Below are 104034 nucleotides of genomic sequence, written 5' to 3'. Positions count from 1 at the left end.
GTACTTATTGAAGCTTTGGGAGATTCCCGGGGTCAGTCTGGGACAGAAAGTGATCCTTACCCTTGCACACAGGGAAGTCTTGGAACAAATGGCTGGGGTTGCATGTGTATATAGACAGGTATGTCTTTATTTTTATAGCTTTCTGGTATATGGTGTACAAAGAGACTGGAACAATGATAAGACATGAACTATAATAAAACAATAATAATAGATGAAGAGATGAACAAAAAAAAATATATATATATATACATACATACATATAACCTGTGCACCCATTACACACATACACTGATACATGTGACTCTCCTATAAATGGAACTTACCAAAAAATTCTTGCCTTTGCATCCCTTAGACTGCAGCCATTTATAAAGAATGTAAGTAGTTATAGGAAGTTTGTTACCTTTAACCTGCTGACAAACTGCTAATGGAGTAAAGTTCTATTCCAGTTCAAGTTCCAGTGCTAGGGGACTTTCAAGTGATTACTTGTAACTGACACAGCAAGAATGTCTGTATATACAGTGTGTATATACATGACAATCATTTTAATGTCCCATTGCTAATGGCAATTCAAGGAATCCTTATCTGTCAAACTCTATAAGAGAAAGGTTGTGAGCTTTAGGGCACAGCACCATAACCCATGTATATTGCAAAGGTATGTTAACATAGGTTTTATTTTGTAAGGGTGTGCCAGAATTCCCCTTAGCTGTTGTTGTGTAAGAGCTGACAGAATGAGAGTCTTTACCCACAGGTGTTTCAGTACGTGTCTGTGTGTTCTGTGCTGAAGCGCTGAATGAGACACAACATGCCGTGTCTCACCTTTGTTCAGTGGCCCAGCACAAGCCTGTGAGTTCAACATACATAGATAGTAATGGGCTCTGTTAAAGGAGAAGGAAAGTTCCAATCACTGGGCACCCCCAGGAACATATGCTGAAACCCTCAAGTAATGCCCTAAAAACCATTAATACCCTGGGGCGACAGAAGCACTTTCCAAAGAGACTTGATTTGTGGGAATAGCTTGTCAGGCAGTTAAATATTTCATTTGACACCTTTGTATAGTATAAGTGGGGTTCATAGGGTGCTGGTTTAGGGCCCAATTTTCCCAAGCTAAACTTAGACACAGGCAGGCCAGTAGCTTGTCATAGAGGAACTACAGGGAACCACAGGCAGGGTAACAAGGCAAGGCAGCAGGTTGGAACTGGCACAGGTAGGGTTAACAGACAAACAGGGCAAGACACAGGACCAGACACAGCATTAACTGGGGTGTTCAGGGCCCACCCAGGCTGTCATCCCGAGCCCCCACACCCCTTAAGTGGCCCCCTGACCCTGTTTCCAAATCAAAGAATAATTGTTCTTTCAACGGAAAACATTTCTTGCATTGCTCCTAGTTTTTTTCCACCATTTATGACTTATGAGCAGGGCACTGTCACACTCCCTGTATATGGATTTGCCAGAACCTTTGCCTTTGATTTTGTCTCATGTTATATATTTTGGTTACACAAATCCAGCGTTCTCTGTAGTAGAATTTTATTTCTTATAGGGACCGAGTTGATGTTCTTTATTTTGGGTCCATTAAAGATAGAGGTCCCCAAATCCTGTCTTTTAAAGGACATGTCAACCTAAAAAATATGTTTTGCCTAATAAAAGAAAACATAATTCTAAGCAACTTTTTCAATATGAAGTTATTAAAACTTTTTAGTGGTTAAAAAGTTATTTGTAAATGTCATTTCTACTGAAAGCAGCATTTGCTGAACTCCTGGTTGTTACTTTTTAAACAATGTTGCAAGTGCCAGCCTCCTCCAGCAATACAGGTCTGTCAGTCTGCTGCCTTGTGTTACATTGTTCAAATGCCACCAGGGCAGGGAATAGAAAAGGACAGGCAGACACTGCTTTTATTAGCAATTATATATACAAATAACTAAAAAACCATTACTAATTTGTAAAAACTGTATATTACAAAGTTGCTTAGAATTATGCCTTTCTTTTTTTTGGGACTGACGTCCTTTAATGATAATAATCAAAATTCATTAAGGAGCACCATACAACACAGAAACTCCTAATATACTTATAACTTTTTATTTGAAATCTAGCTGTAAAACATTTCTTCTCTTTCTGCATCATTTGAAATCCTGGCAGGGGAGGAGGGACTAAAACACTGATGTTACAAATTGTAACAACATTTCCACAGCTTACAGACAGCAAATATGAACTACATAATCCAAAAATGCATTGCATCCAGGCATGGATTTCTGGAGAGGCCACAAAGGCCCGGGCCTAGGGCGGCACAAAGTTGGGGGCGGCATGCTGCCCGCCTTACTAAAATGTTTTAATTTTGCTCCCATAAGGAGCAATGGGGACCTCTCCCCACTGCTCCGTATGCAAGAGCAGTGGGGAGAGAATGGGGGTGGTCTTAGGGCGCCCGAATAACAAATCTGGCGCTGATTACATAGTAATTTTTCCATTCCTTATTGACATCATGTGTGTAGGGGATTGTGGGATTTGGAGGATGCAGGCTGAGAACAGTTGTTAATTTTTTTGGGGGGGATCTCAAAGTAGTCTGCTATATCAGCAGGAGAACAGGGGGCCAGGCTTTGGTAACTGTTTCAAACCATATTATTACATTACAAATCATGAAAAGGCTGCATATTTTTCAAGTGATGTATATTGCAAAGTTGCTTAAAATTAGGTTTACTTTTCAAAAAGCCTATGTTGTGTTTGGGTGGAGTTCCCCTTTAAACAACAAACACTCTGACCATGTGCAATTATAGGGGTGGCATTGGGAATAATAAGAAAGCAATAGTTTTATGTTCTATTCCCCATTCAGGTAACCGTTATAAAAAAAACTGAATACAACCACATGGTTAAACTCCGTTCAGGCTTCATAACAGACCAAAGAAACCACACAAATGAAGTTTGAAGGAAAGGAATGTACCACACCAGATACGCAGGTGTTAAACTGAAACAAATCAGAAAAAATATGACCTTGAATATTTCCCTCTTTTTGCATATCAAGCACAATGACGTTTGTAATTGTCAAGCAAAAAATGCAGGTGGTTTCTGTGCATAACAAATAGAGCCTTCTCAGAAAAAGGTAGTTACCCAAATGCAAGAAAAAGGAATGGTATTCTTATACAACTATAAATAAAGAGCATTACTAGTAGATATGCTGAACATCCCAATGCCTATGGGTACTAAAGGGTAAGTAAACTGCTGGAAATAAGGCTTCAGGACTCATTAATAAACACTGGGCAAATTGGTGCCTGGGAGTGCAACCCATAGCAACCAATCCGGAATAAGCTTTTTTTGAGCCAGCTGCAAGTAGAAAAACTATTATCTGATTGGTTGCCATTGGTAACTGCCCAGGTGCAAACTTACCCAGTGGATTATAAATGACCCATACTTTACTAGAAAAGACTGGTAGAAATCCTCCATTCAATATGATTTGAATTCTCACTGTAGCATTGATGCCTGTCTTGTTTCATTGGCATCAGTTCTACTGCAGTCCGATTACCATGCTTTGCTACAGAGAGCAATTTACCTGAATTTGAACAATAACTAATATAGGTCTTTGTATGTCAAAGGTGAACTTACAGGTGAATGTTACAGAAAGCTGTTTTTTTTTACACACCCAGGGCTATTGTTAGGATGGGGCAGAGCAGACATTTGCCCAGGTACATAGTACTTCCCTCCAGCTGCCATTGGCTATGTGAGGAGTTGTACCTTAAAGGGATTCTATCATGATTTTATGGTATCATTTTTATTACCATATTACACTGTTCAAATGGCAAATAATTCACTCTACCATTAAAATGTTATTCTTGAACCAATAAATGTATTTTTTTAGTTGTAATATTGGAGTGAAGGCAGCCATCTCAGTGCATTGTGCCTGAGTCTGAGCTTTTGGAGTCTGTTTGTTGGACCCAACTGACTAATTCAAACATAATTCTGCAATAAAACATTTTTCAGTGCAAACAATGCCATCGACTATCATTCTGGGCTCACAGTTGTTTGCAGCAGGGAGACAAACTGGAAAAGTTTTCTCTACAAAATTACATTTCTCAAAACAAAAAAAAATAAAGACTATAAGTCAAACAGATTTATTTATCATTCACTACAGTCAAGTGAATTTATCACAATTACATTTTCCCTTTAAATATTTGCCTCTTAGTAGAGAGTCTATATACAAAAATAGTTTGAAGTCACCTGTACAAATGTACAGAGATGGAGTAAGAGCGAATCCGCACTCGGTTTGTCCGGGAACGCTATATTTGGACAGGCAGAACCGTTCTTAAGAAACGCACACTCCTTTATTTTATTAGCACATACAAGACATTGCAAGACATCAAAGGACACATAAATACAACACCAAAACACTTCCATGGAGTCAAAGTAGCTCTTGCAGTAAAACATAAACACTGCTTTTCTTTAAAAAAAATGTATTAAGGCCAAAAAGTTGACTTTCGTCTGTCCATAAGATCCAAAAAAAAAAGACTGATCGTTCCCGAAAATAAAACTATATTAGCGCAAGCTGTCACAAGCAGGTACAAAATTATACGTTTGTTCTCCTTTCACATATCAGCAAAAGAATGACAGAGAAGGCTAACAAGAGGTTACAAAATATCAGATTTATAATAGATTTTGACAAGTCATTTGTTACCATAAATATACTTCACTAATAGATATATATATTTATATAAAAAAATCAACATTCCAATGGTTACTTTCCCCCAAGTTTAAGACACTATTTTAATGATCCTATCAGAAAATGAGATAGATTAACCCTTAAGTCAACAGCACCAAGCAATGAAGTCTGGCATTGAGAAAAGAGTGATTCCCCCCATTATGTGTTCTTGCCCTACTGGTAATCAACCAGTGACTCCATTATGGGTGCAAGACTGGCACCAAAACATGAAGTTTTATGCTAATCAAAATAAAAAACAGCACATCAGAGATAGCATATTATGTTGCTTTAATGGACACATGCTAGGAAGCAAGGCTGGCCCTGCACACAACATGGCATTGTACAACTGTCTCTTGAACCAGCGCTGGATTTGTCCAATGGGCGCCCAGATTCCGCCCCCTGTCAGCTGCCCCTCTCACTCCCCCCCCCCAATTGCGCTTATACATTCGTCTCGCACATGGAGCACTGGGGATAGGACATGCAGAAATCTCCAGGTTGCCTTGACCCCACTGCTCCATATGTGAGACGTTCAAGTGCGGTTGGGCAGCATGCCGCCCCTAAATTCATGTTGCCCTCGGCCTGGGCCTTTGTGGCCTTGAAGAACCCTTTAACCCTTTTAAGGAGGGAAGGAGGGAAGTGCAGTGATATTATTTTGTGCATCTTGCCTTTCAAGCCTGCATTAGAATGCAGTACCATGAACCATAATGACTGGGGTACTCCCTTTGCAATGCCCTGCTTATATTAGGTATGGGAAGTCATTCCAACCCGCACCACATTCTGTTTGGTAGATAGAGAAGTCTCTCTTTCTATGATATGAGAAAACCAAACAACCTGCATTCTCACGTGGCACAGCATGTGAAGAGAATTGTAAGTGTGCAGAGAAATATACAGGGACATTTCCATAGAGCAGGGGCAGTAAAAGGTGTAGAAATACAACTGCAGTTATTGCTGAAATACAACTTCCTTGACAGCTTTTAAAAGCCACAGAAAGTTGAAGAGCGGCAACTCTGGCATTCCCCAGGTTAGCAAAAGATTGCTGGCTCTGTGAGGGATTTTCTCCACTGTGGGCATGGAATGTGCTCTAAATACTGTTGCCATTCACATTTGTGATGCTGATGCTTTGGTTCAAGCAATAGGGTAGGTTCTTAGGAAACCCTCACACAATGAATGCACATTTTAATACATTCTCAATGTGCACAGTTTCCTCCTTAATTTAATAAAACCAATTCCTAAGCACCTTGCTTTAATGGTATAAAGAAAATATACTCCAAAAAATATACTTTCTATTATATGGACAATGAAATGTGAAAATGTGTGCGCACTACCTTGTATGCTTGTGTGTGGGTATGTATTGTGCGTGTATATATATATATATATGTAAGTACACATGCATGCATATACAAATGTGAGGTTCCAGGCAATCTTAATCAGCAGATGTTAAGTACCCTGTATGGTATATGTTATTTTGAAACCTGTTATCCAGAAAGCTGCAAATTATGGAAGGGCCATCTTCTATCTCACTCTATTTTAATTGAATAATTCAACATTTTAAAACATATTTTGTTTTACTCTGCAATAATAAAACAGTAGCTTGTACTTGATGGTAATTAAGTTGCATTAAACCATATTGGTGGCAAAACAATCCTACGTGGATTTATTTAATGTTTGAAATGATTTCCATCAGACTTCAGTGTGTAATATTACTGTTGATATTGCTTTCTATGAATAATAACTATGTGAGGTTAAACTACTGCTGTTTTGAAGCTAAGTTATCCTCTGTCTCCGGATAAAACCTAACAAGCAGGCAATATGGAAATAATGTATCTTTTGCCTTTAAGAATGGAAAAGAAAAATATTCCCTAGCTGCTGGAAAACATTTCTTTTATTCTGTAAAGACAGCAAAACTGTTATAGTGATATTTTTGTAAAGGTTACAAAGCACTCTTTTTAATGCAAGAGTAAAAGTTCAAGCTGCTGGTAGGGAGGAAACACTCACTGGTTTGGCCACTATTCCTCTAAGGACACCTTACCAACCCACTCACTAGTTCTGAATGAACGCTCTCAGAGTGTGCAGAAGTGTTAGCAGGGCTGTGACTCTTTTCAAAATGCACCTTCATGCCAGACATAAGGGAAAACCTCTGGACAATCATTTTACAGTAAACACAAACCAACGTTTTATTACCTTAAACCATGGAAGGATGCTAACTGTTAGTACTGGCAAATAGTAATTTTCAAGTAATTAAACATTTCCAACACATATGAATACTAGCATTGCACTGGAGGGCCCCCAGCAATACTGCTGTTAACATATCTCAATTGAAGCAGGAAAACTTCAAATGACAACACTTAATATATATGCAAGTTTGGGAGGGCCCTGCCATCATTTGTGCTCTGGGGTCAGTTGCTCAGCTTGAGAAGCCTCTCCCCACCAGAGGGGCACATCATGCTTCAGACACCCTCAGAAGGTGACAAGAAGGTCCACAGCGCTAAATAAAGGAAATCACGGCTCTAAGATAAAGAAATTCCCCAGGGAAACCCAACAGCTCTTGTGTTTTAGAGAGAAGTTTATTCTGCTATTAGCTATGAACGTTCCCAGCAGTTCCCTTAGCACTGGTACTTTAAAATGCATTTTTTATAAATTACAAAGACACGTATGCAAAGTCTCCTCTTATTATATAATGATATAGACCTCCAACTGGACCTGGTTCATCGGGTGCTTTGATAATATGGGTCCACCCCCACCTCACGACACTGAGAAATGCTCTCATTAAAACTACCCATAAACACCAGACTTCATTTGTACAACCAAAGGCTTTTTTTGTGAATGATTGTCGAAACTGGCGTTAAATTAGACAAGTTGTACTTTTAACCTGTTTCTGCAGGGCTTAGTCTCAGGAAAGGCAATTAATGGCACACAAAATAAAACTTTTTGCATGTCAGAGAAAAAACAAAATAAAACCCACCTGTAGGTACCTGTTAAAGTAACAGAACTACAAAGCAAGTGCAAGTTTGTGCAGTACCAGTGTAAGATGGGAAGTCTAAAGCAGCCGTATGCCTTTATGGTGCATTTGGCAGTACTGTATGGGAATCATCACTTGCAATGTTGAGTTACGCTGGGCTAGGCCTTTACTAGGGATGGCTGCCTAGTCTTTTTAATAAAAGGGTGAGAAAATATTCTTCATTGGTCACACACATTAGTTGCTTGTAGTGAAGGCTGTCCAACTGAGGCCTGACAGGTGGACATGACTCTCCGAGGAATCTGTACGATCCCTGATTCACTCATGGGCTCAGTAGACTACTTGTAAGAAAACTATTGGAACTGATGTCATCTATCAGACAACACACCCATTCCAAATAAACAGAAACATCTACTGATCATTCTAAAGAATAATGGCCTCTATCTTGTATGGAAGACACTTATGCAGTTGGCCTTTGTTTCATTTTACTTGTCCTAATGTTCACAGTGTTCACTGACCTCAATAACACCTTTCAATAAAATACTGTAGGACAGCAGTCTTCAACTAGAGGCTTACGAACAATGTGTTGCCACCCCCTTTGATGTTGCTCCCAATGTACTCACTGGGAGCAGGTGCTCATTTTTTGACTTGGAGGCAAGTTCTGGAGGCATAAAGGCCATGTGTACTGCCAAATAGAGCCTCCTGTAATCTGCCAGTCTTCACTAGGAAGTTTTTTCATGCTGGTGTTGCTCCCCAGATAAAAGAAAAGGCTGGGGACCCCTGCTTTAGGATAAACTGAGAGGTTGTATAAAGAAGGGTAATCAAATAACAGGCAAAAATCCAAGCCTTGCAGTAAATTTGCATTTCAGTTTCTGGGGTCACTGGCAGTTTACATGTCAGGTTGTGAGTTACAATGGCATTTAAAAAAAAAATAGGCTTAAAAAAGACCAAGTGTGAGGCTGCTTAGACTACTTCCCCTCACACAGCGAAAGAACGGACCTTTCCTTTAGATAATTCATATCTGAAAAAACCCATTTTGTGGATCTGAAGAGCATGCAGTTATACTGCTAAGCAGTCAGGTTTTGCTATGACAGATTGTAAGGCGATAGCTCAGCTTACCACTTTGTGTTCTTGGGTGCTTTACCTTTTCTTTTTACTTTTTCCCCTTCATTTATGAACAATTCAACCATGAAGGTTACTAATTGAGGTTTTGCCTTTCAGTTAAACATATGGTTTTTAGGTACTTTTCATGTAAGATTTGTTCTCTTTGAGGAGGAAAAATTTGTTAACTCTTTTGAGGAAGAAAAAAATATATAGCATTCCCATAACCATCCCTTATGGTCAGAACCACACAGTGTTGCCTTTGGTTTAACATCAGTTTTTTGCACATTTAAAAAATACAAAAGAAGTTTTGGACTTTTTTGGATCTTAATAAGCACCAGTAGCCTGAAATGTGCACTCATCGCCCTTGTTATAATAAGCAAAATTTTGCCTGTAGCCAGAATCATGGGTGTTCTCTGGGATGTGTTTAATATATAATGCACAGGCTGCAGGAAAATAGGAGGCTTGCAGTTCCTAGAAACCCAAATCCTTATGGCTCTCTACGGGCAAGATTCTCCGCAGACTAAGCACCCGCTATAACAACTTACTCACAAAAACATTAAAGGGCACAGCTACATTAGGCAATGGTACTCTGTAGCTGTAATGGCATTTTATGTTGCATGCCCTTAAAAAAGGAGTCCCAAAGAGACTTTGATCTGAAGAATGAGAACATAAGAACAGTAGACTAAAATTGGCAAGGCTATTTAAAGCACCATATTTTATGATTTGTTTTTTTTTTTTTAGACTGTAATACAGAACCATGCTGGTTAATTTAAGCCCAACTAAGAGCATCCCCTTTAGGACTGGTGTATCATTTCATAGAGAAATGGTTACAATGTAAAGGAACAGTTGTGCTAATAATTTTATGTCTCGGCACATTCTATTGGAGAGCACCATTATTTGTTGCACCGTAGGCAAACAATCAGAGTTTGGCCATATGCTGAACAAGGAAGACAAGATGTTCTAGAACACGCAATGGTTAATGCCTGGAATGCAATGATCCTTCTGGAAATTATACTCTACATTCAATTCAGAGCAAATCATTGTAGCCAACCGTATTGGGACCTCTTCCCAAGCTTCAGTGTTTGTCTCATTTTCCAAGCACTCTTAACACATGGCTATTAATATATGTGTTCAGAAAGTGACAGAACTTAGAAATGATAAGCCTTGACTAATGTGCAAATACAAATCACTAGCGGCCATGCAGTGTGGATTAGACTCCTGCATGCTTGTTTCAATTCAGCATAGATGACTTGGCCAATATTACTTATTTTGTAGCCTAAATATGATATTCTGCATGGTGTTCCATTTCTTCCAGTGAAAAGGGTTGTTGCAAAACATGTGTGTTCTCTATTTCAGTGCCTTTGGAATTCATCCACTTGAAGGCAGGATGGCTAGCTTGGCTTTTACCATCTGTTTAATTGTAGCCCCTGAGCTGGAACCCAGGTTGCAGAGGGCAATTAAAGTGCAATAGATAAAAGGGGGGGGGGGGTGGGGGGGTCAACATATGCTGTGCCAAAACAATATCTGTACTTTGTTTATATATATATATATATATATATATATATATATATATATATGTATATGTATATAACAAAAAGATGGCACATTTAAGGCATATAAGCATGATAAGTGTGAATGCACTTGGAATTTATCATTTATCTTGCATTTGTGTTTTGGGACTTCCCTGAACTTATCCCTTGCAGTTAAAGGCAGGCATTTGATTGGCTTGATACATCTAAGATCAACAAGTAAAGGGGATTATCATTTGGGTGCCTAGAGTTTAGGCCCTGTCTATGACTGCTCACTGGAGCAGAAGAGGCGAATTACTGAAATCTAGAATATTTTAAATGACACTGTGGGCAGCTCCTTCACAATCCAAATCTAGTCCTTTAATAGAGGTAGAGTGCCTGTTGTGTTGAGAACACAATGGAACAACAAGAGAAACAATCTCCTAAAGAGGCATTTATCCTACGCTGCTTATTTATAAAGCATTTAGAAAAACCCCTAAATTGACTAGCCATACCATCAGGAAATACAGCTCTCAGCAAACTTAACGTGCCCACAGATGACAAGTCAGGATTTGTGAACAGACAATTTACCTATGACATCTGTCAATCTGTGCTTCAGGAGATGGTGGGAGCTGTAGTTCCCAATAGCTAGAGGGCCATATTTCTTAAATCTCACGTTTTTGAAACCATGTTAGACTAGCTCAGATGTGAAAATATCTAGCTCTTCTACAATGACTTTATAAAAGCTATACATCATCCATTGCTGGTTGCCAAGCAAGGTTTTACTAATCCAAAGAAATAAATAAGATACAAGGAGGTTTATTGTTGGTGTCTGTGTTAATGCTCTTCGGTTTCAGTCTATCAGATATTTAGAACTATAAAAAAAACGGAGACGTAAAGCCAAGCCAAGCCTTTGTCATTTTAACTTTTACCTGCGACACAGACTTTGCCAAGTGGGAAAACTAAACGCAATGCTCATAAAACAAATGTAACTCATACGTTATGTCATGCCACATATTTAATATAAATTACTGCTCACCTAGAATGAATGGAATATCCTTATTGCAATGTCCCAGCATTTTACAACTCTTAATCCGATGGCCCAACATGGTCTTCTCTAATTTCAGGGAGGTCGGTATAATAATACTTTACTTTTTTCTTCCCCAGTACAGGCCAGAGTGGGACATTTGCAATCTTTAAAATTAAGGTACGTAAACATTTGCAAAGTAGATATAATTTATATATTAAATTCATGATAAATTAAAAATTATGATATTTTCTTTTACAAAAGTGTTCACAAAGACATAAATGCTACAAGTACGGCTTAATGGATAAAGACAACACAATATTTCCTGCCACCCCCACCCCCCGTATCTGCTTGCTCGTCTCACAGGCAATTCACTTGGATGCATAGGGCAGAACATAGAAAACTTTAAAGTATTTTATTTAGAACTCCAAAGTTCAACACATGCCCTAGTTTAGGGTGAAAATTTGAAGCCTGAAAATGATGCACAGCATCGAAAAAGAGCTTTTTTTTCTCCTATACTTAATAACAGTGTTAATTGTGTCATAACCTACGACATGTAGTTGGATTACATTTCAAAAGAGAAATAATAGGGTATTGAATAGCTTTTCTTTCTTATCACAAGTAATAACAAAAGTCTGTTACCTTTCTGTTAAGAAATTTCAGCTTATTCACCAGCAAAAAAAATAAAATAATAAATAGTATGTCTTATGATGGTCGCTTGTAACATTGTGAATTGTGACATGGTGGTCTACACATGTGATCTGACCCCAAACTAACTAGCTACATTATAAAGACTACATGAGGAGTGTGGGCGTGTTCAAGCGACCAATATGAAACTTCACTGCCCCCCACCCCATCCTGAAAAGAAAAACACTTTCTGATAGAATTGCCCATTTTCTACTGATTGGGTTCTCTATGCAATATATTAAAATACATATTTCTACTACCAGAATTTTGCATTGTTGGATTAATTTTGGTTAATACTGGATAACCTGTTTTGGGCAATCTCTTGACAGAAATGAGCTCTCTTCCCTCCCAGCCACTGATCTTTGACATCACAACCTTTATGTGCACAAAGAGCAAACAGCTCCTTGGGTCAAAAGACATTCCCCATGCTTTCCAGCATTCCCAGTACAACGATACACTACACTCAGATGATGATTTGTGCATTGGACCCTCTGCCCTTGTTCCTTCTGTTTTCTGTGATAGCACAACTGGTCCTTATGCAAACCTTGGCACCTCTCATTGAAAAGTGATGTACAAAACTCCATGCTGGCTTTGCCTTCTACCTATTTTGCATGTCTATCCAGCATCAAGGATCTGGTAGATCGGATGTATCTACTATCACTTTAATAAAAATAGTATCATCTTTAATGTACGTCCCATTCTCCAGGACTGTTTGGGCTACAAACACTGGGCAGCCAGAAGCAATGTTCATTTCTCCAGTAGGTTTTTTGAAGCTACTGCTGTTTGGGTCTGGTTTGAATGCATCTCCTAAATGACGTCGTGATGGTCCTTGGTCCATTAACATGAGGCTGACTTTCTGTTTAAAAGGCCAAGGAAGCAAAGCATCATATTCTCCTCTCATGATAACAAAAAATAGTGATAAATGCGTCCCTTTTCCCATCCCATCGCCGTTTAGATAAACTCTTGCACACATCTTGTAGCCAAAATATCCTGTGTAAAAAGGCTGGCTGTACAATGAGAGGGTCTTCCCCATCACAGCCTCTTGCTTCCTTCTTTTGTAGTCTCTTATTTTCCAGATCAGTACCCCATTGTAACTTGCTGTTTCTAGCACTTGGAATCTAAGATCCATGTCCGCCAACCTGATATCATGGACACTGAGCATCTGGTCATGTCTGTTGATCTGTGTCTCTAAAACACCTATCAAAAAATATAACACAAATGTAATCAGAAAAGGTCTACAGCAGGGCTGCTCAACTAGGCTGCAGCCCTGTAAAAAAAAATGTTTATGTCCACCAAATTGACTTTTCAGACAAAGTTATTATAATCTTAGTTATACATGAACATACAGTATAGTAAATTATTGGAGAACTTTATGAAAATAGTCGGACAATGAAATATTTTGGAAACCATGATTTAAGCAGGGAATTTATGGAAAACCCTAGGCATAAAGTGGCCATACATGGCAAGATCTTTCCACCAATATGCCCACCTTGGGGGGCTGATATTGTGCTAATGCGACTGTTTGGCCCAAGGGCCAAATGACTGCATTGCAATGAAGGGGGAACAAGAAGTCAGATCAGTCCAACAGGAGGGCATGAAAAAATCTAACGAGAAAAAGACCAAGATTTGTGGTTAGATCCATCATTTCTTCCTGACTAAAAATGACTTTTTCTTCCAAGAAGGGTCTTGTGTTATACTTTACTTTGAAATGAATGAAAATAAGGCACTACCCTCTGGTTGTACCCAAAGTAAGCCATGCCCAACACCATAGAGAGCACAGAGAAGAGAGAAGTGCAGGCAAGTAGAGCAGGTCCATCTTGAGCTAACTGTATAAAGCAGAAGCTGAGCAATCTTAGGGCTATTTTATGGAAATACAATTGAATAAATAGAATGACAAGTTTTTCTCTCACCTGGATTCCAAGATGCTGCATTTTTGGCCATAACTTCTAACTGTGACAGACGATTTTGTAAAGATTCGTAATTGCTCTTCATGCCATCAGCTTCATCGCCAGTTTGGCGCAGATTTCGAATTTCCTTGTCTAAATCCTTTAGCTTATCTGCTTGCCCCTCTATCACTCTCTGTAAAGAATGCAATGGCAGAAAGACACCAGCGATTAGTTCCTATTTAGAATTCCAGCTCTAGTGTAATGGACTAGTGTACAAGATATAGCTCTAACTTGTCACACAGTATATCTGTATTGTTTGGAGTTTAATTTTCACTTTTTTCTTTGTACATAAAAGCTCATTGGGATTAGGGTACTCCAAACACTCAATAACAACCGTTGACAGTATAATATGAGGGAGAGAGGTAGTAAAACAGGGTTCTTCAGTAGCGCAGTTTATACATAAACACACATACAGGCAGGTTGCATATCGGCAAGAAGTAAGCCCAGAAAAGTCTGTACGTTGCCATTGACTAAAGGTTCTTAAATCACACAGATTTGAAATCACACTACTGCCTACACAGAGAGAAATACAGACCCCATAGACCCGAGAGTTAAGGTGCCCATACGCTATAAGATCCGCTCGCTTGGCGATGTCACCAAGCGAGCGGATCTTCACCCGATATCCCCACCTACGCGTGGGCGATATCGGGTAGCAAGAAACTTAAAAAAAAAATAATCCGATCGTTTGGCCCTGGGGCCATTTGTGGTTATGGGGCAGTCGGTTCGGGGACCGTATCAACGAGCCGATGCGGTCCCCGATCCGACCGGATTTTCTAACCTGGCCGATCGAGATCTGGCCAATTTCAGGCCAGATATCGGTCAGCCAGGCCGCTCTGTTCTGCCCATACACGGGCCGATTAGCTGCCGAATCGGTCCAAGGGACCGATATCGGCAGCTATAGTCGGCCCGTGTATGGGGACCTTTACTCTGGCTGTTAGACTTATAGTCCTATACACAGGAGCACATAGTTACAACTATATGTATAGTGTTCTTCTCTGGAAAAAGCTTGACATGTAGGGTTTTCCATGTTTTCATAGGAAACAGGGTAGCTATTATTCCATAGGATACAACAGGTTGTGTTCTTTATGAAGAAAATTACTAGCCAGTCCTGCACAATTATGATATTTTAATATGCAACTAAATATTTACAAGTAAGCTTTATCTTCCATTTATTTTCCCATAAAATAAGGCAATGGGTCTGTCATTATTCAGGGTAATTCTTTTCAGCATGTCTGCATTTGCACATGCATTTAGATTTACAGGTCACACAATATCTTACTTAGAAAACATTTGCTTGCTTCTTTAAAATTTTGCATAACAGAATTACTTGTATTATATTGTTCCTTTAGGCAATTTCCTATACAGGTATGGGATCCCTTATCTGCAAACCCATTATCCAGAAAGCTCAGAATTAGGTGAAGGCCATCTCCAATACAGTTAATTTTAAGCAAATAATCCCAGTTTTTTTTTTTTTTTTGCTCTGTAATAGTTAAACAGTACCTTGTACTTAATCCCAACTAAAATACAATTAATCCTTATTAGAGGCAAAACAATCCTATTGGGTTTAAAAATGATTTTAAGGTGATACAAATTACAGAAAGATCCCGGGCCCGATTCATTAAAGTCAGAAATAAGGAGTGCTATTTATAGCATGCGTTAAAAATCTTATCACTTCTTATTTTTCGCTCGATTCACTAAAAGGACACTTGTCATAATTAAGAAGCGATGTTCTTGGCGTTATTTATCTTACAATGACATATTTTAATGAAAAAAACTATGCGATAAGCGTTATAGGGGCCGATTCACTAAAGGTCAATAACGCTTATTGCATAGTTTTTCTCATTAAAAAGCATGCGATAATTAAGTACCGATTCATCAAAGTCATTTCGCATGTGTTAATCCGCATATCGCATGCACAAAAAAAACGCATTGCGTTAATTAGCGAATAGAAATAGTACTAACGCATGATTCACAAACACATATGAAGCGTTAAACGTGCAAAATATCTGTGTGAATACTTGGGGCAGGCGGTACTTAAAGAAAATTGCGGTTCGTGAGCTATTGGCAACACAACATGGAGTTTGCAGTCGTATTTTTTCAAGTATATGTTGGCCCTAGAGTGATGCATCCTCCAGTTTTCAGGGAAATGGTGGTTTTCAGAAAGTAATGGTTAAGTGCGTAATATATTGCGCTCTGCAAGTGTCCTTTTAGTGAATCGAGTGAAAAATAAGAAGTGATAAGATTTTTAACGCATGCTATAAATAGCACTCCTTATTTCGAACTTTAGTGAATCAGGCCCCCCTTATCTGAAAAATCCCTGGCCTCAGATAATAGATCCTATGGCTGTAATACACTGTGAACAAAGGGAAATAAATGGGAACATTTAAATTAATATATAACAATATCAGAGCTGCCAATTACGATACCGGGGTCTGCGGCAGCATGCTGCCAAACATTTTCATAATCAGGAAGTGAGGTCATCGCACATGTGTATAAACTCTTTTAAGCCACTGGCCACCCACACCTTGCCGTTACTGCCCATGCTGAATTTTTTTTCAAGAAAAGCTATGAAACTGGGGGGAAGCCAGAAAACTGGGGGAACGAGACAGAAATCAGGTAACTCCTGGGAAAACAGGGGGGGTTGACAGGTATGCAAATATGAATGGGAGGCAGACATACACTGAGCTATGAAGATTTTTCATTAAAAGAGAACCCTGACCTACTGACTAGGTCTTAGAAGTGATGAAGAGACCAATTTGATGTCCATTAAAGGAGTCACACAGAGCAGTGTTCCTAAAGCATAATGACTATAAGAACTGTTCCTGCTTTAATGCAGCTAAAACCATTTAAAAACACAGGAGAAAATCACATTCAGTAAAAGAGATATTATGCTGCAGGAACAAAGCATCACTATCAAGAAGCATTTGCTGTAAGCAGTGACTTGTGCCAAGCGAGGCACTGCAAAACAGTAGTGGCAATTAAAGCGCTACCCGAATGCACACAGGAGAATGCCTGTAGGAGAGAACAGAGTGTACTGCGAGGTACCAGCAACCAAGTGACAGCAAAATACACAGAAATTCTGTGACACCGCGAGGAAGCTGTTTGGCTATAAGCACAGGAAGGAAAATGCACAATGACAGGTTATTAGATTTGTCAGCGTCAGCACTCGGCACACATACCAGCACATAGCTGAAAATGATTTTCTGCACATTATGTTACAGAAGACAATGAATTTAGAAATATTAATGCAGAAATAGGCAATTAAAAAAATATTATATACATACAATCACTTTTGCCTTTTATCTGTAAAATTCTACTTTCTGATCATTACGTGCTACTCTAATGAACAGGACTTGCATCTGGATCACAATAGATATATGTTATAAATGTATATCACAAATATTCAAGAAAGAAATCATATATTTTAGCTTCAATTTTAGCAGTATGATTCTAGTGCTTGATTCTGTACAGGTATAGGACCTGTTATCCAGAATGCTCGGGACCAAGGGTATTCCGGATAAGGGGTCTTTCCGTAATTTGTATCTCCATACCTTAAATCTACTAAAAAGAATCAATAAAACATTATTTAAACCCAATAGGATTATTTTGCATCCAATAAAGATTAATTATATCTTAGTTGGGATCAAGGTACTGTTTTATTATTACAGAGAAAAAGGAAATCAGTTTTAAAATTCTCAACTAAGTGCAGTGAGAAAAGTGCAATTTTGAATGCAATAATCATGATTTTTTCCACACAATGCAGTGGTTTTTCCCAGAATTTCGGTGTCACTATGGCTGCAGAGGAGTGATGCAATTGAGCTGTGCCTACCACAATTCTATTTTTTTAACTCTGCTGTCATTTACGGTGTGCGAGTGGCATGTGTGCCCTATACTTGTGGTGCAACTAAATTGTGGCGATTGACACAGGGCTCAGAGAGAACCATGGTCTGGTCCACACGTGCCAGCAGCACCAGGGTTCCCCTGCATCAATAGGGGCAGCAGTGCTCAATTCGAAATGGAAGGCAGAAGGGACTGACCGGCACTAAGGGCAGCTATAGGGAAGTGTGAGGAGCACATTTTGACGCAAGTACCTTTAAATAAAGGTAATAAAAGGAATAAAAGGTCAGTTTCCCTGTCAACTGACTTAGGGGAAAGTGCGAGAACGGCAAGTGCCATTGTGGACATACATAAGCTCATAAGGATAAGATCTGCAGTAGGAAAAAATAAAGTTTACAAAAAAAATTGTTTCCAGGCAGCTAGATGGAGATCCATAAATAATATCAGCTGCAGTCTGTGATCATTAGATATAGCAGAAAGTGAAAAGTATATGGATGTTTTTCATAGGTTCCTTCCATTATATTGCATATCTTTAATAGGTCAGTATCACAAATTCATATTTATTTTGTCTTTTTAACCTATTTAATAAACTATTGGTGTTCACCCTTAACCCAACATTTACTATTGACAGACATCATGAGAAAATTGGGGTGCACCAGGGAAAGGTTGGTCTAAGAAAGCGCAGTATTCAGTAATTCTGCTGAAAATGCATTCCCCATCTGTTTATGAACAGCCAGTCATTTTTTAAAATGAAATTCTAAAATCCCTGTCAAATGCAGAATTGCCTCACTTCCTTTCCATGGTGACCTTTTCTTATAGGCTGCTCTTTTCTCTTACTATCACTACACAGAGTGAGAAACACAGTATATGCAGCCAAGCAGATTATTCAATGAGAGAATTTCATGCACCGAAGGAACAAGGAAGTTGCCCAGAAGCCACAGTCATTTCTTATTCTGATACTACAAGTTTCACTGACACCTTGGATGGGCGATTTCTTTGAAAACATTTGCATTTTATGTAACAAATATAGGGGTAAAAAACAGGTCTCATTAAAGGGATTCTGTTGTGGTTTTTACAGTATAGTTTTTATTACTAAATTACACTGTGTACATTGCAAGTAATTCATTCTACCATTTAAAATGTTATTCTGGAACTAATAAATGTATTTTTTTAGTTGTAATATTGGTGGGTAGGCAGCCATCTCAGGCCTGATCCTGAGATTTTAGAAAGAGCCAGAACTGCATATGAGAACAGTTTTCATATTGTTTCTCCTAGGAGCCTGACTTGGGAGTTTTACAATTGAGTACTATTCTCATATCTACCCCTAGGTGGGGCATGGGAGTATTTTTAGCAACAGGTGTCAGGGAGCTGCTATCTTTTCGCTTTCTAATTATTCTGCTGATTGGCTGCTGAGGGGGAAAAGAGGGGGGCAATATCACTAACTTGCAGCACAGCAGTAAAGAAATTTATCAGAGCACATGGCAGGATTAAATTATGTATTTGTTAAAAAAAAAAAAAAAGTTTTCCCGTGGCAGAATCCCTTTAACTACATTAATATGTTTTTAGCCAGAGTGAGGCTAATCTACTGTACATTTGGATTGTTCTACTGTATAATTTGGATTTGCTTACCTTACGTTTGTAAAAACATTATTTAAACATTAAACCCAATAGGATTGTTTTGCCTGCAATTAGGATTAATTATATTTTAGTTGGGATCAAGTACAAGGTACTGTTTTATTGTTACAGTAAAAAAGGTAATCCTCATTAAAAATTTGGATTATTTGATTAAATTAGAGTTCATGGGAGTTAGTCTTCCTGTATTTCAGAGGTTTCTGGTTGATGGATGTCTGGATAATGTATCCCATAGTTGTTCATTTACAGGCAAACATGACAGCATGGAAAGCACTTATCTATGTTAAAGGAGAACTAAACCCCCCTGGGTAGAAAAGCACCACCCAACTGACCTCCATCAGTCCCCTCATTTCTCCCACTGTGCACAGTCTATTTTCTAGAAAAGTGCACCTATCTGAACAACTGAAATAAAAATGCAGTGCAGCACGGCAGACATTGCAGGCGCCATCTTCACTCACTTTTGATCCTATTTGTGTTTCTCCGCTGATACAAATGGGGTTATGTAATAAAAGACACATTGTTTGCCCAGGAGCAGGAACCCATAGCAACCAATCAGCAAGTAGAATTTATTGGTCGCCTGTTTAAAATCAAACATATTATTGGTTGCTATGGGTAACTGCTCCTGGGCAAACTTTGTCTTTTATTACATATGGGGGTAAGTGTGTAGAGCATAAGCAGTTAAAGCTGATTCTGCACTTAAAGGGACAGTAACACCAAAAAATGAAAGTGTATAAAAGTAATTACTATATAATGTACTGCTGCCCTGTATTGGTACAACTGGTGTGTTTTCCTTAGAAAGACTACTATAGTTTATATAATAAAGCTTCTGTGTAGCCACGGGGGCAGCCATTTACAGGAGAAAAGGCACAGGTTACTTAGCAGATAACAGATAAAACCCCATTATATTCTACAAAGCTTATCTGTTATCTGCTATGTGCCTGTGCCTTTTCTCATTTTTCCCAGCTTCAATGGCTGCCCCCGTGTAGACATAGCAGCTCATTTATATAAACTATAGTAGCGTTTCTGTTACAAACTTACCAGTTTTACCAGCGCAGGGCAACTGTACATTATATTTTAAATACTTTAAAACACTTTCATTTTTTGGTGTTACTGTTCCTTTAAGCTCCAATTGCCCATGATCTTGCAGGCTCTGTGTCAGCATGACAAGAAAAGGATTGGAAGTGAGTGAAGATGGCGCCTGCAATCTCCACTGCGCTGCGCTGCATTTTTATTTCAGTTGTTCAAATAGGGGAACTTTTCTATGAAATAGACAGTGTGGCGTGGGAGAGCTGTGGGGGCTGATGGAGGGCAGTTAAGGGGGGTTTAGTTCTCCTTTAAGATTAAATGTGTGATAGAGGCAAACAGTCCATACGTGTACAGTCAAGCAGAAGTCGATATTCAATACTAAATCAGAAAGGGGAATTTCAAGGATTGTACAAAGTGCAATGCTGATAGCAGAAATGAAAAAAGCGCTTGGTCATTTAATTATCATAGGGTGGCTATTTTCTCTTCAAAGAATCCCGTAAGTGTGACACCCAAGTGCTGCCAGGGAAATCATTGTAAGGAAATGAGTTACTGATATGATTGTGCCCCATACCATAACTTTCATTCTGACAGCACAGCCACAGCCTTCTTGCAAACTACAGGAGAACTTATGTGAACGCACCCGGGGCGCAGAGGGTGTGGAGAATTATGCACTGTGTTCTTAACTATTAATTTCTATGCAAAGTGGATGATATTCTGATTTAGTAAGACTTAATGCCTGACGAATGGATGTCTTCCTGGTATGCCCACCTTGAGGTGGGTGATATTGAGAGGGCCAAACCATCGCATCACAATGTTTAAAATGCAGTTTGTCATGCTGTGTGGCCCTTGCTCAAATAGGATTTTTTACATGCCCATTCAATATCAGGGCAATTTTTGGGCAAGCTCATTGGAAGGCCCCATACACAGGCAGATAAGCTGCCGACTTGGTCTGAAGGAGCTGCATAAGGCAGATTAAATCTGCCCCTGTATGGCCACCATCAGTGTCAGACTATGCTGGCGGGACACGGCCCCAACACTGATTTCCCTCTCCCAAACGTGCTAAAGATAAGTATAATATGCATGCACTTGGAGGGAAGGAGGATGGGGGTCAGCGGGGCCGAGGCCTCAGGGGGGCATCCCTGGTGGCCCCCGCACAACCCAGTCTGACCCAGGCCACCTTAAGTCACTGATAACAAGCAGATTGTGGACAACCCTTGTGTAAACAGGGGCCCTCATTTACTAAGAACAGACAAGGAGCAGAAATCTGTATGTTGTGCATGCTCCACAATACAGCTCTTCTTCACAAAATTCCAGCATCCCTTTGCCTAATACAGGTGCAAACCTCAGTTTGTACATTTTGCACATGTTGATCATGCAGGCATTCAAGGGTAACCTTTACCAAATCCTTGGTCAACAGGAGTTATACAATACAAGGTTCCCTTGGGACCATAGCACTGCACATGGTGTCACAATTAGTAGGCATTAAGCACACCAACTTCAATTGTCAAAGCTGCAGAAGCAGGAAGTAATTGCTTATAGAAGAAAATTAGTACTATTTTTTGCACCAGGAACTGTACTACTCAACGTAAATACCACTATTTTTTTCCCCTCCAGTTTGGATCCTGAGATTTCCACTACTGTCCCAGCCACAAGCAGCCCTACCTCTGTTCTGATGGCTGCAGAATGACACTACTGATTGAGAGTGACTGTAGTTTAGCTTTTCTAACAAGTCTACCCCTAATGTGTAGCTGGTCATTTATAGAGTCTCATACCAAAAAATGGCTGTACTGGAAGCAATTTTGAGCCTCTTTGGGACCTAGCACTTTCATCCTTGGGTTTTGTAAATAAGGTTTACTAAGTGCATTTAAAAAGCATAAAATTAGGTCTTTAATCCAGAGCTACAAAACAGATAACTACCTTGTAACCACCCAAATTTTTTTTTAAAAATTATAATATATGTAAGGCTATGCTTATACACTTTTAATAATGTATTACTGTGGTCATCCAACCCATTTGGTGTTAACTGAATGCTTACTGCAGCACTGTGTACAGCAGTGATAGTTACCTGAAGTTGTATAATCCTTGCTTCATTATTTCGCAGCTGCTCCTTGTGTCGCTCTATTTCAATTTCGAAGCTACACATCTGGTTGTGTAATATCTGAATACTTTTATTCTTTTCAGAGCTTTCGTTTTGTAACATGGACACCTGTTAAAAAATAAATAAATAAAAAAGGTCTGCATATTCTAATATACAGTAGTTGTCAGAACTCCCCTCATTAAAAACCAACAAACTACAGTAAATGTGCAGTGATTAATAATTTGTTTAGTAGGCAGAAATGAGATTTTCGTCTGCACTACTGTATTGATATTACACAGAATATTTATGCAGAATAGAAGCAGGTTGCAAAAATATATGGGGGAATACACTTCATGACAGGTGCCATATAAAAGGGCTGGCCAACCATCCTTCATGGCTTACGAGTATAGTAACAAAAATAAAGAAAACTTCTGACACTGTACCTAGAACACAGTTCATACCAAATATTCCTCTTTTTTTCACAGATATTAATCCATAAGATGTAATTTACAGAGACCCAATGGAGAGTAGCGCAAGAGCATGAAGGGTTACATAAGAACACACCTTAATGCTCATTTACGTAGCGCTTTTGCCCAGCAGTACATGCAACTGATAAATAATCTGACGCAAGGTGCAAAGTGCAGCATCAGTGGTTGCACACCAGCCCTGTCTTATGTACAGAGACCCCCTGTGTCCAGCATCTGCAGCAGCTTTAATTGTACATCTGAATGACATGCAACTTGAGGAACAGGTAGTAGTACTCCTAGGCACCTCCTGCCCCTCATAAATACGGAAAATGGAGCATAGGAGGCAGGGTGCAAAGTTCAAAAACATAAAGAATTGCACCCATTTCTTGCACTTTGCACCCTGCCTTCCATGTTTTAAATGACCTCTATGATTTGTTCCTTACAGTTCATAGGCACAAACATGTTAATTGCAGACAAAAAAAGATTATATTTTATATATATATATATATATATATATATATATATATATATATATATATATATATATATATATAGCAAAAAAAAAAAAAAACAATGTTCAGCCTGTTGATATATTTATTTTCTAAAAAAACAGAACAGAGAATGTAATTAAAAATTCACACTAAATGAATCATTGTCTTTACAACAAGATATTTTACAAAAATAAACAGCAGACATTCCTATATAAAAATATCTTTTCAAAAAATAGGTATATACTGTGTATAGTTTCTACACTGCTTTATACACCACTTTTTTTCTCCTCAGCCCCACTGACTTTAAAGGATTATGCTAACTGTAAGGTACATTTTCAAATAAATCAAAATATACACCTACATATCCCCACCTTTAACTTGTAATGGATTTTGCCTACTGATTCAAAAATGGGGAAGGACAGTGTAAAATCATGAAAATAAAGAAAGGAAAAGAAACGGAAAATTATGCAGCTTGGTAAATTGCACCCTTATATTTTGCCTTTATGTATGTATATACAACACACACACACAATAGGAATAACACAGTTCCTTATTGCTTCTTTCTACATGTCCAGACAATGTGTTGTGGTTTGCTATTCTGGTACTTTGGTAGATCCTGGGATTTCCAGTGATTCAAAAACCCCATGCAAAAGGAAGCAGGAAATAAAAAGAAAAAAACATGACACACAGATCCCATCAAACGTTAGAATTAACATTAAAGCTTAAGGTTATTGTTAAAATGGGGTTGAAATCCAATTCGAATAGTTCCCATAGAATATCTGTGGCTGGATGGAAAATACCGTAAATCATATGCTTGTTTTTTTAATGACTAAACTCAGAGGAAGGGTTACTACCATGCAGTGGTGAAATAACTGCAGCTTTTACAGCTGGCAATAGGAGATTCAAGTGCACTAACTGTAGCCTATGATAAGCATATCATCTCCAGCGCCGGATTTTAAATCCTGGCGCCCCAAGGCTGCCACCATTTGACCCCCCCCTACCGTGCACGCATGTGCAAACGCGCAACCAAACATCTCTCCACCCCCCTCCCCCCCCCGCCAAGCGTGCATGTGCAGGCTTTTGAACTCCCATACAGAGCAGTGGGGAGAAGTCCCCATTGCTCCGTATGAGAGCAAAATGTCAAATTTTTTTGCGGCAGGGCGGCGTGCCGCCCTAGGCCCGGGCCTTTGTGGCCTCAAATCCAGGCCTGATCATCATCTTTGATCCACAGATTATTTAGTGAATAAAGTACACCCTTTTGTAAAATATAAGGAGTTTCATGACCATATAAAAGCACAAGGCCGAAGGCCTACAGGTCATGAAACTCCCAGGTGATTTCTAATATCCTCATACAAATGGAATATTCTGGTAATTTTTCCAAGTCTCCATGTGATCATATATAGCAGAAAAGTCAAAACCTTTTTTAATCAGAGCTACATAGATGTTAGGGCAAAAAGCAGTATTGGTAAGCCATGCAAATATGTTTTAAAAAAGAGAAAAGTAAAAGGGCAGTAATACTAATAAGCAAGTGGCTCCTACTGCACAGGATCCAAAAAGTAGATTTACAAAAATCCATAGAACATTTTTGCCGGTGGGATGGCATACGCGGCGCTGCGATTTGCCGAAGTCGCCTAAAGTTTCCTCTCAAGGCAACTTACCAAATTACAGAGCGATCCCTATCTAGAAGACCCCAGGTCCCAAGCATTCTGGATAACAAGTCCTATACCTGTATTTACAGCCTGCAGGCAAAATCCCAGGAGTTTGCAAAGGGAATATTGTTCAAATGGATGACATATATAAGGATTTTTGTAGCTAGATTTTTGACTTGTCATGGTGCTATACATTTACTGCTGCAATCTAAGGTTTATTAAAGTGTAAAATTACACAGAAAAACTCTGTCATGGGATTGTTAGAAGCATGCTTATCAATGGGTGAAAGTTACAGTTCAACATTTGGTAAATAGGCTTCTAAAAATCCCATAGGAATGAATAGAAAGTGAGTGATTTTTTCTGTAGTGAGCTCTTATTTAACACTTTAATAACCTGGGTAACACAGAAACACCAGGCTGACAAATGAAAGAATCTTCACTTTATTTAGACAACCAAGTTGTGAGGCAAATCGGGCTTATCTGAATATTCTTTTCTCACAATGGCTCATTGGAATATCAATTAGGGTGGAAATAACTGTGGGCTAACAGACTGCAAAGTTGGAATCCGAGTTAGTAACTGTTGTCGGCCTGCGAACGGGTACCTTTACATTTCTCATTGTTCTAGACTAGTAATGTTGGGAGGGAAAACCATGCTGCCCCAAGAAATAGGTGACTGATAATGGAAAATGGAGTCTGGAGTTTTTTTTACCTTATCTGGAGTGCCATAGATTTGCCCATTTCAGTTCTTTGGCACAGTATACGATCATTGGTATCAAAGTATTATTGTAAGCACAACTTGATTAACACAGAAAAATGACCATAAAATTGTGTGTCGTACCACCAAATGCCTCTCTATATGTAGCTGTTGGAGAATTACCTTTGCTTCCAGATAGTTACTCCATTCCTTCATCAGATTCACATGCTGAACAGCTGAGCTAGCCTCATGTGCTTTAATCTGTTGGTTTGTTCCCTGTGAGACCCAAGACAGCAGAAAAAATACAATGCTTTAAGAACTTGACAAGAAATAGGAAGGAAAATTATGCAAGCAAAAATGTTTCTTCCTTGTATTTATATTTAGTTTCAGCATTACTGTAACCAGATCGATGACTATTCCTATGCCAATTAATACAGTTATAGTAATGCAGGAAATCCAGATAAATGCATTTACTTCTCCAACTATATCAGCATTTTAAGACATTGCAGCACTCATCTGATGGCACCAACAAAAAAAAAAAACGATAAATGACCAAATAAGTTTGGAAATCTATAGGTTTTAATCAAGGTGATAAGGGTAAGAAAACAGTTTTACAAAGGGGATGTAAACTCAAAACTCATCATCCTTGTGTGTGTTATTTAGACCAAATTAAAAGCCTTTGTATTTGCATCTCATACTGTTACCCTGAAATGAACTCTGATCACAGCTCCTGGAAACCTACACGGCCAATGGCCGTCCTGTTGTGAAAAAAGCAGAGGACTGCTGTGTACCAGACTTGAAAAAAAGCACAGGAGTTTGTTTACTGGATTGCCATTGGTCAGTTGCTGATAAGAGCAAGTCAGGCACAGATAAGAAAGTGAAACAGGAGCAGAGAGTGAACCTACTCCTCATTCTGCTGCAGATACTGAGGAATACAGTGCTCCAGTTATCTGTGTTTTAACCCTGTCTTAGGGTGGCCACCATACACAATGTCGCCAAGCGAGCGGATCTTCTCCCGATATCCCACCTACGGGTGGGCGATATCGCGCATATGTAGGCTAATTCGATCATTTGGCCCTGGGGCCAAACCACCGAATTATAACGGAAGCAATGGGCGCAGTCAGTTCGGGGACCGCATCAACAAGCCGATGTGGTCCCCAATCTGACTAAATCTTTTAACCTGCCGATTGATATCTGGCCAATTTCAGGCCAGATATTGGTTGGGCATGCCCCTCTTTCCTGCCCCTACACGGGCCAATAAGCTGCCGAATTGGTCCAAGGGACCGATATCGGCAGCTACAATCGGTCAGTGTATGGCCACCTTTAACTGCTTTGCCATCTGAATATTTTCCTATCTTAGGGCTATATATAAACACTGAGCTAAGATTTTGAATTTACATCTCCTTTAAGATGATAAGAGGTGCACTGTTTGCTCCAGGTCTATTAACTCATAGTAACCAGTTAGATATTTTCATACAAACTGCAGACCTGAATACTACATCCTGGTTGGCTGCAATGAAAGTATTATTACATTACCTCATTACAAGGCTAATGTCACAATGACAGATTTACAAGATGTAGTCATAACCTTTTCCAAAATAATTCCAGTGACAAAACATGTGAGGAGGTCTTTGGTGTCTTACAATTTGAGAAAAGTATTAGCTGTAAAACACCTGCACATCTCCTGGGTGGCATTAGCCTTACAAGCTGATTTAAGACGTTTCCAGAATTTCCAAGACAAAACATATCATGGCAATTACTGTAGAAGAGATTGTGACAAGAGTAATACAAATTCCATGAGAATCATCATTTGTCACATTTATATATGCTGAAATACAGCTGCAAAACAGTTCTTCTCTTTCTGCATTTGAAATCGTGGCTGGGGAGGAGGGACTAAAACACAGATTTTACAAATTGTAACAACTTCTCTAACTTATTGCTTTAGGGCAATAACACACAGGGGAGATTTGTAGCCAGTGTAAAAAATGCCAGCTCTGGCCAGGGATGCTGCTATGAAGCCAGTTGAGAAACTCGTCTCAGGTGGTTGAGCCCAGCAAGTTACCGGGGGCAGCAAAAAGCCACTCCTGGTAAAATAAAGAGCCGAAATTTCAATTTTTAAAGTGGAATTCCGTCTCCTCTGATGCAAAACAGACAAGTGTGGATAGAACGAGGGGGGCGGCATCAACTTGGCTGCCTCAGGTGGCTAGTATCCCTGAGGCGGTGTTGCCTCTGGCTACAAATCTTCCTGAAAAGCCATGCCATAAACTAACATTGGGATCTTAACAAGTAAATATGTTAGTTGCGACGATTCTGTATAATTGCCGGAAACTGCCTTCCTACGCAACTTCCTGCAATTAAGCCAGATCGCCACGACCAATATGTTTTACTCGCAGCGTTCCCAATGTTAGTCTATGACAAGGCATTTTCAGGAAGATTTGTAGCCAGTGGTTGTGAATTTGTTAAGGCTGGCTACAAATCTCCCCGTGTGTCATAGCCCTTACAGTCCTTTTAAACCTACTACATGGAACATGCACAGACTGGAAGGAAAGGAAAGGTCTACACCCGTGCACACAGGGAGGGATAAGGGCAAGAAAATGAGGAAAACAAAGACATGACATTTTATTAGTGCAATGTGATTTTTTTTAAGCAGTCTGAGGAAAATGGGTATATTCTCACACTTTTGGTCAAGGGAATTACACTTTAGGAAAGGCAAGGATATGAGCAGCGCATGAGGAATTATATCCCCTGGCTTGCTAAAAAAAACAAGCAATGCACAGTTTATCTTGGGTTCATTAAAATACAGAAAACCATGCATATTTCTGAATTTCGCAACAGCCTTTTTTTTGTAGTCCTATTATTAACTCATTATCTGCTAAAAGAAACTTTTTAATATCCATCAAAACCAACATTCTCTGGTATTCATTCTCAGTTTGTTGGGGCAAAGGATATGTATTAAAGGGTACAAAATATAACTTCTATGGTATACTGACCTTAAAAGTGCACCCATAACGTTTGAAACTACAGGTACTTGGGGCATTAACACATTCTAACAAATGCGCATTCAACTGCAATAGGAGAAAAAGAAAAGGAAGGTAAAAAACAAAACATTTCTAGAACATTGAATAATTCAATAAATATGCATTCGGCTAAATAGTTCATGCATCTCTCAATATAAACAATTAACATCCAGCCATTAGTTACTGAAGGGATAACAAAGCAGTGGTAAAATACCAATAATCCTCTCCCAGCATGGCCAGGTATGGATGTTGGCATTCCTTACAGCTAGCACAGGGTTAGTGCAGATGCGCTAAGTGCTATGATCTTTCAGTTCAGTGTCTACATTTTCCTTTAGTGTGAAAACACATAGTGAGGGGGATTTACTGTGGAGAAACTCTTTAGTCTGTCCTTGGGCCTCACCGACAGTTTCTCAGATATCCATACAGTTTAGGTTTCAGTAGCACAGGCTGATGTGTCAGAACTACTTATGTGTTTAGCACCTGTGCTGCTGAATGGATAACCAGGGAACATGCTCTTTTTGAGAACCTTTCTTTTACAGAATAATAGTTTAATACTTGGTTCTACAAAACATGGTTCTCCAACTGTTGCAGGACAGTCATTTAGACAAAAAATGCAGATAGCCGATTTAGTGCATCGACACCAACCTTCAATACACTAAATTGGAAACTATGTAACATTAGCAGTCAGACCCATTTCTTAATGCCTTCGTCGCTTCATAAACATGTTGAAATGCACAACACATTTCTATTCTTTGTTGCAATTAACATTAATGAGGTGAGACAAAGACATGTGAGCCAAAGACAATAAAACAAGGGCAACTGGAACAAAGTGGGAAGTAAATCAGACTATGTGGCAACTATTGAGAGCACCTAATAACACTTGGCAAAAACATATGGGCATCCCTCCTTTTATTCAGTTCATGTTTATGTACAACTCCTATCACACTAAGTGATTCTACAGGGTAGAATATTTGCTAATAATTCAATTAACAGCTTAGGTCCCTCACTGAGGCCAAATACTGTTAGATAGATTAGGGGCCAAACTTGACCCGAATTTGCATATGCATTTGATAAATCAATTTCTGAACAAAAATTGACGCATTCAGTTGTACAAAAGTCACATAGTTTTAAGACTGGGTAAAATGGATGGGGGGAGCACATGAAACATAAGGGCTCTGGCACACGGGGAGACTAGTAGCCCGCGACAAATCTCCCCGAAATATCATCCCACCATGTAAATCGCCGGTGGGATGGCATACTCAGGCGCCGCGATTTCCCCTAAATCGCGGAAGTTTCCTCTCAAGGCAAGTTTCGCGGCGCCGCGTATGCCATCCCACCGGTGATTTACATTAATGGCATGGCATTTCGGGGAGATTAGTTGCCCGCGACAAGGGAGATTTGTTGCGGGTGGCTAATCTCCCCCTGTGCCAGAGCCCTAACTGTTCAGTTAGTTTGTGAGCACACAGGTCAGATTCAAATGCAAACTAACTGAACAGTAATGTCCCATATGGCCCACCCTCAAGTCACTGATTGGTTACTGACTGCTAACAGCTTAGAAACCTGCAAAGGAGGAAGTAGTGTTCTGGCCATTATGTTAGACATCTGCCCACTCCAGCCCTTATAGATTAACTTTTTAGCTAACTATATTGAAAACATTTTTAATTTGCGTAGTCTATCTATTTTACCCAGTTTAATTTTTACACTGAACTGCTCCTTTAAAAGGTTGGAACACATCTATAGTGGTTGCCTATGTGTCGTGAGGAGATGTTGTAGCCAGTGAGATTAGAGAGTTTGTCTTTTTTCATAAGAGAGTAGAGGTTACTAAGAGAACAGATGCCAGTAGCAGTTACCTAGGCAACCTAAAGAGCCCTGAGAGGAGATGCCTCAGCCAAGAAATCAGCGAGCTTATATTTCCTGTAAAAACATAATGTTTGCCATAGTACCCTACAGGCGGGCACAATCAGTAGTGGCGTTAAAGGGATTGGATGGATGCATTGTCTGCACATACTCACAGAGACTTGACTGGATAGATTTAAGGAGTAGGAAATGGGACTATAATCATGCCTGATTGGTGAAACACTTTAGGCGTGAAGTCACCACTAGACACCAGGGAAGGTACTTGTGGATGTGAGAAAAGTCAGTATTAATTGTCAACTCTACACACCCAGACTCAGACCTCGGTGTAACTAGTGATTTTAGGTGCCTACACTTGCATGGATGTTTTTTAAGTGCAATGTCATTTTATTATCTATTAATAAAGAACTTTTACACTATTGGGCACTCCCCCATTTCCCTATGTTCTAGCTTCTTACCACAATCTTCCTTTCTATTTTTTGGCACATAAGGTGTGGGAATACCAATGAAATACTTCACCATATATACCCTTATTGCTCTCTCTTAGCTTGAGGTAATGGAGTTTCACTACTGAATTGTTTTGCAGAGGACTGTTGGAGATCCACAGACCTATTTTTATACCTTTTACATTGGTAATGCCTTTCAGATATGCTTGGTGCCTCTACATTTCCAACATGAGAACTGCAGCAAATGATATTTTCTTACATATTTTGGTAACAAATGCACAGTTCAAGACTGGAAATACAACCAAACATCGCTTCAGGTTAATGAGATGAAAACCTTGTGGTTCTTGAGCCGAAGCTTCTTGAGTAACAGCTCCCAGACAGCTTTTGGTCAACAGGTTTCCCATATCTACTCTGCACATACCACAAACATTGTATAATTAAGGTTCTAAAACAGGTACTGTCACCCTAATACAACAACAAGAAAGGAAATCTATTTGACGGCAAAAAATTGAATGCACGATGCCGTTAAGCACAAATCCCATTGTTGTCATACAGGCACCTTACCTCACTCCGCAAAAGGCTTTTCACACTACACATATGAGGGCAAGATATTACAACAGACGGACAATCCACATCTTCATGTTTCTGGAAAGGACACAAATTGGACAATTAGAAGTGCTCTAATATCATAGGTGTATAAGTGACACAAGGGTAGAAATAAAAGATGTAGCTGAAATGAGTGAAACAGATCATATTTTGATGAAGACAAATAAATGATCACCCTTAAAACAGATTTAAAAAATCTGGCAAATTCTGAGCACAGTTCTGGTCTATTCATAAATGTATGATTGGAGTGAAGCTTTTTTTTATTTAGAAGACATAAACTCAACTGACTTTAATCTATGAAGTCCAAGCATAGGCACTAACATACTGTATTACATTTGGATATTAAGGTTTAAGATTCTTGGCTTATAACCTCTATATCCTCTACACCAGTGATCCCCAACCCCTTGGATGTTGCTCCCAGTGGCCTCAAAGCAGCTGCTTATTTTTGAATTTCTGGCTTGGAGGCAAGTTTTGGTTGCATAAAAGCCATGAGTACTACCAAACAGAACATCCTGTAGGCAAACGGTCCACATAGGGGCTACCAACGAGCCAAACACAGTCCATATCTGACACTGCAGGAACCATTTTTACGCTTGTGTTGCTCCCCAACTGTTTTTACATTTAAATGTGGCTCATGGGTAAAAAAGGTTGGGGAACCCTGCTGTACATAATGGTATACTTTAACTTATACATTGATAATAGATTTGACTATACTGCACTGGAAGAGACCCTGAAATTTAAAATAAACTGTTCCATGATAGAGATTTTTAGGACCAGGCTAAGGTGGGAATGTTTAAATATAAAAAATGAGTAAATTGTAGATATATGTATCTACAATATTGGAGTGTGTGTATGACCAGCTTTAGGGAACATGATAATAGAAGAGGTGATCATTTTTAAAAATTACAATTATTTGCTTATAATGGAGTCTATGGGAGATAGCTTTTCCGTAATTTTAAACTTTCTGGATAATGGGTTTCTGGATAAGGGATCCCATACCTGTAATTATTTATAAAGAACAGAGCAGGTTTATTTTTGATTACAATATTTTAAATGGGATTAGATACAGTTATAAAAATGTCTCTGTTTAAAAGGATGATAGGAAAGTGTGCTACATGTGAAAGACTAAGTCCAACAGCAGGTGGAATATGAAGCAAATTAGTACTGAAGTTTCACCAATACTAGAAATCCCTCAAACAACTGGACTTTATAGGTCAAAAGTACTGTGATCCATATCAGTGTTCAAATACAAATTTAGAGACTGCAGAGTTTGTAAAGACATATGGGAATACCAATTGGGGCAAATACATATTTGGCACTTATACATTTAGTACTGCCACACTAAGACCACAATAATTTTGCTGTATGGGGTCATACTGCTGTCACTTAAGATATTAGTGTGTTTGCTCATATAAGACAGAACTAGGAGGCACTTTCTAACATCTGCTATAATTGCATTTCTGAATTCCATGCTTGGCAATAAGTGGTAATCACCAAAAGGCTGCTAAATTCAAAACACTGCTTTTCAACATTAACTATTATTCAGTCGACGCTTGAACTTTTCATTTCTAATCTGGATGAATGTCTCTGCTGATTGTTACTGCTGGATGAATTGGTTTTCAGTATATAACTATTATGCCTATTTCATATGAATTAAGGATTCACAGTAATATAAGGTTCTGGTTCCATTAACTATTGTATGTATTATTTGCTTCCTTTAGAGAGTTCTCAGTTATTCTCTTACTATTTGTATTTATGGTGGTCGGCCCAGCTGCTAGGTTTATTGGTGTTATAAGCTAAGGCTCTGGTAGTAGTAGCGAGTAGCGAGGAGAGTGGGAAAGTATGGAGGCCATGTGGATTTTTGACTCACCTGCATTTCTACCAATGGGACCTGGTTTCTACAGAATTTACACGGAGTTTCTCTGTATTTACATGTCTTTTCTATGTGGTCGCTTAAGTCCTTTCTAATGACTTTTTCTTTACAGTCAGCGCGAGGACAAGAAAGTTCCTCAAATTGGCAGTCACTTTTTAGGTGTATCTGAAAGAAGAGACAAAGCACTTTACACACAAATATTTTATTACTAACAAAACTTTTGAATTTCCAGTTCCAATTGCAGTTCACAGATGGGGCTTTTGCTAGTAGCCTTTCAGTTCAGGTGTGTCTAGATATATTTTGTTGTTGCTGAGTCTCTAAGTCACATGTAAGAAGTTTCCTATTTGCAGTGCTTTTCTGCTTTTTTTTGTCAACTCCCAAGTGTTTACAAAAAGCCTTCTCCTATCCTTCTTAGGCAAACTGCACATAGATTAATCATTCATGGTGTCCAAATACTGGCCCCTGGGCCAAACAGACAGCTGCCATACCAGTGGCTATATACATGCATAGCAATTTTCCATTGGTCAGAACTGCATGAACTCTGAAAACCTTAGCATTTGCAGATATGGTGCATAGCCATATGAAGTTTTCCAACAAAGACATATCATCAGCAATCTGAAAAGACTGCAATATGGTCTGCTGAAACTGTTCCCATACATGCTCAGACAGTTGGGCAGTGTGTTTGAAATTGGCCTTTTAAATGTCTGCATTATCTTGGACAACCCTGCCCCCTTGTGCCACAGAGATAAGACGCATATTCCCCATCACTTAATATAAATGCATCCTGATACAAATAGACTAGGATTTATGGAAAGTTCATTACAACACAAGGTAGCACAGCATAAGAAATAAGTGGTGCTAGTATATTAACAATGGGTATTTTTGCACCGGGGCAGTAACTCATAGCATCTAATCAGTGATCAGCTTTTCTCACCCAGCTGGGTTACTGCACAGGTCAAATCTGCCCAGTGTTGATAAATGAGCCTTCTAAGATATTTGGTATATAAGGCTGCATGTTAACTGCTTTTATACAAGGCACAGAAGAGTGAACATCTAACCCATTTTAAAGCAATTACTTTGTGGGGAATGTAATAAAAGTCAAAAACAGAAAAATAATTGCACATATAAGATTAAAAATGTACAGTTTGCCATGTGACTGTATATCACTGCAGATTTGAATTGCACGTTGCACACTTTTAAGGCAAGCTTAAAAAGGGCATAATGACATCCCCCCATCTATCTCTTATAATACACAACATTCAACAGGTCACATGACATAATTAACGCTAAGCACCAAATAAAGGTTATGACATCATTTGCTAACAATACAGCCATATATTACAGGGTCCTTGTGGCCTTTGTGCATTAGGCCCTATAAAAAAAAAAAACAAAGAAAATTTATTCTGCTACCGATTTTAAGGTGTTTTACCGATTGCTGCAGGATACTTTCTGGTCCGATTTTCAACAGATGTCATTTGTAAAGATCTGTTGAATTTGCTGGTGCAATATAAATAAATGATGATGATGACGACTGAGTCTATTCCCACTAATGAGGATTCGGCATAATGTAATAAACTATTATTCTGGTGTAAAGTAAGCATAGCAGGCAGTTATATGTCTCGTATGTAGTTCTGCTTAGTAAGAAGAGCATTTCAGCTGGAACAGTACCGCAAGGTGATAAGCCACAGCACAAAGATATCTGCTTTGCAACTGATGCCCAGTCAAAATGCTCTCAACATCAACATTCTTTCCTCTTAAGGAAAAAGTAGGCTGAACCTATTAGTTACTGTCTAAGGTCCCAGATACAAAGACCTAACCCAGTGCCATCTGAGTGAATTGAGATATTGCTTGTTAAGCATTCTGTTTCCACAGAGCAAGCCTGATAGAAGTTCTAAAATGTCTGTTCACATTATCAACTGTCTTTATACCTTGTACTGGAACAGTTTTTAGGGTAAACGCTATACCAATAGCAATTTGCTTTAAATACCATCACTCCATGTCTATATGTATGACTAAAATGGGTTTTTGTGTGCAGACATTTCATGCAGCAAAATTAACATATTAAAAGGAATATGTGCTAATATTCTGGGTTATCTATTTTTACCTATAATTTATACAGAATGGAAGAGTACTGAACCACCTTAAACCAAAAGTAATCACCACCATCAGCCCTTAACCCTATGCAATTTACATTCTAATTTCTATATCATTAGTACACTAATATATGCTTCCACAGATTAGGGCCAGTTGTATCATACCAGTATGTTTTGGGGTGTGGTAGGAAGTTAGAGCAACCAGGTAAACCCTTGCAAAAAACCCACAGACTCCATGCCAATATTGCCCAATAGTGTTACCCAACTTTACAATATTAGGTGTGTGACTGGGATTCTGATGTTTGTTTATGCCACCTTTGTGGGATTGAAGTCTATAACTTGTGTTTTGTTACTGTTATTTCTCGCTCTCATTCCCTTCTTTTAGTAGTTGAACATTTTCACTCTTTGATCCTACTGTGGGTATGGCAATTCTCAGGCCAAGCATTGCTCGCTAAAATGAAGTATAACAAATTAAAAATAAAAACAAATTAATAAATATCGATCCAGCTTAATGCTTCATGGTTTTAGGTTGTGACCTGCTGCTTGTTTCTTTAGTTTAAAGATGACTCTGTACAGCCTTTCACCGAGATGGCTCTGCATTAGGAACTGTATTTATCAGCCTGCACTTCTTTGTATACATAACAGTGGGAGACCTGGGGGCCAACACATTGTGGATTTGGATGTAATCTTAGTCAAGTACATGTAAGCATATTGTACTGGGTATATAGAAAGATTATATTTTCATTCCATTGCCCCGCTACTGAGGGTATAAAACTCTAACTAGCCTCCTTGAGAAGCAATACTGAGAGATGCTTTAGATTTACAGGTCCTATAAATTAGGCAAGCCAGCAGGTGGTAAACTACTGCAAATGCAAAATATGTGGTTGTTTAACCAGTATCTTCTGACAAGGGAACTTTACTTATTATTTTAAGTTGCATTATTTCCTTTGTTTGTAAAGTTTGGAATTTGGCAAAAACTTATCGTAAATCTTAATGCAATTTTCTACAACATGCAGGAAGTGACTGCAAGTTAAAAGGCTACCGGTTGCAATTTGCAACTACAGTACATACATACATATAGCTCCCAAAAAGGGCAGTTCCTTTGTTTTCAGCAGATGGAAGAGCTCATAAACATAGTACAGGTATGGGATCCCTTTATCCAGAAACTCATTATCCAGAAAGCTCCGAATTACGGAAAGACTGTCTCCCATAGACTACATTATAAGCAAACAATTCTAATGTTTAAAAATTATTTCTTTTTTCTCTGTAACAATAAAATAGAACCTTGTATTTGATCCCAACTAAGATATAATTAATCCCTATTGGAGGCAAAACAATCCTATTGGGTTTATTAATTTTTAGCAGATTTAAGTTATGGAGATCTAAATTACGGAAAGATCCCTTATCCGGAAAACCCCAGGTCCTGAGTATTCTGGATAAGAGGTCCCATACCTGCTTAGAAACAGCAATACTTCTCCTTACAGTACTTAAGGATATTAAAGGGCAACAAAAAAATTTAAAATGTACACTGTATTTTCAGGCATCTGGTATTTTTTGTCTTCCTTTTGTTCATTTTCTTTTTGTAGAGCTTTTTGGCCAAAGTTCTTAATATGTTTTATTTAGGCTCTAATGAACACAAGGTACCTCCATATTTCTGAGCACCAAGGGTAATGGCAATAAGTGTATTTTTTTAGTTAGTAACACCTTCTTATAGAATGGGATTAAAAAAAAAGAAAAGAATACATTCAATTACACAAGACCAAAAAAGACATTTTAAAAAATAACACGTATACAGTGTCAGACTGCGGTGCCTGGGGCCCACCAGAGATCCTTGCCCAAGGAGCCCACCAAACATATAAGGACACCTGCTTCTGCTGCCGTCACCGGCGCCCTTCTCAGCATTTGACACCCCTCCACCACCTTCTATATACCTTCATTAAACCCAGACATGCCAGTAACTGCAGAAATGGATAAGAACTCCATTAACCCTGGATGTGTCAGTAAGATCACTACAAATATGGATGAGCACTCCATTAACCCCTGACATTCCAGTAAGATCACTGTAGAAAATGTTTTGAAAGCATTAAAGATTAAGCATTAGACTGAAAGCATTAACTCACCCACATTTGCACAAGCAGAATACCACAAATGTTTTTTTCTTTTTGTGCTCCTATGTTGCTTGCCTTTCTCTTCCTTCCTCCTACATATGGTAAAACTACTGTAAAGCAAATTATAGATGGCCCTGCATTCTACAGTGGAATGCACAGCCATCTTTGAATGTTTCTCTCCCTTCTTACAGGAAATTCAGTCGGTCAGCATAGCTTAGAAAGGCAGTGGTGGATGAGGCCACCATGGAGGCAGGCAGGCACTATGTCAGTGGGCCTAGTAGGAGCTCAGCAGGTGCTGTGCCAGTGGTGTTCTGCGGGGCCCAGATGGAAAGGTAGGTGGCGTTGCAGTGGTGTTCAGCGGGTCCCAGAAGGGAAGGGGGGGGGGCATTATGGTGGTGTTCGGCAGGGCCCAGAAAGGACGGCGTTGTGGTGGTGTTTGGCGGGGGCCACCTGGGGAGTGGCTGTGGAGTTACAAAGGTGGTTTGAAGTGCTCAGCAGGAGGTGGCAGTCTGTGCGGCTCAAAACAATAACGAGCAGAAGCACACTAGCGAGCAGTCAGCGGGGCCCTGCAGGACTGGGGCCCCCTGGGATTTTTCCCAGTATCCCGGTGGGCCAGTCCGACCCTGCACGTATAGCTGCCATTCAGAAAAGAAACTGCAACAAAATACATGCAACTTTTTTCTGCTTTCATGTTTTTCCTCGAGTACTGGTTTATTTAAAAAATAAGTGACAGAAGATTTTCAATTGTGTTTGTTTTTTTTTTTTGCAGAAAAATCTAGAATCACATTGTTCTATTTATTATTTTAATGAGTCTGAAAATCTGGAATGTTTTAGTTAACTAGGCAAGTAAATACATTTAAAATAAATTCTCATTCCCAACTCGATTTTTAACAAATAATCCATAGATGACAAATTGACAAATAGCAGTACAAACTTATTAGGTCACCCAGTCATCTGATCGATAAACTCCAAATAAACACTGGCTGATCTAATATGTGTGACAGTTTCTACCATTCTCCAGCTGATGGCACAACATGCAAGCTGTAGAATACCTAAATATATCCAGGCTGCCACTTACACTTTGAGATATTTTTAAATACATAGTTTTTTTTTTAGTTCTTTGTACCTGTTTTATCACACGGTATAGAATAAAAGGGGTATATTTATCTATTTATCATGCTATGTAAAAAGCCGGGTGAAGTATTACTAGTGATGTTGCCCAGGGCAACGAATCAGCAATCAGATTTCAACAGTTAGAAAATCTGATTGGCTGATATGAGCAACATTACCAGTAATGTTTTACACAGCATGATAAATATACCCCTTAAATGTCACACTATATAGCTAATAACTACTACATGGCAGCTCAAAAACTAGTGCAATTAGCACCATAATTTCATAATAAGCCCTGTAGCATCATCTTATATGATAGACAAACCTAATTTTCAGCTTGATAATTTGCAATGATCCCTAAGATCAGCTTCTCAACAACAGAGTACACTGAGCATGGGAGTGTTGCAGACACTTTTCAAGATGGGGAGCTCCTGTGTCAAGTTCCAATTAGGCTGGTGCACCTTAACACCCAAATACACCTTTTATTCCCAATTTGGAAGAAGGCAAACAAGCAGAACACTTTTTTAGTGTGTAAAGATTTGAGCTCACCAAGAGATTTCCTAGTGTGATGAGTTCTTTACAACCTCTGGTTTCATTTCTGCAGAACATCTGAAGGGCCAGGACTTCCCTCCTGCAGCAGTTATCCTTGAACACCTGTAATGAAAAGGTAAGTTTAGCATATCCAGAATTAATTTTCAGGTACCCACAGGGCCCTTAAACACAGACAATAATTCATGTTTTCCCATTTACCGAATACTTAAAAAAGCCACTGCACAGGAATGTATGTATGTATGTATAAAAATTGATTCCAATTCCCATTATCATACGATTACCGAAATGTGTCAGTGTTTTCAAGCAGTGATCCCATGACATGCGGATACACCAGAAAATTGCTGTAGAAATGGAGTGTATGGTCAAAATGGAGCTATTAATTGTCAGGGCTACAAAATGCCTTTAGAGTAACCAACATATATGTATGCAAATATATTTTAAAAATTCCTGTCACTTTAAGGGCTCTGGTACACGGGGAGATTAGTCGCCCGCGGCAAAACTCCCTGCTCGCGGGCGACTAATCTCCCCGTGTACCAGAGCCCTAAAGGGCTAATTCAGATTTGAATTCACTTCTAGCATATTATAAAATGTCCATTTTTTAGCAACTTTTAAATTGGACCCCATTTGGAATAACCCATCTAAATGGAATTTAAAAGGGCTATATTAATAAATGATGTTGAAACATTCTATTTCTGTTTCGGATCCATGGTTTTAGTTTCTTAAACCAAAAGGTATGGCATACACTAGCAATTTGGCAAATCTTGGCACTACATATGAAGTTGGGATATATAGCTAGGGCCTTTCCCAAAGATTAGAAAACAAGTAGAGACATTTTGAAATACCTTTGGAATGGAAAGCACTTTCCTCTCATTCTTTAGGGTGCTTATAGTCACGCAGAGCACAACCCATTAAGCTTGTGTTCGTTAGATTTCTACAGAAAGGCATTGTAAACATGCATCCTGTTTCATGCTTGGGACTTTCCAGGGCTTCTCAACTTGCTAATTCAGTGAAACAAACAAGAAGAGCTGACCTCTGCAACAGCGCTCCAGGCACTCCCCAACCCCTCTATATGTTTACTTAATACATATTCCAACACTAACTTAATGGGAAGGTGGCCTTTGTGCAGCCAGATTTGTTGTTCCTTTTCTATTACTTCTTCATCACATTTTCCCATGCATGCCATTACTAATAAACAGTTAAACAAGCTACCTATCTATTGGTATATTCCCGATACATCTTCTTTACCTGAGCTTTCTGTCTCAGAGCGCTTTAAACAATGTGCTAGTTCATTACCTCTCCTGCCGCACCCTTCATCTCACATGACTACATCCTATGTGCCCAGCTGACTCATCCTTGTTTCTGTAAGACTTAGAATCCAATGCAGCCTAAATGAGTACAATACTAAAGCCTTAAGGATAATGCAAGCCTTTCAGCAATTTAGAAAGTCTATTACATACACTGCACACTGTCGCAAACAATAAAATTCAGACTTTCTCCCACTGGGAGGGGGTTTCCTTTGTTTGCTGTAGTTTAAACAGGAGCAGTGGCCAGCACCCATGGTGTAGCTTGCAAGCCAATGGGCCAACAAAAAAGGGCAACCATTTGGGGGTTTTAAAACTCAAAGCAAGTAAGTTGCAGGTAAAGCTCAGTCCCTTTGTTAAATTTATATTGAAGCAATAGAATTCTTAGGGGGTAGGGGGGAGAGAGGAAGATCATGAATACAGAATAAAAGAAAAGTGGTGTTTCTTTTCACTGAGGACTCAGAGCGCCAGTTCTGCAAGTGCTTATGGTTGTATTTACATAGATCATTCTGATATAGCTTACTGAGTTACCTTTTGTTCTCCTAAAACCATCCTATTAAAACAAGCTTCTTTTTCATTTCCTTTAAATAATCAGTACATAATAAAGGCATACCTACTGCACACCATACATTAAAATGATCACAGAGGGTGCAGTTGCTACTGCAGAACACCAAGACCCTCTGTAATTGCAATTCATATAACTGTACTCATCAAGATGCAGTTCTAATTTTCTATTTTTCTTCAAAAATAAAAAGCAATTAACAGAAGTCATTGTTTCTAGTGTGCAAGCACTAAATTATGTGTGTGTGTGTGCAAGCACTAAATTATGTGTGCACATGCACAGCCAGAGAAAAGGCTACCAGTCTGTGGGAAGACTAGACTAGAAGTTATTAATCTGTGGAGCTAGCTTCTCCTTAGAAGAATAAAAAACTGTAAATGGGGGTTTATTCTAAGAGCAAATTAGAGTGACATCTGAGTGCAGGCTTATTTTCTGTCCGAGTTAGAAATGGAAGAATATAGCGATTCCAGTAGGATTAAGAGAGGTCAAAACATTGGGGCATATGTATAAAAGGGTAAACATACAGCTTACCAGAAAATAATTCCACATCTCGGATTCTCTTGCATGGGATTGTTAGAGTTTTCCTCTGGAAAACTGAGGCTAAGTGTCTGTTCTACCTTTACATTGTGGGTATTGTAAAACTAGGTGTGAAATAGGATTACTATAAAACAAAAGACTTATATTTGCACAGCAGGTAATGAATTGGCAGTCTGGGTGGGAGGAATGGAAAAAGGACTATTATGGCATGTTACTTAAACAATTAAACTGATTTCAATAGCCTACTTTGTACAAACAGTAAAGTACATACTTTAAGAAAAAGTCACAAAAAAAAAAAGATATTATTCTACTGCAATACACCAAAAAATCCACTGAATATATTTGGATTTTCAGGAAGTGATTCCTTGTATAGTGCTTTCCTCCAGGAGTAGTTAATGAGCACTATTTTCTATTTGAAGATAAAACCAAACACAGTATATATTTCTTGCCATAAATGATAAGACTAATGTCCCAGGCGGAGATTAATCGCTCGCGATAGATCTCTGCTACCGCAGGCGACTAATCTCCCTAAATGCCTTTCCACCAGCGACAAAGGGAATCACTGGTGGAAAGGCCTACGCATTGATTCGGTTTTCTAAAGTTGCTCGAAATTGACTGCAGAAGGAAATTTTGTGCTAATTCGGAAAACCAAAGTAATGTATAGGCCTTTTCACCAGCAATTCCCTTTGTTGCCAGTGGAAAGGCATTTAGAAGAGAAAAGTCGCCACAGAGATCTATCGCAGATCACTATTCTGGGACATTCGGATTAAAGAAAAAAAAGAGCATCATTATCTGTACAATATCAGTTTGTCATAAAGCACTGTGATGCTGCTTTGATGTTCAGTGAAGTCAGTGAATTAATAAACAAAAGTAGATAAGCCAAAGAAACCTAAGGAGCCCCACTGACAGCACTGGTCTCCATTTTTCTGCATTCTATCCTACAGGCAGTTTTTAATCCCATTACAAACCTGGTAGTCGCAATTTCACTATAGAGGCAACCTCCTACATAATACCATCTCCAACTAATGTGAATTGAAGCAATAAAGTAAAAAGGAGTAAAAAAATATGTGCAGAAAGCTGTTGGGAAGGGGCAAGGGAGAGCGTGGGCCAGAAGGTGACATCAGCCTTTATTTAGGGTTAGTATCATTGCCTCCATGTAAACTAATTTACACAACCTAAAGCTAATTTGACAATCTGTCTCTAATTGCATTTATAAGCAAGCCTTTTACGTGACCCTCTATTGTATGTCTTTAACAATGCTGTTTAACCTATGCAGAGAATATGTATAATTATTTGTCCCTTGTAAAGGCACACTGCTATTTATTACGATCGTAATTTGTTCCCAGTGTAAGTTATACTTGTTTCCCAGTGCCAGTGCAAGTGCTTAGTAAAGTAAAGTAGTTTCAGCAGAAATATATATACATTTTATTCACAAAGAAGCATCTCTGTTTTTGAGTAAGTGCACAAGGAGCTGTGCTGCAGCTTCTTTGCCTGTCTGCTTGAAAAGTAAACAGAAATAAGCTAATGCGCTCCCAATACCCTTTCCCTAATTTCTCTGCACTGACAAGCACTGCGTCAGATACGATGAGAAAATGACTGAAGTTAGCTTCTTTGCACCAATATCCATGTGTCTGCACACTGGCTGATACAGAGTCAGTTTAGAGAAACAAAGCAGCAAAGAGAAGCTGAGGCACAGCTCTGCGTGCCACTTAGCCTTACAGCTTAAGGTGTCTATACAATGGCTGATAAAAGCTGCCGGTGGTGTGAGTAAGCAGTTTATCGACCCGTGTATGGCCATAGACAGTCTACCCGCTTATGGGCTCAGATGGGCCCACCAGACTGATATCTGGCCAAAAAATTGGTCACATGTTGATCGGGGAGGTTTAAAAATCCCATCAGGATGAGGAGCCCATTGTCACATTGATGCGGCCCTTGTCCTAACAGCATCTATCCTGGCAATATGATCTAATCCTTAGGCCCGAGTGCCGAACAAATTGGATCAAACCGATGTTGCTCACCCCAAGATGGGCATATTGGGGAAAGATCCACTCATTTAGCAATCTCGCCAGACAAGCAGATCTTTTAGTGTAGGGGCACCTTTAAAATTTAGCAATGTATTCTTACCACAATGGTCTCAGGTCATATGTACAACTGATTGTCTACATTACTGCAAGGCTTTAATTAATTAGCTGAGTGAGAAAAGAAAGCATACAAAACCAAGGAAAAAATTCACTGGAAAGTGATCATTTTAATTAGAAGGGCAAAAACTATGCAAAGAATTGAGAAAATAAATTGGCCTTTCTATTTTGAGATCAATGTTGCTTCTGAATTATAGTATATATATAAGTATTCAAACATTGCTTACCTTATCTTTAGTGATGTTATCTTCACAGGCCATGCATTGTGGGCTAGTCGAACTGAGGACAAGGGCAAAATGTGTTTCATTAGATAAGAAAAAGGCCACAACATTATATATTATAATAAGAAGTCTCCAGAAGCTAAGAAAAGCATATAATGTTGGAAAATAAATATGTGACTTTTGACTGAATGGGAGATCTACACCCACAAAATGACACAGAAAATGTGCCAGTGCTGCCATATTGTCTACTATCGTACTAGACATGTTCAAGCTGTCGGCACTGCAACAGGGGTATCATTTTTAAATACAGTACATGTCACATGCAAGCAAATCTTTTTAAAAAGCCTCTGTTCGAACATGGGCCATGACCTTTGGTCTTTTATAATACTAGAGGGGGGCTGGCACCCCTATATCAGTGGAGAAGGTCACAGATTGTTCATCCCTATGCAGGTGTCATGCAAATATAAAACACTGAGACATATACAGTTCATCTACTCTGCTCCAATATATTATATATAGCTTGCATACAATTTTTTCCTTTGAATAATAAATATGGCACTGCAGGAATCTAAACAAATGTCTCTAAAAATAAAATGCAAGCCATTTAGAAGACAAAAGCTATAGAAAGAATAGTTTGGCAGACAATAAAAATTGCAAACAAGAGAAGATATTTATATACTACAGAATGACTTAAATATTCAAAACCACACTGTTCTGAACATTCAAGGAAATTACATGCCCCCCTTCCATTACATCTATGAATGTGAAGATAAGTCAGCATAAATGCATACTATGAGGCTACAGTTGCTTTTCTAAATGCTGCCAGAATTTATTCTCAACTATGAAGATGCAATACCGTGAAAGCTTAATACATTGTTCTGTACCCATATGTATTATTTAACAGTGGTCATTTATTGAGAGGCGAAGTGAAAAAACTTTTACCTGGGTGTCTACGCTTAGTGCTGAATAAATGCAGCTTTAGGAAATATCACTCTAATGCATTTGGGGCAAGCAAAGCACCTCTCTACAGTCAAACAAGCAGATGTAAATTTGCACAAAAGGGACAGGACAGATGTACAAAGCAATCTCTATGATGAGCCTGGTGCCACAGAGCAGAGCACCCACATACTGCCTGTAGCTACTTCCTCGCGCATTACAAAAGAAAATGGTACTAACAATAATATGACAGATCGGTCACATATGGGTCAATTAACATGTGTTGTGTATAATAGCAGGTATGGTAAAACAATTTTCTATTTCCATTTTGTAAGGTAAGGATCAACGGGATTTACTGTATGGTTAAGTATGGCTTTACTTTCCCTTCAAAAATAGTATGGTTTCAGGCCAGAGGTTACAATAGATGTAGAATATCTCTACATGCTACAGGCATATATAAATGCACAAACCAGCACTGTTAAAACTTATTTCTTAGCATTAACTTAGGAAAACAGGAGCATAATACATATTGCTCTTTGAATAAAAGAAAATACAAGACAAACCTTAGTATTGCGTTCATGCATGTTTCACAAAATCTGTGGCCACATTCTGTCTGTCTGGGGTTACACAGCACCAAGCGGCATTTTTCACATTTGTATTTCTCCTCTACAGGTTTTAGAAACCTTTCCTTGTATCCTCCTTGTTCTGGCACATAGATAGTTGTAGCAAGGCTGCGATCTGGGTTGGCTTTTTGCACAGATGCAGATGGATCGGTCTTTTTGCCAGTATCCATGATATAGCAGCTAGGTTCTGCCAAAACAAGAAAACAGAAAGGAAAAAAGGTGAACACTGTACATTGGAAAATAAAATAATCACAGAAAAAAAAGCTTAAATATTTTGTTACACTTGCCTATTTTCTAAACCAATAATAATGGGAGTCTTGTGTCAGTTATGCCAGTAGGTTATCTTGCACTGTCGTTCAGTGGTTTGTAGAGGTACCTTTATGCATTATGTGTGTGGCCTCTTGCTAAAATGGTGCTTATTTATCACAAATAAAGAAAACAAAAGTGAAAAAACATAAGAATTAGGCTGATGCCACAAGGGGCTAATTCTTGGCCTGAAGAAAAATGGAGGAAGATAATTAGCCCCTATGCTGGCATCATCCTCCTTTTTTGCCTGCACCCGGAACCATGGTGTCAGCCTGGGTGTAGGCACACATGGCAGATATTGGTGAATAAATGCAAGACTTACATTGCAGCTCATTCATTCCCCAGCAGCTTAAGTGAGGCTACTAATTCTCTATCATAGAGATACAAAAAAATTTCATTATCACTTTAGTTCTGCTATAAAGACCTTCTGACTCTGTAAACCAACACGCAATTGTTACAGCAGCCTGCACACTTTCGTACAAGGATGTTAAGGCCCCCATACACGGGCCAATAGAAGCTGCCGATATTGGTCCCTTGGACCGATTCGGCAGCTTATCTGCCCGTGTAGGGGCAGAAACGAGCGGGCTGGCTGACCGATATCTGGCCTGAAATTGGCCAGATATCGATCGGCCAGGTTAAAAGATTCAGTCGGATCGGAGGCGGCACCGGCTCGTTGATGCGGTCCCCGAACTGACTGCCCCATTGCCTCCTACATAATCCAGTCGTTTGGCCCCAGGGCCAAACGATCGGTTTATTTTTTTTTTTTTTAACTTCAAGCTCCCCGATATCGCCCACCCGTAGGTGGGGATATCGGGGGAAGATCTGCTCGCTTGGCGATCTCGCCTAGCGAGCGGATCTTACCGTATATGGGGACCTTTACTGTCCTTTCTTTTAATGGGAAACAGTATGTCACAGTAATTTCTGGAACAAACTATTGGGCAACTAGGCAGTGCTGCTTGGTCTTTCCTAAAGAGGATAAAATAATTGCTATGTTCAGTTTAGTTGTATGTGCAATGACAACTATTCTTTCCAGCACCTTATCCATTTCTTACAATAAATTAAAATCAAATGGTGAACTGCAGCAGTAAAGATGAATTATTTACATTAAAAACAACAAGCTGTTACCAATGAATAACACTTAATGGGGCAGCAAGAACAGTAGCCATAGAAGAAACACAACTATCCCTATTATTATTTGTACTGGATACATCTAAACAAAAGTTTCTGCTTTGGTTCTATGGTCATGACCATTTCCTTAATGAGTAGCTAAGCAAACTGTTACTGTGTTCCCTTTGAATGCATCAAAGCCATGACTTGAGATGTGGAACAGGAGGGTCAGCAATCTGGAAATATTAGCTGGAGGAACATCTATTGCTTTATGTATGTCTGAGGCACAGCTTTAGGCTTAAAGGAACAGTAACACCAAAAAATTAAAGTGTATAAAAGTACCTAAAATATAATGTGCTGCTGCCCTGCACTGGTAAAAGTTGTATGTTTACTTCAGAAAGTCTACTATAATTTATATAAATAAGCTGCTGTGTAGCCATGGAGGCAGCCATTCAAAGGAGAAAAGGCACAGGCACATAGCAGATAACAGATAAAACACTATTGTATTCTACAGAGCTTATCTGTTATCTGCTATGTAACCTGTGCCTTTTCTCCTTTTTTCCAGCGTGAATGGCTGCCCCCGTGGGTACACAGCAGCTTATTATATAAATTATAGTAGTGTTACTGTAGCAAACACACCAGTTTTACCAGTGCAGGGCAACAGTGCATTATATTTTTATTACTTTAAAGCTCTTTTATTTTTTGGTGTTACTGTTCCTTTAAGACTTGCTGTGGGGATGAAATTTACAATTTCATCACCTGCCTTAATTAACTGGGGCCTTACTGTTTGATACTCTGTGTGTGGTTGGAAAATATAGAAAACTCTCTTATGTAGAAGAAAACCAGTGATATTGTGCTTAATATAGGAGAAAATTATGCTGGCATATTTATATGATAACATGCTATGAGCAAACATAATGTATTATTATGTTGATTTTGGAAACTTTAAACACTAATTTAAATATCCTTCTAACAATATCTTTGCATTTACCACAATAGGTCTGTCTTCTTGCCAATGTACTACATCGTACTGAAAAAAGCTAGCATTTTTTAAATAAACTATAATAATACAGTTTTCATTGCAAACAATGTGCTTAGGGATTCCCCTGAAGTTTATTCCATCATTGGAAAGTACTCAAGGATAACAAAGTTCCAAGCCCTTTACTTGCTTTTAATAACTATTTTCAGCAACCACATGGCACACAGTGTTCCATTAATGCTGGAAAGACTTTGACTCATGATGTGCTCCACTGGGGTACACTGTCACAGAAATGATCTGAAAAACACTTGCTTTACTTTTATACTTTCCACTTAAATTGAATAAAGTAAACCCACAAAGGCATGTGTGAATGGGGCAGTGCTCTGAATGCGATGATATATTACAATAATGCTAGAAAGCCATACACTGTGATCAGAATCCCAATTAGTAACACCTTGTCAATGGCAAACAAGTTAAATGCCACTCAAAAACGGATAACTTGCTCAAGTGTCAGTTCCTGTCCTCTTAAAGATGTATACAAACCCTTATAGTAATTACATATATGGCCAAAAAGTTGTAGAATCACAAATGTCACTTTGAGAATGGAATTAACTATCCTGCCTTGCAGTTTTCACTATGACATATTTTCCATTCTGAGAGTGCAAACACGAAACTATCAAATTCTGACACAGACATATGAACTTTTAAATGGATGTTATCATTAAACTGGTCAGCTGTGCAAGACTGCGTGTGTACTACTGAGCTCATCTACCTTTTAGGTCTGCATTGCAAAATGTTTAATTTAAAACACTGCCATCAGTGTTTTAAATTAAACATTTTGTGATACAGACCTAAAAGATTGATGAGCTCAGTATTACACACACACACTGTGTTTTGGGCTACAGAAACACCCTCTGCAGGCAATCTGAAGCAACCAAAACCATAGCCTTGACTGTCTATTTACTTATAAGTATGTGAATTTTTGGGCCATATATAATTCATTAAATAAAACAAAAATCTCCAGATTTAATTCCAGATTACCCCATAGACTACAAATTACAAGAACACAGATTGGTAACACTTTAGCTGTTTGTGGGAGAAGGCCTCTTTGCTATTTCCTGGGTGCATGCATTGTTGATGTCTAAATCAAATCTAATTCACTAGAAACCCAACTGGCTATAGGTCAGACAGATCATCTGATGCCACAGTTAGTGACCTGGCACTTTGTCATTGTTTCGGGTGAAGACATAGTTCCTGAGTACTAATGAATGGGTTACACCCTTGTGTTTCTTCTGGTTGTGCGTTTGTTCCTTCCTATCCAGTACATTTTGAAACCGAAAAGAACAAGTGTCAACATATAAACAAGTGTCAACAAAATAAAATAGAATAATAAAAGAATCGTGATTTCCTCTAATACAAAGCTAGAAATATAAGCACTAGTTATGAGCTAATCTGTCCCGTTTGTGAAACGTGAAAATTGATGTGTGGTAAAAAATATTGTCATACACGTCATTGTTTTGGACACGCGCAACAATTTTTTTTTTGATACGCGGTAAATCCATTCCTGTCGAAAAATTTTGCTCATTACTAATCAGCACAAAATAGTAACAGCGAAAAAACTTCATATGATGTGGTTGAATTTTATACATAACAGGAATAGATCACTATTATTTGGTGTGTCTACTTCTTTCTTGCTCTAAAAGCATAGATGCTTAGCGCTCTACATGTGCCAATAATAAGTTCATTTCTGGCTTGTTTCCTGGGTATTATAAAAGTGCTTATTACTATTGGCAAAACTGGCCATCCGCCTGCTATAAGATTATTTTCTATCTTGATTTAATTCTTTTTTCCTATCAATCATTTAGCAAATCTTACTCATTTCCCTTTATTTGCTTAAAACAGCACGGATGAAACACAGCTTTGATAAATCATAATTTTTAATCAGGATGTACAATACTTTCCATTTACATCTATTCTGTAAAATTATGCTAAGTGTTTCTCTGGTATTGGAAGAGGAGTAAAAACATGCAGCAGAGAACAGAACTGTTTTTCTAAACGAGCATGAAAACCATGAATAAGTTATCTATATAAAGCATGCTAATCAGTCCCATTGTCCTCAAGATAGAAAATAGTATGTAAACTGAACTAAAGCCTTGTTTAAGTCATTAAGTAAAGGATTCATTGCTGGGCTTTAGAAAACTAATGTTAAAGCTCAACTAGCACTTCAATAGGCAGCAAATTCTTAAAGCCTTGAGTGAGTCTATCCCCTTAGAGTCTCTCTCCTGAAATTAGGGACAACTGGAAACTAGGCTACAGCACATAAATGTTTTTTTTATATAATGATCCTTAACACCAGCATTCAATAAAAGTACTTGTGTCCTAAGTCACTACTTGCACTTGCATGTTTTGCCTTGAATGGCCAATGTGCCCTGCCAGTGTGTTTGGATGAAAAGTGCATTGTGTGCCTACTGACTTCAGACATTTCAGCATTGGCAGCCTTCATCAGGTGTAAATCTGAGCATCACATTCCAGGAGCAGTTCTAGGGCCCCTTTTCTTTGTAATGAAGCATCTCCTAAAAATAGCAGAACCCTAAAATTAATTATTAAAATAAGCTTGAATAGGATATACTCATAAAATGAGCAGATGTGCGTTGTGGGGTCTTCAAATATAATCCTCTTTCTGCCTTGCCACCATCCCACTTGCCCCCATGACGTTGCTACCAGATTTACAATAGTACCACATCAGGTCTAGGATGACTTCATTTTTTCTATATCTAGGTTGGGATGTGGCTAAAGCAGCTGTGGATTGGATTAGGTAGCAGGTCCAAGTGGGTAAAAATATGGTTTAAAGGTCCAGGAGTGAGTTGTGGGACTGTGGGTTAGATCAGTGCATCTAGGCTACACTACTCTTTGTATTCTATCTTTCCAGGGGCACAGATACCCACAGTCAAACCAACACCCTGCCTAATCTGTAACATTCTGCCTAATTTCTACTGGATACAGATAAATCTGTTTGGGCAGATATCCACCAGTTTGGTTGAAAACTTGCCAAAGGGACTGACATTATCTGTCAGTGTATCTAGCTTTAAATATACACATGATCTCTTTCAGCATCAGAATAGGAGAATATTAAAAAGGGCTAAAGATTTGTTGGGGGGGGGGGGTGGGGTGTCAGAGTGCACCCGGACCACGGACTATACCAATCACTATAGTGGATTGATGCTTATCTTGTTTATTATTTAAAAGTGAACCCCACATAAGTGCTGTTATTAAAGAAATTTTTTTTTCTGAATACAGACTTACAGACCAATACTAAATGGCAACAAAATCCTTCTGGTGCAGTAAAGGCAGCAGTTTGCCTGCCTGCAGAAATTTCACTTGTTACTTTGCACTTGCCGGTAAGCTGAATCAAAGGCATTCAAGAGAAATTGAAGCTACTGCACAAGTGCAGCATAGGAGGAAGGAAGGAGCTGCATAATGGTAACCTAATTATTTACATAGCTAGGACTAAACCTGAAGTAGCCTTAATTGCCCTAATTGCTCTTAAGCTCAAAAAATAATTAAAAAAAAATGTTTTCATGATTAAGACAATAGACAAAAAAGGTACGTTCAGCCTTAACTGTTGTACTCATGGTGAACAAGGGGGTATACTGCCCCTTTAACACATACTTTCCAGCCAGTAAAATGGTGCAGGCAGGAAAGGGACAAGATGGTTAAAATATATGTAAGAGTGTAACTGTTAAAAAATGCATAGTCCTGTGTACTATTCTTCATTTTATTAGTGAGAGTCTGCATGCGTGTGAAGGTATTTCATTTAGGACCTATCCAAAATATGCAACACATTTAATCAGCAGCGCTATATTTTTGAAATACAAGACAATCTTGACCACAATCTGTGCTATTTTTGCATTTAGGCTGCATGGGCAAATACTGGGTCCTGCAGAGCAGCAACTGTATCTGTACTGAGTGGGGTGAGTAGAGTAATTGAATGACGACATGCCTTATTAAGACTCTTTTGCCTGAGAAGTTATAGCAGTCAGGTGGCTTAGAGTCAAAGTGGGCACAGATTTGGGCTACTTAAAAGCGCAGTGTTAAAAGGGTGGCATTACCCTTTGTTGGTGACAAAGCTCCCAATATACCTTTCAGCTGCAGAAAATGGGATTCACTAAAGGTAAAACATTTGAACATCTTAATCATGGCAAAGTGCTGTGGAAGGCATTTTCAAACATAGCTATACAAATGTTTTACCTCTGGCGATTTCTATTAACGGCAACTGAAGGCTATTTGGGGAGCGTGGTCGCCAGTGGAAAGCAGATTCCCCTGTGACAAAGCCCACTATTTATTTAGAGCTTAATATACAATTGTGTTGCACTTTTAGTTTTCTGACATCTAGTTTACTGTGTAACCTGTGCCTTATCTCCCACTTTATAAGGCTGATAGTACAGTGCCTTAACCCTACCATATCACACAGTTTGAACTTTAATGCCTCTATAAGGGCAACAGAGTATTTCTCTGTACTATTAATATTATTTCTGTAATTATCCTTTATTGATAGTTAATTTACTTAACTTTTATCAACAAATTGCCATGCTGCTCTAATGCACTTTTCTACAGCTTTACCAACCATGGTTTAATTAAATGCTGTATGCACAGCGTACAGTGCAGAAACCTCTATATAAATATCTTACACAGCTAATAAGAAGCAAAGTCATGTTCCATGCAAATAATTGCAACGGGATAAACGTTCCTGCACACAGTTTGTCACGATTTACAGTTTATGCGGCTAAAGGAGCCATCACATTCTGAATAAGACAAAGATCATTTTGGCTAGGTACACTTTACTTAAAGGAACAGTAACACCAAAATATTAAAGTGTTTTAAAGTAATTAAAATATAATAAACTGTTGCCCTGCACTTGTAAAACTGGTGTGTTTAGAAATTCTACTATAGTTTATAAAAATAAGTTGCAGTGTAGCCATGGAGACAGCCATTTAAGATGGAAAAAGGGAGAAAAGGCACATGTTACATAGTAGATAACAGATAAAATACAATTGCATTCTACATAGTTTATCTGTTATGTAACCTGTGCCTTTTCTCCTTTTTTTTACAGCTTGAATGGCTGCCCCATGGCTACACCGCAGCTTATTTATTTTTACTTACCATTGTTACCAGTGCAGGGCAACAGTAGATATTTTGTTTTAATAATTTTGATACATTTTTATTCTTGGTGCTACTGTTCCTTTAAGGGACCTTGAGTGCGTGTACAATTTCTAGATTATCAGATATGTAATTGTTAATCAAGGTTGAAGCTGTGAACAACCCCATCTGAAGTATAGGTGATCTAGGCAAGTTAAGTGGCCTTCAATATCAGCTGATAGAACTACAACTCTCAGAAATCCCCTACCTGCAGTGGAAGCCCAACAGTTTATGAACACTACAATGTACTTATCTTGCATCTCTGTATATTGTATATGTTTTTTGAGTGTTGAAGAAAACAGGAGTACCCCCTTAAAGCACAGGGAGCAGATTCAACCTTCTTGCAAGGCTAACCATTGCGGCACTATTTAGAAGTAATATACTATATAAAGAATTTGGTTGAGGATTTGGAACCCTGTGCTTTTTGCAGGATTTAGATTTGGCCTTACCCTTAATGCCTGGATGAATCAAAGCTTAACCCTTAATGTAATGGTTAAAGCCCCATTTAGAACAAATGTGTAATTGGCAAAATATTGAATTTTGATGGCCAGTAGGCTATTGCATTGGAGAATAAAATGGTCAATGTTAGAATGTGCTTTACACAATGGGACTTGAATGCTGTCTTGCTGTGTACAATTATAATTAAAGTTGTCATACAATAAACCCAAATGAAGGTATATACACTAAAGGTCTAACACAGTACATAAACTGTAACATATTAAGTACACCTTACCTTTCACTATAAAAATAAAATGCCTAAAGGATGAGAGTATGAAAAAGAGAGAATAAGAGACGCAGAATATATGGCACTGCAATTCATCCTCCCTGAATTCCTTGAGTCTGTTCCCACTCTCTCTTAGGGTTTCAGTTTCATTGGGTAGGTTGATTATAAGTGTTTAAAAAATGTTGGCCTATGCAGAATAATTTCCCACTTCTTGTTTCACTCTTATAAAGAAGCAGGCAGTAGGGGACAGACAGTACACCCATAGGCCTGTGCTGACACCAAAGAAGATTATTGTTCCACACTCCTGTTTACCATCAAGCATGAAGAACCATTTCACTGGTTGTAATAGTAAAATCTGGTATTTCATGTCTGATCTTTACACATTTACATAAAGAAGTAGAAAGTGCATGAAGAATATTCTTTATAAGAGTGCTGTGTCATCTGTGGAAATGGGCAGTGTGAGCCATTATTTATTAACAACTGCACTGTGGTAACTTGAAATAGAAGCAAAGGGGAGGGGGGGGGTCTGAAAATGAACTTGCATTTGCCATTACTTCATTTAGATTGGTGTAGATAAAGGCAAATTTGTTTCCTTATATGAGTACAGCACCTGAACATTTCCACAAAAAAAAATTTAAGTCCAGATCCAGGGTCCAGCTCATTCACACAACAGGATGCACAACAGCCCATGGTCAATGCAACATCACACAAACTGTAGCCCACATATTTACAAACATATTTACTTGGTCATAGTTTCATTATTCATTACAATACTCAAAACTTACTTTAGTTCTTAATACACTGAATATCATGAAAAAAAGCTTTAAGCAAAACATATAAAAATACATAGGCAACCACAAGAAGCTAATGTCTTTCCTTCCGCCCTAGCAAGGTTGTTTATCTCCTCTCACTATTACTGGCACTAAAGGACAAAATTCAAATAACAAGTCACTACAGTAATGGTCATCGAGGCATCTGCAGCATTGCACCTGGATCTGCATAAGGTGACCCAAGAGCTCCAGCAAAATGCACATTTCTTCAAAGCCTAAATTATTAGTTCTTGTTTTTAAATATATTTGCACAGTGCTGAATAACCTTACTTTGCAAATGCAGAAAGAATATAATAATGCTATTAATAATTTTACATGAATATTTGTTTCCATCTAGGGCTAACCTGGGTCCTTACCTTGGGTCCAGTGCCCTCTGTACCCCACACCGCACAATGAACATTAGGGCATTCAAAGAGGTGTGAAGTCCCTCTTTAAATTATACTGTGTCCATAACAAATAATTCATTCTACCATTTAAAATTTTATTCTTGAACCAAAAACTTTTTTTTTAGCAGTAATATTGGTATTTCAGCAGCTATCTCAGGTCATTGTGCCAGATCCTAAGCTTTCAGAAGGAGCCAGTACTGCACAGTAGAACTGCTTTCAGATCAGCTATTGTTTCTAGGGGAGTCATGAATTGACGGACTTGGATTTTTACTACTGCGTGCTGTTATATCTACCATGAGGTGGGGCATGGGAGCATTTTAAGCAATACAGGTGCCAGGAAGCTGTTATCTTGCTCCCTTCCCATTGTTCTGCTGATCGGCTGCTGGGGGGAGAAGAGAGAGGGTGATATCACTCCAACTTGCAGCGTAGAAGCTCAAAATGAAAAATCTGTTTGCTCTTCTTAAAAATGGATTTCAATGCATGATTCTGCAGAATTCTAGAGAACAAAAAACCTACTGGTAAGTAAAGACTAGTCATAATAATTATAATAGGTCATGTGATGATTCAAATAAAGAAGGGGTTGTGATTTACATTTCTCCTTGTTAAAAGCAATTAGTAAAAAAAAATATGTCTTACTTAAAAGAATTGACTGGTCCTGGAAGAACTTAAGCGTGACCCCTTTTTGTGTAATACAATACCTAAAAGGTTTCATTTTATAAGAAATGAAGACAAAAAAGACTTTACTTCCTCTAAGCAGAATCAAAACTATATTAACTCAGTTAATACATTGGGGACTTCTGAAATTGCAGATGCTGTAAGGAATGGCATGTAAGTGAGATTGAAAAGATCTATTCAGTACAGAGAAAAATAAGAACTGATAAAATATTGGTTATGCTGAATATTCCTGCAAACCTACATAACAAGGCATGTCTGTCCTGACTGCACCTACATATACCACTCATTGATGTGGTCCTCAGTCCAATGCCCACCATTTTAATTTGATTGTTTTGTCCTGGGGCGAAATGATCGGATTAGCCCGATATAGCCCACCTTAGATGGAGACTTAAGGAATGAGAGGCAGAGCATTAGCAAGGAGTTTTTGCCAATCTAAAGAGGAAGGGTAAACTGGTCTCGCCAAACTGTAACAGTGTCAGTCACCATGACTATTAATTTGTAGAATACCCATTTTAACTGAATACTATGAAAGATTGAATTACTTTGTTTCTGCTTTGTTTGCACGTAAGGAACACTTTTTGCCTATTGTTTTAATCAGGAAAAATCTATTTATTGAACTCATGTTGAACAAGCACGGGTGCTGCTGCCATGAAGTGAGTTAAGAAACTTGCCTCAGGCTTCAGGGCCCCACAGGTTACCAGGGATGGAAAAAACTGCTCCTGGTAACTTTAAGAGCTAAAATTCAAATTTTTAAATCAGACTTTTGGCTCCACTAGTGCAGAGAGCATTATGGCAGATGCTCATAAAGTATGATGGGGGGGATGGCATGGGCTTACACTGCCTCAGGAAGACAGAAGGTGGTGAATCAGTCCTGTGAAAAGGGGGCGACTTGGCTCTAAATTTTTTCAAGGGACATTGGGAAGCTAAACCTGAACTTCCCCACAACCACACGTGCCTTTATAAAGGCAAAATACTATGGCATTAAACAATGTACCAAAACATCAGTTTTGGTATATTATATATACACAGCAAATAGAGATCATGTTCTGTGCCAAAATATAGTAAATGAGTTGTATGATATGCATGTGAACAGAGATATTTGTTAGCTGCAATAGAGGTTGCAACTAACTGAAATGACTTTGGCAACAAAATAAGATAAAGTACATGAAAGTTTACAAAATGTCAATGAGATTTTTGCGCACAATGTCTGATTTGGAAACAAAATATCCTTTTGCATGTATTATAATATAAACTCCCACAAATGATTCTCACTTTGAAAAAGAATGGTCAAGCATGACAATCTCTTTTTATAAGAAAAATCTCTATAACCAACACAACAGGATACATTTTATTTTGGCATGAATTGGTTAAACTTCATAACACACTTTTATGGCTGTTCATAGGTAGGCTGAATTCCTCACACATATGGATTCAAGTCCAGCAGTAATGAAAGAACTCACAAACATGAAGCAATACAATTCCTTTGGTATTCCCTGCACCTACACTCAACACTATGTAAATAAGATTGCATCTGGTTATATGAAGCCATTGGTGAGGATTCTGTTGCCCAACTAGCCAACAACCTGCAAGTACCTTGGATATATCTCTTTACTTTGCCCTAATCATAAAAAATTCTGTTGAGAATTCAACATTCCTTCCCACACCTCCACCTAAGTGACAGGGTGGCGCAAAGACTTGTGTTTTTATAGCAAACTCTGCTCAAATGACTGCAACTTTCACCTGCAAGCTAAGGGAAGGAATGCAAGCAGTACACAATATTGAATGCCTACTGGCACAACATGCAAGTTGAGCCCAATGCTTACCACCAGGTACACGGCTCAAGGCTAAAGAAAATGCAACCAGCAAATTTGCACACTGTACCAGTACAGGTATGGAACCTGTTATACAGAATGCTTGGGACCTGGGGTTTTCCAGATAAGGGATCTTTCTGTAATTTGGATCTCCATAACTTAAGTCTACTAAAAATCATTTAATTATTGAATAAACACAATAGGCTTGTTTTGCCTCCAGTAAAAATTCATTACATCTTAGTTGGGATCAAGGACAGGTACTGTTTTATTATTACAGAGAAAAAGGAAATCATTTTTAAAAATTAGAATTATTTGCTTATAATGGAGTCTATGAGAGATGGACTTTCTGTAATATAGAACTTTCTGGATAACGGGTTTCCAGATAAGCAATTCCATACCTGTACAGATGAGCAGAAGTAGGCTGCCAAAAATGCATTAGGTATGGTGTTTTAATGAGTTAAATTTGAGCCACTTTTTGCATTTATGAACCTACTCAAGGTGTCCACAGACTTTTTTGTACAACACTATTATTTTATTAAAAACCAGGCCCCAAACATGGCATTTATTGGGTACCAGCCACTAGTAAAGGATCATGTGACAAAAAGAATGTGAAATAATAATGCAGCTATGCAAACCAAAATAAGTCAATCCCTACTGCATATTGCAGGCAAAGATTAAAGGGCACTTGTCACGAAGACATGATATAAAGCTGTATCATGAAAGCCCTTTTCAAACTTAACACGAAACCCGAATTCTTTCTTTTTTATTTAAACATCCATACTTCTTATCAATGTATTTAAAATCTGAACTGTCAGCCATATATTGCCTGAGGCACAGAAGTAGTGCTCACGATTGCTTTCACTTTCCATTCAGCACTTTTTAGTTATCACTGCACTTCTCACATTCCCCCTCCCTCTTTGTGATCTATAGCTGTGTAGGCTGTGCATGGACATGAACATTAGGTCCCCTGATTCTGGAACATAAGGAAAGTTTTGTATCACCCCAAAATCTTGTTTAACTTTGTCCACAAAAATACTGTATACTTTGAACAATATATGGTAAAACTACTTATTAAACATATTCAGTTAACTAAATATACAGTATTAATGCTTCCTTATTTTGGGTCCAGGACTGCCATTTCAGCAACACTTCCATTGCAGCCTAGAACTTGAACAAGCAGAGATAATGTTTTTTTAAAGTGCACCTATCACTCTACATTTGCTTCCCCCACCAGAGGTGTCAGCTAATACAGCCTGCACTCCAGTTGGGGAAAACAATGATTTCTTTAAAAAAAAAAAAAAAAAAGAAAAAAAACAGTCGCTAGGCCCACACCAGGTAGGAGCTCCCAGTGATGACGGCCATGTTATTTAGTGTGCATGAGCAAGACTCCCCACTCACTCATTATGCACATGTACAGTGGCTTGCAAAAGTATTCGGCCCCCTTGAACTTTTCCACATTTTTCACATTACAGCCACAAACATGAATCAATTTTATTGGAATTCCACGTGAAAGACCAATACAAAGTGGGGTACACGTGACAAGTGGAACGAAAATCATACATGATTCCAAACATTTTTTACAAATAAATAACTGCAAAGTGGGGTGTGCGTTATTATTCAGCCCCCTTTGGTCTGAGTGCAGTCAGTTGCCCATAGACATTGCCTGATGAGTGCTAATGACTAAATAGAGTGCACCTGTGTGTAATCTAATGTCAGTACAAATACAGCTGCTCTGTGACGGCCTCAGAGGTTGTCTAAGAGAATATTGGGAGCAACAACACCATGAAGTCCAAAGAACACACCAGACAGGTCAGGGATAAAGTTATTGAGAAATTTAAAGCAGGCTTAGGCTACAAAAAGATTTCCAAAGCCTTGAACATTCCACGGGGCACTTTTCAAGCGATCATTCAGAAATGGAAGGAGTGTGGCACAACTGTAAACCTACTAAGACAAGGCCGTCCCCCTAAACTCACAGGCCGAACAAGGAGAGCGCTGATCAGAAATGCAGCCAAGAGGCCCATGGTGACTCTGGGGGAGCTGCAGAGATCTACAGCTCAGGTGGGGGAATCTGTCCATAGGACAACTATTAGTCGTGCACTGCACAAAGTTGGCCTTTATGGAAGAGTGGCAAGAAGAAAGCCATTGTTAACAGAAAACCATAAGAAGTCCCGTTTGCAGTTTGCCACAAGCCATGTGGGGGGGGGGGGGGGGCAGCAAACATGTGGAAGAAGGTGCTCTGGTCAGATGAGACCAAAATGGAACTTTCTGGCCAAAATGCAAAACGCTATGTGTGGCGGAAAACTAACACTGCACATCACTCTGAACACACCATCCCCACTGTCACATATGGGGGGGCAGCATCATGCTCTGGGGGTGCTTCTCTTCAGCAGGAACAGGGAAGCTGGTCAGAGTTGATGGGGAGATGGATGGAGGCAAATACAGGGCAATCTTGGAAGAAAACCTCTTGGAGTCTGCAAAAGACTTGAGACTGGGGCGGAGGTTCACCTTCCAGCAGGACAATGACCCTAAACATAAAGCCAGGGCAACAATGGAATGGTTTAAAACAAAACATATCCATGTGTTAGAATGGCCCAGTCACAGTCCAGATCTAAATCCAATGGAGAATCTGTGGCAAGATCTGAAAACTGCTGTTCCCAAACGCTGTCCATCTAATCTGACTGAGCTGGAGCTGTTTTGCAAAGAAGAATGGGCAAGGATTTCAGTCTCTAGATGTGCAAAGCTGGTAGAGACATACCCTAAAAGCCTGGCAGCTGGAATTGCAGCAAAAGGTGGTTCTACAAAGTATTGACTCAGGGGGCTGAATAATTACGCACACCCCACTTTGCAGTTATTTATTTGTAAAAAATGTTTGGAATCATGTATGATTTTCATTCCACTTCTCACGTGTGCACCACTTTGTATTAATCTTTCACGTGGAATTCCAATAAAATTGATTCATGTTTGTGGCTGTAATGTGACAAAATGTGGAAAAGTTCAAGGGGGCCGAATACTTTTGCAAGCCACTGTATATGATGTAGGAGCGGTGGTTGTGACTTACCCACTTAGATCACACGCATATGCATAATGGGCGAGTTGTGGAGCTCATTACGTACTACTCATTATGCGCACGTAAGTGCCACAACATCGCTGCCTAGTGCTACAAGGGGGGCTATTGCTTCCCCCAAATTGTGTGCTGGCTCTATTGGCCCACACCTCTGGTGGGGGAAGCAATTTTAGGGAGACAGGTGGTCTTTTATTTAAAAGATTAGTATGGCTATGTAGACACATGGGGGCAAAATTCCAAACCAGTCTCAAAGACCACATCTAAAATGCTCTATTACTGCCCATGGATACATTTCTGTAATAACACCATGTTTTTGATGCCCAAATAATGTAAAGCAATAAAGTGAAATCAAACTAAAAGCTGGTATTTTACAAGTTAGACAATAGGGAACTCAATTCAACAGCCACAAAAGCCACAAGGAAAGGAGGGGTGAGTTGTATAAATGAGACAGATTTAGCAACAGCCCGTACTCAGTGATTACATTAATATAGTGAATGGCCTTTTGATACTAGGAATGAAAATGTACAGTCTGGTGTAAACCCTTACCACCGCTTATGCCATCCCACCGGAGAGATTAGTCGCCCGCGAACAGGGAGATTTGTCGTGCGACTAATCTCCCCGTGTGCCAGAGCCCTAACAGTATCCTAGTTTACACTGGCTCATAAAACCCCCTTATTCATATTAGTTTCAATTTAAAAACAAGGGAGGTTAGGGGTGGGGCAGAAAAAAAAACACCAACAACAACAACATCTTATTAGCATATCTGCCTGGGAAAACAGGTTACATTTCATGCCAGAAATAACTCCATGACACAGTACTGGCAAGGAAAATAGAAAGGCATTTAGGATTACCATTTTCAGCAAATACCCTCCTGAACCACACCACTGGGGAGTCTCATAACTGCCCTCATCTCTGTACCTGCTTGAAAAAGCAGCAGCAGCGTTGGCAGGTGTTATCTTGCTCTGATTTTGATCTTGGTCTTCTTCCAGGGCTGTGGAGTCGGTAGATAAATTCTCTGACTCCTCAGTTTCTGTTACTTCCGACTCCGACTCCTCTGTTTTTAATATGCTAATGTATTTTATACATTCATACAGTCAATGAAAAGCATGCTTCATGGTCAGTCAACGTGTTGGTTTATGCACTGTGTGTATTGGGCTTTATTCTTATAGCATAGAAGTAAGTAATTATGACTGTTTGTGAATTGGGACATTTAAACTTGCTTTATTTTTTTTTTTTTTATTCCCATTTAAATTTAGTAGGAGTCGGAGTCGGTTCATTTTTTGCCGACTCCGACTCCAGGTACCCAAAATTGCCTCCGACTCACCAGCCCTGTCTTCTTCTCTGCAAGTTCAGCACAGAAGCATGCATAGTGGTGGGAGACAACTCCACTGTGCTACTCTGGTATCAACCAGATACAGATATAGATGCAGTTGTGAGACTCCCCAGTGGTACAGTACAGGAGGAGGGAGGTTGTCAGTAGGCTTTTGGTCTCTTCTTTTGGCTGGCCATGCACCCGTAAAATCACAACACAAACTGCTTTTAACTGCTTGACCATGCTGCCTGGTGGCTGCTTGCAATTGCATTATAAAACAATATATAGAATCCTGAGGTTGAGAAAGTGGTCTGTGGCCAGCTGGGTATATAAAACAACATGAATTAAAAAATTCAGCAATTTTAGGACTTTTATAACACACCCGCGGAGATATTAATCTCTTGTTTAGAAAGCTTGTCACCTGGGTGGGCTAACCTGTCTGACCAGCCCAAACTTTCGATTATAATGGGGGCCTATGCAGCTCTGCTGGGAAACCAGATGCAGTCCTTGCCAGAGAGGATTTCTAAAATAGCCAACTGATAACTGGCCACACAACAAATGCAAAAAACAAGCTCCTGACTCAGCAGTGGCCAAATTGGCAAGACCATACTTGCCTGTGCATGGCCAGCTTAAGAACCATGTTAATGAAAAACCAAATGTGAAGCTACAGAATTTAAAATTTACCTGTCAAGATTATGAACAGAAAAGTTTCTGTTTTATGCCTCACAATTAATCTTCTCGCCATTTTAAAAAGAAGAAGGTGAAGAAGGTGAAGAAGGTGAAGAAGGTGAAGAAGGCACACATTCTAACAGACACATACAAGTAAAAATTAAGAACAACTACCTGTACTGGCAATGGAGAGCGTCTTTTTCTACAGTAATCAGAAAATTCCTTTAAAAGTATATATGTCGAGAGACTCTAAAAGATAGCTATCAGTCCAACTTCTAGCATAGCAGTCAACTTCTTTCAACTCCCTTCTTTTTCTCTACTGGATTTTCAAAAGTGACCAGTTGCACAGCCTGTCTTCTCTTATGTCATAAGCTAGAGTTTATAAAAATGAGTGCTCCCTACACAAAACTGCAATAATTATGCCAATTTGGAGAGTTATTCATAACACATAATGCTCTATTCATTATGTAATTCCAACAAATTAAAGATCATTTGTGCCTGTTTTTCCATTTGTGACCCTGTAGAAGGTACTGTACATAATCCAGGGCTGTGGAGTCGGAGTTGAGGAGTCGGAGGCAATTTTGGGTACCTGGAGTCTCTCCTACTAAATTTAAATGGGAATAAAAAAAAAAATGAAGCAAGTTTAAATGTCCCAATTCACAAACAGTCATAATGAATCACTTCTCTGCTATAAGAATAAAGCCCAATGCACGCAGTGCATAAACGAATACGTTGACTGACCATGAAGCATGCTTTTCATTGACTGTATGAATGTATAAAATACATTAGCATATTAAAAACAGAGGAGTCGGAGTCGTGGAGTCGGAAGTATCAGAAACTGAGGAGTCAGAGAATTTATCTACCGACTCCACAGCCCTGACATAATCACCTGGTTACATAGCATACAAAATAAAGATGGCTGTCAGGAGTACAAAGTTTCAAGAAATGAAGTGCCATATAACCCAGAACCCTAAATATACCATCCACTAATACATATATAACAGCCTCCACAATTTTGAATGTTATTATCAGGAAGGTACCAGACCTGAAGTTGTATTCCATTTAATCATGGACTGCATTGTATAACAACACAGTCAATGCCCATGCCCCTCCCAACTAGGGTAGCTCTCTGCAAAAATCAAAACTTAAAAATCAAACGAGCGTAATTAGACTATTAGACATAGTTCAGCTTTTTGAAAGACTTTATATAAAAGAAGTAACTGCTGCCATATATGGGGAGGGGGTAAGGAGTTGACTGGAGCCTCACTAGATTTGTAGGTAAGGTTGGTCTCACAATATAACATATAAAAACCTGTAGCTTTCAAACCCATTAAAGAACTGGAAAAAAAGATAACACACTTTTATAGTACTTGAACAAAAAATTCCCGCCCTACCACCATGAGGTAAAAGCTACATCTAGATAGCTATTTAGCTCTATGTTAGCTTTCTTCCCTATGGATAACATTCTTACTAAATACAATTTTTTTGTTGAATGGTTCAGTAAAATACAGCTACATGCAACCCTAATAGAATTAGATCTATTTCTTGCTGAACTGTGGTAATGGTCATCATGTGTTCACTTTAATAGGAAGGCAATGTAAAAAATATACATATGTATTGTGGAACTTACCAAGGTTGAAGAATGCCCACAAATACAAAGCGCACCTGGTCTTGTCATACAATCTTCACAGATGCAACTGAGAAACAGACTGAAATTTTATTTAAATAGGATCGTGAAGTTAAACTAGTAAAACATATGTTCTTCCCGAAACACCACTGCTGTCAGGAAAGGGAATTACCTGCCTGGAAGTTTTCAGATTTCATATGATGCGTTCTATACAGAGTTACTTCCTCTATGGAAATTTTGTAAATGTTCATGCTGTACTAATGATTATGTTTTATATATATATATATATATATAAACTGAAAGTACAATTTCTTTTAATGAATAAAAACAGTTCTTTACTAAATTATTGCCAAGTTATAGTGGGGCTTATTTAGAAAGTTTACACAGTGCAGAATTATTTATACACTGAACATTTTTACCCTGCCCATGTTTATATTTATAGAGCTGGACAAGATTGGTGCTTTTAATGTGCAAACATAATTGCAATTTTTTTATTTGCAGTCCGATTGGCATCCAGAGTTTTTTTAAATATCGCATAATTGCAAATTGTGAATATTTATGTGCACACTCTGCATCTGAATTACATAACTTTGGTAGGGTAAAAAATATGGGGTTTCACAAATTGAGAATTTATATTCACAATCTAAAAATTAATGCTATATTCACACATAGCAAACAGGCACAGTGGCCTTGCTCACAGAAACCTTAACCTTCGTGCAAGCCAATTGCCAAGTTTTATGCAAAATGCGCAATTCACAGCAATTCGCAAAATAAAAGGAAAGACGGTTACAGCAGTGCAAAGTGTAAACACCCCATGCAAAAAAAATAGGTACAGGCATTGCAAAGTGGTTTTGGAAGCCACTTAGTCATGTAACTTGGTTAATACTAACAGGCTTACTAACAGGCTGGTGGCTGGTTGAATCAACTTGCTTTCATTTCAACTAAAAAGGGATAAGTATTCTTTACTAACTTTATCAAAACCATTGTGTTTTTTTAACTGTTGGGCTTTATTTTTTTTTTTCATAAGTAATTGTTGTTTTTGGAGCTAATTTACAAAGTTTGTGGGATCCATAGGCTTACAGCAGGTTACATTCCCTTGTAATTACCCTCAGCTTGAGGAGGGTGGGGTTTGATTAGTTCACCTTTACAGACTGCATAAATAGAACCACAGGCACTCTAGTGGAGCTTGCTCTGGTGGTAGGTGCTCTGTAAGTGATTGCTCTTGAAGTGGGGGTTCTGTAAGTGGAGTTATAAACTCAGGGAGTTAAACACTAAGGGAGTTAAAAACAAGGTAAAACAAGGTATTTACTACAAGTCCTTACACCTTTTTTTTTTTGTTTAACTGTTCTTGTAACTGGGAGAATGAGTTGTAGCAACATTGAAGGTCTGACACAGTGCACAGCCTGCCACATGTATGCAGTTGTGGAACAACAGTTCCAAAGTACATACCTCTGTTGTGGATGTGAGCGAATTGCCACTTTAGAGGCTCGCGTTAGAGTCCTAGAGGAACACGTTGCAACACTGCGTTCAATCAACAATCTTGAGAGGGGTCTCTTGTTAACTGAACAAGAACTAGTGGGGTCAGATAGTAGGGGGGGAGGGGAGCAGCAAAAGGATGATAGGGCAGTAAGCTGGGTGACAGTTAGAAAATCTAGTGTGGGTAAAAGGAAAAGGGAGGCTGCTCCAGGGTTTGCGCATCCCAACAGATTTGCCAGATTGTGTGAAGAAGATGGGAGTGTGTACTCTGGATTGGTGGTTCTAGGTGAGGCTGATCTCTCTAACAGCCGGGAGACCAGTTTCACTAGTAGTGGTGGGGAGGAGAGCAGAGCTAGGCCTAAACAGATGGTGGTTATAGGGGATTCGATCATTAGGAAAGTGGACAGGGTAATCTGTCAAGCGGATCGCTTCAACCGGACAGTTTGCTGTCTTCCTGGTGCCAGGGTTCGGCATGTGGTTGATCGGGTTGACACATTATTGGGAGGGGCTGGGCATGACCCGGCTGTCTTGGTACATATCGGTACTAACGACAAAATGAACGGTAGGTGGGGGACTTTAAAGAGTGAGTTCAGGGATCTAGGCTCTAAGATTAGGCAAAGGTCCTCCAATGTCATTTTTTCGGAAATTTTGCCGGTGCCACGTGCAAGTTTAGGGAGACAGCGGGAGCTTAGGGAGCTAAATGCGTGGCTAAAGTCTTGGTGTAGGAAGGAAGGGTTTGGGTTCCTAGAGCACTGGCCTGACTTTTCCTTGGGGTACAATCTATACAGCCCTGACGGATTGCACCTCAATGCTGTGCTAGGGGAGAGAATGGTTAAGAGGTTGGAGGAGTGTTTAAACTAGACAAGGGGGGGGTGGGTGAGCTAGAATTCCATGGGAAAATTAGTGTAGACGGGGTAGGGGGACTAGCAAAGGGTTGTGGGGGAGGAGTGAGGGGGGCATATAGTTTATCAGATAAGGAGCTTCCGTTACAAGGAAAGCAGTCTCATAATTGCCTTAGCTCTAATTCTCCCTTAGCTAATGTAAACATCAGAGGGAGAAGTAAAAATCTCCGCTGCATGCTGGCTAATGCGCGTAGCTTGTCGGGTAAATTAGGGGAGCTGCAGGCTATTGCATGTATTGAAAATTATGATTTAATAGGTATCACTGAGACCTGGTGGGATGATAAATGCGACTGGGCTGCGAATTTAAATGGTTATACACTTTTTAGGAGGGACAGAGAGATTAAAAAGGGTGGAGGGGTTTGTCTTTACGTAAAGTCAGACTTAAAGCCATGTAATAAAGACATTACCAATGAAAACGTCGAATCTCTTTGGGTAGAAATTTCTGTAAGGCTGAAGGTCACAAAGAAAATGATCATTGGTGTATGCTATAAACCACCCCGTATATATAAGGGGGAAGAGACCCAGCTATTGTTGCAAATGGAGGAGGCTTCAAAACTAGGTCAAGTTGTTGTTATGGGGGACTTTAATTATCCGGACATTGACTGGAGTAATGGGGTGGCTAAGTCAGAAAAAGCTAGTAGGTTTGTAAATATGCTAAATGACAACTTTTTATTTCAGGCAGTTCAAGAACCCACTAGGAATGACGCTATTTTGGACCTGGTAATATCTAATAATAATGAACTCATCTCTAACATTTGTGTGGGTGAGCATTTGGGGAACAGTGATCACAACATGGTCTCCTTTGAGATAATGCTGCAGAGACAGCTCTATAAGGGAGTAACTAATACGCTCAATTTTAGACGTGCAGACTTTGCCGGTATAAGGGCATCTCTGCAATGTGTCAACTGGGAAAGGCTTTTCATGGGGTTAGACACAGAAGGAAAATGGAACATCTTTAAAACATTGCTTTGTAGGTATACACAACAGTATATTCCCCTTGTAAGCAAGGAGAGGCATCGCAAAGCAAAACCATTATGGCTGAATAAAAGTGTTAGGGTCGAGGTTGGTAAGAAAAAACGTGCTTTTAGGGCATTCAAGTTAGCTGGGACAGCAGAAACTTTCATCAGGTACAAGGAAGCAAATAAAGCATGCAAAAAAGCTATCAGGCAAGCTAAAATAGAGATGGAAAGGGATATTGCAGCTAGGAGTAAAAAGAATCCTAAATTATTTTTTAATTATGTGAATAGTAAAAAAATGAAGCAAGAAGGGGTGGGAACTTTATTATCACGGGGGGGTACGTTGGTTGATGAGAACGGGGAAAAAGCTGAAATTTTGAACTCTTATTTTTCATCTGTCTATACATCTGAGGAGCCAGATAATAAAGGCTTCCCTTGTAATATGCCCAGTTCTAGTAATTTAGCTACTGGCGCATGGGTCACTCGGGAGGAAATTCAAAAGAGACTTGAACATGTAAAGGTAAACAAAGGTCCAGGGCCGGATGGGATTCATCCCAGGGTATTAAATGAGCTGAGCGCTGTGATTGCCAAACCTCTTCACTTAATTTTTCAGGATTCATTGAGGTCTGGCATGGTGCCGAGAGACTGGCGGATTGCTAATGTGGTGCCGTTATTTAAAAAGGGATCCCGTTCTCAGCCTGAAAACTATAGGCCTGTTAGTCTGACATCAGTAGTAGGAAAACTTTTGGAAGGGGTAATAAGGGATAGGGTACTTGAATACATTGCAGTTCACAATACTATTAGTTTGTGCCAGCATGGTTTTATGCGTAACAGATCTTGCCAGACTAATTTAGTCGCCTTTTATGAGGAGGTGAGCAGGAACCTTGATGCTGGAATGGCAGTTGATGTCATCTACTTGGACTTTGCTAAAGCGTTTGATACAGTACCTCACAGAAGGTTAATGATCAAATTAAGGAATATTGGCCTAGAACATAATATTTGTAATTGGATAGAGAACTGGCTGAAGGATAGAGTACAAAGAGTGGTTGTAAATGGAACATTTTCTAATTGGACCAGTGTGGTTAGTGGAGTACCGCAGGGGTCAGTCCTTGGGCCTTTGCTTTTTAACTTGTTTATTAATGACCTGGAGGTGGGCATAGACAGTACTGTTTCTATTTTTGCTGATGACACTAAATTGTGCAAAACTATAAGTTCCATGCAGGATGCTGCCGCTTTGCAGAGCGATTTGACAAAATTAGATAACTGGGCAGCAAACTGGAAAATGAGGTTCAATGTTGATAAGTGCAAAGTTATGCACTTTGGTAGAAATAATATAAACGCAAACTATCTACTGAATGGGAGTGTGTTGGGGGTTTCCTTAATGGAGAAGGATCTAGGGGTTTTTGTTGATAACAAGTTGTCTAATGCCAGGCAGTGTCATTCTGTGGCTACTAAAGCAAATAAAGTGCTGTCTTGTATAAAAAAGGGCATTGACTCAAGGGATGAGAACATAATTTTGCCCCTTTATAGGTCCCTGGTAAGGCCTCACCTTGAGTATGCAGTGCAGTTTTGGGCTCTAGTCCTTAAGAAGGATATTAATGAGCTGGAGAAAGTGCAGAGACGTGCAACTAAACTGGTTAAGGGGATGGAAGATTTAAACTATGAGGTGAGACTGTTGAGGTTGGGGTTGTTTTCTCTGGAAAAGAGGCGCTTGCGAAGGGACATGATTACTCTGTACAAGTACATTAGAGGGGATTATAGGCAGTTGGGGGATGTTCTTTTTTCCCATAAAAACAATCAGCGCACCAGAGGTCACCCCTTTAGATTAGAGGAAAGGAGCTTCCATTTGAAGCAGCGTAGGTGGTTTTTCACGGTGAGGGCAGTGAGGTTATGGAATGCCCTTCCTAGTGATGTGGTAATGGCAGACTCTGTTAATGCCTTTAAGAGGGGCCTGGATGAGTTCTTGATCAATCAGAATATCCAAGGCTATTGTGATACTAATATCTACAGTTAGTACTAGTGGTTGTATATATAGTGTAGTGTATGTATGCGAGTGTATAGATTGGTAGGTGTGGGTTAAGTGTGCTGGGTTTACTTGGATGGGTTGAACTTGATGGACACTGGTCTTTTTTCAACCCTATGTAACTATGTAAATACCGCACAAACGTATGCCATGAGTTTAAAGGATAGTCTCCCAAGATGGGATTTGCAATAAAAGTTTGGATGAAATGGCATTAAGCTTGAATGTGGTTACAATCACAAGCTGGTTAAAAGTTGAGAGATGAGTTGTTAAAAATCAAAGAGGATAAAAAAAAGATAGTGAAAGGATGCCCTTTGTGACCACCTTCGACTCCAACTCTGAAAACTATTCTTTTATTGTTTATTGTTTATTATCAAACACTGGGAAATTTTGCAAAAGGATCAAGAGTTTGGTCGGTTCTTTAAAGGAACAGTAACATCAAAAAATTAAAGTGTTTAAAGTAATTAAAATATAATGTGCTGTTGCTCTGCAAAAAAACTGGTGTTTTTGCTACAGAAAAGCTACAATATAAATAAGCTGCTGTGTAGCCATGGGGGCAGCCTTTCAAGCTGGAAAAAAGGAGAAAAGGCACAGGTTACATAGCAGATATCTAGTAGATAAGCCCCATATAATGGGGGTTTATCTGTTATCTGCTAAGTAACCTGTGCCTTTTCTCCTTTGAATGGCTGCCCCCATGGCTACACAGCAGCTTACTTATATAAACTATAGTAGTCTTTCTGAGGCAAACACACCAGTTGTAGCAATGCAGGGCATCAGTACATTATATTGTAATTACTTTTATACACTTTCATTTTTTGGTGTTACTGTTCCTTTAACAATAAACTTTTGTTCTCTTATAAAAAAAATCCCGTAATCTAGGAGATATACTAAGAAAAGTCGACTTATTACCACCTAGAAATAAGCAACCTACTTTTTTGGTAAACCTAAACAAGGCTTATTTCCATGCTTATTGTGCAGATGTTGTAATGGTATTATAAAAGGGAAGCCTTCTATCACCCCATCTAATAAAACTAAGGGACTTTGCCACTTGCACATACATGTTGAAATGTCCTTGAGATAAGGCCTATATGGGCAAAACTAAAAGAGAGATTAGATCTAGAATTGGGGAACATAGACGGTAAACAGACAACTGTGAAAAAATGAGGCATGTAACACCAGTGAGTAAACATTTTAAAATGCAAGGCCAAGGCAGCACACAATTAAGATGGCTGATTGTGTAAGTGGAGAATGTCCCCTTCTAGGGGAGACTATTAAAACAGGATATTACTACAGAAGGAAATTATGTGGATTGACAGACTTAATACCATGGCCCCTATGGGCCTAAACGAAAGACTGAATTTCTTTTGCTTCTTGACCCTTCTAATCTATGTGGAAACTGTTGACATATTTTGCTTCAATATTACTGATTACTTATCTTTTTCCCTACAGCCACCACTATATTTCGACGAATGGGAATTTTGTTTAAGGATGGACAATATCAAAATGTTGGAACACTATCTACCCTGCTAATATTTTGTTTGTCACTCACAGGTAGTTTGTTGAATCAATATGCTAATATAATTACTGTCATCCTAATGCACTTATTTGCATAATTAAGGGGAGGGGATTTCCCTTTATATACAGCTGTCTCCTGTTACACTTTTTGTGAGAGCACCTAATGAAGTGGGAGCATCCCCAGAATCAATGTATGCAGAGATCTCAACAAACAAGAATGTGATCAGCACATTTGCTTTATTAAAGTGCCATCTGTTACACTTTGTTATTTTTTGCATATGCCATGTGTATCACCAAAGGGGTTTGTTTCATCGGACAACACTGCAGTCCTACCGGATTACATCTGATTTATTCAGTATGAAAATTTAATTTGCCAACATAACCTGTGCCAGAGATTTACCCCTTTACTTGTCAGATCCAACCATGAATGTTTAAGATTTATAAAACTTTATGCAGCTTTTTTTAAACTAACAAAAAGCACACCAGTTATCTAATTTTTCGAGAACATTACGTTGAACATTTTGCATAAAAATAACACAAAATTCAAAAGTTTGGTACGATCAACTTACAAATTATCATGACCTTTAATAAATAGGAGTTTATGCAAGTTTCTAAAAAAAAAAAAAAAGTTTTTGTAAAATTGCCCCTAATAGTCTAGCTTGCTGTAGTGATTGGGCTAATTAAAAGGCTAAAAGATGAAATGGTATACAAATAGCACAGCTCTCTAAATAGAAATTCAGGGAAAAGTGGCACTTGTGTTTCAAATAAATCCTGCCTAGTGTCTAGTGTCATTTTTCCCAGACTATCTGTTATAGTCATTGTCTTTTTTTCTGACAGTGAATAGGTGTGTGTGATCCCTTTAACAGAGTATTTATTAATTATTAGACTTTTATTAATATCCTAATTGGGGTTCAGATTTGGTTTGGTATTTGGACAAGTCTTTAACGAAAGCCAAATCCACAATAGTGGATTTGGTACACCCTAATTTTATAGCAGTTGTCAAACTGTGAGGCCATGAGCACTTGTGAGAAAGAGAAAGCACTTTACAGGTATGAGATCCCTAATCCAGAAACCTGTACCCAGAAAGCTCTGAATTACGAAAAGGTAATTTCCCATAGACTCCATTTTAAGCAAATAATTCTAAATTTATAAAAATTACATTGTTCTCTGTAATAATAAACCAATAGCTTGTACTGATTGTAATAAAGTTGAATGAATCCATATTGGCGGAAAAACAATCCTTTTGGGTTTATTTAACATTTAAATTATTTTTACCAAAATTGAATTAATAAATAACTGAATGCATTTCTTATTCACTTCTTATTGCATGTATGTAACCTTGAAAACCCTAAATAAACGACAACTGTTATAAAAAAAATTTATTTTTACCAGATTTAAAGTGGACCTGTCACCCAGACATAAAAAGCTGTATAATAAAAGCCCTTTTCAAATTAAACGTGAAACCCAAAACCATTTTTTTATTACCACATCCATACCCATTATAAAAGCATTTAAAAATCTCAGCTGTCAATCATATATTGCCTGCCCCGCCTCTATGCCTTAGGCATAGGGGTGGGGCAGACAGTTACTTTCACTTTCAATTCAGAACTTCTTAAATGTTGCTGCACTCCTCATATTCCTCCTCCCTCCTCACCATGTAATTGTGTAACCAGTGCATGGACATGGGCATCAGCCCCCCCCCCCATACTGGCACAGAAACAAGATATTGGCAGGATGCAATGCCTGCTTTGATAACAGTGTCCACAAAATGGCCCCTGCCTGCTTGCTGCAATTGTGAATTCCAAGGCTGAAGAAAATAAGATTAAAATAATTTATATAGTGTAAGTAAAGTTTATTTTGCTTGACAAACACAATAGAAAACAATTTGGAATTATTTGTCAAGGTGACAGATCCCCTTTAAGGAATGATGAAACAAGTTACAGAATTATAACTTATCTGGAAAACCTCAACTACCAAGCATTATGGATAATAGATACTATACCTGTACTAGAATTGGATATAAAAAATTGTATATACTTTATTTTGTAAATCTGTAATTAAACATTTCTTTTAATTGGTCCTGTTTCTGATTTTTCCTTTGGAGCAATGTAAAAGCTAAGATAACATAACACAGTGTAGATTACAGGTTTATCCATTATCAACAGTGATATAATGAGTGAGGCCAGGGGCTGACTAGGATACCTGAAATAGGCCTGGTTGAAAAAGATTAAGAACCACTGCAGTACAATTCTTTTTAAAGTAATCTGTTACTCTAAATCTAGGGTAAAACACATGAGCTGGGATTATTTTTAGTCCTGGGTTAACAAAAACTGTCTGGAACCATAGATACCAAATGATAAGAGGCGTAGTTTGATGTGGAAATGTGATCTTAAAAGGTTTCCAGGCACTCTGCAAAATTGAAGAGGCTCATCTGTGTCAGCCTTCTCTAGGAAAAAAACACTAAGCTTGTTCTTCTTTTAACAGTATACATTCAATTAGGGCATTGCTATTTGGGTACAGGAGTATCATGGTATCACAAGGAAATCATTTCACTACTTTTAAAATTAATGAGTATTAAAAACCCACTGTAGCTTCACTTGCAAAAATGCCTCCACCTTTCTTACCTGGTTGCAAATTCCTTACCTTGAGCTCTGTCACATATTACTTACCACTTCTCATACTGTCTTGTCTTTCTATATTGATTATTCCTACCCCCAACTCCACAACCTACTTTACTTACACATGTAAAAACAGATTAACATTAACATTTTTGCTCCTATGGATAAGTATATTCTCCACAAAATGGAATCTTCTTGTAGTACTTAAAGTTCTTAACTACCAAAAGATACCACTACACAAAGTATCTTTATAGGCAGTCATGAATGACAAAATTGTGGAGTTTAGCAGAGAATGAGGGTGGAATTGGGGGGACAAGGGATTGTCTGGTGACATGTATAGCCTGTAATAACACTATACTGACCCTAACATTACTTGAACTTCTCTTTTAAGACGTTGTATTAGATCATTTAGATGGTTTAATCAGGAACAAAGTAAAAGGCTTTGTAATGCATGACTGCAAATAATATCATAAATATAATTGGGAAATTGCAGAGTACCTCATGAGGCTTTTCTGCACCAGTACAGTTTCTCATAGCAACCAATGAGATCTTTGATTTCATAGTCTAAAGGTGGCCATACACAGGGTGATCTGCTTGTTTGGCGAGGTCGCCAAACAAGCAGATTATCTTGCAATATGCCCAGCAATTGTAGATGATATCGGGCTACTTTGATCATTTGGCCTTAGGGCCAAACAATCAAATTAAAACAGCAGGTATATGGGCTATAAGACCAAGGACCGTATCACCAAACCGATCCGGTCCCCAGTGCGACGAGAAAATCAAACTTTCCCGATCGAGATCTGGCCAATTTTATGTTTTTGGAATGTGACAGGGAAACCGGAATTCCAAGAGGGTAGGGTAGGTTTAGCTGATCAAAAGAAGCCACAGCCACCTCAGGCAGAAACTTTAACATAACTCTCTTGGTAATGCTCTAACCAACAGAAATATTTAAGGGTATTTGGCCAACAGCCAAGGGTATAAAATTACATTTCAGCATTATGCTCCATAAAAAAAGTTGCCAAAACTCCTGTTCCTTGCACATCCTTTCCACGCAACACAAACCGTTTTCTATGGCCACTAAGTAGTGTATTAAAACTTACCATAATTTTTAAAAGCTCTATTAGTTTATCAAAACTAAAGTAAACATCATAATGAAACTGTCCTTAAACAGTAGAGTTATTTATTTGTCCAATTTTATTTTTTGTGCTCCTTCTTTTCTTTCCTTTTGGATGATGTCACATATAGCAAGTGTGACAATGAAGATTTTCATTCGTCCAGGTCATGGCATATCTAGTATAAATGAATCTAAAGCAACTGGACTTGTTAAGAAATCATTGAAGACGTTTCATTACTCATCCGAGTAGCTTCTTCAAATCAACCGACTGGTTTTGGGAACTTGAACTGAACAAGCTGCTCGGATGAGTAGTGAAACGTCTTCAATGATTACTTAACAAGTCCAGTTGCTTTAGATTTATTTATACTAGATATATAGCAAGTGTATTTTGCTACATTCTATTTTTTATTTATTTATTTAATTTTACTGTATTTTATTCTGCATGTCTTCTCTCAATCTGGTGATGACACATGATGTCACAGCCTCATTCTCCCACCCTCTCATGTATGTATAATGCGTTTACACTTTGACTTGATTCACTTCACAAGTCTATTGCGTTAGCCGAAACATTAGTGTTCTCCACAATAAAAATACACTTTTGCTTGATTCACTTTGACAAAGTCTATTGTGTTATCCGAAATGTTAATGTGCTCCACAATAAAAAAATCTTTTGCTCTTCTATAAGATGACACACAGAGACAATTATCAGTAAATGACCAGCATTGTCTGTTTCTGATACTAGTAGCTCCATGTGTCTTCACCCTTAATGTTACAGCATGTAATGACATTCCCAACAATTCCTACTTTGCAGAAACAGTTTTAGGAAAGCTCTTTCCTGTTTTAACATGCCACTGATCCTGGGCGCAAAGCAAGTTCTCTACATAAGAGGCATTGTGAAGGGTGATATACCTCAACCCAGTTAAAGTAATGCAAGTTAGAAAGGACTTGTCCAGCATTGGTGCCCAACCTTACTAATGCTTTTGTGACTGAGTGGACCAAATCCCTCAACATCTAATGAACAAATATTTGTTTGTAGAACCACATGGTGACTCTACCTAAGCTGATCAGAAAACCCTGCACTACACTGATGAGCCTCAAGAAGGGCGAAACCAGTCTGTAGTTGGGAATCTGATCAGCTATTATCCTGGCTTCAGCTTCAAACCCAGTGGGTGAGCTGTAGCCTATAGGATAAACCCATGTAAATGGGATTTTTTTTAAGAGTTTGGAATTCATTCCCAGGATTCCTTTTGTTTGTCAACATCTAATGGAAAGCCTTCACTGCTTCCACTGCAACCAGAGGACTAATACTATTTAAAACAGCCACAGACCATTATTCCGTCTTGACTAAACTTTAAACCCAGACTCCTCCATCTGAATTTCAAAGGGTAAAGTGCAATACATCTTTATGATAAGGCATTCCCAGTATCCAAACAAGGTGACTTTTACACCACTCTAGCCACTGCTTAGCACTGCATATGGTGATTTTTGGGCTTGTAACTGCTTTTAGAGACAGTTTGGCACTTGGCAGTGACTGTTCAAACTGGGTACAGACAGTTTTTACTTGCCACACACTTACAAACAGAAATGTTAGATGTTTCCATGTCACAATCACTTCACTTACAGGTGAGACAGAGCAGCTCTAGCAACAGAGAAATTTGACAAACTAACTTGTTGGAAAGTAGGCACCCTAATTTCCAACTAGTTAGTTTGTCAAATTTCTGCCACATGGTACCACAATAAAAGCCAATAAGCTTTTATTTTCTAGTCACTTTATGCAAAGATTTAAAAGTAGATTTACAATTATTTTCCCTGGATAGATATGGCTACTGCTAGATATAAACATTTTCCCAAAAGATAGGATAATATGGGAAAATACAGCCATATTTGCAGTCTAAACAAATTTTACAAACATTTACAAAACTGCCTATTACAATTTTGGGATACAATAATTTACTAGAAAAATAAAACAAATACTATAAATTGTATTGTATATCCCTTACAGATACAGTATGACATAATTGTATGGATATTTGCATTTAAACTTGGAACTAAAGCTGTAATCCTGATTTTCTGTGCTGAAGAATCTCATGTAAATAGATCCTGCTACTGCCGTCTATAATAAAAGTCTAAATGATGGACTACAAGAAGTGGCTACAAACAATTTAAGGTGTCCATAAACATGTGAATTTTTTAAAGATCTTTTCATTATTATACAACCAAGCTTTTCTTGAAACAATTGTCCAACAAAAAAGAAGCAATATTGGCCATTAAGGAGAGAAAAATCTTTATGTGTATGGCCAGCTTTAGTTTTAACTCAACCCTCCAGCATTTATTGCCATATTGTTTCAGGCTCTGGAAGGAAGGGAAGAAGTGTGCTTTCCAATAACTGAAGTAGAATAATAGTATCTAATACTTTTTTGTAGACACTTAATAAAGTCTTTATATTATATATCTTAAGCTAGTGCTGTCCAACTTCTGTGCTACCGAGGGCTGGAATTTTTCTGGCCTACATGATGGAGCGCTGATAATGAAAGCCAGGTTTTACCACTCCCCTTTTTAAACCACACTCACTTCAAATCATACCCATGTTATTACAAAAGCTTTTAAGACCATACCCACATTAATGGTGGTAAAAAAAAATGTTTTGCGCTCACTGCAGGGATAGCACCCTTCACTCATATGTGAAGCAAGCGTATGTCATATTAAGACACTTCTTGAATCCATATACCTCTATCACAGGGGAGATAGCGCAGCAACCCCCAGCACATAATTAAAGGACAAGGAAAGGTTAATATACATTAAAAGTAAGTCTAAAGGCATTCTTTTTAAGTACTTACTGCATATATAAACTCCCAGATCCCTGCTTGCTTCTCTGAGATATGGTGCTGGCAGCCTACAGCAGTGTGAAGACTACAGTGAGATCACTGAAATCTCTCTCCCCTTCCCAGCGGCAGCCTTCAGCAGCAATGCACGTGTGTAACTTGATCCTGTCCCCTGTTCTGAGCTACACATGCCCACCAACCAATCAGAAGCAGATCTGCCGGGGTGGGGGGGTGGGAATGAAACACATGTGCAGTATGAAGCAAGGCACACACAGGCAGGGGAGGCCAGGCAGAGTATGGCACACACAGGCAGGGGTGGCCAGGCAACGTATGGAACACACAGGCAGGGGTGGCCAGGCAAAGTATGGAACACACAGGCAGGGGTGGCCAGGCAAAGTATGGAACACACAGGCAGGGGTGGCCAGGCAGAGTATGGAACACACAGGCAGGGGTGGCCAGGCAGAGTATGGCACACACAGGCAGGGGAGGCCAGGCAGAGTATGGCACACACAGGCAGGGGAGGCCAGGCAAAGTATGGCACACACAGGCAGGGGAGGCCAGGCAATGTATGGCACACACAGGCAGCATAGGGCAGGCAGAGTATGGCACACACAGGCAGAATAGGACAGGCAGAGTATGGCACACACAGGCAGCATTGGACAGGTAGAGTAGGGCACACATATGCAGCATAGGGCAGGCAAATTATGACACACAGGCAGGGTAGGGATGCGGCCCGTGAGCCCCCAGTTAGACAGCACTATCAATTGGAGTTGTTGGATTTAACTGGAGCTTTGCGCTTTACAATCTGAGCAGAAGAACAAACAGAATCCTAAGAAAACTCTTAATTTTATTTGAGCTGTTAACAGCAGGAACAGAACCTGCAGAACATGCAGGATGCTGCCGCTTTGCAGAGCGATTTGACAAAATTAGATAACTGGGCAGCAAACTGGAAAATGAGGTTCAATGTTGATAAGTGCAAAGTTATGCACTTTGGTAGAAATAATATAAACGCAAACTATCTACTGAATGGTAGTGTGTTGGGGGTATCCTTAATGGAGAAGGATCTAGGGGTTTTTGTTGATAACAAGTTGTCTAATTCCAGGCAGTGTCATTCTGTGGCTACTAAAGCAAATAAAGTGCTGTCTTGTATAAAAAAGGGCATTGACTCAAGGGATGAGAACATAATTTTGCCCCTTTATAGGTCCCTGGTAAGGCCTCACCTTGAGTATGCAGTGCAGTTTTGGGCTCCAGTCCTTAAGAAGGATATTAATGAGCTGGAGAAAGTGCAGAGACGTGCAACTAAACTGGTTAAGGGGATGGAAGATTTAAACTATGAGGTTAGACTGTCGAGGTTGGGGTTGTTTTCTCTGGAAAAGAGGCGCTTGCGAGGGGACATGATTACTCTGTACAAGTACATTAGAGGGGATTATAGGCAGTTGGGGGATGTTCTTTTTTCCCATAAAAACAATCAGCGCACCAGAGGTCACCCCTTTAGATTAGAGGAACGGAGCTTCCATTTGAAGCAGCGTAGGTGGTTTTTCACGGTGAGGGCAGTGAGGTTATGGAATGCCCTTCCTAGTGATGTGGTAATGGCAGATTCTGTTAATGCCTTTAAGAGGGGCCTGGATGAGTTCTTGATCAATCAGAATATCCAAGGCTATTGTGATACTAATATCTACAGTTAGTACTAGTGGTTGTATTTATAGTTTATGTATGTGAGTATATATTGGTAGGTGTGGGTTAGGTGTGCTGGGTTTACTTGGATGGGTTGAACTTGATGGACACAGGTCTTTTTTCAACCCTATGTAACTATGTAACTATGTAACTATGTAACTATGTTGCAGCAGGGTGACTGCTGTTGATTGATCTAATTGCACATAATCAGCCCAAAAATGCAATGATAATCTGTTTAGTTAGAAATAAAGAAATTGCACAAAACAGTAGGTATGTGTCTGACCAGGTTTACCCCAAAGTGTAAAACAAAAAAAATCTGTTCTTTTCCCACAAGTGCAGATTTTGCCAAATGCTCTACAGCAGGCTAGATTTACAAGTCACTTTTACCACAGGTAATGATCTCAATGTGACAAACATTTGTTCCTTACCTCATAAACAGCTATTTGTCACAGATGAGATTATTTAAATTAAGCAAAATTACTTTTTACATTGCATTGGCCAGGTTATAAGTCAAATTTGTAATTACTTTATTTTTACATAAACATGATCTTTTTGAAGGCAGACTGGAAAGTCCCTAAAGTCTAGCCCTCTGATCCAGTGTTTATTCACTCATTCCCATCTATTTTGAAACCCAATGGACTGAGAGTTTCTCTCCCCACTGGTGAACTTCCAGCAAAACCTGGCCATACATTAAAATATGCGCTTGTTTGGTGACCTTGCCAAATGAACAGACCTTTCACCAATATGCCCATCCTGTGGTATCAGACTAATTATATCGTCTGGCCCTTGGGCCAAATGATCAGATCATTACGGCAGGGATACAGCTGTCTGGACAAGTATCACTATAACAAGCCACTGCAGTCCTCCGATGGGATTTTTAATCCTGCTCATTCGATATCTGGATGGATTTGGCCAGATATCTGTAGGGTAGGCCAGTCGGGAGGCCCAATAAACAGACAAATAAGCTGCCAACTTAGACCGAAGGGGCTGTATATGGCTTTCCTAATAGTGTTACAGCAGCCAAATGTTGTTGAAATATAATTAATATTTTTTTTTTGTTCTGTCTATTCACCTCCCTTGCCTATTAGACTTAAAATATAACAAACTATAACCATTAAACCATGTATCCCCCCCCTTACTATAACAAGAAAGAATATATAAATAAATATAGAGCGTGCCACAACAATATTCTTAATATATGCAGCAGGTTAACTCTGTGACATGCATATTTTCTGTTTTGGTGCATTACTCCTTATAATAAATGGAGCAATTATAAAGACACTGGAAAAATGGGTGGGTTTTCAGGTAAAGATCACCCGCCTGTGCTATAGGCACTGCAAATTCTTTTGACTATAATGGTTTGCAGCAATACTTGACATTGATAGGTTTTACCCAAGATAAAAATGAGCAGCAAAATACCTTGTCTGCCACTGCTCTAAGATTAGAATGTCTGTAAATAAAGATTCTAATGTTAGCTGTGGCACCACAGCAATAAGAATATAACAATATTACATTACAGGATAATTTGCTTTACTTGTGAGTAGTTCACTTCTCTTTAACCCCTTCAGACCACACATAAAAAGTGGGAACAATAAAGATGATAATAAAGATGATTTAAAGGGAAGGGCCAGAAATAGAGGGTGGCAGATGAGGCATGTCCCTTGGGTGCAGTGGTGGTGGTGGCACCCCTAGTACGTTCCTTTGTTCCCTACGGCCGCTCCTCAATTCGCCGCACCACTGGCTGCTCTTAAGTTGCCCCCATACCACCCATCCCTGCTGTTAGCACACATGCACAAGTGTGCTTGCTGGGCGAGGATGCCAGCTTGGTTGCCTAGGGTGCCCAGCCCTGGGGTGGGGTTGTATACTGGTAAACTAATTATCTACCACAAATAGACCCAATATCGAGTAGCTTCAATCTCCCTGTTTGCTCTGTTTAGCTCAAAAAATAACAGGAGCCATATGAACCATACATTTTTCATTATGTTTAGCAAAAGCCCTATTCATGGCACTACAAACGGCTATACTGTCTATTTAACATTCATATGGGCCAAACCAATGGGAGTTACCTGACTTTTGGTCAGTCCTCCTGTGGCGGGTCAGCTGGATATTATTGCACCTTGGGTTCACATCCAGATGGCCAAAATGCTATATGATACACTAGCAGGTTGGTTTTCTGTTGGTCAATACTGTGGGGGCTGATGAATTGAATCACTTATTTGGAGCTACAACAAACATACATAATCACACAATTTATTTTGAATTTGATCAAACATATAAACATGTGCCCAGCTAAGGGTATAGGCAAATGCAGACTGACAGTCTAGCTAAGAGACTATCAATTCTTATGCAAAATATGCCCTCTGGTTCAATTCACGACTTTTATTTTCTATAAACCAGTGACTTTTACTAAAGGTGCTTATTTTGCCTTTGCATTCATTCTGTACCCAAGCACAACCAGCACCCACCCCCAGACTTTATCTCAGCAGGTCTGAGCTAGTAAGCTGGCACTTTGCAAATGACTATTCATGTTTTCCTTAAAGACAAAAGCAACATGCTTTTCTAATGGGCATGAAACAGTTTAAAGCAGTATACCCCCCCATCCCCTTCAGAGTTCAATCAATAGGACTTGCGCAGAATATGGATTTTTTTGCCACTGAAACAATAAGAAAACAGTAAACTTTTTTCTACAGCTAAACTAGGCAAACAGGGAGATTGATTCTATTCCATTTTTCCAACTTCCCAGTTCTTGTGAGGTAGATAATAAAATTGCACCCCTGCACAAATTACTTTTAAAATGAAAAAAAACAACAAAGTGGTGTAGGGAGGGTGTTGTGTATACTATATCTCTATCTACACTAACTCAGCGAATTATAGGAAAGGTAGCATGTGTGACAGAAAAACAATACTCTGGTACTGTTCCATAATAAAAAAAAATCTAAGAAATTAAGAACTGTATTTAAATAGCTACAATAGATTTTCAACATAAGTTCAATTCATTTTGCTCATATTGATAAAAGGTGAGCATATAGTGTCTCTTTAAGACTAAAATGACTCAGGGTAAGTATGTGAATGAATGAATCTATAAATAGATGATGCTGTCTATACAGTGCCAAAAAGACAGTGGAGTAGCTTAGTGTTAAAATGTTGTTTTGAGCCACTTGGCATATTGTTATACACAAACTTATAATATTTTAAGGCAATGACAATTCCAGGCATTAACTGCCTGCGGAGATTGGGAGAATCCGTGGTAATTACAAGTTACATCAACGTGTCAACAGCTATCGTGCCATATTATCTTTGGTCTTTAGAGATACTGATAGTTGAAGGCCAGACTGTAGGCTCTGTTACACATCTTACTATTCCACATGGGCCATGGAACACAAGTAGAAAAGCAAAATATGACTAGACGGGAGTTTTTAAGAATTTCAGTCAAACTGAGTTCATCCGAGTCACCACAAAGCCACCCGTAGGCAAGACCACTGTATTTTAAGACAAAACACACCACAAACCCACTCTACTCAGACTGGCAAACTGCTGACTGTTGTTTAACTCAAAAGAAACAGGGTTAGGAAGGAAACAGTTCCTGATATAAGCCAAGCTTAATGCTATCATCCATCTTGTGCAACAAGTATATGGAATACACTGAACTGATAAAACACAAAGCCTAGCCTTTAAAATGCTAAACAAGAAGCCATTTACAATCTATAAAAACAAAAGTGACAGGTGGCAGCCCCATACATGTGTGGATATTCTTAAAGGAACAGTAACACCAAAAAATGAAAGAGCTTTAAAGTAATAAAAATATAATGCACTGTTGCCCTGCACTGGTAAAACTGGTGTTTGCGCTACAGTAACACTACTATAATTTATATAATAAGCTGCTGTGTAGCCACGGGGGCAGCCATTCAAGCTGGAAAAAAGGAGAAAAGGCACAGGTTACATAGCAGATAACAGATATGTTCTGTAGAATACAATAGTGTTTTATCTGTTATCTGCTATGTGCCTGTGCCTTTTCTCCTTTGAATGGCTGCCTCCATGGCTACATAGCAGCTTATTTATATAAATTATAGTAGACTTTCTGAAGTAAACTCACAACTTTTACCAGTGCAGGGCAGCAGCACATTATATTTTAGTTACATTTATACACTTTCATTTTTTGGTGTTACTGTTCCTTTAACGGCATATGTATGGATTTCTCTGACACCACCTTTATTATGTAAGAAATATTGTGCTTTTTAACCCCTCTCGCTTACAGGATAAAGTCCAGGTTGCTTTGGTTCCATTACTGTATTTTTCCCAGTATAGGAGTAAAGATCATTAAGGCTGATCAGGGACACTACACTTCATCTCTCATGCACTGGCTTTCCAAGTAGATGCCTAAGAACCTTGGCTCTAAACTGATCCTGGGAGAAAGAATGCAGTAAAAATTCCAGAGAAGAAACAATCTCATCTGACGTATGCAGCATTATAATCATCGCAGAAATCAGTGGGAAGATTCCATAGTGAGTCAGGAACTGGGCACATCCCCTGCACAAAAAGCACATCGGTGACACAAGGTTTGTATGTAGTATTTCACAATACACCAGCATATATCATTAAGGATCTGTATGCAGATTTCATCACAGTACTCACATATTTACTGACACTGCCTCTTCAAACTCCCCTATACAAAAAACTAATCTGTGGTGAAATCCATATGATGTCAGTCAACTATTGATAATGCAGCCTAGTTCTTTGGTCACAGGCCAGGTTCAGCCTATAAGTGTGCGATGGCAAACAAATGCACTGGATGTTTCACAACCATAAAACAAAAGAGTAGGACCTTTTATATGCAGAATTAAAATTATTTCTAGTTATCTATGATGGAAGCATATATACAAAGAAACTGAATTGACTGTCTTTGCCTTCGCAGCCCACAGGAGTCTCACAGTGAGTCAGGGGCAGAAGAATCCAACAAGTACCATTTAGGAATGGTAGACAATGGTGCTGTTTACAGGACTGATTTTGTTCTTCTGTCATTACAGACTGTGTTTGATAGAATACCTGACTGTAAAAGCTCAAAGAAGACCAAGCAGCAGCCTGTCAGTGCCACATTACTTGCCACATTTTACACAGAAAAAAAAGATTAGCAGTGAATGTGAGTCCAGATGATAAGTTACATCTGTGACATAAAAACATAGTTTTACAAACAAAAGTTGCGAGAAAGAAGCATGAAGTACATTGTATTGACTGAAAAAACTAAAAAGTGCCAGTTCTGTTTCAGGACATAACCAGATGATGACTGCTGATGAATGCTGTTACCTCTCTTCCTGTACAAAATGCAAGGAATTGCAGTGTCCCGTTTAATGGGAAAAGCGCCAAGTAAACAGCATCTCAGTGTAATTGGTAACTAACTTATAAATTCATACTTGCACCCATTTCCACTATCCACACTGCTATTGGTCTGCAACAATATACACATATCTATTAATATACATGAAGTTATGGCTAATTTAAGCAAAGTGCTATGCCATGGATCCAGTGGGTTGGCAGGCATGTGGCCATATTGCCATCAGAAATAGGATCTTTAATCTTGACACAGGTAGATTTAGCATGGTAGATTCCATGCACACTTGCAGGTACCTAAGCAGAATAAACCAATGCCCAAACGCTTCTGGCTATTAGGCATTCAGCAACAACTGGAATGGACGCACATCTGCCGGATCAGGACTCATGGGGTTACACTCATGGGCAGCACCTACAGTATAAAGTGCCTGCCGTTGAAAAGCCGCCTTCATACCGGCCCGCAATCGATATACACAAGGACACTGCCTCTTTAAGCACATGGTCCGCCCACATGAGTACCTTAGGGTTTGAGGGCTAATGTGGGGCACAGGAGCCACAAGTGTAATACTGTCCCGGCCGTATAACGCGGTACTTACTGTGCATGAAGTAATGCCGGCACGGCCTGTACCCTGCAGCCCGGAGCGGTACGAGCAGCACGGAGAGAAAGGCGTATTGGCGGCGGCAGCGGTGGCTTCTCCGGCTTTTCCTCCAGGAGAGCGGCTCAGTACCGAAGCAGAACTTTTTGATTCACGCTTGCCATTGATCCGCACTCTGTGTGGGATTCTGTGATCCGAAAACCCCCATTCCCCATAATGATCGGACTCAGCTCGGGCCCCTCCCCTAAGCCTTTTTTTTTTTTTTCTTTTCTGGAAAGTCCCTTCAGAGAAGCAGAGCAACACTGCCTGAGCACTTCCTCTCTTCATGGAAATCCCCGATTACAAACTAGTGAGCTGCCAGACAGACATAGTTTTGAAAAGCAGCCCTGGCACATGGTGCTGCCCCCTGCACGCCATACGCTCTGCCATGGGGGGACTGCCTTCACATGCACATACATTTCTATGTACGTTTAAATAAATACACACATATGAAAAGTTTGGCACAACACTGGAATTGTTATTAAAAAAAAAAAAAAAGAAGCATGAGAACCAACACCTTGGGTCTTTGTCAGGGAAGGCCCACAAGTTAGAGTAAAACGTTGGTTCTTTATAAAGTTTAAAAACAAGTCCTGTTTGTGCCAAGCTTTTATTTTTATGTATATTTTTGCCTTTGTGCAATTACCTACCATATATATATATATATAAATTGTGCATGTGTGTTACTTTACATTTCTGCTTCAGCTCTATGGTATGTTGTCAGGATTTATAAATGGACATTATACTTGTGTAACCCTGATCTTTAGAGATACACTTACACTGGGGGGAAGATAATCCTGCAGTTTTCAGGTCCCTGTCTAGCGGTTTAAAGGTGGCCATACCTAGGCAGATTTACAGTAAGCTGTTGATTCAGGTCCCAAAGACAATGTATGCCTGTGTGTGGGCCTCCCCAACCAATATCTGGCAAAAATCAGGCAGTTACTGATTTTTCTCTTGGACCGAGGACTGCGTCAGCTCATGGTATTGTCCTCGCTTTGACTTCTCATATCCTCTTCATTGTAATGCGATCGTTTGGCCCAAGCATTAGCACAATATCACCCACCCAAGGTGGGCATATCAAGGGAAAGATTTGCTCATTTGGTGACCTCGCCAAACAAACAAATCCTAACTTGTATGGCCACCTTAACTAATGTCACATAGCATTTTCTACATTGCATTCTGCTACACATACTAATACTAGTAACAGGCATGAATGGGATCTGCCTGTCTCTGAGCACACATGGGGTATATTCCTGTGAGGGCTGCACTGCCATGTTCAGTGACTTCCCAGCAGACCCTTGTTTCTGTTTAGGACCATACTTGTATGCAGTATTGTCACATTGGAAACTGCCATTTGCTCAGCATATCATTTTACAATACTGTGCATTCTCACATCTATTGTTTTAGACAGCCGCAAGGGACTGCTGGCAAGTCAATGAAGATGGCAGTGCATTTTTTTTTTTTTTTTACAGAAAAATATCCTGGCCCAGTGTGTTATTTAGCAAACAGGTGCACCATGCCAATGATCTGAGGTAACTGGTTGTATTCACTGGGGCAATCCAGTGAATTACAGAGCTTCTATATCTTAAATGTTGTTAGAATACCCTTAATCATACCCTATGTAATAACAGTAATTATAGCCTGTTGCCCAGTTGGCTGTCTGATGGGCTAAACTGTCAGATCTCTATGTGGCCATATATTATAGATATCTTACCATGGCACCAGTCTGCCTTGTTCTGATTTTTGTCTGACACATAAGTGATTGCCACACAAATTAAAAATCCTTCGGTTATGTTTATTAACTGACCAAACTGTATGATCATCAGTGCATGTGTAATCCCCCAACTGGGCCAAGAAAAAAATCAGCCCAAGTTTATGAAACAAGATTGGAGTAACAACGGAAAATAAATATCTTATTGATACAACTGATCCTTTAAGCTTAGGAAAGGACCGCATTCCCAGCTGTATAGAACATTAGATTCATGGTAACATACCTCAAGTACATTTGCCTTGCTTACCCATTTACACTTTTTTTTGTTTAAAAAAAAAAAAAGAGCAATCCTGCATGACAATTAAACCATCTCCACTAGATGGGCTAGAAAGTTGAATTAATCTTTATACATATAGTGGCTTGCAAAAGTATTCGGCCCCCTTGAACTTTTCCACATTTTGTCACATTACAGCCACAAACATGAATCAATTTTATTGGAATTCCACATGAAAGACCAATACAAAGTGGTGTACACGTGAGAAGTGGAACAAAAATCATACATGATTCCAAACATTTTTTACAAATAAATACCTGCAAAGTGGGGTGTGTGTAATTATTCAGCCCCCTTTGGTCTGTGTGCAGTCAGTTGCCCATAGACATTGCCTAATGAGTGCTAATGACTAAATAGAGTGCACCTGTGTGTAATCTAATGTCAGTACAAATATAGCTGCTCTGTGACGGCCTCAGAGGCAACAACACCATGAAGTCCAAAGAACACACCAGACAGGTCAGGGATAAAGTTATTGAGAAATTTAAAGCAGGCTTAGGCTACAAAAAGATTTCCAAAGCCTTGAACATCCCACGGAGCACTGTTCAAGCGATCATTCAGAAATGGAAGGAGTATGGCACAACTGTAACCCTACCAAGACAAGGCCGTCCACCTAAACTCACAGGCCGAACAAGGAAAGCACTGATCAGAAATGCAGCCAAGAGGCCCATGGTGACTCTGGACGAGCTGCAGAGATCTACAGCTCAGGTGGGGGAATCTGTCCATAGGACAACTATTAGTCGTGCTCTTATGGAAGAGTGGCAAGAAGAAAGCCATTGTTAACAGAAAACCATAAGAAGTCCCGTTTGCAGTTTGCCACAAGCTATGTGGGGGACACAGCAAACATGTGGAAGAAGGTGCTCTGGTCAGATGAGACCAAAATTGAACTTTTTGGCCAAAATTCAAAACACTATGAGTGGCGAAAAACTAACACAACACTGCACATCACTCTGAACACACCATCCCCACTGTCAAATATGGTGGTGGCAGCATCATGCTCTGGGGGTGCTTCTCTTCAGCAGGGACAGGGAAGCTGGTCAGAGTTGATGGGAAGATGGATGGAGCCAAATACAGGGCAATCTTGGAAGAAAACCTCTTGGAGTCTGCAAAAGACTTGAGACTGGGGCGGAGGTTCACCTTCCAGCAGGACAATGACCCTAAACATAAAGCCAGGGCAACAATGGAATGGTTTCAACAAAACATATCCATGTGTTAGAATGGCCCAGTCAAAGTCCAGATCTAAATCCAATCGAGAATCTGTGGCAAGATCTGAAAACTGCTGTTCACAAACGCTGTCCATCTAATCTGACTGAGCTGGAGCTGTTTTGCAAAGAAGAATGGGAAGGATTTCAGTCTCTAGATGTGCAAAGCTGGTAGAGACATACCCTAAAAGACTGGCAGCTGGAATTGCAGCAAAAGGTGGTTCTACAAAGTATTGACTCAGGGGGCTGAATAATTACGCACACCCCACTTTGCAGTTATTTATTTGTAAAAAATGTTTGGAATCATGTATGATTTTCGTTCCACTTCTCATGTGTGCACCACTTTGTATTGGTCTTTCACGTCATTCCAATAAAATTGATTCATGTTTGTGGCTGTAATGTGACAAAATGTGGAAAAGTTCAAGGGGGCCGAATACTTTTGCAAGCCACTGTATATCAGCATTCATAATTACAGTAAAAAAAAAATAGGGCAACCTTTTTGTATGGTATAGTTCTGTTGAGTAACATTTAGGCTCCTTGGTTGCCATTAAACATTAAAACATAAATACTGAAATACTTATCTGGTTTAATGTGGCATTTGTCACAAAAAGACTCAATATGTGTTAGCTTACGTATGTTGCTAAATGCAACTTTACTGAACTACAGTTGCGAAGTTGGAGCATTGTACGATGCATACAAAAGCTATGCTAAGTTATAGCAGCTTTGGTGGAGGTTAGGTGGTCCTCCAAGGATATTTTTTTAGCAATGTTTAGATCAAGTACATTTAGGTCAAGTCATTCCTGGTGGAGACATGCTTTTATTCTCAAGAATATCCTTCAGTTTTAAATAAATGACCAAAACATACATGACAGAATACTATCACTAGGATCAGAGATCATTTTCTAGCTGTCTGCCAGTTATTTAAAGAAATGTCTTTCTATAACAGTCTATAAACATTCTCCACAACTGTCTCTGTTTCCTTGCTTGTAAATTAATTAGCTGCCTTTAAAGTTACACCTCACATTCAAAAATTGTAGCTGATGTCCAAGTGCCATTCCCAGGGCATGATGTCCTGAGGGTGGCATTTTTTTTCTTGCTGTTCACTATATTTTAGAGCTAGAGCAGCCAACAGAATTCAGCCCTGAGTCTTTACTGAGCACTGGTTAGTTAGCCTGCACCCAAGGGCAGGAATAAAGTGTCAAGGCTATATCTTTGACCTGTTCTAGCTCCAGAAATATAGCAGTTTTCAGCAAAATAAAGTGCATTCATCAGAATTAAAAGAAGGATTGTCCTTACCGCATTAAAGGAAAAGGGCAATTTTTGGACCTCAAAAAAAGTTGTACTTTTATTACATTACCATAAATGTATACATTTTTAAAAGAAAGTCATTTAATTTCATTTAATCGATTAAACATAAAGGTCAGGTTATTAATTACTGCCTCATCTTCAGCACAATGCTGCACAAAAGAGGTAGATAAAGTGATAAATTATTAAAAAATCTTGTAATTGCAAATAACATGTGAATGCATAATTTTCCAGAAAAGGCAAGCCCCCATGTATAAATAGACATAGGAAGCAATGCCTTTTCCTTGAAGAGAAACATGACATTTATTGGCTGCATATTGAAACAAAAGCAATTGTACTACCAAACATGATTTATCCTGAAATAGACAAAGTTAAGGACTTGAGTACACTTCAGTACACTTTTCTCTTACAGAACCTCGTAACCTGACTGCAAATATTTAAAGGAGAAGAAAAGGTATAATCACTGGGGGTGCCAGTGAAAGGTCCAGGTGATCAGTGGGCTAATAATTGGTGGCCACTGACTGTATGGTTACTGATGGCAGCTCTGCTTGCAGCTCCCATTGACTTTAAGTGCAGGTGTGAGTGCATTTTAGCTGTATGATACAAATTTTTTTTAGGCTGATTGGATCCTCAGGAAGAAGTGACAGGTGTTTATCAGGAGGCTGAAAAGTGCTGAATGTGGCATTTGCTTATAGGTTTATCCTAATACTACCTGTTGCAGTAAACTGTATTACTTCACTAATTATTCTTTCAAAAGTATAAAGCCTTCTTATTATAAACACTCAAGTTGGGGTAAAGTTAGCAGGCCCTGTAATCACTCTATGAGAACATATATTCCGCAAAGTTTCTCAACAAGTCTAGTTAATTACGTAGTTTTTCCAGATGAAGTGGGACATTTATTCATGATTCTTATACCCCTGTACAGTGTAGATCTCTATAAAAATATATATATACACCCTCAAGGGCTCAGTTAGCAGATCTTTACCTTTATAAAAGTTAACTTATAGTTAACCTAATTTTAATAAAAATACCCATATAAAAACATAAACATAAATGACCAATCTCTAGATGATGATCACAATCTCCTGTTCCATAAGTTCCTATTAAACAGATATTTTTAATAGGAACATAGAGATTGTTATCGTCATCAAGAGATTGGTCATTTATGTTCATGTTTTTATATGGGTATATTTATTAAAGTGATACTTTGGTATATAAAAGGATGCTCTCTCATTACGAGTTGATTTTACACATAAAACAGCCCATATGCAAAACACTGCTTTATCTAAATAACTATTTTCATAAAAAGATGCTTTTTTTATTGGTATATGCCATTGGGTACTCCTAAATGAAAACTGCCATTTTAAGTAGTAAGGGCCGCTCCCTCATATGATCATATGATTCACGGGGCAAACAAACAAACCAAGGGCACACATACTTGTTAGGTCACATCTGTCAATGAATGGACAAAGTTTGTCTTTTCATTTCACACTTTTTCCTGTTACAGTAAAGCTGGCCATACACGTGGCGATCTGACGATGTTTCGTGCGACCATCGGTCGCACGAAACATCGTCAGATGTGCCACACACCATTCAGGGCTGAATCGGCAGGTAAGGAGGTAGAAACAATAGGATTTCTACCTCCTTCTGCCGATTCAGCTCTGAAGGGAGATTTTGATCAGGCGCCTTCTATGGCGCCCGATCAAAATTTTCCAACTGGTCCAATCGGCGAGTCGGCCGATATCAGCAGCTTCCTGCGATATCGGTCGACTCGCCGACATACCATACACGCACCGAATATCATACAAAACGAGGTTTCGTACGATATTATCGGTGCGTGTATGGCCACCTTTAGAGCTCAAGATAAAAGCGGTAAAAGGGCAATATTTACTGATATATAATCAAGTTTGGTAAGGTTCTTCAATAGGCCACTTAATATGATATAAACTACCTGTTGGTTAAGTATTCATTCTGGGGGTGTAGTTTTCCTTTAATAAATTGTATTCATTTATGTCAAATGATATTTAGAAATGTATTGTTGATAATTCCAAGTTAAGAGAGTATTGAGTAGCTGCTGTGCAAACCAGGATGTATAGAAGGTTTTATGGAAAATAAAATAGTAGGTTGTTTTGAAATTCCAAATTAGCCTCCAGGGTAGCTTCCAGAATACAGATATTTCTACATGTCAGAATATATCACAGGGAAAGTATTCTTGTATTGTTCCACCAGGTTTTGGAGTTATCAATACATTTAAAGAAACGTTATGTCTTTAATTGTATTTTAAGTGTCAGGGTCAGAAAAACTATCTGTATTTTGTTGTTGTTTAAGTTATATTAAACTATTTTTAATTGTTTGTTTTGCAGGTAGGAGACTTTTTAAATGTTCTTTTAAGGTTCTTTAATGCATTCATTTTTGAACTGTTAACAGTTAATTAGTTTAAACTGTTTTAGTCATCTCCCAAAAAAATCTCTTATAAAAGTGTCACTCATTCCATGCTATTTAAAGCTGGCTGCCAACTCTATTTTCACTTATTATTGCAAGATTCTGTTACAACGAAGTAATCCACAGCCATATAAAATAGAATTTTCACTTGTTTTGCAATAAAACAGTTCTTGCAAATACATACATATTTAATCAAATAAAATGCAGAGTGCTCAATTTTATTTTATTGAAATGCTAGTAATCATTTTGCTTTTCAGATTTTAGAAAATTACTGAATTCCAATACACAGTATTGAAAGAAAATGTCCCTGCATGTTAATATTTGTGTATGGCAGAGAACACAGAGCCAGGCACTTCTGGTTGTGTACTGCTGGAACTACATTTGTACAGGTATAGGACCCGTAATTTCCGTAATTTGGATCTCCATACCTTAAGGGCTCTGGCACACGGGGGAGATTAGTCGCCCGCGATTAACTCCCTGTTCGCGGGCGACTAATCTCCCCCGTGTGCCAGAGCCCTAAGTCTACAAAAAATCAATAAAACATTAATTAAACCCAATAGGATTGTTTTGTCTCCAATAAGGATTAATTATATATTAGTTAGGATCTAGTACAATGTACTGTTGTATTACTACAGAGAAAAAGGAAATCAGTTTTAAAATTCTGAATTATTTGATTTAAATAGAGTCTATGGGAGACAGGCTTTCCGTAATTCTGAGCTTTCTGGATAACCGGTTTCCAGATAAGGGATCCCATACCTGTAAAACCTGCTGAAAACATAGTTCAACAGTACAGTGCACATGGGGAAGTCCTGTGTCCGACATTCGGAAAAACAATGCTGTTGGCAGTCAGACTAGATAAAAATATGGCGACAAGAATAAAAAATTGCTAAATTGCACTGGATGTTTAACAAATCAAAAAAAGTTTATATTCTACAGTATGGTTATTTTACAGTGGCTAAAACTGTACAGTGTATCCTTATAAATGGTGCATTTGGATGCCAGAACACTTACAGACACAATGCTTGCAGCAGCCGTTCTCTCCCAGGACCTCTTTCCCTTCCACACCTCCGAACTCCCTGGACTTCCTTACTTGACGTGCTCTCTCTCCCCCTCTGGACCCACTTGCTCCCTCTCCAATCTTGATCCTACTTTCTTCCCCTCTGGACCAGATTGCAACCCCACTTGTTTTCCTACTCCTCTTTCTCACCTACCGGTGCATCCTATATGGCCACCAATTACGTCCCTAATGGAAATGGGGATCAAGAGGAGAAGAAAATAGCAGAACAGACAGGATCAGGAGGTACTTGGCAGTAAAGGGATTAAAGAAGACCCCAGGAGAAACCCAAAAAGGGCAAGACAAAAAGGGGGAACAGAGTGAATGGCATCACTGCCGAACATGAAGCACAGACATAGTGCTCACAACGTGAAACAATGCACATACAAATTCTGCAAAGTATTCTGTAAAGTATGATAAATAATGTACCCCCTTAAATTTATAAAGATATTAGTAGACACCCAGAGTTATGTGACCTGCAAAAAAACACTCTTCCTGCAGTATTGTGCTATAAATAATAACAAAAATTCTCAGATAAAATATTTACTGAAGATTAAATGTTTCTGCAAGTAAAAGTATTTAGGGTAATGAAACACAGAGCCACTAGTAGCAGCTACAAAAATAGTCAATGCTGATCATTTACTGATAATTGTCTCTACATCTGTTTTAGCAAAGGCAATTCTCAGTACTGTCTATGGCAGGGTATTTTCTGGTGTTAAGTAGCTATAAAAAGTAGCTGCTACTATGTAGCTCTCTGTGTCTTCATCCTTAGGGCTATATCTTTGATAGTTATCATGTAACAGATGACTATGATCTAAAGCAACACAGGAATATATTATTGTGAGAATAAAACTTTTGAAATATGTGATAATATGCACCTCACACAGATTTCAGCTCTGAGGAATGTATGTTTATGGAGAGGAAGCCGTTAGGTATACAGACAATGAGATGCATCAAGTTCAGTCATGCACTGGCAGCACACCAACATTTGCTCATCCCACCCTGCAGCAAAAGGCAAATCAAAGTACAATTACTACCATAAATATCAAAAGATTTGGCCTTGTCTTAAGTAGACCACATTTGCAGCTACACCACTGTCCACCTTACTACACTATTAAAAAAAAACATTTGTCTTTATAGCAGGAATCAGAAAATCACTACCCACCACAAATCACTTGTCATTTTAGTAAATGGAAAGCACCAAGGGTTACCTTCATGGGTAATTATCAACCCATTTCAGAGTGGTGCCATGAAACACTTTAACAAGGAAGTTTTTTTCCTGCACAGATTTTAGGGAGTGCTTAGAAAAGTTTGCATGGCTATGCATATTAATAACGCCTTGTGTATAATATTTTTAGAAAAATGTTGGCTGCTAAAAACAAGGCCATGGCCATGTGATGTTGCTTCAACACACAGGAACTGATCAATCAATAATAATCTCAGCACACACTGAATTGGCCAGTGGCATTGCTTCTAACTCAGCCCAGTGACACAGACCAGGTATAAACAACCTTTGACTCTTTAACAGTTATGGGAAATCACAATATTTCTTCACTCAATCTTTACTGGCAAAGGTATACTGGAACTTTTAGTTCTAACATAATGCCAAGGCTTGTCTATAGTAGACTGACCAACCCTCTGGGCAGGCTATAAACAAATGACTGTTAAATATTAATAATAATGTTGCCAGCCATACATTAACTCCCACACATCAAGGGTGATTTATCAAGGCAAAAAACTTGATACGTGACCCCAAGCACATATTACAGGAGACAGAGTTGCTACTCCAGCACCTCACCCCTTCTCTAATCACCTAACTCTACAGAACAATATCTTGTAACTTGTATAAAAAGCATATCATCCAAGCAGCAGGGACTGCTTGTCTACCTTGTGCTTCTGCCTAAAATGTAATAGAAGTAAGGGTGAGGTATAGGTCTTCCTCAAAACTACAAAACAATGGTATTCTTTCTTAGAAATGTGTTTTTTTACAAATTCTTTGTGGGGGATGGATTTACATGAGAGTAATATGTTACATCCTCAACAGACCACAGCTTGTTAAAGCCTGCCAGACAACTCTGAAGCTTACTTTAGAGACTGCTTAAGCTTTTCTCAAACATAATGAATTCACTTTTTTCAAAAATCTGTATTTGTAAATTAAATGACAAGTAAGAGGTAAGCTTGGCACATGCTCATAGTGGCTTTCAAACTGAAACCAACAGAGAAGGGTTTAGAAAGCTGAAACCCACAGAGCCAGATTATTACTAAATGGGGCAGGGTAGTACTTTGCCATTCCCACTGTATTGCCAGTGCTCATTAAATATGTTACTTTTAGGAGGCAGGTGGACTCATGAGCTTAATTTGGTCCTCCTGCCTCCTGCATGCCTAAAAGCAACATATTTAATGAGCCCTGGCAATACAGTGGGAATGGCATTCAGTGGTGATATTCAGCAGAGGACCAATAGCATTATATTAAAAATTGCCAGTACTCTTTGGAGCACAATATAAAAAAAGTAAAAGTAGTGTTCACCAGAGGTGAGCAGGTGGAAATGTCACTGCACTCTGATTATTGGTATAGGAGTTATAGATGCATTTTTTTTTTTTTAAATGAGAATCAAGGGAGCTCTATTTCACCAACTGATAAATATGCTCATAAAAATCCAGCGACCTGGGGTGAACTTTACTTTCACTCTTTCATAATTATGCCCGTTATTACAGCCAGTATTATACTGATAAACATACTTTGGACAACATCACTGCAGCCCTTCTTAACAAAATCCCACAATATGTACTACCTTGTGGCAGTGGGCTACTCTCTGCCATCCAGTTAACCTAGTGAATGATAAAAATGAAATATGTGCCAAGGAAGGCTTACAGGGACAGATTCTGACATTTATTCATATAGAGGTGTATTTATTAACATTGGAGTCAAACACCACTGGTGATGTTCTCCATAGCAACCAATCAAATCTTCGTTTTGGTTGCTATGGGCAACATCACCAGTGATGTTTGTCACCAATGTTAATAAATACACCCCCTAATGTACCTAATAATAACCTCAGGTGGTAAATGTGCCTCGCTTATTATTTTGCCACAAATGCATTTTTTTTGTCTGATGGAATAAGAAGCAATCAAATCTCAAATACTTATTACTTCTTTTGTCATTGGGTATAAAATAGAGAGGTATATGTAGTAATGTAATAAAAGTTACAAAGTTTGCACCATCATCATCAGGCAGTATTTACTGATCACCTGCTTGAAAGCAAACATCACTAACCTACAGCCTAGATCTGGAACTGCCAATGTTTTAAGCTGCAGTTCAACAACTGGAAGGCTGCAAGCTGGAAATACCAGATCTGAAGGACCATTTTACAACAGCATTTTACAATTTAGAAGCATCCCTTCAATAATTAATGTCAATTGTATCTCTACATAATCTGGACATAAAATATGATTTTTCCACTGCATTTATTAAATAGTATTGTAACGGAGCCGCACACACACACAGTGACATTAGCAGTCGGGAGCTTACCCCATTTATTGTGACCACCTACAGTAGATCAAGTTTCAGGGGTGGTGTACACCCTCCCTTCGTCCTAGGAGGGTGTACCCCCGGGTGGTCACAATAAATGGGGTAAGCTCCCCGACTGCATATATCGTTGTGTGTGCGTGGCTCCATTACTATACTATTTGCTGAAGACAGGGACCTGCCAGTCCTACAGAAGGCTTGCACCACCAGAGCAGTGGATGAGATATTTATACAGGTGTGCAGTGAAAACGATTGTGTTTGTATCCAATGCATTTATACCATAATATGTTCTGGGGGTAATAAATGCAAAGCTGGAACTGGAGTGGGTGTGGTTAAAAGGGGAATGATGGGAAAGTGGATGTGGCCTAAAGTAACATTTTGGCACAATGTGGAAAGGGTGCCACATCTCTATAAATGTCACTATATATTTCACTTTAAAAATCAGGTAACCATAAGTTACACCAATGCTGAATGTAAGAATTCACATTTTACTTCAACAGATCACAACATGGGTAATTATTTTTGCCCTGAAATTGGATGCAATTATGTAACACACCAATTCTGATACATTGAATTTAGCAATCTGACTCAATTTGAAAGAACTGAATTGCAATCAAGCAATGGCCAAGGCAAACAAGATGTACAGCCTTTAAAGACTATTTCCATGTAGCCTTTAGCTTTCTAGTTGAACAGAATTCTATGAGAAAGCGAACTTACCAGCTGGAGGTTTCCATGTTAGCAATGTATAACATAATACAGATCCCCGCACAAATTCATCTTGTTTCAGTCAAGTAGGGAAACCCTACAGATCTTGTAATGTTACCAGTTGCCCATCTAGGTACTGGGCTCTAAAGCAAAGTATTTTGGTACACATTTACTAAAACCACCCATTGGTCCCTTACACTCTTGGATGTGCTTGCTGGGTTTGCTTCCCTGTTGTTGAACCCCTGAGTGCTAAACATTAAAACATTACTGACACCTAGCTACCCACAGAAAAACTGCATGCAATCCTTGGAGGCTCCAGTGTAATGTTTAAGGATTCTTGCCATGTTATCTGGGTTCTTCCCGGCATCTGTGATTTCTCATTTGTATTGATTCTTTAAGGAAAAAATATGACTTCCAGTAATACTGTGCTACTATGGCAAGATCAATTTTAGTAAGTAGTTATAATCCATTGGTGCATGATTATCATCTGACTGTAGTTGTCAATGCTGAAAACAAATTAAATAGATAATCTGTTTGAACCCATAGCATGCAAAGCAAAACCAATAGATCTGCTGGGTGTAATACACTGGCAAGCAGCTGCGTGTTTTACTAATGAATTGCAAATATCACATAAAACACTCAAAGCTTTGTTGGGCAGAATGAGCTGTTAAATGGTATACCCTGGCCAACAGTTTAAATAGTACCATAAAAAATAGTATATGTGATAGCAGAGATAGACTGGTCTTTGCACCAGTATTTATAGAAGATAACCCCGGCCAACATATCCCAATGCACATATTTTCTTAGCACCTCAGTATGTTCATTAATGCTTTTACCCGTAGGAATGTATCAATGCACTAACCCCCCCCCCCCCCACCACCACCACCAATTTCCAATAATCTAAGTGCTAAGCAATGTTGCTGAGCCTTCCCAACCCATCCAGTGTTAATCAGCCCTTTATATACATCATGTTCATCTATTAAAGGATGTCTTCATTTGCATTTCTTGATTTTTATTTGTTTCTAATCAGCAATATTATCCTTTGCTATTTGTTGTCTATAATGGATGAGATAGTCTGTTTAAATATACCATACCATAACAGAGAAAATGAATAACTGCCTCATATATCTTAAATACGGACAACAAACAGATCATTTCTTGCCCTTTTGTACATTTACATTTCTTCTTATGCCCATAATAGAGTTTATGATCTTTTAATAAATGTAAGCAAATGTATCCCCAAAGCCAGTTTTATTTTTTTCCATTCATTTATATTCTCTGCTCCCGCTTGCCTTATTTCTTAATTAAATTACTTACAAAGTTATTAATTTACAGCTGGATATTCAGAGCCCCATGGCTTGTGACAAAATGTTATAGCCGGCAGGAGAATTTTAGTCACGATGCACAGATCCTTCTAGGAGTTCAGACTGCAGTACTATTAACAAGGTGGAGTGACAGTCATTTTGTGATGTTAAAAAAAGAATGTATAAGCTTGATCCTTGGTAAATATATTCATTTTTTTCAAATATGCAATATAAAAATATTCCAACTATATCATTTTCAATATGTCCTCTTACCAAGGTTGACTAAAGGGGGGTGCCAGAGGCAGGAAGGTATCCATTTCAGTGCCTGCTTCCATCTTTTTTTCCCCCCATCACGCCCTGGGGCACCTAAAGTGACCCGGCACACATCATGTCACTGCATTGACTGGTACATTGCCAAACTGTTTTTCCATGACTGATGTTTTTTTGATGAAAATATGTTTTATGGTAGGTTCTGCCAGCTGCAGGAAATATTCCAGCCCTTATCTCAGAACTATTTTCACTAGAGACAGCAACCTGCAAATACCTACAGAGAAAAGGGCACCTGCAAAGCCTATGCCTTGTGCCCTGCCAGCTTGCTCCCCCCACCTGCCAGTCCATTAGAACATGCCATTCCATTTAGAAAGGTCACCGATCACGGGAGGAGGGGGGTAAAGGTAATACAACCTACCTCTTTCGCACTTTACTGAATTCAGTGCTGCTTGGCACCAGGTGTCTAGACTCCATTGTAGGAAAAAATAAAGGTTATCTGGAAGCAAGGGTGCTTATATGCGTGCTGGCAGAGCCATCTGCAAAAAAAGCGATCAGCAGGTGGAAACTGACTAAGTGGACAGCAGGAATACAGACTAGTTGCTCAACAGAGCAAACCATGTCATCTGTGGGCAGCTCGGAAGAACAAGTCGACCGCAGTGATGAGGTCAGAAGGAGAAGAGCTGCAGCAGCTGCACGTCCTATAGCGAGCGCCTCAGCACCCATCCACTGCTGCACTGGGACTGGCTCCCTCCAGCGCACAGGGGGTTGCGTCTGCTAAAATCATCCCTTACAGTAATGCAACGGTAGTATGCAGGACCACCCCCCCCACACTGGAGTGAATGGTGGCGTCCAGAGGAAAAAAAAAAAAGGCTGGTAGTTTCGCAGCGCAGCATCTGTATGTGACTGAAGGGAAAGGCTGCTGAAGGTGGCGATGGGAAGCCGATCAGTCGAGCCTGCGGTAGGTCGCTTAAGGACACGGTACTGCACATGGCACAGTGAGAGATACACGCATGGCACAGTGAGAGATACACGCATGGCACAGTGACAGATACACGCATGGCACAGTGAGAGATACACGCATGGCACAGTGAGAGATACACGCATGGCACAGTGACAGATACACGCATGGCACAGTGACAGATACACGCATGGCACAGTGAGAGATACACGCATGGCACAGTGACAGATACACGCATGGCACAGTGAGAGATACACGCATGGCACAGTGACAGATACACGCATGGCACAGTGAGAGATACACGCATGGCACAGTGACAGATACACGCATGGCACAGTGAGAGATACACGCATGGCACAGTGAGAGATACACGCATGGCACAGTGACAGATACAGCATGGCACAGCGAGAGATACACGCATGGCACAGTGAGAGATACACGCATGGCACAGTGACAGATACACGCATGGCACAGTGACAGATACACGCATGGCACAGTGACAGATACACGCATGGCACAGTGAGAGATACACGCATGGCACAGTGACAGATACACGCATGGCACAGTGAGAGATACACGCATGGCACAGTGAGAGATACACGCATGGCACAGTGACAGATACAGCATGGCACAGCGAGAGATACACGCATGGCACAGTGACAGATACACGCATGGCACAGTGAGAGATACACGCATGGCACAGTGACAGATACACGCATGGCACAGTGACAGATACACGCATGGCACAGTGAGAGATACACGCATGGCACAGTGAGAGATACACGCATGGCACAGTGACAGATACAGCATGGCACAGCGAGAGATACACGCATGGCACAGTGACAGATACACGCATGGCACAGTGAGAGATACACGCATGGCACAGTGAGAGATACACGCATGGCACAGTGACAGATACAGCATGGCACAGCGAGAGATACACGCATGGCACAGCGAGAGATACACGCATGGCACAGCGAGAGATACACGCATGGCACAGCGAGAGATACACGCATGGCACAGCGAGAGATACACGCATGGCACAGCGAGAGATACACGCTTGGCACAGCGAGAGATACACGCATGGCACAGTGAGAGATACACGCATGGCACAGTGAGAGATACAGCATGGCACAGTGAGAGATACAGCATGGCACAGTGAGAGATACAGCATGGCACAGTGAGAGATACAGCATGACACAGTGAGAGATACACGCATGGCACAGTGAGAGAGATAGGCAGGCTGCCCTCCGCACGGGACTGGGGCTGCGCCCATGTCTGTGCTGCTTCATCTGAGCTGCCCTTTTGCCACCCTGGCTGCCATATGGTGATATCATTATATGGACATGCATGGAGGTGCCAAGGAATTGGCAGAGCTTTATGTTATGCTATCGGTGCATACCAGCATTTGCAATGTCCGAATGCTTTTATGGAATTATGCATTATTAATGCATTATTCCTAATTTGTTATGTTTTTAAATTGTTTGCCTTTCTCTTCTGACTTTTTCCAGCTTTCAAATGGGGGTCACAGACCCTGGCAATCAAAAAAAAAATAACAATTGCTCTTTTAAGGCTATATTTTTTTTTAGTTTTCCTTACTTTTTATTACTTATCTTTCTATTTAGGCTCTATTCATATTCCTGTCTCTATTTCAAACCACTGCCCTATAACTAGTTTAAATTGGACCCTAGCAACCAGATAGCTCCTGAAATTCCAAACTGGGGAGCTGCTGAACAAAAAGTGAAATAATGAAAAATGAAGACCAATTGTAAATTGTCCCAAAATAGCACACTTTACATCATACTAAAAGTTAATTTAAAGGTGAACAACCACCATGTGTTTTCAAGAAACGGGTTTTTCGTTACTAAATTATGATCATAAAATTGGTAAGCCACCATACCACGCCAAGGTAAACCCCAAATGGTGGTCTATTTTCCTCCAGTCATATTTTTCAAAGGCTGGCACTTCCCTGCATGGTAGCATTTCTTGGCATAAGTGTCTCCTGACCTGGGCATTGGTTATAGTCTTTAGCTTTTATAGAGAGAGATTGCCAAGACCACACCATTGATTCTACAGGCTTAATCCTCCCCAGTTTGCGGCTTGTAAAGAAGAAAACTGCCCATTGACCAACAACCATTTTTAAAGACTTAAGACCACCATTAAAAGGGATGGGTGAGGGGGTGCTACAACCACATGGAAGTTTGGACCTTCTTCCTGCAGAGTATCTCTGCTAAAATAAAAAAAAAAATACACAAAAAAGGGCAGAAGTGCCAGGGTGGACTTAAAAAAAAGCTAAATACATGCCCTGCTTCAGCCACCCCAAGTGCACCAGTTGCTTTGCCAAGCACAAGCTGCTTCAGATGGTTTCATGCAGATTCCAGAAAAGCCTCATAGCTTTGTTATTACACACAGTGGAATGAACAGTGCAGGCAAAGCTGTATTGTACTTTGGTTGGGCAAAAGAATCTCCTTTGGTAAGGCCACCAAATAATTGGATCTTTGTCTGATTCTGAAATCCAGGTGTCTCCCCCCCAGGCTAATGATTGGGCCACAGAGGTCCCCCACCCAAGGAGGTTTTCCTTCCAGATAGATATCTGGCAAATCCCCAGCCAGATGTATGTCAGGTAAAATTTTCATTTTGGCTGCATACAAAGACTAATAGCTACTAACTAGGCCTGAAGAAGCTGAGTCAGCAGCCAATGTCAGCTTGTGTTGGCCTTTTTTCATCTCTAAATATTATATATCACCCCTAATGTTCTATTACTATGCTCCTGCAAAATTGTTCTATAGAAACTCTTATTTATATTGATATGTCCATCTGTAGCAGAAAAGGCAGCTATGTAGGGTAGCATTGATTCACAATTAACTGATAACGTATTTAGAATAGAATGTAGGCATCCATGGCTCTCTACCACCATATAGGGTGAGCACAATTCTTATACAAAATAACAATAATAATTGTCATTTTTTCTTTTCAGTTCCTGGAGAAAGGCAAATTAGGGAATATTTATGATCCCCATGAAATGGCGGCACAGTAGCCATATAAGGGCTTATTTACTGAAGGAGTGCAACATTTGAATTATATTATACATAGGATTATTATTATTTTAATAACACATACTATACAATACATGGGTGTACACACAAACAAATAACCAATACAAGAGAGCCCTCCCAAAAAAGCATATATAGATCAATTCTCATGGAGTACTAACACCATATTTATACATTATACTGTCATTTATTATTATTATTATAAAGTTTTTTAGACACTTTTTTGGATCAACTATCAGTCAAAAACCGTGAACTTGATAGATGTGTCAGTGACACATTTAGCAAAGCGCAGAAGAATGTGTCACTTTGTCATAATGTTTTTTAATTTGTCGGTGTTTGGCTGCTAAGAGCTTTTCTTCATTGTCTGATTAGACTGTGTTGAGATTGCTCATTGCATACATGCAAGTCATTATGTTAGGAACCTACATGGCATTTGGGGCCATACAGGGAGCATGAGAGAGCCTCTGTGTTGCCTTTAGGCTGGGCAAGGCACAACTGGAGCAATTAAAGAAAATTGCAGATGATTCTGCACTTTAAGTTCACAGATTCACCCAAACCACTGCAGTTTGACTTGCATGCCATTAGGACTGCTGGAATTCCCCTGCTCTATTCACATTGTAATTAAAGACAAACGAAAAAAGAAACCTTTATTCTCCTTCTTTCTTACTGGCGTCAGTCTAA

General features: G+C 39.2%; 1 protein-coding gene across 3 annotated transcripts; it reads right to left on the bottom strand.

Annotated features, from left to right (window-relative positions):
* Positions 1 to 11049: 11049 nt before the first annotated feature.
* Positions 11050 to 99996, bottom strand: traf3 (TNF receptor associated factor 3). Of its 3 annotated transcripts, XM_031890883.1 has the most exons (12): positions 85460 to 85746; positions 83792 to 84065; positions 45696 to 45942; positions 44203 to 44254; positions 39438 to 39542; positions 33572 to 33739; positions 31660 to 31740; positions 28769 to 28843; positions 25962 to 26054; positions 22467 to 22607; positions 13871 to 14039; positions 11050 to 13157 (listed from the first exon to the last, which is right to left on the bottom strand). In XM_031890883.1, the coding sequence occupies exons 3-12, from the start codon at positions 45923 to 45925 to the stop codon at positions 12586 to 12588; spliced, it is 1686 nt and encodes a 561-aa protein (XP_031746743.1). In that variant the 5' UTR covers positions 45926 to 45942; positions 83792 to 84065; positions 85460 to 85746; the 3' UTR covers positions 11050 to 12585. The 3 variants fall into 3 exon arrangements, with proteins under 3 accessions (XP_031746743.1, XP_031746744.1, XP_002938036.2); XM_031890884.1 differs by lacking the exons at positions 83792 to 84065; positions 85460 to 85746 and adding an exon at positions 99761 to 99996; XM_002937990.5 differs by lacking the exon at positions 83792 to 84065.
* Between the last annotated feature and the right edge of the window lie 4038 nt (positions 99997 to 104034).

Source organism: Xenopus tropicalis, chromosome 8 (genome assembly GCF_000004195.4).
Source record: "Xenopus tropicalis strain Nigerian chromosome 8, UCB_Xtro_10.0, whole genome shotgun sequence".
Classification (NCBI taxonomy): domain Eukaryota; kingdom Metazoa; phylum Chordata; class Amphibia; order Anura; family Pipidae; genus Xenopus; species Xenopus tropicalis.
The sequence above is the reverse complement of the archived record's forward strand: the minus strand, read 5'-3'. Positions and strand labels throughout refer to the sequence as shown.

Bases quoted from the DNA above. Each gene is read 5' to 3' on its own strand.
- traf3 (XM_002937990.5), bottom strand. The intron at 22,608-25,961 runs GTAATTCTCCAA...ATTTTTTAACAG, and splicing joins GTAACTATCTGGAAGCAAAG to GTGTCCATGTTACAAAACGA. The intron at 14,040-22,466 runs GTAACTATCACT...CATTCTTTACAG, and splicing joins CAAGGATTATACAACTTCAG to AGAGTGATAGAGGGGCAAGC.